General features: G+C 38.3%; 7 protein-coding genes and 3 long non-coding RNA genes across 11 annotated transcripts; 5 read left to right on the top strand and 5 right to left on the bottom strand.

Moving 5' to 3' along the window:
• Positions 1-25,376: 25,376 nt before the first annotated feature.
• Positions 25,377-26,732, bottom strand: LOC136255226 (E3 SUMO-protein ligase ZBED1-like). Its single transcript, XM_066047953.1, has one exon. The coding sequence runs from the start codon at positions 26,730-26,732 to the stop codon at positions 25,377-25,379; it is 1,356 nt and encodes a 451-aa protein (XP_065904025.1).
• A 19,593-nt stretch (positions 26,733-46,325) lies between these two features.
• LOC136256309 (epidermal growth factor receptor substrate 15-like) lies at positions 46,326-63,224 on the bottom strand. Its single transcript, XM_066049239.1, has 13 exons — positions 63,148-63,224; positions 62,916-62,993; positions 62,552-62,615; positions 62,259-62,494; positions 62,142-62,205; positions 62,008-62,093; positions 60,046-60,095; positions 56,551-58,889; positions 54,926-55,286; positions 54,084-54,139; positions 53,082-53,133; positions 48,741-48,831; positions 46,326-46,570 (listed from the first exon to the last, which is right to left on the bottom strand). The coding sequence occupies exons 1-13, from the start codon at positions 63,167-63,169 to the stop codon at positions 46,551-46,553; spliced, it is 3,519 nt and encodes a 1,172-aa protein (XP_065905311.1). The 5' UTR covers positions 63,170-63,224; the 3' UTR covers positions 46,326-46,550.
• On the top strand, positions 63,180-68,991 carry LOC136256311 (metabotropic glutamate receptor 2-like). Its single transcript, XM_066049241.1, has 3 exons — positions 63,180-63,332; positions 64,639-67,333; positions 68,579-68,991. The coding sequence occupies exons 2-3, from the start codon at positions 64,675-64,677 to the stop codon at positions 68,740-68,742; spliced, it is 2,823 nt and encodes a 940-aa protein (XP_065905313.1). The 5' UTR covers positions 63,180-63,332; positions 64,639-64,674; the 3' UTR covers positions 68,743-68,991.
• LOC136256314 (uncharacterized) lies at positions 68,833-70,398 on the bottom strand. Its single transcript, XM_066049245.1, has 2 exons — positions 70,189-70,398; positions 68,833-69,737 (listed from the first exon to the last, which is right to left on the bottom strand). The coding sequence occupies exon 2, from the start codon at positions 69,724-69,726 to the stop codon at positions 69,058-69,060; it is 669 nt and encodes a 222-aa protein (XP_065905317.1). The 5' UTR covers positions 69,727-69,737; positions 70,189-70,398; the 3' UTR covers positions 68,833-69,057.
• On the top strand, positions 70,394-87,399 carry LOC136256310 (dihydropyrimidine dehydrogenase [NADP(+)]-like). The gene is made up of 21 exons (XM_066049240.1): positions 70,394-70,492; positions 70,545-70,655; positions 72,984-73,137; positions 74,260-74,438; positions 74,548-74,631; positions 74,905-75,017; positions 75,072-75,153; positions 75,283-75,478; positions 76,369-76,538; positions 77,058-77,114; positions 77,604-77,757; positions 81,261-81,445; positions 81,569-81,784; positions 82,056-82,289; positions 82,632-82,715; positions 82,763-82,883; positions 83,145-83,348; positions 84,417-84,556; positions 85,989-86,090; positions 86,140-86,283; positions 86,946-87,399. The coding sequence occupies exons 1-21, from the start codon at positions 70,457-70,459 to the stop codon at positions 87,258-87,260; spliced, it is 3,081 nt and encodes a 1,026-aa protein (XP_065905312.1). The 5' UTR covers positions 70,394-70,456; the 3' UTR covers positions 87,261-87,399.
• A 429-nt stretch (positions 87,400-87,828) lies between these two features.
• Positions 87,829-89,922, bottom strand: LOC136256316 (uncharacterized). Its single transcript, XR_010701432.1, has 2 exons — positions 88,798-89,922; positions 87,829-88,598 (listed from the first exon to the last, which is right to left on the bottom strand). It is a non-coding gene; the product is annotated as an uncharacterized lncRNA (long non-coding RNA).
• A 13,136-nt stretch (positions 89,923-103,058) lies between these two features.
• On the top strand, positions 103,059-119,827 carry LOC136256315 (uncharacterized). The gene is made up of 7 exons (XR_010701431.1): positions 103,059-103,436; positions 104,220-104,489; positions 116,077-116,140; positions 116,184-116,324; positions 116,374-116,448; positions 116,499-116,578; positions 119,411-119,827. It is a non-coding gene; the product is annotated as an uncharacterized lncRNA (long non-coding RNA).
• On the top strand, positions 108,329-111,682 carry LOC136256312 (uncharacterized). Its single transcript, XM_066049242.1, has 2 exons — positions 108,329-110,655; positions 111,125-111,682. The coding sequence occupies exons 1-2, from the start codon at positions 108,343-108,345 to the stop codon at positions 111,551-111,553; spliced, it is 2,742 nt and encodes a 913-aa protein (XP_065905314.1). The 5' UTR covers positions 108,329-108,342; the 3' UTR covers positions 111,554-111,682.
• LOC136256313 (ATP-dependent DNA helicase PIF1-like) lies at positions 111,544-116,069 on the top strand. The gene has a single exon (XM_066049243.1). It carries the CDS (start codon positions 111,626-111,628, stop codon positions 113,258-113,260), a length of 1,635 nt encoding a protein of 544 aa, XP_065905315.1. The 5' UTR covers positions 111,544-111,625; the 3' UTR covers positions 113,261-116,069.
• Positions 119,828-121,917: 2,090 nt separating the features above from the next.
• LOC136255922 (uncharacterized) lies at positions 121,918-123,067 on the bottom strand. 2 transcript variants are annotated; one of them, XR_010701209.1, is made up of 4 exons: positions 122,891-123,067; positions 122,351-122,707; positions 122,142-122,304; positions 121,918-122,097 (listed from the first exon to the last, which is right to left on the bottom strand). It is a non-coding gene; the product is annotated as an uncharacterized lncRNA (long non-coding RNA). The 2 variants fall into 2 exon arrangements; XR_010701208.1 differs by having other exon boundaries at positions 122,142-122,707.
• Positions 123,068-144,179: the final 21,112 nt, after the last annotated feature.

Genomic DNA, 144,179 nt, shown 5'->3' with positions numbered 1-144,179 from the left:
TGCTGTGTCATCACTCTATTCTTCGTCACTTCCATAAGTGTTAGTTATAATTGGAATGGGAGTCCCAGGACAGGTTAATACAATCTAGCAGTAGTAGTAGTAGCACTGAGGTGGTTGAGTCTGCTCTCTATTTTGGACACATACTGAGATAAACATGTCATCCTTATTGAAAATAAGCCTAATAAACAAGTACTTGTAACTGGTAGGACTACAAGAGTAACAAGTCATTCCTGTTATGAGTCAACACATAACAGGTTGACTTGTGATAGACCAGTTCACAAGGAATATTAGTATAAACAACATTTACCCTCAGTGTATATTGCAGTTAGTTCAATAATGTAACGAAGTGTGGGCACAGCACAGGAATCTGGGACTTCAAGGCTCATTGGAGCCTGCCAAAAATTCTGTAAAACAACTGAAGCAGAAATACCATTGGAGAGTTAGTTAACTTTTTTCACTCACTACTTATATAGTAGTACATTCACAAAGTGATTGTGGGTTTTAGTTTTTTACAACTACATTACATCACTTGATCACACAACTACCGGTTATTATAGAAAATAACACACAGTGGTAAATACAATTCTAGCTGGGGATTCATGGGTTGTCAGACTTCTAAAACTGAAGGAAATATACTCTAATAGAACAGTCAGAGTAATCTACACTTATCGAAATTATTAATTGTAATGCTACTTCTAAACACCGAGCATCCAATAAATACTATCCCTTGGACTAATCAACTCTTTATAAATTAAACTAACCACTCAGCATGCTATAGCTTTGTTTCTCGCCTTGTTTTACAACAATACATCCAGTACATTAAAATTAAAGTTTTTAAATGCAGAAGCCAGTAATTTTAAAAAGGGAAAAATAGCAAAAAAAATCTAAATTAGCTACAAATTAAGAAATAACTACTAAACTAAGCTACAAACCAACTTACATATGACTACACTAAAATTAGTTTAAATACCAAACTAGACATCAAGAAAAGGGAAGCCAGTATGTCCACACTGTAGCGCCCAGCTCATTCTAGCATTGTTTAACCAAAGTAACACTGAAAGCAGCTGCAACTAATTCCTATGAGCCAGTCTAGCAGAAGTACCACTTCTAGCTGTGGTGTGATCAGCAAAATACACAAAATGGAGACCACACGCAAAATTATTCCACAAAGTGGGGAAAAGTCACACCTTGCTTCCTTTACAGTATCTCAATGTCTTTCATTCTTAACCAACTCCACAATTTCTGCAGCTACTTCAGCACAAGAAGAGGAGGATGAATGTGTGAAGACAGAGAATGTGTTATGAACTGAAATGTCAAAAATATGTAGAACGGCCATGCTGGAAATCTGGATAGTAAATATCAACGGGATGATCATCATCAGAAACCCTCTGCTCCTTACAAACCCCAGGATGACTCTGAGACAAAGACAATGTCAACTAGTGCATCATGTCAGTAGATGTGCATAGGCCCAGGTGCACATTCCAGAAGATGCTCACCACAGCAATCAATAGTAGAAGGCACACACAAAGTTGTGACAGTGGAAATAAGGAAAATTCTAGCCATAAGTACAAACTCAGGACCAAGAATAGTGATACTTGAGTAATAGCCTTAAGAAACCCACTATTGGTTCCAGTTGAGTGAGACAAAGCTGTGAGATGAGCTTGTTCTCAAAAGAAAAATGCTGGTAATATTGATTTTTATCTCAAACAGCCTGTAAGTCATGCTGAGAACTACGTAATAGAAATGGAAAGATTGGAAGAAAGTTCTCGTAAGCATTTGCAGTCAGGAAAGGTTAACTCACGAAATTCTAGTGACAGAAGTTGGGATGCCAGTAGACGAATGCTATTACATGAACCCAAAAAAGCAGCTGCAGCAGAATGGTAGCAAACCTAGACCACCTAGACGAAATAGTAAAGTAGCTTAGCACCATGAATCACATGAAAGGCTACACCATAGACAAGCAGATTTTAAGATTATTTAAGATCAAACTGTTCAAGAAAAAAGAACGATTTTTGACCGGATTTGCAAAAAAAAAGTCTTACACACATCCAATCTACCAATTTTGACAGTCCATAACTTTAGATTCAAAAAGGTAATTTGGCCAGCGGTGAGTACCAATATGACTTTATAAATGGAGAAAATTTCAGGTTTATACGTATGTTACTTGAACACTAAGTTGTAGTCTTCCAAGTTCATAGAATTGGATGAGTGGGTGGAAGCTAGATCTCTTTTCCCAAATTCGGTCACATAGAGTGAAAGAAATGGTTTGAAGAAGATGGACAATTTTACAGCTACCTAAACAACTTTGTAGAAGATGGAACTCAACCTGCGCATCCTCAAAGATGAAAATGCTAACTCAACCATCCACAACTTTTGGTAGAAAGAAATTTATGAATAATATCTGTTGCACACAGGTGCTCATAAAGGGGTGGAGGGTGGGGAGTGGCAGGGTGGGCAAGAGATAGACTTCAAAATGGAGGCACACCACAATTGGAGTTCAGATACAAGATTGCAGGGTTGTGCTGGCTTCTTAGTGGCTGATATGTAGCAAAATCAAAATGCCTGACCAACATCATCTGGCCATCCACCAGTAAACTGCTGATTCTTGCCAAGCCAGGCCCTCCATAAGGCCAGGACCGCCATTTGAGCTCTCCAAACCACCTTGAAAAGACGTCTGTTAAAACCAGCCTCGAGTAGTTTGAGTAGTAGTGAGAATCAAAAGTAGTAGTACAATAGTATAGCTATCATTTGATTTTGCCTGATGTGTGGTTAGGATCGGTATTGTAAAATCTGGTCACATATAGCAATTGTCTACCAAATGTCATGTTGATCTGACATAATGGCAGCACCAGCTAAATTGTATCAAAATATTTTTGTGTGTCTCTGCTTGTTATGTAGCTAGTTTTCCATATCCAATGCTTTGTAGCTTTTGTTATCATCATCACTTTGTATTTTATAAATGACAGTGCTCTATGCTCATGTATATCTGTGCAGATTTTGATTATGTCAGACCAAGGTGAAATATGTCTGACTATTTTTGAATTTGTTCTGACATTTTGTCAGGACATTGTAAAGTTATAAGTTCAGGCACTTTGGACGAGTTTATGTGAAGGCCAATGTTAGGGATATGAGAAGTGAAAAGCTGCAGCATAAAGGTCCCATCATCTAAATACCAAAGATGTAATGTGACTTGACATAATCAATAAACTGCATTAAAACTAAAGAGAACAGCTAAAGACCTAAAGGGTCACCTTGTTGCATACTAGGGCTGAGCGATACTGCCATTTTAGTATCACGATTGATACTAAAGCCACTATTCATGATACTGAATAGTTCACGATACTTACAAATAAGTCAATCATAGCTGGTGCTACATAGCATATTGCTCAGCATTCCTGCAGGAAGTCCTTATAGGTGATAGCAAACTAGCCACTATCATCCTTGTTTACAGTAACAGTTATTTTAACACATGCTTTGAGGTTGTTATGGTGTTCACACCTCTCTGCAGGGGAAACCAGATGAGTGGACTTTATCATTTCCAACTAGTACTGTATAACAAATGGATTTTTAATGACAGTAATGTACAGGCATGGTATCACGATAGTTAATAACAAAATATCGCGATATCGATACTTTCAAAATATCGCGATATATCGCTAAAACGGTAGTATCGCTCAGCCCTATTGCATACGTATTTTGTAATTCACCAATTATTTTGTAATTCATCATATACACTGCTATACATCATTACAGAAGGGTAACTTGGGCAAATAATTTTACACCACTAGTTATGCACAGAAGTGTCTTCTTAACTGTTGTATAGTTCGATATTGTGCTTTCATATGCAAGTTCACTACACAAAGCCTCATGGCTGCTCTTACATTCGTTCATGTACAAACTTTTCAACTCGAAAAGATATCATTCTTGGCCACACACTTTTCAAGTAAGCACGATGAAAACAAAGTTTAACACAGTACGTAAACAGCCTTTATTCACTGAATGAAGATTTATTTTCTGTAGCTCAAAGCCTGTTTACTCTTATAAGTGTTACACAGACACACAGACATGCATATATATTATAGTTAAAGCACCACTGCACGTTTGTATGGAAAATACAGCACGAGGGGGTGTGTTGAGAGGCTAATACAGCATGAGGCGAAGCCAAGTGCTGTATTTGCCTCAAGACACCACCCGGGTGCTGTATTTTTCGTATATACACACAAGCATAGGCACACCATACCATATTAATCCTATAAAAATATATCATTTCACTCGCTATAGAACAAGGAATTCGATTATCGAGTTGCTGTTTACACAAGAGCAACCACAAAGCCATTATATAACTTTATGGTGCAAAAATCGATCTAAGTGAAACCAAACTTGAAATTTCAAAAACTTTACAGGCTAACACTGTTTATAATAATACAATAAAACATCACTAACCTGTTTACAGTTTAAGCGATTATCTCTAAGTCAGTTTTTCCAGCATTTGAGCAAGTGTTCATGCGCATACAGGCATGAGGTCACTGTTTTGAGGCATACAAAAGTAGCAACACACCACTCCAACCTATATAATCCCTCTCCTTACTGTTTCCCTTTATTATTAGTGCCATTATCACTTCAAAGAATCGTCTACAATGCTTGTTATCAACATTCCGAAAGTAAGCAATTGCATCATCTAACTGAGCGATAGTGCGCGAGAGACTGGTTATCCCTGTTACCATTCACTTAAGGGCGTTCCTACTACAGTATAAGCACAGGGTCTACTAAAACGATTGACTGAAGTTACAGAGCATTTAGAATGTGATGCTATGGGCAGTTATATATATCGAAACCACCACAGGGCGGTTGTGGCAGTGAGAGGGTTAAAAGGTCTGTAGAGTTATAATACAAAAAAGCTTTGATTGACACACCAACCAGAACCATTGGTTAGTAACTATTAATGTCACAAAAGTATTAATAGTCTCTCGGTGATGCATGGGATGTCTATTCTAACAGTGTAGCACAGTAGGGATATTCACTTCTTATTGTTTTACAGTATTTTGGACATTACGTACTACTCCAATCCAGCTTGTTTCAGTACTTTTTATTGCAGCACTATACACTGTCCCTATTCTAATTTAAAATTCCTAATGTTTTCTTATACTTGTTTGTGAAGTTTTTTTGCAAGCTCATGACCACAAAATAGCCTGCTTTTCACAAAACCAGTCACAATACTTTAAGAGTTAATCACAGCACTATTATACTAGATTATGACTCATACAATAACATCTGATCAGTGGGTGTGGCTCTACATAAGCCTGCAGACAATAATGGACATGGATTCATGCATACCTACAGACTGATGAATGGGCGTGGCTACCATATGTCTAAAGACAGTAATTTACATAAGTGGGCATGGCTCACGAAAGAAGCAGGGATATGCTATGACGTGTAGTAACACATCCACATTTAATTGAGCACATGTCTACAGACAGTAATTTATGTAAGTGGGCGTGACTCACAAAAGAAGCAGAGCTACACTACGACGTGTAGTAAAACGTCCACATTTAGTTTAGCAAGTGGGGTCAGACCCGAACAATCTGTAAAGCGAGACCTGGATGACCCGACTCGGTTTAACAGTGTTACTAAATAAATTATATTATTGACTTACACATTGCTATATAGTTTGCCGCGAGTTGCTCTCACTGATCGATATCAACAGCAAGTCACGTACGCATGTGTTCAAAATAGTTTGGTGCACTTGGTGACCACGTGTATTCAAATAGTTTGATGCAATATACACTGGTAGATGGAAGCCGTACTGTAGTCTATTAACACTCAGCGGTAGAACCTTGACTGATGGCCATGGTAAAGAAGGATAAAACGCAAGCATTGTATGTTTATCAATATATCAAAGGTTTTTTCTTAAGCGATCTAGAAACATTTCTGCGAAAGAATTAGGGTTGTAGCTGTAGCCAGTTTTCCGCTACGCTTGACTGAAGGCGGCAGGTAGGCAGGCAGGCAGGCAGGCAGGCAGGCAGGCAGGCAGGCAGGCAGTAGAAAATTCTATTGACTAGAATCTTTTTTAAAATTCTGTAGCAACTTGACAGAAAAGTTTCGGGTCAATCTGAAGACATTTTTGGTCTTGGTTGTACCCAACCAATACTGTCATGTCGTTGTGAGGAAAAACCGCGGCAGGTTTTTAGGTTATATTATATCACAGATCGCCCCCACACCCTCGACATCTGTACTATCGTCCTGTATGATAGTACTATAGACTTGGTCAGTCCACCCAGGCTAGACTAATACAATATGGCAGTAGTTGCAACACTGAATAATGTAGCATGCAAACTGTCAACAAACCCTTGAGTCTGCTCTTTATTTAGGACATGGACATATGTAGCCCTTAACTTGAATAACAAGTCATTTCTGTTATGAGTCAACATATAACAGGTTAACTTGTGATGGACCAGTTCACAAAGGAATAATTTGTAGAAACAACATGTACCCTCAGTGTATATTACAGATAGGTAATAGTTGTAACACACCATTGAGGTTGGTATCTGATTTGTAAACATGGTATCTGATTTGTAAACATGGTATCTGATTTGTAAACACGACACCCGAGGGCCGCAGGCCCAAGGGTGGAGTTGTGTATAAATCAGATACAAACCAAATGGGTGTGTTCTAACTGATTTGTGGTATGGGGCGTGTGCAGATCAAAGGCACCCATTCATAACACCGAAGAAGCAAGAAAGCAAGGCTAATATTGGTTACCGCTGAGCACTGTGTATATACAAGAAACGATTTTACTCACTAATTACTGTCATGATGATTAGTTAATTCATTGTTAGCTAGTTTATTCATTGGTAGTGCATTTGTTATGCACAAGCGCGAGGTATCATCATCGATGCCAATCACTCCAGCCATTGTACTGCTTCGCATCATTTAGATGGGTGTAGCTGCAGTGTCTGATATTCATTGTTGGTCGTTGCAGCACTACAACAGCCTTGGTTAACCTAATTTATTGGCGAACGAGCATGTGGTATAGATACCGACTCAGCCCAGGCAGTTTTACTGCTTCCCTTTCTTTCAGACAAGTGCAGTGTTGTGTGTTTATTTGTTTCAGAGCAATTTACCTCCTTGATGTATTAGTGACTTCCTGTGTTGGTCTGGTGTTTGGTTTCGGTTGAAGTCTTTGAACTAATTAGTGGCCAGACTGTGTGGCCAAAAGGATGTAATTAGCCATGTTACAATTATTCGTAAACTGGTTTAAAACTGATTTGAGACACTGACGGCAGCCTTTGATCTGCACTACAATTCAATAATGCAACACAATGTAGGCACATCAAAGGGATCACACAAAACACTCACTAGTGTGGAACTAGTTTGAATTAAACATTGTATTGTGTATTCAAGGCTCATTGGAGCCTGCCAAAAATTCTGCAAAAATAAAAAGCTTCGGGGTGTACTGTTATTCACGTTTCACTCACTACTTATATAGTAGTATATTCACAAAGTGATTGTGGGTTTTAGTTTTATACAGCTACATTACATCAGTGGACCACACAATCATCAGTCATAATAGAAAATAACACACAGTGGTTAGTGTGTGAGAGAATAATACAATTATAGCTGAGAATATCATGGGTTGTCATGTTTTAAAACTGAAGAAAAGATTGGTATACTCTTAATAACATGTATTTTGCAATATTAAAAAGTACCTGTGCCAAAAACAGCCCAGCTGTAAAAAAAGGCGAGGCCAAGAATGCACAAGTACATGTTCATGGAGTAACCAAAAGACATGATATCAAAATCTGGCCAAGAAAGCATTTACAGTATAGGCACTTTTATGCATTCATTTTCTATATGCTTCACATTATCACATCCAGCTAGCTGTACATGTGTGCTTGCAATATAAACAATACTACTGAGACGATAAAAATATTACACTGCATTGTTACCAAAATTAATTTAACTAAAAATTTACAATTGGTTTCTAAAAATGAATGCACAAAAGTGCCTATACTGTAAATGCTTTCTTGGCCAGATTTTAATATCATGTCTTTTGGTTACTCCATGAACATGTACATGTGCATTCTTGGTCTCGTCTTTTTTTACAGCTGGGCTGTTTTTGGCACAGGATATCACTACTTTTTGTTGAATAGAGAACATACAGTTAAGTATTATATTACATAGGAGACACTGCATGTATGCATAATAACAGCTTCAGCAACAGATTAGCTAGCTAAATTAGTAGCAAAAGCTTCCAAGTTCAGTGTTTAGAAGTGCTACTAAAAGTGACCTACTAAGAGAAAATTCATTCAAACTGAAATAATGTTCAAATTCCTGCAAGGACTCGCATGATATCTCGCATGATGTTTCACGTAAGGCCCCTATTTGGTGATTATTAGTTTCTCATCCACCGCCCGCATCCTTCTGCATGGTAAGCCATTATTAACTCTGTGCATGCTCAGAAGAACACGTGATACAAAACCGTTATAATTTTTTTGCTGATGAACGCTACAGTGCACTGTGTATCGCCAGGAGAATTGTTGTTTTCCTTAGCAAATTGCTACAGCCTGAGTGGATCCACCCAGTTGCAATCGTGTTTTCAGTATTGACTTCATCAAAGCAGGGTTTCAGGTGACTGTCAAAAAAACAGTTGGCGATACGAAAAGTAGAATCAGCTGGTGAAGGAAATGTTTGTAGTAAGAAAGAAAGACAATTATTGGACAAGGTCTATACATTAGTGTGTTAATATTATACTGAAAATAATGGCCTAATGGTAATACCCTCCCTCCCGCATCATAACATTTAGAAAGGCTGGATGAGAAACTAATAATCACCAAATATATAGGGCCTAAATAAGAACCGGCATATAGTCAAGGCTACAGTCTTAACTGTTCTTGCTGAAGCAGTAGGTTGGTGATATAACTAGTCTACTCGAAATCTGTGCGTGACAAGTGGAGACGAATCAGCTGCGAGTTGTTGCTGAATGTATTCCTCGGAATGGACATGAAGCCTGACGGCACTGAATGCATCACACTATTCTCCCAGCAAATTGCCGGGTAAGTTCGTGTATAGCTAAGTCAGTGTAAACGGCTATATAACTACCATCATAATTTTAGACAGGAATCTTCTTGCCATAGTAGTTTCCTGGGATTATATACTGTGCTTGTGTAGGCCAGAACCTTGTAGCTGGCTTGTTCCGGCGGTCAGACCACGAACAAGTTGAGCTGAACCCTGAGAAAACAGCTAAAAATGAAAGAGGATATTTTCTCAGCGTTTCAACCAACCAAGATGGTTGGTGATGACAACAATAATGTCAAGAGCAGACAAGTGCTTCCACCAACAGTTCAGGAAAGGTTATTAGGCTATATACTTTTATGGCTTCCTATAATGTATGGTGAAAACTTTGGCTATAAATAATGTGTCAGGCATTTGAATGATTAGTGGGTAAGTCAATACTACAAATGAGTTAATATTTTTGAGGGCTCAGCTCAATGCGTACATACAATAGGGCTGAGCGATACTGCCATTTTAGTATCACGATCGATACTAAAACCACTATTCACGATACTGAATAGTTCACGGTACTTATAAATAAGTCAATCATAGCTGGTACCACATAGTGTATTGTTCAGTATTCCTGCAGGAAGTCCTTTTATGTGATAGCAAACTAGCCACTATCATCCTTGTTTACAGTAACAGTTATTGTAACACATGCTTTGAGGTTGTTATGGTGTTCACATCTCTCTGCAGGGGAAACCAGATGGGTGGACTTTATCACTTACAAGAATTCTTAGCAAGTACTGCATTACAAATGGATTTTTAATGACTGTAATGTACAGGCATGGTATCACGATAGTTAATAACAAAATATCGCGATATCGATATTTTAAAAATATCGCGATATATCGCTAAAACGGTAGTATCGCTCAGCCCTAACATACAGTAGGCCATAATTACTATGCATCGATTGATTGATGTGATAATAATATATAAGCAGATCTAAGACAACCATGGACCCTACTATATAGTAACTGGGCAGATATATAGAGTTATGTATACTCTGATATAATTGTTGATTGTTGTGATTTGCCAATGGTCAAAGCTAAATTAACCATTTTAGATAGCTTTTTGTGATGTTGAACTTGGGTGTCAGGCAAACTCCAGTTAGGGGCAGACAATAAAAGATTATTTTTCAAAACAGGAGAGGAACATGCTTAGGCCCACAAGGTACAGGCTTGATCTACTTACCCCAGTAGATGCACCATATTATATATAATGCACATATCAATGTATTGCCCTACTACTCCCCCCCCTCGGGCATATATAGGGCTATAGTGGGCACAACCAAATGTTAAATGCCCCATGGCAAATCCCCACCATTGGCTCCAGTTGCAACGAGGGGGATTTGACAGCGTAGAAAAAATACTTGGGTGCTTAATGAATGATTGTCAAATGTCCCATAGTGAAGCAGCAGTTTCATGTCAATTCGCCCTGTAAAGTCCCACTTACAGGCTTTACATCCAAGGGGGGTGGTGGGGTAACACATTGGTAGGTGCATAATGAGTTTGCATCATAAAGCTTGTGTTAAAATTTCGCTTTTTTCATGCTTATAGCAGCTAATGTGCTAATTCTCAAACAATCAGGACTGGAAAAACTACAAATTGTCTTCTACTTTTATCTATCAACTATCCAATCACTGCTAGTTTATTAAAATTTCCTTTGCTGTTGTGTAACTTGTTTACCATTATGCTATAACCATTAGTCCCTCCTAGTTTATATGTCTCCTAGCAACAAAAATTGTTATGTCAACAATGTAGGTGAGAACCACAAAACAAGTCAAGTACTATATTCCAAAATTGGTCATCAGCTGCTGCAGTATGCTGAATACATCTTGGGAATGGCTATGTGGGATGCTCACTTTAACAATAGTCATACTAGTGGAATTAAGTGTTTGTTGACATGTTAGTCTGACTATATGATTACATGTTTTTAGTTAGCTGTGCCTTACCATACTGTATCCCTTCCTGTATATGCAGGGTGGATACTGATGTTGTAGCTATGTACGGCCCTGCATGGGCCGGAGTCACGCTGATGAGTCAGTGGAGGTATACCGTGGCAAAATTAAAACAAATCAGTGACTGCTCACGATTAAACCAAGAGTTGACAGCACAGTGTCTATCAAATCAGCCAGCTCGCTATGGCTAAAGACTTTGCCCACTTCCACACTGTTTGGTTTGGGAATTGAGGCAGATGCCTCACACCTCTACGTTATGGCGGCAAGTTTGAATCTTCAAAGAGCACAAAAGCGATCTCATAAACTAACGAACAACTTTTAGCGAAATTAAATGTACAGATACATTGTGTAAAAAGCCCCTGATAGCCGCAGCCTTTTTACAATATGACTTCATGGTTGAAAGAAAATCGCTCCAATGGGATGCAATGATGAAGAAAATGAAAAAAAGAACGATGCACATTTGAATAAATAATTTAATTAATGCATTGTAAATGGGTGGGTGATGGAACAAACTACTCCATCAATTCGCCTGACTTTTCGTGTGGTAGTTACTCATTATACAAAGGTTACATGCCCCTGGTTCGAGACGGAATCTTTTAGTAAGGCTGAGATTTCGCCATGCAGATTTTAAAAGATTGCATAATAGATCCCTCATGTAAATGACTCCCAGTAGTGGTCGCGTGTTTATTATTATTGTGGGCGTGCGCTTTGTGCTTCCTGGCCTCGCAACTCACTACCGTGAGTCTTGAGCCGTGTAAGTGTCTGCTATACAATACATCCACATGTATCAACATTTATACAGTATGCTTTGGGCTAAGGAAGAGGGAACTAGAAAAAAGAGTATTCTTTGTACGCTTGCAAAAAAGCTGAAAATTGTGGATGACCCCATGTTCAAATTACTCTGACTGTTCTATTATGTCTTTTAGGCATCTTATGGCTGTATCATTTTGATGCTTTTAAAGCTGATACCCTGAAGGAAAGTTTCCTACACACACTGAGCGATAGTATTAACCTTCATCCTCTTGGATGCATGTTTGCAAATGTACACACTGTATACATTTGCAAAGAGGATGAAGGTAAAAACACATCACTGGAAACAATTCATTCTTGGTTATCTTAATTATGTTCAAATTAAACTATCCCACCACAGGCAGTGGTAACAGCAGTACTAGTTTGTTGGACATTCACCATAGTCTGAGGTGTATTGGAGTCAGGAGATGTGGGTACCTCTGCAGAGACAGGCGTTCCCTATGGGCAGCACACAATTTGCCACAACTAGGGTAGGTATAAACAATGGACCCGGGGACCAAGGACCCAGCTCTTTTTGGAATTTTATATACTTCACAATATTCTATACTTGTATTAGGTACCTCTGCAAGTAGTCTTGCATGGCCAATCCACTTTTTCCTCGTCACGGTGTCTCACATGATGTTTATACCAGTTAGAGTTTATATGCACTTCTGAAAGAGTGTCTGAAGCTGACTACATTTGTAGACCACTTGCCTGCCGCACAATGAGCATACTAGTCTATTATGTTGCCTAGCTGTGCAACTGCACCATGATGTATGAGGTCCGGTTGTCAAGCTCCTGGTCTGAAACTTGCTAGCTAGCAATTGCTATTTCCCCAGAATAAATGTTTGCACAATGTTTCTAAACTTTAGCTAGGTGATCTAATAGACTAGTATGTTCATCACGCAGCAGGTGAGTGGACTATAAAATTAATGCAGTCAACTTAAGACTAGGGCTGGGAGATAATTTAGATAAAAAGATAATCTAGATACCTAAATCACCTATCATAAATTAGATAATGATTTTCATTATCGAGATAATAGTTTCTCCGTAATCTGGTGTATATCAACCACAGTCAGATGAAAAACCTTTGGAAAGGTATCAAATTAAATGAGGAACAGGTAAAATTTCTGACTTGACAAGGACTTTAATGTCAACAAATATGTAAAACTGTGCTTATAATATTACATTATTATCGAGATAATATCGATTATCGAGTTAAAATGGTTGTCACTTATCGAGATATAGGTTTTACTATTATCGCACAGCCCTACTTTAGACACTTTTTATAAAAGCACATATAATTTCTAATTGGTACTCTGTATAAAAATCATACGAGACGTGACGGAAAAGGTGAATTGGCCATGCAAGACTACTTGCAGAGGTACCTACTGCAAGTATAGAATATTGTGAAGTGTATAAAATTCCTAAAACAGCTGGAACCTCGTGGGTCCCCGGGTCCACTGTTTATACTTACCCCCACAACTATGTAGTGTCAGCAAATTAGTACCCACAAAATCCAGCATCCCATACCCAATAGTAAAGCCAAAGTATTCCTAAACCCACAACAACACCTTCTGCAGGTAGAAAACAAAATCAACAATCACTTTAGTTTTGTAGTATTCAATTATAATCATTTATCAGTGTTGCTATGGTATAGTAGGATGACTAAGAAAGTAAGTGCTGTATAAAAGTATAAAGCCTGTAGTGTTATCATGATGATAACTGTAACACGTACCTGTAGGAGCCATACTGGTTTCTCTTGCCAACTCACGTGATCAGCATTTTTTTTAAAAGCGTACATGCAATTTTACTCTCTCTCCCTAGAGTACGGTTTGTACACTCAAGAAAAGGCTGAAAATTGTGGATGGCTCCAAAGAGATTATTTATCGTGATGACTACGACAGTAATAACTTTATGAACTCTTCTGTTCAGGCTTCAATTTTTTATGCAAACACATGGAATGGTAGGATTCAAAAGTAAACAATGATATGGAGCAATGTTTACTGTCAATGTTCACAAGCTCCACTTTCTGTTTTCATCATGTTTAGGGGTGTGGCCGGTAAATGAAACCAGGTGAACTAGTTTAGTGGGGCTGGCCTACATGCTGTAACAGGTGTATGTCAACTGAAAAAACAACGTACGTAACAAGCCTTGTAACGTACTGTACCAGGAATGTCGTGTCTTCTCCAGTTGAAAGGGAGCATATCCCCCATTGTATGCAACGTAGCAGCTTTGTGTAGAGAATTTGCATATGAAAACATGATAAACAAACTATAAAACAATTAAGAAAAAACGTCTCTGTGTAATTTGTGGTCTAAAGTAGTTGGCTTGAGTTATACTTCTTTAGCGATGCATGGCAATGTAATTGATGTATTATGTCCTTCATGCATTGCTAAGGCGAGAAACAAAGCTATAACATGCTGATTGACCACAAAACACTCACTAGTGTGGGACTAGTTTGAATTAAACATTCTATTGTGTATTCAAGGCTCATTGGAGCCTGCCAAAAATTCTGTAGAGTATTTCAGGTGATTTGGAAGAACAGGTATTTAGTCAAGTTTCATTCACTACTTATATAGTAGTACATTCACAAAGTGATTGTGGGTTTTAGTTTTTACAATTACATTATATCAGTGGATCACACAACCACCAGTCATTCTACAAAACAACACAAAGAGATTAGTGTGTATGAGTATAACGTATTTTTGATGGGCCTTTAAATCAAGCATATACCTGGTTAGTTCCTAGCTGAAGAACATGTTTGGTTACTAATACTATAATTGATATTTGTTTGTCTTCCACAACAACATAAGCAATATAAAAGCAGCCTGTATGTGAGAAATGAAGGCTATATAGAGCCAGTATTAACTTCCTGGTTGACAAGCTTTGCTTTAATAAGGAAGTTTATTTGTTCTGGTTTGAAACATCGGTGAAGAAAGTACCCGAAAAATTGTGAATAACTTTCTCAATGACTATTTCCCATAAAACAACTGAAAAATGACATATGTGGCTTCCTAGGCTACCGAACAACCTCCACAATTAACAGATTGTGTGACGCTTTAAAAAAGGAACCTCATGTAGGAAGTACAGCTCCAGGGAGAAGACACATAAGTAATGATTGACATCGTTAATTGCCAATTGAGCAAGGGAAATGTTAACACCTAAGTAACACAAAATCAACTTGGTTCAGCTTGACTGGTTTAGATCAGCGTTGAAACCGGGTCACTACTGCTGACCCGGATGACCCACTGACCCGGATAGCAATCCGGGTCAGACCCGGATTTGACCCGGATGTGACCCGGATTAAATTAAGCCGAGGCGCGCGATAAGAGCTATGTTTCGGGTATTCTCGAGCGAGCGAGACTACGTTTTGAGCGTTCGATTCGTGTTGAGTAAACGAGTAGTTATGTGATAACTAAGCCGGTAAGTTTATAATTTAAAATCAGTCAGTGGGTTTGGTTCCACGTAACTACTGTGAGTTTACAGACAGCAATTGGGTGTGGCTTCATACATACTTAGTATTGCAATTTCCCAATATATTAAAATGGGTGTGGCTCACAAAAGTACTTAACATCCTGCTGCAAGACTAGACCTAGACTATATACAACTCATACATTAATCGATTAGTGGGCGTGGCTCCACGTAAGCTTGCAGACAGAAACGGACACAGTTTCATGCTACAGACTGCACTTACTAATAAATGGGCGTGGCTGAGCGTATGTTTGTAACGCGATAAGTGGGCGTGGTTCATGAAAGAGCTACGCGACTAGCGTTTATAGGTTCCACGTCGTCAAACGATCAATTTCGTTTCTCACGTGATCCAATCCGGGTCAGACCCGGATAATTTGTAAACCGGGTCAGACCCGGATGACCCGGAGAAAATGTGACCCGGTTGACCCGGATGACCCGACCCGGTTTCAACGCTGGTTTAGATAGCACAAACAACTAGAGGGATTACTACTTGTTGATACAAGTAACATTATTCTCATTCTAATATCAGCACCTAGTCAAAACTCTGGTTAATTCATGGTGAACAATACCAGCTGTCATTGCCTGATTACTTCTTTACAGAGTATGTTCTGGTAGGCACACAGTTCTCTAGATAAGTTTATTTTTGTATACCATAGACCTTTAAGATTTGGTAGACATAACAGGAGGTACCATTAAAACTATGATGTTTTTGCATCTCACAAGTCAAAGTAACACTGGTATACAAGGTTATAAAATACATTTTGCATTTTCATAACTGATCAGCACAGTAGGCTGGTGTTGACAACTCAAAGTCTGAGGTTTAGTTTTGTGGTGCACCACAAATCATAAACACACAAGTAGAAGGAAAAATTAGGAATTTTAAATTGGTTTAGGGATCAAAGAGAAGGAAAATTTGTGAAACAAGGGAATAGCTAAAAGATGTGAAACAAGGAAGGTTGCCTATACCGGCAGATATACATACCGTATAAAAACTTTGGTGGTAAAAAAGGTTTGGCGAAAACCCACTATAAAAAATGTGGCAGTAAACACTTTTGCAAATGGGTACTCCACCTTAATTTATGCATTTTTTAAAGCAATAAAGTTACAACTACAACGTATTTATGCTTTATCTGATCAAACAATAAATTGTTGAGGGCACATAACTGTGCTATGTCGCATATGTAAACATACTACAATCAAGTGTCATTCGATGGTTATCAATGTCAAATACAATGTTTAGTTGTTAATACAGTGAATTCAGGCCCCAGGCTCCAGCAGTGCAGCCTATCACACATACCAAAGTGTTTGGTTGAATCCCTCACAGTGTGATGAACTGTGCCTCCTTTCTTATTTCTTGGTAATGGTTGGAAATATTGCAGGATTCAACAATGCATTACTATACCTCCTCATGTGGTTGCTAAAAAATTAGTGGAAAACTTTGGCAATTCAAATGATATTTGCTGATTTCGCAAAAGCTTTTACCACTAATTTTTTTTTCAATACGGTACTAGTGCACAGTTAATCCCTAATTTAGTTATACACTAAAGTTTAGGAATTTAATGTCTACTAGTGTGTCTGCAGGTATAGGTAACCTTCCTTGTTTCACCACTTTTAAACTATTCCCTTGTATCACTACTTTTTTTCTCTTTGATCCCTACTTCAACTTAAAATTCCTTCAACTTGTATCTATTAACTACTCTAACTGATTAACTAAATCAGTGAGATTGAAATAAACAACAGAAAACATAATTTCCAAAGGTTGGCCACTACCTTAATTCATTGGGAGTTACTCAATGGGCTGATTAACATAGTATGGTACATCAAACAGGAGCTGATCCAGACTTTTAAAAGTGAAATATTAATGTTTTAGACTATATGGTATATCAGGCAAAGCACAAGTTTCTGTGGTATAAGTAATGTGTACTACATGGGTTAATCACCTACATGTGTGGGAAGCTTCTGACATGCTTCACAAGTTATTTATATACAATTTTAGTTTTACACACTAATCTCACTGGTAAACTGTTGTAATCTTCCAATATTGATGGGTCCCTCCTCAGTGACATACAGGTTACAATCACCCACACATAAGTCGCTTGTTGGACACACCATCCCACAGGTCACACCAACACCATTGTCACACAACATGACCTTGGATGAGCCATACTAGTTCTTAGTAGCTATACTACCTGAAAGACACAATATCAATACAATGACATACACTATTAGTGTGGAACTATATGAGCTATATGACCTCAAATTACACTGGACATGTATAGCAGAGGAAATGACACTCTTACAAGTCAAACTTATCATGATAACACTTCAGTACAACACAACTTATCAGGATATCTCTCTACTGACAATACTTAGCTACCACATACTGTACCACTCCCTGTGCTCGAATGCAACATTGCTACATGTGAGTGGGAGTGATATCATCTCGCCAATTAAGGGGCATGGCAGTCGTTTCAATCGCGAGTCTTTATCCCTCGCATTGAGGGATGACGACTCACGATGGAAACGATTGCCACACTCCTTAATTTAAATTGCTTGCACTTACGGTAGTGATGTTGCATTCAAGTGGTAGCTGTCGTACAAGTGTAAGCATCGTTTGCTGCTGCTTGTAATGTTGAGAGAAATGTTTGGATTTTCATGAACTCTTGTGGGACAATGAATCTCGAAGGGAATGCTTGGAGAAATACCCACGATACTTAAATACGTTTAAGGGTGCTCTGTACAGTTCGTACAAAGTTTCCCAAGACACTGTCTGTGTTGCACTGAAAGAAATATTACGGTCACTTAATTAGTCTGTGACATGTTGACACATTTTAGTACCCATAATTTAGGTATCCCATAGCAACAAGCGTACGCATCTTGCTATTCTACACCCTCTCACTTAAATTAGAACTACTCCATCATTTTAAATCCAATGGACATGAAATTTTCACACAAGCTACTTTAGTAATTTTGCCAAAGAAGAACATTTGCCATTTTTAAATAGCAAGTTCAGATGATGAATAACATGGAAGTAAAGAAAGGATTTCTGGGAGTGTCAACCCAAAAGATAAATATGTGATGAATGAGAAGCTAAAAGACAAAAATAAAAACGCACAATGGTTTGTGCTGTTTAGCATAGTGTATCATAAAAGTATCAAGGCTCTAGTGTGTCAACTGTAGGACTAGTTCTAGTATAAAGGGAAAAACTGTAACTAATGTTCTAAAGCAAATTTAGCAGTTGGATTTGGACTAAATTGTGTACTAGTATTAGCTTATATCCAGTAAAAAAGTACAGGACATTTGCTAAAACCATTTGTAAGTTATAGAACAAATTAAATTTCATGGGAAGCCATATAAGCGGACTGTACAGAGCACCCTTAAACTGGGATGCAACAAGGTGACCCTTTAGATCTTTAGCTGTTCAGTTGTAATGTAGTTCATTGATATCCTTACTAAAAACTTGTTGGACGTTTATGTGGAAAAATTCATTAGAGTCCGTCACGGTAAACTACACTATGCAATTAGTGTGCGTATATCCATATTCCTATATATTAGTGCACCAAGGAAGGATGACAGATTGAAACATTTGTTTTATGGCACGGTTCCACACAAATGCATGGAGTAAGTGAAGTAAATGTTCTTACTTAGATTCATTGGAACGGCAATCGAAAACATCGTAAATAGTAAGTGTTGTGAGTAGCTGTCACAATTGCAATTGTTAGTAACTATCACAATTAACCACGTAATCAAACTAATTGCTTTGTAATTCACCAATTATTTTGTAATTCATCATATACATTGCTATGCATCATTAAGGAAGCATAACTTGGGCAAACCACTTTATACTACTAATTATGCACAGAAGTGTCTTCTTAGCTTTTGTATACTTTGTTATTATGTTTCATTGCAAATTCTCTACACAAAGCCTCATGGCTGCTCTTACTTTTGTTCACGTACAAATTTTTCAACTCGAAAAGAAAAACCATTCTTGGCCACACTCCCTTCAAGTAAACATGGCAAAAACAGAAAGTTTAATACAGTACGTAGACAACTTTTATTCACTGAATAAAGATTTATTTTTTGTAGCTCAAAGCCTGTTTTCTCATATAGGTGTTACACAGACACACTGACATGCATACACGAAAACACACGGTTTTTGCCTACCCAATTTCAGGAAACCAGATTAAAAGGTTTGTAGAAATATTGGGGCAAGCCTGAGCGAGCCCCACACTAGCGAGAAGTTTCGTATGGTGAACCATGTACGATCAAAAGCGGAGAAAAACGATTGCTAATTAAAATCCATACAAATTCCAACAACACTTACGGAAGAATCACAGTATAGTTTACTGACACTCCAAATAAGGCTCCTACGGTCAACCATTACACGAACAATAATCGGTGTGGTTTACTGACACTCCAAATAAGGCTCATACGGTCAACCATTACATGAACAATAATCGGTGTGGTTTACTGACACTCCAAATAAGGCTCATACGGTCAACCATTACACGGACAATAATCGGCGTGATTTACTGACACTCCAAATAATGCTTGTACCTCGTGCCATTTATGATATGCCTGTTGTCATATTAGGAACAAGATGAAAGATTGAGGGAGCAATATAGAGCACGAAACTCCTGAACAGAGACAGCAAAGATTAGCCAGGTGCAGAGAATATGACAGACGAAGATATGCCACATTAACCATCGAGGAATGCTGTAATTTGTCTCAAAGAAGAGAAAGAGCAATACAAGTTAGTGACACCACCAGACCAGAATGATCATGTTGTTAGAAATGAACTTCCATCGTTTGATGATCCCTCAGTCATGAGCAAAGTGATGCAATATCACGCTGACTTGATGGGTTTAGCCTTTTTGTATATAGAAACAAGCATTTTAGTAGATCCTAATTTGTAGAAACAACTAGAGGTGTACCAATATACCAATACATATTGTATCGGTAGCCGATACGGAATTTTGACTATATCAGTGGGAGCTGATGTTGCTGCTAAAAACCGATACGATACACCAATATACAACTGAACTATCTTGAGGACACTATCCAATGATCAAGCCACTGACATTATAAACCCTATTATTTAGCTTACAAGGGTGGGAAACAGTAGTTATTTTCTTTGTCTAAAAGCGGTATGCTATGTGAAGCCATCTAAGTGCGTCCATAACTACTATTTTTGTTGTCACAATACTTACCAATCATACAACAAACACTCATAGTGGTGGACCTGGGGAAACAGCAATAAAATGAACCAAGAGCACAGCATAAAACAACCAGCCATCTCTACAAGTCATTAAAAGGTGGAGTAATCTGGACTAATCTTGGCAGGGGGATGTATTAAAATATTTGTGGTTAGAATGAAGTTAAACATGGCATATGTGGTTCCTCAAATATAAATAGCTACACTTAGTTATATTGGTATATTGGATCAGTATCGTATCGGTTTCAAAATGATTAATCTCATATTGGATCTGTATCGGATCAGTATCAGATTGGTTTAGTTTTCTTATATCGGTACACCTCTAGAAACAACATGTACCCTCAGTGTATATTACACAAGTATTAGGAATTTTAAGTTCGATTAGGGATCATAGAAAAAAGTAGGGAAACAAGAGAGGTCGCCTACACCTACAGATATACTAGTAAACAATTAATCCCTAATTCAGTCTATACCCAAGACCAAGGGATTAAATCTTCACTAGTATATTTGTTGGTGTAGGCAACCTCTCTTGTTTCCCTACTTTTTTCTATGATCACTAATTGAAATTAAAATTCCTAATATTTCCTTAAACTTGTTTGTTTACTTTTTTTTGTAACATTATTATGACTGGTGAACCCACGCATACCACATCAATAGAAAGGATGGCACCAGAAAAATTTTTTTTTGCCTGAACGTGTGCCCCAGCTATCAAACACTGCTTCGAAAGTGCAGTGGCTATTAAGCTTCACTTTCAGCTATGTTCAGCCCATTGCACAGTGCTACAGACTAAAAACAGTAGAAGTGCCTCTGCAACAATCCAGTCACCACAAAAACACAATTCATGAGCCCCCAATTATCAATTAGCTACTGCCTCGGAAGTGCAACAGCCACTGCTGTTTTCAGCCCATTATACACAATGTTACAAACGAAGAACAGTGTTAGAATTGTCTCTGCTATCAATCCAGTCACCACGGAAAATACAAACGATTGTTTACAAAATGTAACTACTGTAGGGAAGCCATGCATTGTGCTACCGCGAATCGACACCTTGCGCTGTCAGTAGAAAGAAATGGGGGACAAAGGTAAGTCCATGATGCATGCATTGTACATACTGCGATATACCAAAAGGCACATCTCGGGACGAAGCGACGTCGAACATTGAAAAAATCAAGCCCGCAGCCTTAGCCATTAACGAGTTACGCTTGCCTGAAGGCATCAGGCAGGCAGGCAGGCAGGCAGGCAGGCAGGCAGGCAGGCAGGCAGGCAGGCAGGCAGGCAGGCAGGCAGGCAGGCAGGCAGGCAGGCAGGCAGGCAGGCAGGCAGGCAGGCAGGCAGGCAGGCAGGCAGGCAGGCAGGCAGGCAGGCAGGCAGGCAGGCAGGCAGGCAGGCAGGCAGGCAGGCAGGCAGGCAGGCAGGCATTAGTCAGTAGAAAATTTCATTGAATAATATTTTTTTTAAATTTGTAACAATTTATTGGAAGCCTTTAGGGTCAAACTGAAGGCACTTTTGGGCTTGGTTATACCTAACCAATACTACCAAGCTGGTTTTTGGTGAATTTTTTGGCCAGAAAAATACAAATGTTCATGAACCCTAATGTACAGTACTACCATACTGTATGATATAGTTCATAATTTTAACACAGTGTGGGCACATCAAAGGGGTCACACAAAACACTCACTAGTGTGGGTCTAGTTTGAATTAAACATTGCATTGTGTATTCAAGGCTCATTGGAGCCTGCCAAAAATTCTGTATATTAAAAGTGTATAGTATTACTGTTAGTCAAGTTTCACTCACAACTTTTATAGTAGTACATTCACAAAGTGATTGTGGGTTTTAGTTTTTACAACTACATTACATCAGTGGATCACACAACCACCAGTCGCTATAGAAAATAACACACAGTTGTTAGTGTGTGGGAAATAATACAATTCTAGCTGAGGATATCATGGGTTGTCATGTTCTAAAACTGAAGAAAAGATTGATATACTCTAATAGAACAGTCATAGTAATTTGCACCAAGGGTCATCCACAATTTTCAGCCTTTTTGTGAGCATACAAAGAGTATTTTTTTCTAACGCCCTCTTCCTTAGCCCAAAGCGTACTGTATAAATGTTGATACATGTGGATGTATTGTATAGTAGAACGGACACATGGATACTTTTTAATATTGCAAAATACATGTTATGTATGATGCTTGTTATGTCGGTCTTTAAGTTCCTACAAGAAGAACATAATTATATTATTATGGTCACAGACAACGCAGTACATACACCAATGCGATAACCCATGCACCACCCCAGGTGAGGCTATGCACTACTAAAATAATAACAATTCCAGTGACAGACATCACTGGTATCGTAACTAGAGCCTGGTACTTACTTCATATGTTTCTGGCTCTTTTGATGCTTTTGAAGCTGATACCCAAAAGGAAGGTTCCTACACACACTGGGAAATAGTCATCCTCTTGGATGCATGTGTGCAAATGTATACACACACTGTATACATTTGCAAACATGCTTCCAAGAGGATGAGGTAAAAACACATCATGGAAACAACTTGTCTTAATTGTGCTCACACATAACCATCCCACCACAGGAAGTGGCAACAGCTCCAATCGGGCTGAAATTTGGCACACTTAAAGGGCTCAGATCTCAGTATCAACTTCGGTAAGAATCCAATTCAGGGAGTTATGACCGATTATTTGCATAAAATAAGGTCGAAGGTCTGTCACGCCTACAGGGTAAACCCCTTGGAGGAATGAGTTGAAAATTGATATGTAGATGGAGTAACAATCGTAGGAGTGCCTTTTTGTGGTTTGAAAGGAATTGAGATAAAGACCATGGAGATATGACACAAAACCCAACCTGTGTCAAAATTATGCAATCGGTTTTTATGAATAAAAAAACGTTTAGTTTTCACGTATACCAGGCAAACCACTTAGAGCAATGAGCTGAAAATCAGTATGTAGCTGGAATAGTCAGAATAGAAAGTACTTGCAGTAGTACAGAAGAATCGGATTACAAACCACTGAGTTATGATTCGAAACACAACTACGTGTAGCAAATGCGAGATACATCAAAGGTGGCGGCCAAGAAATGGCTGCAATAATGTTAATGCTAAAAAATTTTAATAATGGCTGTGTGTATTGTTAAAATTTATTAGCATTAACATCATTGCAGCCATTTCTTGGCCGCCACCTTTGATTTTGCAACTTTTTCACCCAGGCTTTTTAAGGCCGCACCATTTTTTCACAGCTTGGCTGTTTTTGAGTGGATATATAATTTGAACATTTACTGATAAAATCAGAAATATTTAAAGCATTTAACATCTGCTTTATCTTTTCTTCTTCTTGTGGTAAAGAAAAAAACATAGGTTAAAAAAGTCCAATGCCGGCCATAGGCCAGCTTTGGGGTATACAAGTACAAAAAGAAGTGAAATCTGTAAAAAAAGAGTGCGGCCTTCAAAAAGGCTATGGTGAAAAAGATGTGAAATCCAAGGTGGCGGCCAAGAAATGGCTGTGATGGTAGGTTAATGGTAAAAATTTTAATAACGACAATTCAGGTGAATTTTGTGCCAAGACCAAGTGACACCAAATTCACCTGAATTGTCGTTATTAAATTTTTTACCATTAACCTACCATCACAGCCATTTCTTGGCCGCTACCTTGGATTTCACATCTTTTTTCACTATAGCCTTTTTGAGGGCCGCATTCTTTTTTTACAGCTTGGCTGTTTTGGATTGGATAACAATTACTAGCCAAGCCTCATAATCAAAAAGTTTCAACCCGGGAAATCGACAACCAAACCTCATAGAACATGTGTATTTGTACAAGGTTATAAACTTTGGTAGCTAGGTAACATGATAGACTAGTATGTTCATTGTGCAGCAGTGTTAATGCAGTAAGCTTCAGAAACATTTTCAGAGGTGCTTTCAATTTTTAATTGGTATAAACATCATGTGACTAGACACTGTGATAGAGAAAAAGTGGATTGGCCATGCAAGACTACTTTCAGAGGTACCTAGTACAAGTATAGAATATTGTGATATGAATAAAATTCCAAAAAGAGCTCAATCCTCGTGGGTGCTTGGGTCCTTTGGTCCCAGTCCCTTGGTCCCCGTGTCCACTATTTATACCTACCCTAATAATTCAGGTTTTGACATATGTTGCATGCCTTTGACTAAAGGTACCACCCTCCAGACTGGAATTCTCTGTCTACTAAATTAATTCCAAAGCTGTATGATGATAATGAGAGGAAGTATGTGAGTCATGCACTAACAAGTGTGGGAAGCTTTGCTTTGACAACAGATATATGGATACATATGTTATTGGCTAATTTAGCTTTGTTTGTCATACGCATGTATAGTTAAACTGCACAATAGTTATTGCTATCACCATCATCGTGATATGTAATGTTTGGGAATCATGATAGGTCAAATTTCTCACAATCACTCAGGCCTACAAGCTTCTTGTTTAAAAATGCTAAGGCTTAAGGTAGTGTAGCTACTCAATAGTAGCATTGGTTGTTGTGTAATTTTGTACAATTAAAGATACATACAGTATAGGCCTGTGCGATAATGGGTAAACCATTATTGCGATAATGAAGCAGATTATCACAATTATCACGATAATGGATAATACAATTATTGTACCATGTACCCAACTCTCCATATGCACAATACACTTGTTTAAATTTCTATACTTTTTTACAGGTGCAGCCAAACTCACCAAAAGTGCTATTTTTGTATTTCGTTTTTTCATATTGAACCATATTGTACACAACACAGTGAACACACATACACAGTGATACACACAACTGTACAATGTACAAAGCTTTAATCATGTATAATGAATTTGAGACTTAACAGTAAGTACTGAGTAATGAAACTTATTTCAGGTTTTGGGCCAAAAACACAAGCATGTTTGCATGCTCTGGAAGTAAACAGGATCGTTTGGAGTTGATCACATGACCAGCAGCACTAAAAGCCCTTTCACTTGAAACTGAAGTTGCTGGGATACAGAGATACTTCCATGCAAGTTTTGACAAGACAGGAAATTGACTAGAATATTGCTTCCACCACAACAGTGGCTTTTGCTCTGGATCACTGTCAATGCACAAGTACTTTTTAACTTCCTTCTTGGCACGCTCTTCAGGATTAGCTCTCACTTCTGGTTCCCACACATCCTCTAACAATGACATAAACTTACTCTTCTTCTTCTTTGGGGCAGGCTCTTCTGATCCACTTTCATTTCTTTCTTCCTTAGTAGCAGCTAGGTTTGCAATAACTATTGCTTCCTCTTCGATCGCTAGCATAACACTCTGTTTGGTTTCTTCTGACAAAAAGCTTAAAGATTTAAACCTTGGATCTAATAAGCAAGCCTGGTACAAAATTTCCCTAACAGATAAATCTGTGTATCTACTTTGAAGATCAGTCAACAATACTCTTTTCATTTGCTTCATCAATCTGCTGTCAGACGGTGTCTCTACAAGATGCTTAACGGTAAGCTTGTACATCAGTGGCCGAACCCCAGAGAGAGTTACCCATTTCTCCCCACAAATCACTTCTGTGATACGAACTATGAGCTTCATGACAGAGATAAAAGCTTCCATTGCTGTGATTTCACTGGGCATCAAATCAGACTTGTGTATTTCAATCAGTGCTGCAAAAAGAGGCTGCTGCTGTTTCAAAATTCTTTCTATCATATAATAGGTAGAGTTCCATCTCGTTGGAACACTCTGAATCAAGTACTGTTCATCATGCTTCAGATCTCGTTGCTTACTATGCAGAACATAGCTTGATTTGCAAGAATGGTTAAAGTGACTCACCAACCTTTTGGCTCTACCTATAGCCTTTGACATCTCTGGCAAGTCCATTGCCTTCTGGACACCCAACTGAATGGTGTGGGCAAAACAACCAATACGCTCAACATCCAAATTCTCAAGTGCAAGACATGTATTTCTGACATTATCAGTGACAGCAGCAGATAGCTTCCCTAACGGTAGCTTCCATCGTTCAAGCGCATCCTTCAAACCTGCTGCTAAGTTGGGAGCTGTGTGGTCAGTCATTATTTTAGCAGTTTCTAGCAAGTGGCAGCACATCTCCCAATCCTTGTTTATATAGTGCACAGTAAGGCTAACATAACTGCAGTTAGACCTTGATGTCCATCCATCAGTGGTTATTGCGAATGACTGCATATCTGACAATAGTGCACTACTAACCTTCTCCTTTTCACGCTCACACATAGCTGGAATATAATTCCTAGCAAAAGTAGTCCTATCAGGTGGAGTGTATCTTGTTGCTTAACATGTATCGGAATCCACTATCATTGACTGTATTGATTGGGAGCATATCCTTCGTAATACAGTAGCAAATCGAATTTGTCAGGGCTTTCCATTTAGCAGAACTTCTTGGAATAGGGCTGGCAAGCTCAAATGAATGTTCGATAGCACGCTGACCAGGTGGTAGTGGCACTGCAGGAGCGCCAGAACTTGTAGTTGCCTTTTCTTTGTCCTGTGCTTCTATCTTCTTTCTAACTTCTTTGAACTCTGCTTTGTGGTGATACTGCAAATGAACTATCAGATTCGTCGCATTCCCTTTGTATGATAGAGGATTTTTACAAAGCGTACAATACACTGTCATCCTTTCCCGTTTGTCCTTCTCCACAAATTGACCGTCTTTCGCTTTGAAGCCAAAGTGTTCCCACACAGGGCTTTTCGATTTCTCTAGCGGCAAATACTCACCATCATCGGCATGCTCTTCAACAATTTCAACATCTTCGTCATCTTCTAACTCGTCCTCTAGGGTTTCACCAATATACACGTCGTCAGCCATGTCAGTGAACACGTGCATCAATACTAGCTCACGTGAGCATTATCATCATTAATGTTTATGAATTATCGTTATCGCAATAACTTTTCTAGTCACGATAATCGAACATTTTCGATTATCGCACAGGCCTAATACAGTATTGACTTGGTTAAACACAATGACCACTATTAACACCCAGTATAAAAGTGACTATAGCCACTACTCTACAGTGATAGAGCAACCTCAATAACCATGTAGCTACTATTTTGTTAATACATGTATATGAGAAGACTCTACACTAGTGTTTGCTAATCTGGTCAACTCCATAGTTAGGATAACATTGCTCATACACTTTCTGACACATTACATCAACTATGTACTTTATACATAGTTGATGTACAATGTGTCAGAGAGTGTAGCAATGTTATCCTAACTATGGAGTTGATATGTTAAATACTTCCGTGTATTTAGTTGAGCAAAAATTGAGTCAACCTGCTATAATTCCAAATAATTACACAAGCTTATATTCAGTGTAAAACATCATTTACAATAGAGATTTTGTATGGATTGTTCACCAATTATATGTGAAGACATTGTGACTCTGAGAGTGGATTGAATATGACAAAATACCAATACCCACGATACATTAGAAAACACTTACAACTAGATTTTCTCAAATCTCAAGATTAGTTTCATTACAGAAGGTCATATATTGTACCTATTAAAAACATAGCTCTGTATTAAACATATTTCTGTGACTCAAGAATGACTCCTGCAAAACCTCTATAGGTAAAATACACACGTAGTGTAATACCATAAGTATTAGAAAAAGTAAATTTGTGACTGAATTTGACAAAACCCGGCTTCGACGCACAAAGCTTCGTTAGGAGATATGGCGATTTTAAGTAATCATTGTGTAATAACTTCCCAGTGCCTACAGCTGTGCAAACAAAATTTGCACCAAGTATGCATCTATTTACTAGCTATCACTGAGTGGGTGTATACATTTCTGATACCCAAAATTATTCCTGTTTTGGGCAGCTTTTCTCGAGCGAGTAATAATATCACAGGTGGTAGTAATAGGGTGGGAGGGTGGCGGGCGGTGGGTGGGCTTAATATAGGGGTATAAAATGAAGCAAGAAGACGATTGGAATCCAGAGGCCAAGTTTGGGCTCTCCATGGCCCTCCATGGCCCTCAAATCACTCCAAATTGACTAAGAACACTATTGGCGAGCTCTCTGTGAAGTCCCAGCTCACTACACACCATTATCACAAAGCCATGGCCATTCAATGACACCAATCTCCCACTCGTGGCTTTGACAGGGTTGGAAGAAAGTTGCCACAGAAACCAGACTTGCCAGTCCTGAAGGAAGTACAACATGGAATATGATAGTGTATTAGGCCAGCAATCCATTTCTGGTAAAAACGTAAGTTTAATTTTGTGTGTGTGGAAGCCTTGTTATGTGAAATCCGGTCACATTTACTCTTTGTAATAGTTAAAGCATTACCGCGAGTGCTATACGAAAAATATATCACAAAAGGGTGGGTGAGATAGCACAAGGCAAAGCCAAGTACTATACTTTGTCTTGAGACAACTCTTTGAGTGCTACACTTTTTGTGTAGCACGAGCAAGGCATAGCTTCAACTGATTTCCAAGTTTAGAGCTGAAGCTTGAGTGAAACTATTCGAGACTCAGCAGGCCAGCCTTCAGTGAAACAATCAACTTTGCTCTGGATATGGATGTACCTTGAAGACCCTCTGGAGTGCTTTTTCCTTCATGCTTTCTTCTCCAGTTATTTGTCCTTGTGATCTCAATTTTAGAGTCGGGTGCCATGTAACTAATCACTTTTATCCTATGCACAGTGGTATAAGTACCTTGATAGAGCACTGAGGTCACCAATATAGTACTGTGGTTGCATATATATAGCACTGTGGTCTCATAAACTGTCCTGCATGGCAAATATAGCACCATTTTTTGCTTTGATCTTCACTCCAAAAAGTTCTTTAAATTATATATCCTTCCCAGACTAGAGTTGGCTACAGTTGGCTGTTTTATCACGGATGTGGCATGGTGGACACTAGTACTTATACACATGCAAAATACCAAATATTAGTGATACTGTGATATGCCAAAAGGCACCTGTCGGGCTGAAGCGACATCGAACAGTGAAAAAATCAAGCCTGTAGCCTTAGCTGTTATCGAGTTACGCTTGTCTGAAGGCATCAGTCAGTTACTCAGTCAGTAGAAAATTCCATTAAATATATTATTTTTAAATTTCCATAGCAACTTGTTGAAAGCGTTTCGAAAGCTTGTTTGGGGTTAGTTTTTCAACACTGCCTCATTGTCGTCAGGGAAAATTGAGGTTGCTTTTTAGGTGATTTTATTTTGTGGGCCACGCCTACTCCTTTGTGGTCCCTACTATACACTACTGTCGTAGTGTATGATACAACACAGAAACTTGTATTAGACGCTGTCAGTTAGCGACCAGAATACTTTAAGAACCTCTTCATGTGTAATAGTTGAATCTTTAAAATGTTTTTGATTCAAGGATAGAGTGTGGTCATAATCCCATTATTACTAGAGTAGGGACCATAGCACATCAATAAAAGCACTGAAACAAGTTGGAGTAGTGCACGATATTAAATCATGTTAAAACAATAAGAAGTGTTATATCCCTACTGTGCTCAAGATACCATTGTGGAAATTCACAATAGGGGTATAACACTTCTTATTGTTTTACTGTAATTTAATATCGTACTTGATTCAGTACTTTTTATTGATGTGCTATGGTCCCTACTCCAGTTGAAATTCCAAATTTTTCTGTGTACTTGTAACTCTACCCAACCATTTATGCCAACAAAATTAAAGACATAAACACAAATTATACCATACCAATACACTCCCCCAGTTTCCTAACCTTGGTGGTAAATTTTTGTAATCCTCCAATATTGATGGGTCCCTCCTCAGTGACATACAGATTACAATCACCCACACACAAGTTACTTGTTCGACACACCATCCCACAGGTCACACCAACACCATTGTCACACAACATGGCCTTGGATGAGCCATACTAGTTCTTAGTAGCTATACTACCTGAAAGACACAATATCAATACAATGACATACACTATCAGTGTGGAACTATATGAGCTATATGACCTCAAATTACACTGGACATGTATAGCAGAAGAAATGACACTCTTACAAGTCAAACTTATTATGATAACACTTCAGTACAACACAACTTATCAGGATATCTCTCTACTGACAATACTCCTCCTCAGTGTATATTACAGATAGTTCGATAATGTAACACAGTGTGGGCACATCAATGAGATCACACAAATCACTCACTTCCGTGGGACTAGTTTGAATTAAACATTGTATTGTGTATTCAAGGCTCATTGAATGGAGCCCGCCAAAATTCTGCAAATAAACTTCTACAACTGGAGTAAGGAATGTTAGTGAAGTTTCACTCACTACTTATATAGTAGTACATTCACAAAGTGATTGTGGGTTTTAGTTTTACAACTACATTACATCAGTGGATCACCAGTCATTATAGAAAACAAGTAAATTTGATGTTAGTGCTGGGCGGTATTGAAAAATTACAAACAGTCTCCAGTATCTAAAATACATCACTGTATGGCAGCATATAGTAGTGAAACCTTGATCCAGCCATAAACAAAGTGGCCTTATTATCAAGGTTTTCAACAAATCAACACCTGGTTATAGTTTCTGCAACAGCTATATATGTACTAGTATATTAAAAATTATAAAATTAAAATTAAAGTAGGAATCCAATTGCAAGCGATAAAAAGTAGTGAAACAAGAGATGAACGATGGTAGCTATTACAGCATAGCTCAGTGGGAAATCCCTACTTTGGCATGATATAGCCATTAGTTTATGTTCAATGCCAAAGTAGGAATTTCCCACCAAGCTATGCTGTAATAGCTACCATCGTTCATCTCTTGTTTCACTACTTTTTATCACTTGTAATTGGATTCCTAATTTAATTTTAAATTTATAATTTTTATTATACTAGTTTGTTTAGTTTTAGTTAAGGCATACAGCTAGCTATAAACATGTGACTGTTCTATTAGGGTGACTGCTGTGTTAGAGTATCTCGAGTCAGCCTGCAAAGATGTGCGCTTTCCCAAAAAGGGTGTGGTTTCAATTGATTATAGAGTATCTCGAGCCAGCCTTCCAAACTGAAGGTGTATGGTCACTGAAATACAGCTAGTGCAAAAGTGGTGTATCATCGTGGTTTCAATCAATAGATCAATAATGCGTAGAATGAAGAATGGGCATGATCCTGTGACCTATCGTGAAAGCTATCTAGTACCGGTACCTCCGTACAGTAGACTCCATCATAGATTATATAAGTAAGGAATATATAATCTATTCCTCCGTACAGTAGCGTAGTCTAAGCGCCTTAAATAATCTTGTGGCATCTATTATGCTGCTTAAAGAAAGTATTGATATGGAAAATTAACACCTCAATATGGTTTCGTTGGATGAAGAAGACAAGCAGCCTGATTAAAGATAAAAGAAAAGACAAGGAGCAGAGGGCACACACTCATCGGAACCCCAAAATGCACATCCCACTGGTGAGCTTGTTATTCTGGTGTAAAATGGTGGCCGTGCACTGCTTGGTTTGGCCTCTAGGCTTGCGACTGTGGTCAGTCAGTCAGGCAGTCAGGCAGTCAGGCAGTCAGGCAGTCAGGCACTCAGTCTAAAATTCCAAGTTTTGGCAAATTTTAAAATTCTGTATCCGGTCACTTGTAAGCATTTTGTTGTATTTAATGCTGTTTTATGTATTATATGGACTAGTACTATTCCATAAAGGTGATTTTTGTCTCGTAAAATAACTCTAGGATGATTTTTAAAGGCGGAATTTTGGGCAGTGCACGAAAATTTCACCTGGATTCCTACTTAAACGGTAAGACCGTACCATTTGATATTATAGGTTTCATCATAATGCACAGATAGGATTATTCATTGCTTGAGGTATAATGGCTGCTAAAAGCATGGAGCACATTGCTAAAACTATTGGCATAGCTTTTGACAGGTACTCAGGAGCAGTAATTTTTTGCAGTGATACATTGACTGTCTGTTCACTGGCCCCTTTATTAAGGGAATATTGTGTTAGTTTGGTCCTGCAGTATGTGGCCACTGGCCTTATTAATCAGATGGCCCTACTAATGAAAATCAAATCAATGAAATAGTATGGAAGATACATCTGGACTTTCTGGACCTGGCCACTATAACAAGGTGACCTTATAATGAGGTGGCCACTAAGTGAGGTTTCACTGTAGTAGTGAACGTAGTAATCATTATAAACTTTTTTAATACGAAATTAGTAAACCTTTAACTTTTAAAAATTAAGTTGGAGATATGCCACAAATAAAATGTCCTCAAGGCTAACAGGTTACAAATACAAATTGTAACATGTAATGCACTACACAACAAGCAGTAAACCTCATACTTTACTTGGGGGATGGCTTGTAGTCACCACTAAACCATCAACACATAATGCTAGAGTCTTCATTCATGTCTAGCATTCCCTAAAGTACTATGCTGTGCAGAGGTGGTTGGAAAAGGCGGGTATGGTCAGACACGGACACAGACGCAGACACGGACATTCTCGAAATACACTTTTATTATTATTACTAGTACCGCGTCACATACAACCAAGTACATACACCAAAGTGACAGCCCCCTGGTGAGGCTATTAGGTGGTGAAGGCACGATCCCCAAATCAACTCAATATGTCACAGTAGAATAGTGGCATCGTAACTAAAGGCCACCAGTAGCTAAGTGCCAGTACATCATTGGTGTGGTAATGGCACAGTGATGTGTACACAGTATATGTAATTATGTATACAAAACATTCAGGAAAGAACTATACATTATTGCAGTATTGTATGCAGCAACACATTATAGGCAACATCACCAGATAAAAAATATTAGCCTATATATAGCACAGTATCAACATCAACTAGAGCTACATAGGGTTCATCAGTGGTGTAGCAATGGCACAGTGACGGGTGACACACTATAATTATGCATACACAACTTGCAGAAGATAGCTACACAATACTGTAGAAGTATGCAAGCCAGGTGAACCAGATAAAGGAAGACAGCCAAGCCAGCCAGAACCTACTAGCTAAGCCAGGTGAAGGCAAAAAAGATTAAGCACATATTGAATTGCCTGACACAAACACAAAGGAAGTTTGCCATGCCAGCTGCACAAGACAAGATTGTTTACTTGTATTCCATATTGTAAAGAGCGTGGCATGTGTTTTAATGTTTTCTTGTATTGTTAATTAATTACATATTTTATGTGACTGGCAGCTGGCATGGAGACTTGAGATGTTACAAACATATAAACTTACTTGTAATCTTCTTGTTTACGTGTAAAGTGGCCTCTGGCTCTCCTGCAGTCACTCTACCGACATTCGCTAATCTCCTTATTCGCGCAATCTGTAATTAAGCAAGGATTTGGTACTGGGCATTACACGTATGGTCAAGTCATCAGCACGAACCGGTGCAACAATTATACATTTGTGCCTTTGTTCACAGGCGAATCGATCCCCGGTTAGTTTATGTCTCTAGGCCTTGTAGTTTTCTCAAACATTAATTATTTATTTATTCATTCATTATTTTATTTATTTATGACATAAGCGTTTCGTATTATTCTTAGTACTTGGTTGTATAATTAGCACTTTACAGTGGCCAGCACAACATTTATTATACAACAGTTATTTTTCATTACTCTATACAGTAGCCTTCGCTTCCATACACAGAGATCAACTTTGAGTCTATTTCTAAGTGCATGTGTGGAAGATAGGCTAGCACACTACAGAGTACCATACACCATTAACTGTTGTACACATGCTATACAAATCTAATGCATACTCACAGCAATTCAGCTGGCAATCTAGCCTCGCAAGCCAGGACCTTAGTAGGTATAAACGTCTGTGCCTTATACTGAAAGTTGAAAGCTTCTGGGTCTGGCCTATGATGGTAAACTAGGGTAGATCTCTACAATTACATAACTGCATTAGATTTCTAGAGCATTTACAACAGTACTAGCGTGCTAGCCAATCCTCTGTACATGCGCCTATAAATGGATAAGCACTACATGAAGACCATGTCTAAAAGCGAAGACTACTATACAGAACAACAAAATTAACTGTTGTATAGATGTAAAAGTGTATTTTGAAAATTTTCGTATCCGCATCCGTGTCTGCCCATATCTGCCTTTTCCAACTACCCACTATGCAGTAGTACATTACTATCCATACAAAACCACAGACACAGGTTTCCTTCAATGCTGCATATAGTTAACTATATTTAATAGCAATACTGTGGTAGCTATGTAAAAATACTGGTATACCGCCCAGCACTACTTAGTGGGTAGGAGAATAGCTTAGTTCTAGTCATGTTATACAATTATGGACACCCAGCTGGATAAGAGAACAAGTACAACAAGCACAAAAATATCTTTGCCATGCATTTTACCTGTTAAAACAAAGACAACAACAGGTGGCCTATTGTGAATTTTAAAATCTAGTAAAGCTGATCCATTAGATCACTCAAGGGACATTTTAACAACCATCATCTTGTAGTATCCAAATTAGACTACAATGTTGATTGGTCATTATACCAAGGACTGACCTCTATACTGTATTGTAAATTGGACTGTTATTATTATTCCAAGGTGGCTCTTACAATCAGACACCACTAACTGGAACACAAAAGCTCAACACTGGTTATATGTTACAAGCTTAGCATTAGCTACATATAGCATGTGTTACATATAGTATGTATGTATACTTTGGAGTGCTACAAATACATTACACGTCCATTAATAAATGGCGAATTCCATGATGACATCATCACTGTATCGTAAACTGATACATGTTATTTAGTAAGCCTATATTTTAAATGTTGCTTCTAGAGCAGTCTGTCTGTTGTCATTAAGTGTAACCAGATCTACAAAAAACCCGACCTAATAAGCAAACACTTTGTTCTTAGTAAAGACAGGCATAACAGCAAACACATAGATATCACTTTTTTTGTCTACTCAAGAGGAATTCAAAAATCTTTGTTTTGTTGTAGCAAATTTGAGCTAAAATCTCAAAATGGCATGCCCATTGATTTTTCTTTCTAGATTTCAATTTTGTTTGGCGTAAAAAGAAGATAAAAGAAGATAAAAGATAAAATGTAGTACTTATTTAGCACCAAATTCAATTGCTCATGGCAATTACGATGCTACAAGTGTGTGTTATTGTATTCATAAGTTATAGCCAGTTTGTAAAGCATTATCCCAATACTATAATTTGCTTTTTTTCATTGTAAAATAATTTTTGCATGCAAAATGCTAGTGCAAAAATCTCTTACACAAAAACTTTTACATAAGATCAAACTACTCTAACAGAGCAGTCATCCACATAAATCATACAAAAATATTTTTACATGAAGATTCTTATTACGAATTTTTTATTTTATTTTTATTTTGCACAAAATAAAACTAATTGCTATAAAAATAATTTTGTTGATTACTCTTTATTGCTATATGAAACTGAAGCTACACCACAGCATTCCAGCCTTTATGTAGATAATAGAGATTTAATAATAAAAAAACTTGCTGCTATGGTGGGTTTCTACAGGTCCAGTCATAAAGCAATCATTATATCAGCTTTCCATTTATCAGTGCATAGATAGTATATCATAGTATTTTAAAAATTAAATGAAATAGGGATCTATGTAATAAAAGGTACTGAACCAAGAGATGAATGATGGCACTACAGGAAAGTCCGTTCTTTGGCAAATTTTGTTCAATGCCAAAGTAGGGACTTTCCCACTGGGCTATGCTGTAATACCATTATTCATCTCTTGTTTCACTACTTTTTATTACATAGATCCTTCTTCATTTTCAAATTAACATATTTTAAAATACTAGTTTGTTTAGTTTTTGTTGTAGCACGGCTAGTTAGTGACTGTTCTATTAGAATATCACACATGACTGTTGTATTAGAGTATCTCGAGTCAACCAAGAGGCGTGCAGCTAGCTAGCTATAGACCTTGTTTACTGTTATGTAAATAACTAGATTATTAAGAGGCGTGGCCTCCACACTCTATCGCTATTAGTTCACCTGGATCTTTATTTGATGGGTGTGGTCGCAAACCTATCGCAAGTTGTAGATATCTAGTTAGTATACCTCTTATAGTAGTGCCAGGACTGAAGCGCTTCTGAAATTGAGCTCTGAAATAATTCTGTGACATCTAAATATGCTGCTGAAAGAAGGTGTTGATACGGAATATTAATGCCTCGATATGGTTTCGATGCTTTAAGAAGACAACCAACCTGACTCGAAGATAGCTGATTGAGCACACTTGTCGGAACTCCAAGACACATCCCACCGGTGAGTTTGTTATTGTAACATAAAATGGTGGCCGTGCTCTGCTTTGTTTGGTCTCTAGGCTTGTGTCCATGGTCAGTGAGTGAGGCAGACCAAATTTCGAGTTTTGGCACTTTTTAAAAAAATTCTATATCCAGCTGCCTGAAAGTTTTTTCTCTGTATTTCATGTTAAATTGATTGGTATTATTCCATAAAGGTGGTTTTCATCACATAAGATGTCTCAAGGATGATTCTTAAAGGCGGCGTTTTTGGCGGCGCGCGTCACTTTTGATGCAATCCCTACTTAAACAGTACTAACATACTGTTTGATACTGAAGAATATACCATGTGTTACTAGGCCACCCTGTTAACACAAGAGTCGATTTGCAGTTGATAGCACCATCCAGTGTTCACACCAACACCTCTATACATACCCATAAAACTACTACACGTGGACATGGTCCACCATAAACCATATTGTCTATGCATAAACCAAAAACTTTTAGCACTACTGTGACATCTTTAACACACATGAACACTTACATGTGAAACATGTGAAACAATTTCTTGAGTTTCCTTCGCGCTTAGGGTCACTTGTCTGATATCATATCAATGGATATACATCACTTATCAGTCCTCCACGACGCTCGGTAAATGTTGTCACCTAGCGGAATCACAACACGTGTACATACAACACGTGTACATACAACACGTGTACATACAACACGTGTACATACAACACGTGTACATACAACACGTGCGCGTTATCTCGCACGTGCACACTTGGCGGCCGCACAACAGGAAGGGTTGTAACCAGTGAAGTTTCTCCTGTGGTGACAGCATATAATTGTATGTTATAGTCACCAAAGGAACTGTATGATGGTTGATATAAAGGAGCTACGGTGGTTGTTCTATTAGAGCATAGATTAGAGTACCAGTGGCGAATCTAGGATTTTTAAAAGGGGGTTTCTGAAAATTGTTATAGCTAAATAAGGCACCTGATGACAATTCTCCGGAAAATTTTACGATTTTAGAAGCTCAGAGATCGGATTTTAGGCTATTTTTAGTTAGCAATTACAATAAATCCAATACTTTACACTGTAAATAATTACTAAATACTATAGCTAACTATAGGGCAAATATGGTGACTACAAGCTGTAGCTTTGACTGCTCTATTAGAGTATCTCGATCGTTTTTAATGCAGTGGGAGATGAAAAGTGAAGTGTTGCTTCAGGGTTTAATAGCTATAAATGGTGTTAGTTAAGTGCAACTGTATGCATTATAGTTGTTTGCTATGACAAATTGTCAATACAACAATGTATATGTAATGAGAATGCCACTAAGCTAAATTCAAAAGGGGGTTTCTGTCGAAACCCCAGAAACCCATCTGGATCCGCCACTGAGTACACTTAGTTCTTTTTATACTTAAGTTTTTGTGTTTTTTCCCTTGCCACACCAACTCGTGGAGCATCAGTTTTACTGCCATATCCGTGGTCATGTGTGTCCGAGGACTCACTCACTTGTTAGCTATTTATTTTATTTGTAACATAACTTTGTTATTCATCATGACATTAATATTGATGGTTTCTCTCTCTTAGCAGCTGATTACCTACAACTTGGCTTGATATAGCTGTTTTGGTTGCAACAACAAGCTAAACAGATCAATTATTTCAGTAATCCTCTCTTGCATCAAAGCAAGTCAAGAAAAGAATATAGCTAGCAGACAAAAGTGTTAGTGTTTGCACGATTACACTGACGTGTACAAATTGGAATATTAATCAAGTTTGTGATGTATATTACCTTGTGTATAGTGTACCTATGCCCAACTATACACAGTCCCACAACACTAATAACTGTAGTAATAAGCAATTGGTAAAATTAGGGAAAAATAGGGAATGACTATGTGGTGATCATCAAAAATCAGTGATATTGATCTTTTATAGCATTAAAACCATGCCTTGTTTCTTGTCTGCAGACCAGTAGAATTAATAGACATGTTTACATTTGGTGTACGTAGTAGCTGCAATTTATACCTTCACAATAAGTGCGTTGGTGCTCTGCTGTATATGCCAAACAAAATAATCACATAAAGATTGAGATATAGCCATCCTAATAGAACAGTCATTATAGTCAATAATCTATATTATGGTAGTCATATAACACCAAATGATCACAAGGTTTTTATATAACAATTAATTTACAAAAATATTGGTAGCCTCAAAGTTTTTCTTGTAGCTAGCTTCATGATTTAGCTATTTTACTTTTATTTTAAACTAGTATTGCATGGTACCTGCCCTACATGCAGTACCATCTCCACATTAAACATTTTAATGCCAGGAAGAGTGACCAAGCATTAAACACCAGCAATGCTCATGTAGCTATGTAGAGTACATGGTGTCACATTTTTAAAGAACATAAGAGTTTCCTTATGCCATCCTTAATGATGCAAAACACCAAAGTTTATTGTTTGTGGTTTTGACAGGAATGTAGTTCAATTATTCAATGCGTCTTCCCTACCAGTGACTTCAACACGCTGTAAAGAGCAAACAAACAAAACCTTCACTGCTTTACATGCAGGACAACTAAAGCCTCAATAAATGAAAATAAATAAATGGCTACAGGCCTACAACTATATGTGTGTGTGTGTGGCTGAACTTTGGAAAATTACTCTTATGGGCGCATTTGACACATCAAATATTTAGGTAGTTCTGAAACACAGCATTATTAGTTAAATTCCTATACCCAGTTAAGGATTGAATAAACCATAGATACCTTGAATTACAAGAAAAAAATTTGAAATAATATTTGAAAAGTGTTTCCGCTGCTGTTAACAACACCACCATGCTAGTTTCAAAAATTCTAATTGTTTCAGGCATGTAAATAAGGATGATTTCCAAAATTCAGTCACAAACATGTATGACATTTAAACAAGTTTCAAAAAGGTGGCAGTAAAAAATTGGCTGAATAGCAGTCAATTTAAATGCAACACTATCACTATTCAGATTGATTGGCAATACTTGATTGTTGTGGTGTGGATTATAATGAGGTAAGTTAAATAATGCAGCACTTCATATTATATTGTACATACACCAGGTAAATAATATAATAGTGTTAATCAGTCTGTGTTCATCAGTCTCAGTTACTCCCTAGAGAAGTACTCTTTACATAATCTTTTCATCTTCTCGGTGCACATAAAGTTGGTCATTATTACACACTGTTGTACGAGGAATATTGCAAAAGTGATCCCCAAAACAGTTGCTGGCAAGCCAAATATGATGAAAAGCCAAAAAGCCAACTGTGATATCCCGATAGTCGCTCCCATAGCAATAGCAATTGTATTCAACTGGCGTTGATGGCTTAGATGTTTAGCTGCCCCTTCAACATCTTGGACTCTAGTCTTCTTACTCAGTTTGTACTTGTAATAGAGGTAAACCACGAACATGACAATCTGAGCTGCCTTGAGGGGGCTGTTGCAAATCATGGAGAGGACAAAGACAATCTTTGTGGTAAGATTGCAATCATCATTTGGTAATATATAGGAGTCACCTCTTGATATCATCATATCATGACATATCATCAAAAGAAGGACCACAAACATCATGGCAACCCAGCAAGAGATATAATGCCTGAAGAACACCCTTGATTTGACCTTAGAAATTGCTGATCTTAGCTTATAGCTGCGATGCATAGTGTATGCAATAAAATGGAGCATGCACCCAGCAAACACTTCAACACTAATTCCCTGGTACAATGAAAGGACTGTAATGTAGTGGCATGTTGTGTGCAACCCCACTGTTGATACTGGCATTAATATGATGGTAGTAATGGATACACACACTACAGCAAGGCTGGAAAACATTAGCAGCTTACCAAACAGATTACGCAACTCTTTAAACATCAAATGTACCACAACTATATAGCCATTCACCAACACTAGTAGCACACTGGTCCCCACCCATATAACTGTAAAGGCTATTAGATCTACACTTAGACTATTAACTGGAACACAAGGTGGCTCCATTTCTAGCCTGCTAATCACTGCTGTGGTATGGCCATCTGTCGGGGTAGTGACAATATGACTATCAGTGGTGTAGACAATGTCCAGTTTCTCTCCAGTATCCATCATGATGATGGTACAGTTATCAACCAGGCAGTATTGTAGGGTAGTGACTTGTTGGAGGTCATCATCACCACTAGCTGGTAGTTGTTGATCAGAACAATGAAGTGATGTTACCTTACTGACTGTAGTAAGGATAACAATGAAGAGCAGAACAACACAAGCCATCAACTTTCTTATTCTCTTAACCAACAAAAAATAATATTACAAATAGCAGTGATTGAGAAGAATGTGGTTACACTAAACAAACATCACAAAGTTAACAAATAAAATGTGTGAATTATTACAATGTACAGTGAAACCTCATTAACAACCTGTGGAGCTTGACACACAAAGTGACAATGTCAGACACATGGACAGACAGACAGACAGACACACACACACACCACACACACACACACACACACACACACACACACACACACACACACACACACACACACACACACACACACACACACACACACACACACACACACACACACAAAGTAAAGCAAAACAAATTACACATTCAGATAGTCATACCTACCAAGTGAACCAGAACTGGGACACCTGTGTGCTACTCAGGTACTGTGAGTCAAATCCAGGACTAGTAACCCACAGGAGGCCATACCATGTCTCACAGGGCACCCAAAGTCCCACCTGGAAGCAAATGTCAATTGTTCATGTGGGTGAAGGTTTTCAGGTGCCTACATCTTCATTTGTGAGACATGACACAGCTTCCTGCAGAATACTAGTCCTGCCCTAGAAGGATTTGCCTGTGCTGACTCACAGTACCTAAGTAGTGCATGGGTGTCCCAGTGTGTTTACAGGTTAATTAACAGTGACCGTGCTAGTATGGTAACCCTGCGTTTGCTTTGTATGTGTTCGTGTTTGTGTTCGTGTGTGTGTGTGTGCGTGCGTGCGTGCGTGCGTGCGTGCGTGCGTGCGTGCGTGCGTGCGTGCGTGCGTGCGTGCGTGCGTGCGTGCGTGCGTGCGTGCGTGCGTGCGTGCGTGCGTGTGTGCGTGCGTGCGTGCGTGCGTGCGTGCGTGCGTGCGTGCGTGCGTGCGTGCGTGCGTGCGTGCGTGCGTGCGTGCGTGCGTGCGTGCGTGCGTGCGTGCGTGCGTGCGTGCGTGCGTGCGTGCGTGCGTGCGTGCGTGCGTGCGTGCGTGCGTGCGTGCGTGCGTGCGTGCGTGCGTGCGTGCGTGCGTGCGTGCGTGCGTGCGTGCGTGCGTGCGTGCGTGCGTGCGTGCGTGCGTGGCATCACTTGCACACACAGCAGGCTGGTGCTCTAGATACTTGGCAGCATAGCAAAGTGGTTAGAGCATGGACCTATACCTGATTATAGTAGTGATTTTTCCTAAAATTATACTCTGTGACTTATATGCACAGTACCAACAAAGGAACAAATGAGTATAGTAACTGTATACTGTAATAAGGTAATACGTAACCATATTAAACTTGCTATGGGCCCAACCAGCTGATTACAGAGTATAAATATAAATTAGGGTCCGTTACTCTAATTGCTCCATATAACAATCTACTTTGTTACTCTAATAAAGTATACATGGGCAAAACCAAGCAATGGTCTAAAAATCTAGGTAGTGGATGAAACTGACGCAGTTCACCGCTAAATCAAAGGATAACAACTCTTTTCTACAGGTGTGTGTTCTCTATTACAATGTTCTATTTACTGCAGCAATTCGTGCCAATACTCCATGCCCATGGTATGAGATTTTACGTAGGTGAATATGCAGCATTCATGTTCCTATTGAATCAGAGAACTATACACAAAGAAATCGAATAGAGATACTCCAACAGAGCAGCCGATTCAAGATTTCCAGCTATGTGACTACTTATGTAGGTAGGTGTTTTACTCACTTACACCATCTACAAATTATATTCATATGAAGATTAAATTCCCCCCTCCCCAGTCTGAGATCTGTGTATGGCTTTAGTTTCTGGTCATGATGAGCTCAATTATAGTGGTATAACGTTAGTCTCGTCAACACAGACTGTATTTATTCTCTGTCATTTGGTCGGGAACAACAAATGACAAAAGAAAAAATTCAGTCTGTGTTGACAAGCCCAGTCAGGTATGTAATGTTAATAACTAGGTGCATTGTATGCCTCACATGCACGTGCATGTTTTATAAGCATATTTTGAAAATATTGTAGACTACATGTGCTTACAAGTGAATTAACTGTATCTAACGAGAATAACAATCAAGATTGTTTAAATTGGTTTGTTGCATCAGTGGGAACTTTAAAAGCTGACCAATGGGCAATGGTACTATCCAATTCCTTGTGATTCAATATCTGATTTCCAAAACTACCACAGGACCTGTTGATATGACTCATAACCATCTTGACTCATTGCAGCTGACACAGAATACTTACGTAATTATGACTCTGCATGTCAATTTTGCAAAACATGTCTTCAGACAACTTATTGCATCAATTTGTATGTAATGTATTTATTTTTTTTTTACCTATACTGTACAACTTCAGTAAAACAATGACATACACACAATCATAGGCGGCGGAAAGGGGGGGGGGGGGGGGGGGGGGGCTAGGGGGCTGAAGCCCCTCCTCGGTCTGCTGTAAGCCCCCCCTCAGAATGATATCACACCGAAATTATCTTTCTTGGAGTGGGGCTGAAAACCGTGATAAAGATCGAGATACTCTAATAGAGCAGTCACTCTAATAAAGTATTCAGTGTGTAGCGAGCTATGTAAGGATTTTAGTTTATCAGCTAGAAATGGTAGCTGGTGAGGTGGAAAGCTCTTGTCAGTTGGTTGTGACCTTTTCTTTTCTTTTTTTTTTTGGTCTCACCTTACCAAACTATAGAAATAAGTCTGGGTCAGCCCAGCCCAGCCCCCCCTCATATCAACTACTTCCTCCGCCGCTGCACACGATGTTCACACTGTGTTGTGTAATCAGATGCTTTAATACGCTTAGCTATCACAATTCATAGTATAATTACTCAGCCCGCATGATCAGAATCTTTTCTAGTTCAACCGTATACGTAGCTATGCATGGAAAAAGTGGGGTAACAGTCATAACGTAGTACTGTACAATTCAGTGGTGGAGAAAGTAGTTGATGTGAAGGAGGGCTGACCAGAGTATAGAATCTCTAGCAGCAGGGGTATGATGGGGCACAGCCCCCAGAAGTTTTAGCCACTTTAGTTTTCAGTAGGGACCCGCCGATTATGCTCATAATTTTACCTATTATGCTATGCTGCACTGCTCAAAAATTCACCTATTATGCTTAAATTATTGCTCAATATTTACCTATTATGCTCGATTATAAATTCATGCCTTACTTCATATGCTTTGCTACTAGTTTAACACTGTATAGAAAGAAAAAAATGAGTGGCTGGAACACAAATAATAAATTCTTGCTGCATGCCTGCATGTAAGAGACAAGATCGATATACTCTAATAGAACAGTCAGTTTGATGATTGTTCTATTAGAGTTACTGACTGCTCTGTTAGAGTATATCGATCTTATTTTGCAATTGTCATTTTCCCAGCAAGAGTTTACACTATCGTACAAATATTTAACCTATTATGCTGGCATTATGCTCAATGCTTTTAGGTACCTATTATGCTCAAAATTATGCTAGCATAATCGGCGGGTCCCTAGTTTTCAGAATGTCTCACAAAGTTCACCAGAATTAATTAAATTTTATAGGTACAATTTGATTCAGAAGCATTTCAGCTAAAATACTAACTTATGTCAAAAGTATTTAAATCAGGCTACGTATTTGCAGTGAATAAAACATCTCAGGGCAAAGTTTTTAGTGGTTGCAAACTTGCAAGAATTGATGAACACACAGCAGCCTGTAGGTACTTGGAAACACTTTGTACAGTGGTATAAGACATCAACTCTCAAAGTGATTTGATTTCCACTGTAGGCAAAATATTTTCATTTTTATTAACTAATTTTAGAAACACATTTTTATAAAGCGCATTGAATGTTCTATTACAGTATTTGAGCTTCCAATATCGATCTTTTTCATGCTTTTCAGCCCCTCTTCATGGATCATTCTGAGGGGAGCTCCAACCCCCTAGCCTCCCTCACTTCTTTCCACCACCTATATATGCTGTACATACTAATTTTTGTCAAGGACAAACAGTTGCAGGTGCTTTAAACTATTAAAATGCATCCCACAAATCAAAGGTAATACTCAAGCAAAAGCATCAATACCACTAATAGCTACAACAAGTATCAATTGATACCAAAATGGTCAATATTGCTACAAGTAGCTCAGCGAGTACATCAATATTAAAATAGAAAGTGGTTGTAATACTGTTTTCAAGTATTTTGAATGCCATTATAAAGTATCATCCGTAGAGCCCTTGATCTTTCAAATTATAAGGTTTCTAATATCACTCAGAAACCTGCTGAAAACAGACATATCTCCAGTTGAGGGAGTCAACACACAACACATCTCACTGATGTGCTCATACTAATGATTACTGGTCTGTACAGTTGCTTTCTTTTATAGAAAGTGATTTTGTTTACATTTTGTGCAAGATATGACGACATCATGGTGTTATATTCAACCAATAATGAGTCCATTACACTAACTACACCCCCACCATTGTCTAGGCCTTAAATGGTCATTATCTGCTGGCAATAGCTGCCCTCTACCAACTAATTATAAACTATAATTATCTCCCAATTACTCTAATAAAGCAGTCACAATGTTCATGAGGCAGTGCAGCTTATTTATGAAGCTATAAATAGGATTTTATTTTACATAACATACGTGATATAATATATTTGGTAAAGGATAACTAGCTATTATTGTTGTGACCTTTTTTTTTTTTTTGCTCTTCAACTTTTTTTTCAGCAAGGTGCCCCCCTTCTTTCCAGACTCTGGATCACCCCTGAGGCTCTCCATCACAGCTACGCCCCCCCATAATTTTTTTTCACAGGGCTGCAGCCCCCCCCCCTGTTCAAACCTCAAAAGCCTGGTTGAGATTTACCTTGTGGTCACCACAAAACCACCAACCAATACCACTGCCTTTGCAAAATCGCCCTCCAGCAGTGATGGGGTGTTCTGAGTTATTTAATCACAAAATCAAGGTCTCCAAAGACCTATCATAATGTAAAAACCATCATCACATTACATCATGTCCTCAATGCACAACACCTTACATCATGCATGCACAGGTGTATATACATACAAATAAATTATACAGTAAGTTTAAAACTGCAAGATTACTAAAAGTGCTTGGCAATATGTGAACTTTACAGCTGGTATGGTAAGATAAGCTGTGCTTGTTTTCTATTCCAATTGAAAAACATGATACAACTCATGCTCTATTGTACATACACGAGTTAAATACTACAGTACTTATTCTAAAAATCGATGTGGCAACTATTCAGATTTGACCACCACTTGATGCTCGAAAACAGTGTTGAAGCCCTTTTTTCAAAATAAATTGATCGTTCCACCACTCAAGTGTGGCTACTATTTAACATGTGGCATTTAACCAAGTAAATACGGTATATCCTCAGAGAAAATGTTATTATGTATGAGATAACAAAATACAAAATCGTGTTGTGCATGTATGCATACATACAACTAAAATCAAACAATAACAAGTTCTGTAGGATCAAATAGAAACCTATGACTTACATACAACTAACCATAAAAGGGTATAAAAATTATTGTACTATCAAAAGTACAAACTGTTCAATAAAACACTGTACAAATATGTTCTTGATTAGTTCTCATCAACAGGACCTACAAGAAGAGATCATAAGCAATAAATGCAGAGTTACATGGAACAAAAGTAATTAGGTAAACGCTACCCCTCTAATAGTAGAATATAAAATTGTGACCATATAATAGTAGTGTACATTAGACATCAATGGAGGTTGGTTATGCCATCTTGTGACTTCAAAGTTACACAACCTTAACATTTTAGAACCATAGAAAGTATTCTAACACGTGAAAAGTACATCATGCTTTCCAGAGTACAATCCTACCTTCAGCTACTAAATACCTACTGTGGCTTGGTTATCTAAGTTTAAGTGCTATATTGTTTTATACTTCTCGCGAAGGTGACAAAAAAATGTCAAAATATCAATTCCAGTCCATGCACGATATTTTGCAATGCAGTCATACATGTCAATATGTACGTAATGATGATATACAACCAACCTTCTCTGATTAGATGTATCTATTACTCTGTGGCTTTTGATAGACCATAGAAAAGATAACTTAATTTAATGGCCTAAAAGTGATTCTAATTTTTTTTAACCAAGCTTGTGCTCACAACTATCCTTTATCCTTGACTGCATGCCTGTCTACACCCCCTCCGTGAGCAAACAAGCTTTAACTATACAAAATTCTATGAATGAAGGCTATTTATGGACCATACTGAAGGTTAGCTTTCTTATAAAATCATTTTTGTTGTCTTTACTTAAAGGGTGTGTGGCCCATCACTGAACTGCTTAATGGGGACTCCCATAACAGGGCATACCAGGAAAGTGCATCCTTTTAAGCTGAAAGGGGATGTTTCTCCTTCATATGCATACAAAAATAATGAGTGGTATTAAGGCTTTGTCTAGAGAATTTGTACTCAGGGGTGTAGCCAGAGCCCGGGCCCAGGCCCGGGAATCAAGCTATGTATGTAGTTATAAATAATTATAAGGAGGTGTGGTTGGTGGAGGGGAGATCAAGGGCATAGCCGGGACCCCTCCCCCCCCCCTTCAGAGGCAGAGTATTTTAAAACTAAAAATCACATCAAATCTTACTGCCCTGGAGCCCTCCAGTAGCTATACTTGCACTCTAGCGCTCCTCTGTACTACTCTTGAGGGCCGCATTGCATTAATGCTGAACTACTGTACTGCAAATCATCGAGATCTATTGCATCACATGATCAGTAGCGCATGTGATGCATGGTGGAAATGGTGAAGGAGTGTTGATTGGTTGAGGCAGACATATTACAGTACAAGGCAGCAGCTGCGATAAACTTGAGTGGTTGTGTTATACATGTGTGAGGTGAACACAAACTGTGAATAGTTAATGTATATTTATCTGATGAATGGTTTGTTTTATTTGTCACATGTTGCGGGCACGTGATGTCTCGAATACATTGGAGTACAAGCAAGTTACTGACCATCAACAGGAGAGCCGACCGAGAATAATGTATACCTATTGCCAACTTAGGGACTCGAGTGTGGAGGGTTCCAGCCGTGTGCTAGAAAACATGAAGTTAGCTGTCTGGAAGTAAAGTATTTATTACAATAGGTTTATAGTTTCTATAAGCTGCATAAACAGCAGTGTGTAGGTTTTAGCTAGCTAGATGCACAAACGGCACCTTTTAATGTTACTGCCTAAGGGCACATTTTGTGTATGCATCATTTTCGTTCAGACGTGGTATAGGCCAGGCCTTCCCCCAGAACATTCCACTTGAAATCCGAGCCCCCTTCAAGAAAATCCTGGCTACGTTCTTGGAGATATATCAGTAGGTTTGGTCTTTAGCTTACAGCTAGGTCCTGGCATCACCAAAAGTCTGGCTACGCCCCTGTTTGTACTGTATTAAAAAGTTGATCTAGAAGGTACCTCTGTGCATGCTAAACATGGTTTGCTAGAGTTATATTTCCTTAGCAATGTATTACAACATAATTGCTGAATTACAAAATAATTGGTGAATTACAAAATCATAACATAGTTGATTAATTCCCCCATTTATCAAGGGTTAATGATAATCCTCTAGTGGGATGAACATTTTTTTCTATACGAATCTGTTAAAATGCTCTCTCATAAACATTCAAAGTAACACAAGTTGCTAAGTAAGTAGGTGTCCAGTTAATATTAAACATTTTCCAACTTGAGGACCAGCCACAAGGTGATTCATGGCATGAACACATACGTAATTCCAACATATATTTAGGATGAAACTCACTCAATTCACTATTGGTTGGTGAAGTACTTTGTTGTCGTAACTCTCGTTCCTTCTGCAGCTCCAACTCTCTACTCACTGCCTTTTCCATCTCCTGCAATGTTAATAAGAACATGAACATTGTTAGTAACTTCAACAGTGTATTAGTTAAGTACAGCATGTAGCAAGTCTTGCCCATGAATTGCTAACCCCTTAACCCTAGCTATACCATATCTGACTGATTAATAGCTGCAGCTACTATAACTTTAGCAAGCTAAGGAGAACCATGCGGCTACTATGCAAAGACGGCAGTTTGTGACATTTATACAGACTCACAATTAACCAACCTTGTGTAATCATCCTTTAATACTATCATTCACTTTAACTTCCTCAAAATTGCTATTTCCTGGCTTTCAACCAAGCTCAAAATAACTCCTTTGCCTGTTCTGCTCAAACATGTCAACCTTTGCAACAGTACAGAATATTCAGATGCTCCTATCTGAGAGCAGCTCTTATGGTAGTGTGTGGAGTGGTTACTAACTGGGGGTAGCTATTACATGAGCTGCGGCTATTAACTGGTCAAATATGTATACTATATTAAGATGCAAAACGTGATACATAACTGATATGTATAATATACTCCCAAGCGCTACTGGATGTGATAGTGCTAAAATATTTGACAGTTATGTAATATTGTTATATTTAGAAAAGATAATCTAATCCAAAACAGCCAAGCTGTAAAAAAAGAGTGCGGTCCTCAAAAAGGCTATGGTGAAAAAAGATGTGAAATCCAAGGTGGAGGCCAAGAAATGGCTGTGATGGTAGGTTAACGGTAAAAATTTTAATAACGACAATTCAGGTGAATTTGTGCCAAGACCAAGTGGCACCAAATTCACCTGAATTGTCGTTATTAAAATTTTTACCATTAACCTACCATCACAGCCATTTCTTGGCCTCCACCTTGGATTTCACATCTTTTTCACCATAGCCTTTTTGAGGGCTGCACTCTTTTTTAACAGCTTGGCTGTTTTGGATTAGATTTCACTTCTTTTTGTGTTTGTATAACCTATATTTGTTTCTTTACCACAGGAAGAAGAAAAGATGAAGCAGGTGTTGAATACTTTAAAAGTTTCTGATTTTATCAGTGAATGTACAAATTATATATATAATACATGCATTTATTACAGAACTCTCTACATGGTGAATTGTTTGTAGCTGAACTATCTACAAGGTAACTTCTTCGAGCTGATCTCTCTACAGGGTGATTTGTTTGTAGCTGAACTATCTACAAGGTAACTTCTTCTAGCTGATCTCTCTACAGGGTGATTTGTTTGCAGCTGAACTCTTTACATGGCGGTTTCTTTGTAGCTGAACTCTCTACAAGGTGACTTCTTCTAGTTGAACTCTCTACAGGATGAACTTTTCATAGTTGAACTCTCTACAGGGTGATTGCTTTGTAGCTGAACTCTCTACATGATGGTTTCTTTGTAGCTGAACTCTCTACAAGGTAACTTCTTCTAGCTGATCCCTCTACAGGGCGATTTGTCTGTAGCTGAATTCTCTACGGGGTGATTTGTTTGAGGCTGAACTCTCTACATGGCGGTTTCTTTGTAGCTGAACTCTCTACAAGGTGAATTCTTCTAGCTGAACTCTCTACAGGGTGATCTTTTTGTAGCTGAACTCTCTACAAGGTGACCTCTTCTAGCTGATCTCTCTTCAGGGTGATTTGTTCCTAGCTGCATGAACTCTCTACAGGTGATTTGTTTGCAGCTGAACTCTCTACATGATGGTTTCTTTGTAACTGAACTCTCTACATGATGGTTTCTTTGTAGCTGAACTCTCTACATGATGGTTTCTTTGTAACTGAACTCTCTACATGATGGTTTCTTTGTAACTGAACTCTCTACATGATGGTTTCTTTGCACCTGAACTCTCTACATGATGGTTTCTTTGTAACTGAACTCTCTACATGATGGTTTCTTTGTAACTGAACTCTCTACATGATGGTTTCTTTGCACCTGAACTCTCTACAAGGTAACTTCTTCTAGCTGATCCCTCTACAGGGCGATTTGTTTGTCGCTGATTACTCTACAGGGTGATTTGTTTGCAACTGAACTCTCTACATGGTGGTTTCTTTGTAGCTGAACTCTCTACAAGGTGACTTCATCTAGCTGAACTCTCTACAGGGTGATCTTTTCATAGCTGAACTCTCTAAAGAGTGATATGTTTGCAGCTGAACTCTCTACATGATGGTTCTTTGTAGCTGAACTCTCTGCAGGGTGATTTGTAGCTGAACTTTCTACAGGGTGATTTGTTTGTAGCTGAACTCTCTACAGGATGGTTTCTTTGTAGCTGAACTCTCTGCAAGGTGACTTGCTTGTAGCTGAACTGTCTACAATATTAACTGGTTGCTGCTGAACTCCCTACAGTACAACTTGCAATGTAATAGAAATCTATAATGGAGTAAGTCATGAACTAGCTGAATGCTCTATTAGGGTGACTGTTCTATTAGAGTATCTCGATCTCGCATTTGCTACACGGAGTTGGCTTTGAAATCATAACTCAGTGATTTGTAAACCGATTGCTCTGTACTACTGCAAGGACTTTCTACGATGACTATTCCAGCTACATACCAATTTTCAGCTCACTGCTCTAAGCGGTTTGCCTGGTAGGTGTGAAAAGTTTTGATATTTTTATTCACGAATCTCGATCGTACAATTGTTACACACCTTCGGTTTCACGTCATATCTCCATGATCTTAATTCGATTGTTTTCAAACCACCAAAAAGCACTCTTACAATGGTTGATCTATCTACAAACCGATTTTCAACTCATTCCATGAAGCGGTTTACCCTGTAGGCGTGACAACAAATCAATCTTGTTTTACGCAAATAATTGATCATAACTCCTGAATCATTCATTGAATTTACACCAAATTTGATACTAGGATTTGTCGTTGGACTTCCTTTTATGTGTGCCAAATTTCAAGGCGATCGGAAAGCGTGTTTGTGTTTTATAGCAATTTTTCTAAGTGTGCAAAAAGACGAAGAAGAAAAAATGAAGAAATAAAAACAAAATTTTGGGCACTCATATCTCGGAAATCACTAAAGCAATTTTCTTCACATATGGTATGTGGGGTGGCCTACCTGGCGGGCACCTCTGCAGCAAAATTGGTTCCAATCGGATGAAGGATCACGGAGCTACAAAGGTGTGAAAATTACGTTTTCTTTCTTCCTGTCAATATACTCAGTGTGACATGCCGGCTTCTTGGGCCACACGACACACTACCGTGTGTCTTGAAATTCTTGGCATCAGGCAGTGTATATTCTACAGAAATACACACTTCGAGAATAGAATATGTGGTCTCAAAGTTGGCTTTATCAGTTTCAACACAGCTTTCAAAAAAAACTAGAATAGCGTATTTGTGAATCAAATACTCGTGAATGTTACAACAAGACTAAGAGAACTGAATTTGTTAAAGATTCTATATGATACAACAATTGCAACAAAAGCAACTATTCAATTTGCTCTCTCCATTTTACTTTCAGCAAGCACATTTAAGTACAAATGGATGCACTTAAGAACTCCAAACTGAATCTGTTAATATATCATAATAATTTGTGACTAGATCTGCGAAAAAGGGACATAATCGCACAAGAATTTACAGTATAAAGTATTGAATACATTGGGTGAAATACTTGCGTATTATTGAAAAAATTCCGTAAATTTTTTTAACTCCTCTTTCTTAGTGAAGGAAGTGACTAACAATAAAACCCTGGATATCATCTTATTCGCCTGCTCAAGAGGAGTTGAAAAATCTTTGTTTTGCTGCAGTAGACCCAAGGATACGTACGTTATGAGTGTTTGTTTACATCATGTCGAAGCGATCGTATGTGATCGATTTTTCTTCACAAATTTCGCCTTTGTATACAGTGAAGAAGGGTGAGTAAAGGAAACACTTACCCAGTAATTGATTCTCCTGTTCATGGCAAACACGATGGTGAAAATTGCATCTCCGTACCTCAATCCGCTGGTAAGTTACAACCATTTTTGTTTGTAAGTGCCTGTAATTTACTTCTCCATACTTGCTGTACAAATTGATTTTTCTGTTGTTGCTAGTTTGTAGGGCTGTAACTCCAAAAGTTGTTGGTATATGAAGCTGAAACTTTGCCAGTGGCTACACATGGCTAGGTAGATTATAAATATTTAATAAACAGGAATTCGAAAAATATGCGTTTATGTCCTGTTTTCGCAGATCCAGTCACATATTATGTGATACGATTTTTTTTTACCATGACCACAATATGGCACATTATGCATACTCATTTATCAAGAGACACAAAAATACACAATATATTATACTACCTTGTCAATACTGACTTTGGTACTACTTGATTGTCTCTTTGTCTGCTGTAACCTACAAAAATACAACCAATATACAGTACGCCTGTGGCCACCTGAACTCTACAAAACATCAAAGAAAACACGTTCCAATGATTTTGTGTTCTTACCACTTTTCTTAGTACACGAAATGTTCACTACAAATTGAAGCATCATAACTCCCTTGTTATAACTTCAAAGTACATTTGTGACCAGATATGCAAGAACCTTATAGCACTACAAGTGGCAACAACTAAAAGATCAATTTGTATAGTGATTGTCAGAAAAATAAACTACGGTACTTGATTAAATGGCCATAACCTATGATTCCAGTCTTATACAGAGATGTAACGTACACCATCACGTTCCCATATCTAATAAGTTATGTCCTTCCTATGGCCAGGGTGAAGGCAAAAACTGCATGAAAAAGATGAGAGTTAACCAAGCATCCAACACGAGGTATGTTAACTAACGGTCATATCTTGCATTTCAAAACAAAGCTTTCTCTTTACTACCTACTAAGGTTTCATCTTTCTTTGTTGTGAAACTGATGTTCAGAAAGTTCGTAATAATTCATAAACATTTTATTCATTATGTTTATTGAATTCTACTGTAAAATCAGGCTTATGTGAACATTTGGAATTCTTGTAGATCTGGTTACACTTGAAGTACTACTAAAGCTTCAAGCAGGTTGTCTACGAGACTAAAGAAAAACTGATGGCTCAGTAAGACTATTGTAATATTTGCCACTTTATCACAGAACATAAATAAACAGAAGAGGTTGATCACACATGTCATAGCCCTTGATTGCACAACCAAACATGGCACTTGAAATTGGCATCGTTTTATGAAGTCCTTTAACACACAATTTAGTGTATGTTTCGTAGCTAGGAAAGTCACACACAGTGCTGGGAGTTAGGGGAGGCATAGTCACACAGGGGCAGAGTCTCACATATACACAAGAGAAGACAGTCATAAACTACTCACCGTTGCGAGACAGCCTCTTCCCACATTTCAGCCAGTGAAGAACGGCGACGAAATGACTACAGTAACACACAATAGACACCATAAAGTGTTGAACAAGTTATAGTTTACATCAACACATACTGTCATTAATAAAAGCGATCACACCAAATAAGAGTAGCTAAGTGACTGTTCTATTAGAGTATCATTCTGTCAACAGGTGTATGTTCTATTAGAGTATTTAGACAGTCAACAACTTCTACTTGGCTGTGACCACATACAGGTATGTACTGAAGATGTACATAGACACATAACCTAATATGGTGTATTTAAATCTGTCTACATAAACTATGTTCACTGAAACCCAGTCTATATTAAAATACATATGTGACCGAATTTGACAAAACAAGGCTTCCATACACATCCAGTTTTATGACTTTGAAGTACCATAACTCAATGTAGGAGTATGCCATTAGTTTCAAATTTTGACCTGGTATTGTACTATGCTATGGAAGGGTGTTGTGAAAAGTTTAGGCCAAACGCTTGCTGAGTAGTCAAGTTACAGCTGGTTAAAGTCAGAAAATTGGATGTGTGTGGAAGCCTTGTTTTGTCAAATTCGGTCACATATGCATTACTAGGTTAGGTAATAACAGGAGTTTACCAGACATGAACATATTTAGAAACACTTTCTCATAGATCAAATTCAAAGTTCGACTAAGTCTTTAAGGTATATCAAAACTGGACCACGGGAGTATTGGGTCAGAGGGGTCTCTCTCAAGCATACAGTCTTTGCAGACTAGCTTTTGTTACACAACAGTTATTTCACTTCAAGATTACTTAACAATTAGTTAGTACATGTACAGTACCTTTAACTCTTTGGTAGTGGTAGTCTTAGCTGGTCGGAGCACCATCACTTCTCCTGTATTGTTATTACTACTCTGATTGTTCATCATTAATGACTGCATTTCTTCCTCGAGTGATTTTAGTGCCAAATCTGATTCCTCGTTGAGCTGTTTCACTTCTGTTGCCTCCTTGTCACGACGACCTTGTTCCTTCTCCATCTTCTTCCAGCGATGTTCTACCAGTGCCTCCTGGTAGGATGCCTCCGTCATGTCATAGTTTATGTCCTGTTTGGTGTCAGCGGCAGGTTGTGGGTTGTCTGAGAAATTCGATATCACATTAGTGATGGATGCTAGTTCATCTTCAATATTGAGGTCAAAATCTAACCTGTAAACATGAGCAGTTGTTCAAATTTAAACACAAATTATGTAAACATGTAAGTGGGTGAATTAATATGCAGAGAGAATTACACAACATTTCCTTATTGCAGGGTGTGCAATTCTGTACATTTGCAATTACGGAAATCGTTACCTGTTAAAACTCTTCTCTTGAAAATAGGGCTATTTTGTTTATGTTTGAGTTAATAGTAATGTTTTGAACAATGATACGTCATTATAGATAGGCTGAGACAACTGGCAAATGGCTGTTGATGGTTTTTCAGACGTGTGGTAGGATTCAATCGTGTGCATGCATGTTTTATACCATCATGCTTTACAGCCATGAAAGGGTTAATTAATTAATTAAAGTTACATTGCATCTATCCAATAAAGCATTTTATTAAGTGACTCTTAATCTCACTCATAATAATTTAATATCCAATGATATGGGTAGCTAGTTGCCTCAATGCACAAACGCATGCTCTGGAGGGAAGGAGGCTGTATAGTGTCTCACAGGAAAAAGTGCAGGCACTAAAAGCCACACCTCACCCTCACCTGTTATAGGAGACATGAACGATTAAAATTTGTTAGAACACTATAATATGTTGAGTTTTTTTGCATGAGCAACTTGCATTGCATTGAAATAGGGCATTACCAGGCTGTAACAAAAATATCTATTACAGTGTTAACTGATGGTGTAGGGTAGCCCATATAGTCTATATTTGTGTATTAATTTCAGTTGATGCTGGGTTGTTTGCAGTAGAGAGTGGATGCATTAGGTTTGCAACAGATTGTGGCATCAAATTGTAACCATGTAAACCCCAGGTGGAACCAAATGGACATTAGTTTACAACACAAGTGCTAAAGGTCTGTAAGACACCTGGTCATACAGCCTGTTTAAAGATGCTATAATAAGGATGTTTGAAAAGGTGGAGAAAGGAAAAAAGTCTATGACTGGACCTGGACAGCCTCGAACCTGGAGCCATCTGATTCACGTTACAAAAAATTATCAATACTACTAAAATGACATTTTGTATCTACCATCGGACATTTTCCTAGTACATGGCACATGCTTACTTGCCCAAGTGCTTACAGAATCAGCTAGTTGAATAAATCTCTATACAAGTAGAAGCATTGCCTAATGTGTACTAAAATATACAACAGTTATAACAGGATTTAGCTGTAGCACTTGGTTTGGCCTCAGTCTCACCCACTCTTTTCTGTACTGTATGCAGAATGTACTAGAATCCTTCAACACATAGGTACACACTTACACTGGGTCTTCAATCACTTCCTCCTTGTCTGCCACTTTGCTGGGCTTCGGCAGTGTGAGAGGTGGAACAGTTGTACTATTATCTTCATCCTCCATTCCCTTCAACTGAGAAAGCAGATCATCCATTGAACTACTAGCAAATTCATCTTTGAGTGTGTCATCTTCCAGTGTGTCATCTTGTTCCTCTTCAAAGTCAACGTCCCCATTCTCCTCTTGTATCTCCCCTACCTCATCAAAATCTCCTTGTAGCTGAGATATAAGGTCTCCCACATTGTCCTTCGAATCTTCAGACTCAATCCCCAAATCTGCCTCAATATCTTCTAGTCCCATACTGTAAGGAGCATTCAGCTCCTTTAATACTTGCTTAACCTCATCAGGTACTTGGTCAGCTGACTTGCCTGGAGGAGCATCATCTGAGAGCTCCTGTTGTAGCTGTGCCTCCAGTTCACTAAATACATCACCAGCTATGTCAAGATCAATTTTTTGAGTGCTTGTCTTATTCTTCTCCATGTTAACTTCATTGAGAAAAGACTCTGGTTTTTCAGGTGACTGCTCATTAGTTCTAATGGGCTTCCTTTCATATTTCTTAGTAGCTACTGGTGGTGGGACCTGAGGTTTCTTGGGTTTCTCAACAGCAGGAGGTGTTGGTGGCTCTTCATTCAAGCTCTCAGAAACAAGCTCCATTTCAGCAATCACATTAGACAGGTCATCTAGAGAGAAGGCATTGTCAAGGTCCTGTAAGTCTGGGACATTGTTAACATCAACAGCCATATTGTCAGATTGTGAGGTAATTGTAATCGGCTCTTTATTGCCAAGCTGTGAATCAACAGGGTCAACAAGCTTTGACTCGTCAAGATTGTCAAAAAGGGAATCAACAGGTCCTTGATGATCAAAGCTACTGTCAGCACTATCTAAAGTGTTTGATGACTCAAACAAATGGTCGGGAGGGTTACTTATTGCTGAATCAAATTGATCAAAGGCAGACAAAAATTCACTAGATGCCTGCAAATCAGTTTTTATACCCTCAGAAAAGAACAGCTCTTCTTCAAAAGGGTCATATACAAAGGAAGAAAAATCAGAATTAAAACCAACGGTATTAGCAAGGTCAAGCTCTGAATGAGGTGTGATTAGTTGAAACTTTGACCGAGGCTCTTCTTCAGGCAGTGAATTTGCTAGTGAAGGATAAGCTGATGCCGTCGTGGATACAAAACTACCACCAAATGGATCTGATTGTAGAAATGGATCTGATAACACCGGCTCTTCAAATACTGTTTCTAAGGTAGCTGGGGTTTCCACCTCTTTTTTGTCAAACTGTTCTTCAGAGTCCTGTTGGGGATTCTTTTCTTGTTTTAAAACAGCTGCTTTAGCAGTATCTTCAAGATTGTCGTTGAAAGGGTCTGAATGTTGTGCAACAGTTGTAGGAAAATTGTTGAACTCTTCCTCTGTAAACCCCACAAAAGAATCTTGACCAAATAAGTTGTCTTCTTTAGTAACTGAAGAGCTGTCTTCTATACCACCTGATTCTGAGTGTTTAGTAGCAGTAGTCTCTTCAGGGGGACTGACGTTCTTGTCCTCTGTAAACTCAACAAAGGAATCTTTATGAAATGGATTGTCCTCTTTACTCGCCGAAGAGCTTTCTTCTGTTTCACCTAAGTTAAAAGGATCAGGTTGTTTTATATCAGCAGTTTCTTGAGGGGGGCTAATGTCCTTGTCTTCCTTTACACCAACAAAGGAATCTAGATGAAATGGATTGTCTTCTTTGTTTGCCGAAGAGTTTTCTTCTGCTTCACTTGAGTCAGGTTGTTTTATATCAGCAGTTTCTTGAGGTACGCTAATATCCTCTTCCTTTATTCCAACAAAGGGATCTTTATGAAATGGGTTGTCTTCTTCAGTGTTGTGATTATCATTAGCTGAAGAACCAAATGCTTCCTCTGCTTTGCCTGAGCTAAAGGGATCTGAAGTCCGTGTGTCTTGCTTTTGAAGAACTGTTTCTTTTTTATGAAGTGCTTTTTCTTTTAGTCCAACAAAAGAGTCTCTACGAAAAGGGTTGTCAGCTTCTGAACTATTTTTGTCCTCTACAGTAGATGTTTGCTGTTCGCCAAATGCACTTTCTACTGCTGCTGTGTCGGAACTAACAGATTGTGTACGGAATACAATATTGTCGTCTTCTTCTTCTTCACTGATTGGAGTAAAGTGTTGAGAGAAATCGTCAAGTTTGTTATCGTCAAAGTTAGCCCACGATGAACTCAGTGGTAGAGGACGATGATCAGTTACAGATTGATGATTTTGTTCACTTGAATTGTTCTCTTCTACTTTCTTTGTTTCTTTATCTCCAAAAAACTACAACAAAAGGTAAACAACACATATATACTGACACATGTATGCTCCCACATAATCTCAGATATATTTTGTCGAGAAAGAAGTTGAGGTGGGGGAGGGAGGGGGGGGACCTATATAACACCACACATTGGCTATAATATATCCATGAACAGCAAACCTCTAATCATGTGCTTTATGTTAGTGGATGTTGTTATACTCCCCCCATCAATACATTATACTCCCCCCCCATCAATACATTATACTCTCCCCCATCAATACATTATACTCCCCCCCCATCAATACATTATACCCCCCATCAATACACCATACTCGTCAATAAATGGGAAAAAAATCACATAAAATGCTGCCAGAGTATGATACATCAACTTGATAATTTTTCTTTACACAAACTACCTACTGTAGCTAGGTGGTTAATTACAAAGTGATGATATATGTCACCACTAGAGCACATTAACACCTAAACTGATACATTACATGCATCACTGACTCCCATCTGATGTGACAATGTGATAAGAATGTGTAAGGAGAGCACCACAAAAATGTCTAACACACACAACATACACTTTGAGCTTATGAGCTGGCCAAAAGTAAAAATTATATTTACTAGACACAATTTACATGATTACAGCCACTAATAACATTAAATTCACCACAATTAAGTAGTCAGTCAGGATGTTAACAGTATACTGTAACCCATGTTTACACTCGCAAGTTGTGACTGGCCTAGCCCAGAAATTACATTGTATAATCCCCTACATTCTTCTAGTAGTAAGGTGATATCCCCCAAAGGTTTCACAATGCTTTGTGACTTCACCCCACAACACAGTTATAGCTGGCTAAACGCTTTTCAACTTGACATTGATACCGCGAGATAAAACTGCCTAGAACTTCTATAGAAGTACATTTACACGGGACATTCATTTACATGATATTACTATCCATAATACTTACGGCTCAGTTGAACCCACTCGCCCCACAAATGGCCGGCAACCCACGAAACAACAGAATACGCTTAAACAGCTGGTAGCCGATAATATATTAGCTGCGAAGCCATACAATGATTGTAAAGTGAGACCACAGGAAACAACTGAAGCCATACATGATTACGTGTTTTAGTCAATGAGGCTTGTGGGCAGCTGAGTAGAGGAGAACTTACAGATGTAGGCAGGAGATCCCTGGCCTTGACGGTGGTGGGCAGTACAACACCTACAACAACAACAGAAGACCATGAGTAATTAATGTTGTGTGTCATAACTACGTAGCTAGCTATGTACAAAGTTAGCACTACAAAAAAGTACATTTACCTAATACCACTATTTAAGCTATGCTTGGTATTAATCTGTGTTAACTTAGAGCACATGTGGTTAGCATTCCTTAGCTCCATGATATGGAACAAGTATCCCGTCTACTCAGTAAGCTAACAGATGTTAATCCCTGGATGGCTATAAGCTGTATGGATTGCCATTTAAATTCAAATGACATTATTGATGGCATCATCCTATGTTGGCAGACAAGATAATTATTAATCAGCTACTTAATGGAAGTTGTGTGATAAGCCATTAGCAACACCAACATAAAATAACTAGCTATTATTATGTGCTTATATGACATTCATAGGCTAATTAACAGAGGAACGGACAGACTGACACACCATGTACATGTACGCATACACATGCCACACGTATGTATGCACGCACACACGCACGCACGCACGCACGCACGCACACACACACACACAAACACACATACATGCACGCACATGCGAGCACACACACGCACGCACACACATGCACACATGCATGCATGCACATACACACACACACATGCACTGTTAGGTACATACGTAGGTTGTGTCATGCTACATAGCATACAGTGATGTGGGTACCCGAAGTTCTACCTGGTCCTACATAACACTCCAGATGGTATTAAAGCCAATACCAAATCTTGAAACTTAAAGTATATAACCCTGATTCCACATTGTGAAACAAGGACAACTGACCATTTATTATTTAGCTAGTACTACATAGTTGTCCCATGCCATCTAAAGTCTGTTTTGAATTTCACCTTGAGTATATTATAGTCAGAGGTTTTAGTCCACTTGGACAAGGAATGCTGTGATGAAGCTTTTAACTTTTCGTTAACCAGAATTGTATGAACATCAAAACCAAGGCCAGATTTATATAGAGGAGAGGTGCGTTAACTACATACTCTCTTCTATTATTAACTCAAAACATTATGCTATTCATACCAGTTAACATACCTAATACAACACTCAGCTACTGTACAAAGTACGTAGGTTAAAAGTACTGGGGCACATACACCCAATATCATTATCAATTGTTCTATAGTACATAATGCATACTGTAGCTAACACTCCAAAATTAAAGTGTTTAATGGGAAAGTTCACTCATGCAGAATTCTACCAGCCAGTAGCTAGCATGACCATACCTTTTACCACATTAGCTAACTACGTATAACTATAAGCCAAGAGTTTATGAACTCTTGATTGCATATACATGTTTATTATCAACTTTATTGGAGGCAGAGCCTATACGAGGTGTTTACCATTGGCCTAGGAGCTAAGTTAAAATCTTTGAGCAAAGTATCCTAAGATGAAATGAAACAAATATAGAAGGACTGAAAAAAGGCCGAGACTTGATCCACAGGCCACCCGGATTTCAGACAGGGTATTAGACATTAAATGTTTAAGGTAGATAGCCGTCACAAAAATGTTAGTGGCTGAGACTCATTGTAGAGAAGTCAGTAAATTAGTACAGGCCCAATATATTTTCAAAGTGACATCAGACAGCATATTAACACCTGGCCAATTAACTAGAGGGAATTTTCTGCTTGGTAAGTACCAAACCATAGGCAATTTATTGCATACACACATGATGCGTATGTCTCAGCATGTGGATTGTGTTAGATATGCTGAATTTATACATACAGTGCACTATTCCATGGTATAACACTTGTACTCTCAGTCTGTTATTAGGAAGAGTATTCAAGCAAATTTGTGATAGAGATACAAGGTGGCTTCTACGTATTTAGCTATTATTTCATGGTATTGTGAAAAGTCTATAATACATATAGTTTCATAGCTAGAATCAAAACTGACCCTGCTTTGCTAGAGATATTAGACGTATTGCTACCCTGAACTCTTCCAAAGTAAGGCCTCCATCCTTATCAGCATCAGATAAATTCCTATAGTTTAAAATTTTATATCATAATGCCAACTAATTGTAACTTTACCATATATGGAATAGTTGAGATGGTATGAGTTTCGATTTCGCCAACAGGAATTTTGAAATTTTACCTGAAAGGAAATCCCAGCACTTATACTAATGCCATCAGTATTGCATCACATACCTTCAAGAACACCTTCATGAACATGATCTTTACATCGCTCAAATATTTCTAAGCACCGATCTTTTTGACTCTCATTCGTTACAACAAACTGAATTTCCTGTTTGGCATATTGCTTTAATGATAGCGGTAAAGTTTTTGGCAACGGGACTCCATTTAGGTGGTGTTTGACCATATGCATAGCAACACAGAATTCAGCAGTATTAAGAAATCCATCTCTATCAACATCAGACAAATTCCTTTTGAGACAAGGCTGTCTAATCATTGTTGGATAAACAAATGTACCCATGTCTTACCATAGCAGGCTAATACTTGGTGAAGGAACATTCAGTTTTGTGAAAAACTTCTTCCCATTCGTTTCTAGGAAACAAGAAATAGGGTCATGTGCACAAATTTGTATCAGATAATTAATGTGATGCTATTGAGGGTATTATAGCATGTAATTGTACAATCAAAAGTTGTGCCTATATCAATGTATTTCAAAGGAAAGGCGAAATCCCAAAAGTGTCAATGTTTTAACACAGACATGTGCACTTATACACTTACATAGCTACACACATACAGACACTTGTGAATGTGATAATTCTGCCACACATATGTGAGCTCACTGGTCATCATACTGATGTCGACATGACATGTACCACATATTAATCAACTTACTTGGCAGTGATCCAGATGGGCAAAGAGTGTGGAAATGAGAGTAGTAGTTGGAAACTTCAACGCTATCTAATGTCCACACTACAAAACATACACAGACACTCTGTAATTCAATAACGCCTTAAAGAAGCCATTCTTGCAGCTGCTGCTGTAATCGGGGGGCGGAGCTAACTCCTGACCATTATCATAATTATAGGCTTTGCAGCGCTGCTACACACGGAGTAGTAATCCTTACCATGTTCTTTTTCAGTAGTCATCTTGAAAAATCCTGCAAATGAGAGGGGCGTTGCTGGTGCGCATGTGATCGCGTAAACAATTTTAGTTTGTGTGGCTTCCGTGCTTAATTATAAGTGCTCATTTTTTAATGCGACCGCAGGAGCAGACAGTTGCAGTCGAGGTTGCAGTACACTAGGAACATTGGTGAGTTAGTTCGCATTTCGTGTGTGCATGTATAAGTTACGTGGTAGTACTGTACTGTATTCACGGTTTAGCGAAGATTTTCCCGGCCAGTATGAAAGGCAACACTGATTGAATTTCACTTTCAACACGGAGCCAGACAATTGACACCTCACAGCGTGGCTGATCGACCTTTTAAAGTTTTTTTTATAGTGCAGGGCGGATCTGTACTTGGTGCTACACGGATGCATCTAACACTAAGAGGGATATTGATATGATTGAGAGAACACAACGACAAGCAGCTAGATTTGTGACCAGCAATTACTCCCGTTACGCTAGTGTCACACAAATGCTTACAGACCTTAATTGGCCTACACTTGCACAATGCAGAGATGAAATGAAAGCCATAATATTGTTTAAAATAATTAACCACCTTGTTGATATCCCAGCAAATCCGTTTCTGACACCCATATCCACTGTACATAGTACCAGAGGTCATAATATGAGATTTATGCAACCAATGACACGGATTGATTCTTATATGTACTCCTTTTTCCCTTCAGGCAATCAAAATCTGGAATGATCTATCCCAAAATGTGATTGACTCTAATGAAATTAATCAGTTCAAACAAAAACTAGTAGTTATTTAATTTGTATACTTGTATATTATGTTGTGATCTGTGTACTATACTCTGTTAGAGGTCTGCACAGTATTACTATACCAATAACAATAATTGGATTTCTGAATCCGGACCTGCACGCAGGCTGGTGCCCGGTATTTTTTAAAAAAGCCAGCATGTAGTAATTGTCCTACTCCCAATTTAAGTAGACTTGTTTTTCAACTGTATTATACATCCCTGTACTTGATCTATGGTCTAGTTTGTATGGCCTATTGAAGCAGTTCCAATAAAACTAACTACATATACCTATTGTGCTTCAATACCTGTGTAATAGCTGTGACAGTTTCATCTTCAGCAATCATATTCAACTGATGCACTGTCGTACACGGCTTTTATAGCTATAGGCAAAGAAACACCATATGTGTGTACTATGTGGGATTATAGAAATGTGCAACTTGTCATGAGATGTAGCTATAGGCATGTTTTGTAACAGGTGGTACTAGCAAAATTAAAGTAATGAAGCCCTGTAGCCTACTGTGTATGTAGAATGTGTGTGTGTGGTCAATTAATACATAATAGTATTATGTGTGTTTAAAAGATTGCAGTGTAAAGCTTTGCTACATACTATTACTAGCTGTATGCAATTGTAGCTATTTAGATGTGTTTTATATAGCTATGTACATGTAACTGTAGTTCAAATTTTTCTGTAGGAAAATTGTGTTGGAGGATTGACATACTGTAGAGAAATGGCAAATATTTTACTGCTACTAAGTTCTTTTACGATTATTTATCCACCGTTATGTGCTGGCCAATACAACTTTGATTTGCTATCACAGCCAATAAACGACACACGTCTCAGAGGATTCAGGGATGCTGTGGACAAGGACTTTGTGTTTGGCGGGCTGTTCCCAGTCCATGAAGGAACTGGGTGTGTGTCGCTAAGAACAGAGAGAGGTCTTGAGAGGCTTGAAGCCATGCTGTTTGCCATTGATAAAATTAATAACGATGCCAATTTATTACCCAACCTAACAATTGGTTATGATGTCAGGGATTCCTGTGGAGATGAGACAGTTGGGTTAGATGAAGCACTAGATATGGTGGTGAGATCTGGTAGTTTGACAGTTGAATCATCACAGTCTTGTATGCAAGCTGGTAATTCTAGTACGAGGTTGTCAGGTATTGTAGGAGCAGCTGCCAGCGCTGTTAGCTTACCAACATCAACCCTGCTGGGATTACGTCTTTTCCAAACCCCGTTGGTTAGTTATGCTTCATCAAGTGCTGCTCTCAGTAACAAGAACCTTTATGAGTATTTCTTGCGTACAATTCCACCAGATAATCTTCAGTCCAGTGCAATGGTTGATCTGGTTTCACACTTCGGTTGGGAATATGTTAGTGTAGTGTTTAACAATAATGCTTATGGGGAGCCAGGAACTGATGCGTTCATTGAAAATGCTATGAATCGTGGAATTTGTGTCGATGTGAGAATGAGCATTCCTTTACAAGTGACTGGCTCCGAGAGTGAGTTTAATACAGCAGTTGATCAGACTGTTCAGGAATTACTAAACTCAACTGCCACTGTGGTGATTGTGTTTACTGATCAAGCAACAGTTTCTGCTCTGTTCAGAAAGTTGGATGAAACAAGGACTCAGAGATCTTTTATATGGATAGCGAGTGATGCATGGGCTGGATCGACTGCAATCCGTGATATGTATCCCACAATTGCAGCTGGTTTGTTTGCTTTTCAGCCATTTACAATGGAAGTGAATGAATTTGCTGACTATTTCTCACGCCTGAGACCTGATACAAACCAAAGAGACCACTTCTTCCCTGAATTTTATGAAGCAATATGTGGTATCAATTCAGTAAATTGTCCAAATGGTGCAATAACTGACCACGTTAACTATGAGCAAGGTAACATAGTGCCCCTTATTATTGATGCTGTGTACGTCTATGCACATGCAATACAAAACTTCTTAGATAACAACTGTGATAGTCCACTTGTTTGGAATCGTGTTGATCACACTTGTGCTGGCATGAAGCATCCGCTAACTGGTGAAACTTTACTAGGGTATCTTTTTAATGTAACTTTTCCTGGTACACAGAATCGTATGGTTAGATTTGATGAAAATGGTGACCCACAGGGAGTATACAGTATAACCAACCTGCAACGAAATGAGAATGGACAGTATGAGTATGTTACTATTGGTTTGTGGGATTCTGAAGATGGTGGAGAGTTGAGTTTACTTAATTCCACACAGCAATTTGGAGTTGATAATGATGATAATGTAATCGACAGTGTTCGCAGATCATCTTGTTCAGTGCCATGTCAAGAAGGCAAAAGACGCAGCATTACCAATCCAAACTGCCCAGCTTGTTTTGAATGTATTCCATGTACAGGTCCCAATTATTCCACAAATGATTCATCTACTAACTGTAGTTTGTGTGGTAACAACCACTGGGGGGATAACCCTCTCTCAGGGAGCACTCATTGTGTGCCAGTCACTGTAAGACATTTGGAGTATAGTAATGGATGGGCCATAGCTGCGATGAGCATTGCATCAATAGGAATCCTAGCACTGGGTGCGATAATTGTGATTTTTGTTATTCACTGGAATACCACTGTCGTAAAATCATCAGGCAGAGAGCAGATGATAATGTTAACGACTGGAATTGGAACGTGTTTTGTATTAACATATATTGTGGTGTCACCACCATCTACAGCAGTGTGCGTGTTCCACAGAATTGGTGTGTGGTTTTGTTTCTCTCTTGCATTCGGTGCTCTACTGATAAAAATTGTTCGTGTGGCTCGAATCTTTTACTGGCGTAATTCTGCAGCTAAAAGACCACCCTTCACTGATCCTATACATCAGGTGATCTTCACAGGATTAATAGTAGCAGGTCAGATGATCTTGGTAGCAATATCACTTGGGATAGATCCTCCATTAGTTGATAGAAGTCCTGATATTGTTAGAACTAATCCAATGCAAACTGGCAATGCTCCTGAAATTGTTGAGATATGCCAAGAGCCTCACGCTGCTTTACTAGTACTTCTGTTGTTATATAACTTTGTTCTCATTCTTGTGTGCACTATTCTGGGATGGGTGACAAGGCGTTTTCCTGGTAACTTTAATGAAGCCCGACATGTTATGTTCACTTCCTTCACAGTTATGGCAGTATGGGTGCTGTTTGTGCCTCTGTTCTTTGTAACCGAAGATGAGTTTAGAATTGGGATTCTTGCCCTTGGCATCGTCCTTAGCGCAGTAGGCTTGATGGTGGGAATATTCTCTCCCAAGTTGTTTATCATTCTGTTTCAAAGACACAAGAACAACAAGGAGTATGCTATACGGAAACAACAGGCTGCCATCCTTAGCCAGTCTCAGTCAACAGATTTCAGTCGGCAAGGAAGTAAGGCTGCTGTGTGTGTATTACATTATGTGTGTATGTAACATGCATACAAGAGTGACAGTTCAGTGTACGTACTAGTACAAAAGCTCACAGTTAGCTATACCCTTAATCAAATTCATGGCAGTTTGCTGGAGCCCAACTTTTGATCTGCCTACCATAACTAGATATGTGGGGGGATCATGAAGGTTTGGACTTTTCTTGCCAAAAGTATCACCCTAAAACCGGCTTCAAAATACCTTCATGGTACAGTATTGGTTAGGTATAACCAAGCCCAAAAGTGCCTTTAGTGCAATCCAAAATGCTTCCAAAGTTGCTACAATTAAAAAATATATATATATTTAGTGGAATTGTCTACTGACTGCCTCACTGACTGATTCCTTCAGACACAAGCATAACTCAATAATGGCTAAGGCTACAGGCTTGATTTTTTCCACTATTCGATGGTGCTTCAGCCTGACAGGTGCCATTAAGCATACCACAGTATGTACAATGCATGTTTCATAGGCTTTCCTATGTACTCTTTTGTGTCCCATTTATCTTTGCTTGCAGTGCAAGGTTGATTCGTGATAGTGCCGTGTGATGGCTTCCCTATGTTTGTTAGGAAGTTTTTCATTGTGACTAGATTGATTACAAAGGTCCTTCTCATTGTGTTTTCATTTATAACGCTGTGTAACTGGCTGAACATAGCTGAAAAAGAAACTTAATGACTACTTTGCTATTTCAGCAATTGAATAGTTGAACATGTGTTCAGACGAAATCAATAAGCCAAGCACCATTCTTTCTTCTAATGCGGTATTCACCAGTCTTATAGTAATGTTACAAAACTGACTTCAAGGGGAATCCTATTTATTTGCTTACTTAAGGGGAGGAGTACTAGTTGTGCTTATTTGGCTGCAAAAAATGATATTGAACTTCAAAAAATCTCATTCCAGTAGTCCATTCCACTGTTTATACACTGCCTTACAAAAAGTAGAGATTGAATGTCCTCTAATAATCTTCAGGAATTAGCAACCTCCCTTGTTTCATTACTTTTTATTTCTTTGATCTGTAATCTTCCTAATTTTCCTAGTTAATAGATTCTGGCTACATTTTGAGCATCAAAATTAATCACAATCAAGGAGTTGTATATTGATGACCTATACAGTAAGGTCACAAAGTTAGGCAGCTCTTTATAGTAGGCATACATTCACCACCAGTTGGCCACATATACATATCTCAACAAGTTGCTATTGTATTCCTTTGTAGCTTATACGAACAGAGTTAAAGTAGACACATCAGCACCAGTAAATGGGAATATGACAACTGACAGTGGAGTTGCAATGCCTTCATCTGATGCCGTCAAGATGAACACACTTGAAGGAAGAAAGTATCATCCTCCTGATGAAAATGACTCAACCACCACAGTGTAGAATAGTTTGATCACATACTTACAGTACTTTATTATCAGTTTAGTGCTGTGCATATTTGTCACCTATGTGTTGTTATGTACGTGTTACCCCTTTGTAATTCTACTATGTATTCATATAGCAATGCCTTTGTACGTGCTTCACATACGTTGTTACAATACACATAATATGATATTCAGTGTTTGTGGAATTACAGTGGAAATATTTAGCAGTGTATGTCATGTATTTTTATATCACTTTGATTTCTGCTTATATGTACGTATATAAGTATAATATTACTATTTCACACAATTTGAGAAGTTAAAAATGATGGATATTCTAGTACATCATAAATGAGTCAAACCCCTTAATAGGAGAGGTGAGGGTTTCTTCATCTTCCTCATCTTCTTCGTCATCATCAATGTGTTTGAGTTGATCCATTGACCTTCGTCGGCGTGGTACACGTGCTGGTGGTAGTTCCCTTTCATATTCTTCTATTTCTTGAGGTGGTGCACCAGAGAACACAAATGGTGGTTGATTACGATTGTCTCTTCTATAATTCTGATTGCTTCCAGGACGAGTGGAGCCTGACTGATGGCTAACTTCAGATCTCATGTCATACTCAGGATGTAAACTGTAAAACTCTGGGTCCATGAAGGTTCTGTCATTAACATCATGGGTCCGTGGGGGTGGGGGTGGCATGTAAGCCATTGGAGGAGGGGGTGGGACCCCATATGCATAAGGAACATGCGGTGGCGGGGGATACCCCATTGACTGAAAAGCATATGGTGGTAGTACAAATCCTTGAGGATGTGTGGTGCTGCGATGAAAACCACGTCTTCTGTCAGACTGTCTGCGTTCTCTTCTTCTCCGACCACTAAATAATTCCACAAAGGTGTGCCAGACTCGTCGCTTTTGTCTGGTGGCAGTTGGTGGAGCATTTTGTGCATGGTCCCTTGGACCAAGGTATCGTGGACTAGTCCGTTCTGATCTCATATTGTGTGCCATAATGTATCACCCTGTAGTGAGAAGGCATATATATATACTATACTGTATAGAACCACAAGTACAGTACATGTTTAAGTCTAATTGATCATGATGGATTTGCAATGGCTAGCAGGCTATATACCAGCCAATACTTAGCACTCTTGCACACCAAAACACATGCTTACCAGGCATGCCTACTAATTGCAATTCCAATATAAGGCATACAGCTGTGACAATAGTATCTTTTGTGTGCATTGTACTGTGTCAGTCAGATAAAGTTCATGACTATGTCTTCTAGCCAGGTACCTCGACTCAAAAGCGTGCATTGCATGAATAATTACTAGCTACAAGCACTTCAAGTGCAAGCCTGCCACCGCATGTATTGAATGTGCTAAGAGTGTTTCAAAAGCTTGGTTAACACAATGTCGTTGTTTTTTTTGGGAGTGCCATGCATACACACAACTGGCCATTCGGTATGCTTACCTCGCAAAATGCAAGCGATCAACCACGCCTCGTTTTATTTTTTCTTGCCGCACACTGCTCAGTTTCGGCGAACAAATCGAGAAGAGGGGTTGTACAACTCTTCAAACTGTTCTTCCTGTTTACGCCGAAATATGGTCGTTACATTCGACACTTCCACCACATGTTTTGAAAGCTTAATATGCCACGCCCCAGCTTTATAATCACGTGATTTTCTTACACACCCCTATCTCACGTGTTCTCTCTTTGAAAACAAAAGAGGTCAACAGCGATGTCCCTGGTATCCGTAGAACCGCCTGATATAGAGGTATGATGTTTAAGATGTGCTGATACGAACTGGTTTACTTCATGTTTTGTAGAACTTGTTGGCGCTTAACCCGAAAGTTCAGAACCACGCGAACTTGGTCTCCACTGTTGCAACGAAGAAGGCACGTGCACACTGGAAGAGAAATCAGGATAAGGAGTGTTCTGTAAGTATTCTTAACTGCGTATTTGTAATAAGGGACTAGTTGATTAAGCACCAAGAACCTTGACTTGTGACTTATTATTGTGGCGTTGCCATGTGACTGTATGGTCAAGGCCATGCTTGATACGAAATAAAGTAATTAGTTTTAGAGCGCCACAATCGATATCAGCTTTTCTACCAGTATACAGTAAATATTTTGTAATTTTTGGTTATGGGTTGCAAATCCTCCTTGATCATTGACTTGGTAAAAATATGATGATTTGAGTTTGACTGTAGTCCCAGATCTACTTACAGTGAGCAGCGCTTGTGTGTTACCCACTTGACCAAATGTTATTAATTATTTAATTCCACAAAAAGATGTACCTCAAATGCTCAACTATTACAAGTATGGGTGAGACCATTATCTGAAGTGTATGTTTAATCCCTACTTTAACTCTGGTTATTATGTGCGCATGTTATATTATTAAGCTAATATAGTTGAAATTACTGCTGCAAGCTTGTGCTACGTAATTTGGAAGCAGAAGATCATTAGAACAAACCAAGTGTCACAGTACACTCAGTACCTTGCTAGGGATGTGTTGAGCAAATACTACTGTCTGCTTGACTGCCTGTAATAATGATAGCTGTTCCCAACTCCTTAGGATTGCAGTTTCCAAATTGTTTGACTGAATGCTGATACCTAAATTGCTTGAAGCATGGATAATGCTCTCTTAACTCCTTGTAATCATTTGCAAGTGCATATGCTTAATCCATTAACTGTCAGGCCTCATGGAGGGCTATACGGTGCTTACCAAAATGTGCTATATTAGACAAAATATAGGTTGAAATATATAAAATCTATGCATGAATTTGTTTGCTATGGACTTAGGAACACTGCTGGTATGTTTTTGTTTGCCACAAAATTGTTATTAAACATTATACGCAATAAATTGGCGAAAACATGCATTGTAAGTGTAACAACTTCAGACTTTATTACTACTCTACAATGTTTCCTTATGGTGAAATTTTCTTCCATGGCTGCTTTCTGTGAGTTTCAGCAAAACTTGTTTTAACGCATTTGCTTATCAGCACGTGGCCACCTTTGTTCTCCAGAACAGTCATCACAAGTAAGTTCTATTGATCTGCTTCACTTTATTGTAATACGAGACACTATTAGTGACTATAGTAACAGTACTACTACCCTATTCCAGCTAGTTAACTTTTCCACATTATGTAACACTCATGGAATAGTCCACAGGAAGCATAGCTTCTATGGGTGTGATCAAATTTCAGTATAAGCGCACTACCTATAGAAATGCACAGCAACATTGATAGCTAATCCAAAATATACTCTACATGTAAGTTATATCACTTAGTACCATGTGGAGCCAATGATGGTTGATGGGTTAACAAGTATAGTAAATAAGACAAAAAAAAAAAATCTCCACACTTGCACCTAATAATCAGAGTCTATGGTACGTATGCTGTTATATTACTAATTGTATCGAATGTATGCCAATTATATAACCTCCTTTTCAGCTATATATGCTGTGTGCAATAATGCATATGAAGAAAGCTATAGGAAATACATTAGCTTGATCCTCATTTTGATTGCATAATGGTTGTGATTGCCATTCAACTGAACACGTCCCCTGACTATCAATTACTGAAGATGGAAAGTGGCCTTTCTGTTTCAGTTTCAACTATTTATGTTCCACCTGTTGTAAAGAAGAGTACAAGAAGTGCCTTTGCAATCAATCCAGTCTCACTACAGAAATTAAAGCACTGAAACTGTGACATGTTACTGCCAATCAACGCTAGCGGTAGTAGAGAGAGAAATGGGACACACAAGAGGCCAAAGGCAAGTCCATAATGTATGCATTGTAATTCTGTAGTTGGCACAAAGCAGTGTCGATCAGTGATAAAATTAGGCCACAATTCAATATTACCATACTGTATTGTACTAAACTATTGGCAGAAGGTCAGCAGTGATAATGATCAAAGAATCAGTTCCTGTATGGTGATATGCTGTCAATGGAATGCTTTAGGCCTATAGATACCAGTTTGATGAAGGCCTTGCAAAAATTATATTTTCAGTGGGAGAAAGTGTCACCATCCTCCTTTTGTTGATTGTCTGTATACTATGCTAGCTCTTTATAAATACCCTACTGTGTAGGGATTGATTGTGGGTTTTGGTTTTCACTTATTCTGGTTGCATAATGTCTTTATGACCCTTGCTATTGAGGACAATTTTTCTTATTGCAAGCATGACCCTATTGATGAGGGCCAACTCTACTCATTTACTATATCCTTGTACCACACTGTGTTATGTACTTGGTTACTATGGTCACAGAGTTGTGGTTGTTTGGAGAAGAACTTTGATGATATCAAGCACACAACGTTGAGTGAGAGAGCTGCCCTCAAAGAAGCTGCAAGATGTCTGAAGTGTGCTGATGCTCCTTGTCAGAAGAGCTGTCCTACACAACTGGACATCAAGTCATTCATAGGTAACAGTTGTTATTATATATGGCTATATGGCCAGCATGCCTGGTTACCGGAAATTGTTCACAGTGGTAGTATACTAATGATAGGGATTAAAATCTTGGATTCAATATTTGGAATGAAGGTGTCCCACCCGGAAGTAATTTCCACTGCTAATAACACTGATTCAATTTGTCCTAAGTATTTGTATGTTTTATTTTGATTCATTTGTGTACACTTTTTGTCTGTCATATGCCCACACTGCTGGATGTTATACAGCCACATATGTAGTCACAATATTTAACTCATAAACCCACATACAGTGTACTGTAACACACACAAAAAACAACATAAAAATGTGCATGCTTTAAATGAAGTGCTATAACTTCAAAGTGTACTTCCTATGGCTACACAGTGTACTTCCTATGGCTACACGGTGTACAGAACATCATCCTACTTGTGATGTTGCCATAACGCTAAATCATGAGACCAAATTTTTGACGTGTCAACAACTTTCTGGTGAAACTCTTTACAAACCTTTAAAAGGATCCATAACTTGGATGATGGTCAACTTGCAGTAATCTCCTTTCAATTCTCCGTTAAATTTCCAATCGAGCCATATGTCTCACATCATAAATTTATTAAACCCATAATGAAAAGTAAATTCATGGCAAGAATTTTACCAAAAATGTGAGTTACTGTGCTTCATAACAAGTAAGCCTCTAGTTACAGGCTGTAAACTGTTAAGCACATACATTCCATTGTTTCTAAACTTTTCTGCGACATAGACGGACGTACACCCTTATAGTTTGTCCCTTCTTGTTGACCAGTTACTGTATACACCCATCAGTGACCGACTGGAAAAGGAAATCCAAAAGGAAACTCCTACACTAAACTTTACACAATTACTAACAATGCTTTTGGTTGTCTACAGAATACTCACATAATGGGGACTGTGTTCATTTGAACTTCTCCAAGTAGCTCACTAAATAGACTTGATCAATGTGTAGTTTTAGGCTAAAGGAGTTAATGTTACCCCACCTGATGTTGCCATATATGCCTGTATTGTGTAAACACCAAAAGTTTTATGTGGTTTAAGGATTAGAGCTTCGTATGTTTGTACAATATTGATACTGTGTCTATTTCAGGTAGTATAGCTACTAAGAACTACTATGGTGCTTCTAAGGCAATTTTCTCTGACAATCCTCTTGGTCTAACCTGTGGGATGGTGTGTCCAACAAGTGACTTGTGTGTGGGTGGTTGTAACCTGTATGCTGCAGAAGAGGGACCTATCAATATTGGAGGACTTCAACAGTTTGCCACTGAGGTTATCAGTGTGTGCGTGTAGTGTGTGCGTGTGTGTAGTATGTTACATACGTAATACAGCACACTGCTCACACACATGTGTACTACAGTATTTACTTCATTCCTTGCAGACATTCAAGGAGATGAGACTTCCACAGATCAGAGACCCCAGTCTGCCACCCCTTGAGTCATTACCAGAAAGCTACCAAGCCAAGGTGACTGTACTGTAGTGGTACTAGTGCTTCCCCTAATGCGCTAAAAGTGTGTTGCAGCTTTAAATATGTGATTGGACCTGTGGCCCTGTAACATTTTATTTGGCCATGCAATTTTATTTCATTTAATTGGCATTTTAATACACGAAGTTTTGTGTTAGTAATGTAGTAGTATGTAGTTTGTTACCTAACTTCTAACGATATTGGATGTTCTTGCTAATAATATTTTGGTAAAGAATTTTACAAGTATGTCGCCATTATGTATGTTGTACGTAGGTGGCATTAATTGGGTGTGGACCAGCTTCAATTAGTTGTGCCACATTCTTGGCTCGGCTTGGTTACCAGAACCTGACAGTATTTGAGAAATGTGATTACATCGGAGGGCTCAGGTGAGCCATGTTAACATAATGGCTGAATCACATGATCTTGTTATTCCACTCTAGTTCTTCAGAGATCCCTCAGTTTAGGCTACCATATGACGTAGTGTCCTTTGAAGTGGAGCTGATGAAAGACTTAGGAGTGAAGGTAAAGACAGAACTACCTACTGATCTCTCATTAGAAGCATAGAAATTTTGAAAACTGAACATTACCAATTTTGATATACTGTATCTTACAACAGTGTAAAAATATAACTTTCTCTCCCTTTCATCTCAGGTTGAACTAGGCAAAGGTCTTGGTAAAGATGGTTTATCAGTGAAGGGGTTGCTAAGTGAAGGATATGAGGCAATCTTCCTTGGGATTGGCTTGCCAGAGCCAAAGATTGTTCCGATATTTGATGGACTGACCATTGAACAAGGCTTCTACACGTCAAAGAACTTCCTACCAGTAGTAGCTCAGAGTAGTAAACCTGGTAAGAATTGGGCACTGCAACTTGGATTTTAAATACGAGTGCTTGTTTTTACCATAATTATCTATTAACTAGATCCACTCAAAGCCATACCGCATACCCAGAAATTTTTGCAGTATGTACGTTTCACAGTTACGTACTTTGTCAGGATTTTCGCATTATAAATGTTGCAGATCACTGTAGTCTCGTGTGCCAGACAGTTTGTGTAGAGCGGCAATAATTTGTCGCCCCCACACAATCTGGCACATGGGACTAAGATTGATTCGAAGATTTTTGATCTCGGCCACACAGCTATGAAGGGTCTGGATTGATATTTACTTCAAGCATCATACCAATTGCTAAAGCACGTAGCACAGTAACAGCAATCCCTATGTCAGGCATAGTCTAGTCTTGCAGTAGATCAGCTTCTTTTGTGAGCCACACCCACTTTATATTGTGATACTGTTTGTAAGCATGATTATGATTGTGGAGTCCACATATGCCTACAAATGGTATCACACACCAAAAGCCACTGCAAAAACTGTGAAAAGTACATGGCACAAAAATTTCCGGCACTGCATACGGTAGGTTTTTAGTGTTGTGCAATATCTGGATTTTAAAAATCACACATTTTCTGTTGAATATTAATTACATAGGAGGACTAATTGTGTGAGTAGAAGATCTTTATAAGCCTGCTTTACCTGCAACACAAGTTGTGTCAAGACCTTCAGTTCTGGTCACTGTAAAGTAATAATAATAAAACACAATAAAATTACATGTATCCCACTTAGGCCGGCCTATGTACATATCTTGGAAGAAGTCCAGTGCTTGCATTGAATAAAGTCACAGATTTGTTTACTGTAAATGTTGCCTATTCCAGGGTTATGTGATACAGTTTTGTGTTTTACTTGCAGGAATGTGTGCGTGTAAGAGCAAGCTACCCAGTATCCATGGCAACGTTATAGTACTAGGTGTTGGGGACACTGCATTTGATTGTGCCACGTCAGCACTACGTTGTGGAGCTCGCAAGGTTTACATTGTCTTCAGGAAGGGATTCACTAACATCAGAGCTGTTCCTGAGGAGGTATGTAATGTGATTGATTGTAATGTGATCTTGATATATTGCATGTTGCATAATCTTGAGGGTGTGTCATGTGATTTGAAGTTCAAAACAAAAAAAAAGAAGCAATTTGATTGGTCGAAATCTTTTATGTTGTTGTGTAAATACAATGAAAATCCTCAAGAAAGGACACCTTAAGTTGTGAACAATGTGATAATCAGAGAATTTCTCTTTTGTACTGCGTTATTCACAAGCCATTTAATTTATTTATTTTTTGCCTTAAAGTATACAATCAGACTAATTACCAATGATGTAAGCACTGGAGTACCATTGTGGTATTTTGGTTCCAATGATGTACTCAATTAGGAATCCCTGAAAAGTGAAATGGTATGGCCCTGAAATCAAAACACCTTACTTATATAGGCCACTTCATCATGGTCCCAGATGGTTCCACTGTATCACAACTTAGCTTGTAAACACACATTTAAGCTACGTCAGACTATATTATTACACTGTAGTTCATGTGTTGTTGTGCGTACACAGATGGAGTTGGCTAAAGAGGAGAAATGTGAATTCCTTCCCTTCCTGTCCCCTCATAAAGTAATGCATCATGTACCTTGTGTATACTTGTATCTGTATTATTTAAATAACTGTATAACCTGCTTTAAAAGTTAATACATGGATGTGTTGTATTGATTGGTACTTCTGTTGGAGGCTCTTATACATGGAATGTGCAATAATTTCACTGCTCAACTCTGAACTTTGTTCTCTTTTTTAAAAGCAGTCATGTCAGTTAGCTGGTATTTTTTGTTTTGTCGTCGGGAAAACAGTTTTTGACTGAATGACAAATATATGTAATATAGGCTGTCTACGAGACTAAAGAAAGCAGTTTCCCTTCCCCACTAAAATTCTCTAATAGAACATACAGTAGATTCTAATAAAAACTCACCATGTGTACCTCTAATTGAACAGTCGGTGCTGCTTGGAACAAAGTTTAGTATGAAGGTGTACTGATGACCAGCTGTATGTAACAGTGTTATTAGAGCTATATATGTGATTTGAGCATGTGTTATATGCTGTGTCCTACAGGTGGTTACCAAGAATGATCACATTGTTGCTATGGAGTTTTGTCGTACAGAACAACTTGACGACGGTAGCTGGACAGTTGATGATGAGCAAACAGTGAGACTAAAGGCTGACTTTGTCATCTCTGCGTTTGGATCTCAACTTGGCCAATCTGATGGTAAACATCTATGTCATAGAAAAGTGTTCAAGTTTGCAGACATTTTCTCCTTACTACAAGTGTTTAAATAACTCCTACGTACTTCAGTATTGTGTATAGGAAATGTGTGTTCACCTTCTAGTGCCCAACTGCTAAAGTAGGTAGCTTTCATAGTTGGGGGAGGGGAGGGAGCTAGTAAATGAAATGAAAATTATAGTACTTGTAATCTACTGGTTACAGTAGTAAACTACATGCATACTGACGTTACAATGCTTCAACACGTAATGTTAGTGAACTTGCGATTGTGGGATGGAGTTTATAATTGTTATCATTTTTGTACTTCACTATTGGGACAGTAAGTAAGTTATTATAGTAAGTTAAGTACTTAGGACTGTAAGTTACTAACCTATTTCAATGTAGTAGTAGTAGCTTTGCTGTTCCGTGGTCTGTTCAAAGGCTGATACACGGTGGGTAGAAATACGCATCCACGATTACCCAAACAATTATTTTGTGCCTTCATTATCCTTTAGTAAAAACCAACTAATCTATCTTAGCAAATATGCTAAGCTTAGCAACCACTACAAAAATGAGTCCCACAATACAAAGCTCTAAGTTGCTCAATATAACAAGTCAAAGCACATTGATTCTTTGAACTGGCTGGGTATCAAAGTCATTGGCAAACCGCTTTCCCATGATATTGCCCTGGCAATATATGCAAGTTAAACACCGAGTGGCGCCTTTGAACTCCCACGCTAAAGTGGTATATAACCAAACAATGATACCGGGAACCGATGGTTTAGCATAATTGTGGTGCTGAAACTGTTTCCACCCTCCTCTGAGGCTCATTGGAGCCTGGCAAAAAATTTCTGAGTTCTAATCACATTGTTTCTAATGTTATCCATGATGTTAGTTAAGTCTCATTCACTCCTTGCATAGTAGAAGGTGTACAAATCAATTTTTTCACAGTAATCATCCCACCACATTACTTGTTCTATATCAAAACAACATTCTACAAACCATAGATACTACACCCACCAGGGATTGGAAACTGGTTGTTTATGATGCCTCTATCTGCACCTCTGTTGAGACCTTTCTACATGAAATAAATCTATGCTATGCCAAGTTATCTTCCTACTGCCGATACTGTAGTCACAATAATGAAACAGTAACAGTAAAAGCAACTTCCAAGGAAGCGTCAAAGTGGTTGTGAACAACGTAATTCCTGCACGTTCAACTGAAACAGTAATATTTTATGCTGTTGACACGTGTAGTGACTTTTAAAATAGAATTTTTTGTTTTCAAATCTTTAGTTGAGTTTCAAACTGTGTTGATTCGATTAACTGATGTCTTATCTATCAGGAAATAGATAAGGAAATGAAACGATAACTTCCACAGGACATTGATTCGTTACGCTAGAGCTAGCAAAAGAAGAAGAGCTGGGTGAAGCGCAATAGTTGAAAAACGCCTTTGTGATGAAGGAAGCTTGTTACAATTACGCTGGTTCGATTCGTCGTACCAAGTTACCTGCACAGTACAAAATTGGCTTTTGTAGAAACCACCATTTGAAACTTAGAGCTAGCAAAAGTTTGAGAGCGGCCACAGGAGTAATCGTCCTTAGCGTCCTGTCACAAGTGCAAAATATTCATGAGTGAAATATTGTTTTTGGTAGTCAAAGCAGTCACGAAATATTCTCATTGTTGAATTCCCGATCTATGGTATTCTTTGATGACAAACATGGAAGTGATTCTGATTACTATGTAGTAGCCAATTTTAGTCACAGACCTTTTCACAACTAAAGGATGATTTCTTTAAAACATGAACAGTGTTTTTACTGTTGCATTGTCAGTCTGAGAAAACGACACTCATCATTCAGAACAAACCATTTCAGTGTGCAAAAATTCAATAACTATCTTGTTATTATTGTTATTGTAACCTACAAAGGTATTAACATAAGGTCTAAACTTGAATCAAAAGCATGTGACTTACTAGTGCAGAATACAATATAACGGTCGGCCATCAGCCATTTTCTGACCAAGTGATGTTGTTGACTGATCAATGTAGCCGTTGGTCAGCCATTTGTGCCGATCAAAATTTTCACAACTGTAATTCTTTATTATTAGTCTTTATAACATGTAATATTATAGTTATTATTATTGTCATATCGTTATCTTTCCTTACCAAAGCTATTTAATTGCTGCTTGAAGTCGTGATCCTGTCGAAGTATCAACTCGATGTGCATGCGTAAGCTAGAACACTGCACCTTGTGCTTACCCCAATTATCGATTATGGGTTACAGTCGATGTTGTAAAGAAGCGATCACTACACTGACTACACAAGTGGCACTTTCCAGGAGAAGAAAAGAAAGTAATGTTTGCGAAGTGGGGGTACGATATTAAGTATAAGATGGCCATTTTGTGGTTAGAATGTGTAGAGAATGCACCGGCTGGAGAGAGTGGAATGAAAGTCAGGTGATAAAAGTGTTCTGCACACGGCAAGTTCGAGAGTAAGTTTTGATCTATTGCAGTTCACAAGAGAAACTTTAGCAATAACTAGTTGGATAGTTATAATTCAATCTGTGCTGACTCAACACCACTTGTACTGAACAAAGGATTTAACCCAGCTAGGTATACAAACTGGGTGTACAATAATATACATTGATTCATAGTTATTTTTTTGTTTTTTGAAATATGTATGCAGCAATACAAATTTTGTACATGTATTACTAATAAACACAATTAATTCTGTGTAAAATGTATGTGCATAAAGTTCAGTGATAAGTGGCTGAAGGTGGTCTCAGATTCAATCTCAGAGTGATCCTTTTTCAAAGATTTATTTGGGGAGGCATGCCCCCAGACCCCCTAGAAGGTTTGTGCTTCACACTGCGGATAGTACACCTCTATCTTATGGCCATGCAATTTCAGAAATGGCCAATCAAATTTACTTTGATTGGCCATTCTGTCTGAGCAATAATTTTCCCTTATATTGTACACTGTACTAGTATGATCTACACAGGTGAATCATACATGTGATTTATAGATATACAATATGACAATGCCTAAACTATGCAGACCAGCAATGGCAAAACGTATCATTGATCACACAAAACACTGACTAGTGTAGGACTAGTTTGAATTAAATGTTGTATCATGTATTCAAGGCTCATCCGAGCCTGCCAAAAATTCTGTAATATGGACAAAGATACAGATTGTTTTTATTACTTTGTTTATAGTCAAGTTTCATTCACTACTTATATAGTAGAAGGTGTACAAATCAATTGTGGGTTTTAGTTTTCATAGTGATTATACCACCACATTACTTGTTCTATATCAAAACAACATTCTACAAACATCAGTCTTGTCTCAACCACAACTGTAAACACCACACAATAACAGAATCACTACAAGTACCTCTTGATATTTTATTACCACACACACTAGCTGTATTTCCATATTTACACATTTTTCATAACACTTCTGCATGAGTGCATTACTGAAAATACTTGTGTCTTCCATTATCCTCTATAGTTGCTGCAGCGATGGCTCCAATAAAGTTCAACTCATGGGGAGCACCGGAGGTGAACTCAGAGACAATGCAGACTAGTGAGGCAGCTGTATTCTGTGGAGGAGACCTAGGAGGATATTGTAACACCACCGTGGAGGCTGTGAATGATGGGAAACAAGCCTCCTGGCATATGCACAAGTATCTCCAGGTATGTCGTTGACTTGCCTTTGGACTTTGTATAGTCTGTGTGTAGCTAGTGTGTGTTTGCGTGTAGCACAACTGCTAAGGCACTCGATCATGTATTCAGTGTATATATCATGTCCACTTGCAGTCCCTTCATGGTTTGTTTGTTCCTGCTGAGCCACGCCTTCCACCATTCTGCACACCAGTTGATCTTGTTGATCTCAGCGTTGACCTGGCTGGGCTTCACTTTGACAGCCCATTTGGATTAGCTTCAGCCACACCCACCACAAGTTCTGCAATGATGAGACGAGGCTTTGATGCCGGCTGGTCATTTGCTTTAACAAAGACCTTCAGCTTGGACAAGGTTAGTGTGAAATTGTTTATGCATAGATTGAAACTTAAAAGTATGGGATTACTGTGTGTAGCTCTTATGGTGGAGCTCCTATCCCAAGAATGTTTTTTTTTAATTTTTTTAATTTTTTTTTTTTATTTAGAAAATAGTTATAATGAATTTAATCTGTTGTAGGCAGTTTACCCAATTTGACAGTACCAACTAGTTGGGATGGTGATACAGGTTTCCTTGTATATATGTACTTGTTGTATGAGGTAATAATACAGCCATGTTGTATCCACAGGATATCATCACTAATGTGTCACCTCGTATTGTGAGGGGTACCACATCAGGTCACACATTTGGACCAGGTCAGGGAGCCTACCTCAACATTGAGCTGATCAGTGAGAAGACAGCAGCCTATTGGTGCCAGTCTGTCAATGAACTGAAGAGAGACTACAAAAACAAGATCGTCATTGCCAGTATCATGTGTGCATTCTCTAAAGAGGATTGGACTGAGCTAGCTCAAATGGCTGAGGTGAGGAGGGTAGCCATTATACTGTGAACTATCAGAGTAGTTTGGTGTTCTATTGAATTCATGCTCTTTCAATAGCTACAGTGAAACCTGTGTAATGTGGACTAGTAAAGTATCCCTTATTATGTAAACTAACCTGGAACACTAGGACACTCAAGATGTCACAAAACCTTTTAGTGATGTCCTCAGGGATCCACTCTAGTCTCAAAACTTTGTGTACAAAGTAGTGGAAACTTTTTGTTGCTGTAATTACAACCATACACTGGAGCGCCATGTAAATTATCACATAGTTTGGTGTTCTATATCCTCCTTGTCTCTATCATGTGATGTTCTTGTTTACTGTAGAAATCTGGGGCTGATGCATTGGAATTAAATTTGTCATGTCCCCATGGAATGGGAGAACGTGGAATGGGATTAGCCTGTGGACAAGTAAGAAGTTCCATTCCAGTTCCCATACTAATACAATATTATTACAGGATCCTGAACTGGTATTGAATATTTGCCGTTGGGTTAGAGAAGCAGTCAAGATCCCATTCTTTGCTAAACTAACACCAAATGTCACCGAAATTGTGGACATTGCCAGAGCAGCTAAAGAAGGTGGGCATTATTTGTAGTTTGCATGTCTTTATGAAAGCTTTTTTAGTACCACTTTTGTTGCCATGTCAGGTGTTGGGGTCTAAATGTGTGCGCGGCGCGCGCGCGCACGTGTGTGTGTGAATGAAATAGGTCCCAGTGGTCACATTTAATGGCAATAATTATTCTACTAGAGCATACATCACCCTTCATCATTGGTCTTAATAATAAATGTAAACAGTACAAATTTGTGTAGTGGATTTACTCATATTCCAATATATTCAGGAGGGGCAGATGGTGTTACAGCCACAAACACAGTGTCAGGATTGATGGGGTTGAAAGGTTCATCTTCAGCATGGCCTGCTGTGGGCAAGGAGCAGAAGACTACTTATGGAGGTGTGTCAGGAAATGCAATCCGTCCAATAGCATTGCGAGCAGTTTCTGCTATTGCTAACTCTTTACCGGGATTCCCCATATTGGCCACTGGAGGTAAGGCTGTGCGCATGTTGTTGTCTGTACATGTGTGTGTATGCGTGCGTGTGCACATGTGTTTACAATTAGAGTATGTCTGTTGTTAAGGTTACGGTCAACCGGAAATAGACAAAATTCTGCATGCTATACTTTTGGTGATAACTTTCCTTTGCTAATAAGCACACATCTTTACTTACTGGCCCATTAAAGTCCAAAGACTAGTATAATAGGTTGGAGATTTGAAGCTACTAGTGTTAGTCGCTCAATAGTTATGGTGTGGTTTGTGAAGGGCTTCGAAGCACTAATACATGTCAAACCGCTGGGAAACTAATACCATTTTCGCCAAGATGATTAGTGAAAAACAGCCAGCAGACACATGGGCAGGGGCAGAAAGCCATTAAGAAAGGATTACAGAGTGCAGCACATGAAAACAGTTATTAAATTTTCACACAAATCCTTCCAGTATCACTTAAAAATGCAATAAAAGCACTTTTTTGGTATCTGTCCCTGCGCCCACTACTACTGAACTGTTCTAAGCCACAACAACTAGCCTATCTAGTAGTATACTGTAGAAAACTGACATGAAGTAATAGTATACTGTAGTGAAATGCCAAAGAAACCACAAATAATTAGTGATGTCATTCAAGTGCCACGCGCTAACATAACTGACAGTGTATCACAGATATAAGCACCCAACAAGCTTTGCTTCACTAAGCTGATGTTTGCTCCAAGCCTTAAAGAACTAATTACAGTGTTAACCTTGATGCCCCTTGTAGACACAGAAGTCATCATGCCATACTACAATTAAACCATTACCAAATATATTAACAAGCTTTTATTAACTCATTTATGCAACATTTACGCTATCCTAGTGGTAAATAGCACCAAAAACCAAACACAAAAATCTAGCCTTGGTGCAATCACCATTTAAATTTTATGGCATATTATGCAATGTGGTATATACACTTAATGAAAGTTTTGTGGTGCACACTTTGTTAAGGTGTATGCATTTATATGTGATTATCTGCCTAATAGGAGATATTATGTTGACTAGTTTGCGTAGTCATACTATTTATTGTCTCTTAGGGGTGGATAGTGCTGAGGCAGCACTCCAGTTCCTTCATGCTGGAGCCACTGTAGTACAAGTGTGTAGTGCCATACACAATCAAGACTTTACTGTAGTGCAGGACTATCTCACTGGCCTGAGAGCCCTACTCTACTTGAAGGTATAAGCAATAATAGTGGAATTGTATATGTATTATGTAATGGTGCACAGTGAGCCAGTGGTACGGGTTGAAGTAACTGAGACAAATTCCTTAATAAAAAGAAGACTGTCTAACATACAACAGTCTCCATGACTTTAATAGAGCAGTCATTTGTGCTGTTCTAGCTTGCTTTACCATTGGATGCTCTGAGACCAGTTTAAGATCAAGAACTTTTAAACATTCGAAGTCTACCACTTTTAAGGTGTTTAGAAGGTCCTTATCATGCACTACGATAGTAGTGTATAGTAGGGACCACAAAGGAGTAGGCGTGGCCCACAAAATAAAATCATCCCAAAAACAACTTCAATTTCCCTGACGATGATGAGACAGTATTGGTTAGGTAAAACGAAGCTCAAACAAGCTTTCAGATCGACCTGAAACGCTTTCAACAAGTTGCTATGGAATTTTAGAAATAATTTAACGGAATTTTCTACTGACTGAGTGACTGACTGACTGACTGATGCCTTCAGACAAGCGTAACTCGATAACAGCTAAGGCTACAGGCTTGATTTTTTCACTGTTCGACGTTGCTTCGACCCAACAGGTGCCTTTTGGCATACTGCAGTACGTGCAATGCCTTCTTCATGGACTTACCAATGTCCTCCTTTGTGTCCCATTCATCTTTGCTGACAGCAAAAACTGTCGATTTGGCGCATAACGGAAATCGTCTGTATTTTTCATAGTGACTATTTTGATAGCAGAGATGCTTTTCGATCAGTTCTTGATTTGTACTGCTGTGTAACAGGTTGAAAATAGCCTACAACAAAGCATAATGGATAGTTCACTTTTAGATGATAATTATTGATATAACCCGGAGGGGCACCATTTCTTTTGATATGCGTGGATTGCAGTGGTGCTTTTTGAACAGTTCGTGATTTGAAATGCTGTGTAACAGGTTGTTGAACATAGCTGACAACAAAGTGTAATGGATACTTCACTTTTCAGACGATAATAGGGCGCGCGGCGTCATTTCAGTTGCGGTATGCGTCAGTTCACCAGTCATAATAATTATTTACAAAAAAGTTAACAAACAAGTATACAGAAAAATTTGGAATTTTCAACTAGAGTAGGGACCATAGTACAACGATAAAAAGCACTGAAACAAGCTGGAGTAGTGCACGACACAGTAAAACAATAAAAAGTGTTATATCCCTGCTGTGCTCAAGATACCATTATGGAAATGCACAGTAGGGATATAACACTTCTTATTGTTTTGTTATGATTTAATATCATGGACTACTCCAGCTTGTTTCAGTACTTTTTATCGATGTGCTATGGTCCCTACTCTAGTTGAAATTCCAAATTTTTCTGTGTACTTGTGATACTCACCACATTAGTATACAGTGTGTAATAATAGGTTTGAGTTGATTGCTACATCTTGTTACTGGTTTAGGCTGTAGACGAGCTAGGAGATTGGGATGGTCAGAGTCCACCTACTCCTAAACATCAAATAGGAAAAGTTATCACTCCTAAGATCAAGGATGTGATTGGAAAGGTACTCTTGCCAATAGTGACAGATAAGGTGTATTGTGATTTCTTTACAGTCGTTACCATCATTTGGTCCTTACCTGAAGAAGAAAGAAGAGCTGATAGCAGACTATAAGAAGACAATAGAAGTATTAGATGAATATCCACTGAATAACAGCCGACCTGTCTACAAGACCAGCAAACCAATTCCTTCAGTCAAGGTGTGGTTAATATTTTGACACTGTGTGTATACCAGCATTGAAACTAGGTTGGGATTTTGTCTGGGTTTCACCCGCTTTATAAATTATCTGGATTGTAGGATTGCATCATGTGCAAAATGAATGAATTAGTTTGGCAATGTAAAAGAGATTAAGTTATGCATTGTAGTGTGAGCCATGCTCACTTATAGGGATTGTGTGATACTGTCTGTAGGTTTGTGTGAAGCCACGCCCGTTTATCAGTAGGTGTATTGTAGACAGTCAGTGTGCATGAATCCATGTCTGTTGCCATCTGTAGGCTTACATGGGGCCATGCCCACTAATTGATTAATGTTTGATGTGCAGACATACACATAACTGCACTCTTCTGGGCCATGAAGTACGGTCACCTCAGCTATGTTTGGGACCTGGTCACTATAATGAAGTGGCCTTATTATTGAAGCTGTGAAGTACATTTGGGATGCTGGGACCTGTGCGGCACAGTCACCATAATGTGGTGATCTCATTGATGAGGTTGTGAAGTACACCTGACCTACTTGACATGGTCACTATTATTAATGATACCTTAGATGTGTTTGGGACCTGCTCACTATGTGCTAAATGAGATTAACTGTATTCATGTTTAGTATAAGAAGTTTTATGCAATTTATCATCTCTCCTTACAGGACATGATAGGGATGGCACTACCTAAGATAGGAGCTTACAATGAACTAGACAATACTCAACAAGTGGTTGCCATTATTGATGAAGACATGTGTATCAATTGTGGTAAATGTTACATGACCTGTAATGACTCCGGATACCAGTCAATCACGTTTGACCCGTTAACTCACCTGCCCCATGTGACGGAGGATTGTACTGGATGTACGCTGTGTCTCAGTGTGTGTCCGATCATTGACTGCATCAAGATGGTACCGAGAATAACCCCATACTTGCCAAGGAGAGGGATACCACTAGGAGTAACACCAGTTATCTCATGAACTAGTGTGTCAATTTGGTTGTGTTTGTATAGAGTTTATATTATTATTATTTTTAAATTATGTGTGTGAATTCTCAACTGCAAACACTAGAACTGTCTGTTTAATACATCATTAAGAAAATGTTGCTTCTTTTATGAAATCTCGTAATATTGTAACACTGTTAAAATAACACTGTGGACATAAAGTACCCAGAATTTGTGATTGCAAATATTTAAACCTTTCAATTAAGGCCACTTGCACTCTGTACCTCATGATTATGTGGAGACCTGGTTCTGTAGTACTATTGTAGGGCTGCTGAAATTTAGAGACACAAATTGAAATGTTGTAACTGTAAACTAGTATATAGGTAATGTTCAACATACTAATATGAAATTAAATTTAAATCTGGTGTTACTGCATACTGGTGACTACTATAGACTAAACCTGTTCATGTTTTTACTGCATTTATTCATCAAGTAACAGGACCCCATTGGTAGCTGTATAACTAAAAAAGAAAAATGATTCAACCATATTTCCCTGGTAGCTATTCTGAGAATTGTATGACTGTTTCATTAGCTGTTTTAATCTATTGAGAGTATACACCTCTAATTATCTTTTATCACACATAGTACCAGACCAGTATAGCTATTAAATCAAAAGTTGTGCATAGAGTTGTAAAATGTGAATACAGTTTTGTAATACAAACAACATAATGAAATAGGGCCTAATAGTGAACAATTCACACAGTCAAACTTCTAATACACATACAATGTGTTTTCTAACTAATGATGTCACTAAAGTTGTGTTCATGGCTTCTGATAGACACGGAAAACATTTTTTGAGCATATCCCATAGCTGAGGTAAGCTGGAGGATTAGTTGCAGGACAGAAGTCAAGACTGGTATCATCGCCATCATTTAGTCCTTGTATAGAAATGTATCTTCCACGGTGGTATACATAGAGCATTACAAGATCACCACTGTAAATATATTGACCATTCTTCTTTCCACGAGCAAAGATCTGAAGTACTTCACCTCCACACCTACCAAAATCTCTAGCTTGCAAGAGTGTACCAGGACAAGTCCTGTGGTCACATCTATTATTCTCTGGACATCCCATCCAGGTATTATGCTTGTGTATATAACGTAACCTAATAAGTTGGCCTGATTTGACGTAGCCATGGATGCTACCTTGTGCTATTATTTGAAACACTTCTCCTCCACAAACACCAAAGTTTTGGTAATTGGTACCACGACTTGGGCACATACGCAAGTCACACACAGTGTGAGGACAACCAAGCCAACCATTTCTTGTACCCAGAAACTGTAGTCTCAGGTGGTCTTGATCTCTCAGTATCACCCTACCCGCAAAGCATACACAATAATCCTGTATGCTGTGAAACAGCTTGGTGATGTATTATAAAATGAAATGCCTACGTGTATGTGTATAAAGTAACACGTACTGACATATATATATATATATATATATATATATATCCAAAGTGTATACAAACAACTGGAACATGCAAGAACATGTAGTAACTAGTAAGTTTTACTTACTGTAACTTATAGACTGATACTGTTTTCCGCCATACTCCAACTGCTCTTCAAGGCTTTCAACTTTATTTTCCAGTTGGTGAAGTAAATCAGTATGAGCAGAAAAGATCACTCCAACCAGAAAGCAGCTAGCAATCAGCAACATGGTCACACAAGGTTACCTACTAACTAAAAGATACTATACACAAGATTTATATACCCAAGTGTTTGACATCACAATGGGAATGTTTACAAAGCAGTTGTATACCCAATAGCAGATTAAATTTTGTGTGCAGTAGCACTCATTCATTTGGAGTCCAATTGACTGCAATTTATTTAAATGTTTGAACAACAACATTCAATATAATTGAAAAATTTTAATATAATCAAGAGTTCATAATATAAAAAGAGAGGCCTCTCTTTATATTATGAACTAGTACTCTTGATATAATTTTACAGATCTGGCAACTTTGGTTAGCTATAATCCTGTTAGCCAAGTGCACTGGCTTTTAGTCAGCTAAGTGCTAAGCACACATGTCATGTATATATCAGGTACAACATATCATTATATAGATTAAGTAATTAAATGTTATAGCCAACAATACATAGCATGGTGACAATCTCTGTGATCACACAGTTACAATAATGTCCCTCCCTAGCATTTGCATAATATAGTATGTAGTTTTAGATTCTCATGGCAAGCATGCATGATCACAAACAATGATGACACTATAATTATAGTGGGCGGTAGCTCCAGGATTTTTAAAAGGGGTCCCATGAACCCTTTGAACCTCCCATGGATCCACCCCTGTCTTTCACCTATTAGGTGAATACAAGACTCTGTGTACACCCTCCAGTGCCTTACAAGAGTAAAAGTCTTCCTTTCATTTTTTTTTATCATGTAAACAAGTATGACATGTTACACAAAATACATTATAGTCACTGTTCTGTGTTACATTTTTAAATGAAGCAAATATTATTACACTGTATGATCCCCAGTTGGGTGCTGATTCTGCTGAATGTGGAAATGTAGTATCAACAAGATTTCTGTCTACTAGCTATAGTAGTAGCATAGTCTAAGTAAGGTTTCAGTTGTATACAAGTTAGCACATGCACAACAATGTAATAGCTATGGCTTCCATTATTGAAAATGTGATTTGTACAATTATAGCTATGAGGCTGTAAAGCTTACAAGGACTCTAGCCTATTCACAAACTTGTTGACTTCGTCATTGTTTGTGAAGTGTTCAGTGTACCTCATACAGTTGTTAACTATATGATTAAAAATTTTCTTCAAGTAGGTTGTAGAAGTTATGGTGAAAAATTTCATCACTGTTCTATTCCAAATTTCTCCTAAACAGCTGGACACTACGCTGGTTTATGTAACTCTATTCACATTCAGTAGACTCATGATCTATGGTGTGCCATTTGTTTCAAAATTATCTCTATTTTGATGGGTCGATTTTCTGTAAAAACCAACCCATTCGCTTGGTGTGCCATTTGTTTCAAAATCATTTCTATTTTTTGATGGGTTGATTTTCTGCAAAAAATTCACTTGGTGCACCGTTTGTTTCAAAATTATGCCTCTTGATGGGTTGATTCGAAAAAATCGACTCAGTTTTTTATAACACGCATAAAAATCAACTCGGTTTTTTATGACTCGGTTTTTTATAGCTAACACGCATAAAAATCAACTCAGTTTTTTGAGACATGCAAAAAATGATTTGGCATCAGAAAAAGCACACAAAAATATCAACTCGGTATTTGTAACTGAGACGCAAGTATTTTGTGTCTGTTGCTGATAGCTTACGTAGTTCAACTGAGGAGCTGATTACTGGAAATTAAGCCATGCTACATTTAGGAGGACTACTGAATTGATGAGAAAAGTTCTGTTACAAAGAAAGGATCATTGTGGTGTAACACCTTTGAAAGTAGATGAAGTTGTCTACAACAACAGTCTTGAGATCCTTAATTATTACACTTCAGTGTTTACACCAATCACAACAGAAACACCCCCACCGATGAGTGAGCCACTGACACCAGGCCTATTCAGATTGACACTAATGGTGTTGTTGAACTATTAAAATCCTTAGAGACTCAACTCATAATTACAGTAAGGTTACTTGGACGTGATGAAATCCCAGTACTATTTTTTGAAGAAATCCAGTGAACTTCTTGCCCCCTCACTTCAGTACTCTTATTTTCCAAGAATTGTTAAACTGATGCTCCTTACCATAAAGGGTGTATATTATACCCATTTCTAAGAAGGGCAACCATGCTATCCCTAACAATTACAGACCCGTTCCCTTGACTTGCATTTGTTCAAAAATTCTGGAACACATGCATAGTTTATTCACATCTATTATTTTGCTCACCATAACATTTATGTGACCAACAACATGGCTTTTGTGTTGCTTAAGTCCCAATATATATATGTACCACTTTCACACCTCAGATCAAAGAAAAGCCAGTGCATATATATCACATATTGCACTGACTCAAAATGTTAACGAGATATACGCACTGCTACCAGTGCATATATCTCGTTAAGGAAATGCGTATAGCTCATTACACACTACCTTAACGAGATATACGCACTGCCACCAGTGCGTATATCTCGTTAACTTGAGACATTGCATACCTAATAGGTGTGCACACTATATCCAGAAATGATCAGATTTCTTTGATGTTTTACTGTTATCCTCTTCTCTTATATAGGGAATCAAGCAAGTTGTGGTTGTGGGATGGAATTCTGCCAAACAACCTGTGATTGTGGGATTCAATTTTAATACATTAACAGTAGTTTGTTTTTTACTTTTGTAAATGTAGCAATTAAAGTAACATAATTAACACTAGTCTCTTAAAATTGCTATATTAGCAATAATAAAATCAAACTACTGTTTGATGTAGTAAACTTGAATCTCACAATCAGTTTGTTTGGCAAAATTCAATCCCCCAATCACAGCTTACTTGGTTCCCTATATAAGAGAAGGGTATAGCAACTGAAGATTGTGCCAATTAGGTGAGTCTACATGCTAAAGTAGAACATAATATTAGTTATACCATGGGCAATCGTGCTTTGCCTGTATATACGCACTCGCCCTTGGGCCTGCGTGTATATATCAGGCAAAGCACTCGTGCCCATGGTATAACTATTACATATATTAACTGTTGACAAATTTGCTGAAAAACTTGAAAAATAGAGAGCAGTTTAACAATTTTTCAAAAGCATTTGACAAAGTGTCCCATAACCATTTATTTCACAAGCTCCATCATCATTATGGCATTCATGGAGATTATATCAAATTGGATAAAGAACTTTATACCTCAAACAGACCTCAATGTGTAATATTTGATGATCAACAAAGTGACTGGACTGGAGTATCATCTGGTATTCCTTAGGGGACAGTCCTTGCTCCTCGTCTGTTCCTTTGCTTCATTAATGACCTACATCCAAGATAAAACTGTATGCAGATGATGTGTTATTATCTGCTCACAAGATGATTGTCACAGATTACACAGCACCTTAAATACTTTGGAGCAAATAGATTGGGCAGCTGAGCGGAAAATGTAGTTCAACTAATAGCAAAAATGTGAATTTCTTCTCACATCACCACCCAATGTATTAGCTCAATATACACTACAAAGTAAAACTATTAAGGAGGTTACATGCTAAGTATTTAGGTGTAACTTATAACTTATCTGGTTAGAGACAGTAAACAAATTACTAAAAGGCCAACAATACCAAATGCTTCTTGCAATGTAATTTGAGCAAGTGTCCTCTCCAAATCAAAAGTAACTGATACAAAGCTCTGATTTTAGAATACTCAGCCATGAACAGTTTGGTAATCCCACACACAGTAACATTATTGATGCCATCAAAAATGTTCACGCACAGTTTGTATCTAACAACTATTCTAGATATGCCAGTATCACTGAAATGCTACCTTAACTAGATGCATGAATGAACAGTGTCATTAAATTATATCTCACCCAATCGATATTAATGCAGATGAGTTCCTTAATCAAAAGTAAATAAATTTTACTCTTGCTATGATGTCATTACATTCATCACACCAGAAGCCATGACAAAAGATTTTAAACTTGATGATTAAAAATTTCCTCTGCAATTATCATTTGGAATTTCGTACCCCAACATGTGATTGATTTTACAAGATTTACCAATTCAAGCACAGCCTATAGCTAGCTGAACTAGTAACTGTTTAATAATTTAACAAAGTGTATAGTCTTGTATAGTAAATATCATATAATTAACATAAGATGTTTTTCTTTGTTTTGTAATTGACAGTAGTAATTCTACCCCTTTTTTGTGCATCATACTGGGCTTTTTACTGGCTCTTTTTGAGGTCTGCGCAGCAACAACAACAATAATTGAATAGTACTGAATGATCTCAACTACGTATCAGAGACTGCATGTGGAAAGGGAGAGACAGACATGCATGTATGGCTTTAATAGCTATACATAATTATTCATCCTGCAAGGGCCGGCTAGTGTGTAGCTGCATGCATGTCATTATTCGTTTCTTTTTTTGATAATAGGTAGATACTTAGGTACTTAGCTACAGCTACCAGCAAGCCAACAAGACACTCGCTTGAAGTCAACTGAAGCCAGAGTACGGCTTTCCTGCAGTCACACAGATACAACAGGTAGCTAGTCTATTGTATTTTTGCGTCTCAGTTACAAATACCGAGTTGATATTTTTGCATGCTTTTTCTGATGCCGAATCATTTTTTTGGGTGTCTCAAAAAACCGAGTCAATTTTTATGCGTTTTATAAAAAACCTAATCAACCCATCAAGAGGCATAATTTTGAAACAAACGGCACACCATACCCATACCCATGCTGCCAATTCTAGTGGGAAGAGCCAAAAAGTCTCTATCTAAATCACTGGGTGGTAGATGGCCAGCTGTTACTGCAGGAATGAAACTGTGTCTAATACAATCCTCAAGTGGGTGAAAAAGATCATCAACATTAGGTACGAGCAACGAATAACCATTTACTGACTAGTCCATGTGCAAAGACAGAGTAAGCTGCATGGGGCTGGGTGATGGCAAAAGATGATAACAACTTTAATTCACTAATCCAAGTGGTGATTTTATTAGAAACATACTGTGCAACAAAAGCAGTAGATCCAATAGCAGCCCCAAGATGAGGCCATCCGTCTGTGGCTTCTCCTACACCAATAGGGTGGACACCAGGATTTTTATCCAAAGCAATAAGTCTACATGACACAAGTGGGAAAACAATTTCAGGATCGACAAATGATGTACACAGACAATGAGCTAAAATAGCAATGGAACAGCAGAGTTCAACAGAGGCAGATTTGAAGGATGAACACAAACATCTCCAGCCATAAGCATCAAGACCAGAAGGTCCCGTAGATCCTGAGGTACGAAGAGCAGCTGCACGAATTACAGAACCATCCAAGGCTTAAAAAATAACTGGGTGATATACCAAAGAGGAACCAGTATTAGTATCCAAACATTCAGGGTAAAGTGGAGCAGCAGAAGGATGTTTATTTTCAAGCGCATCTCGTACTGTTGTGTTTTCTTTAGCATCAGTAACTTCAGACAAGTGGAGAAGCCTACCCTTTCCCTGTCCTGAAAGTATGTCCAAGACATGGCAGCAGGCCCATCGGGTGTTGATGCTTATGCCTGGAGACACATGTGTATCTCATTCAAGGAAGCCTCTGCTAGACTATGTAAGGCTCTAGCTTCCATCGCCTGTCGCCTCTGTACATCTTTGATAAAGGAACCCACTGTTCTAATGCCTTTTGTGGCCTGTAGACTGATACCCCTGGACAAGTTCCCTGGTGTGCATCCCATCGGTATTGGTGATGTATCTTGATGGATTGTAGCTAAGGCTATACTGTTTGTAATTGGTGACGATATTGTTTCTGCTGCTGGACCACTTCAGACTTGTGCAGGCCATGCTGCTGGATCAGAGGCTGCAGTTTATGCCATGAAGGAGATGTTTGGTGATAATGATTGTGAAGCAGCTCTCCTTGTTGATGCTTCAAATGCTTTTAACTGTATTAATCGTCAAGCTGCACTACATAACATTTCAATGCTTTGTCCACCTTTTTCATTGATCCTGCAAAATACTTATGGTGCCCCAGTCTGTTTGTTTGTTGTTGGAGAGGGGGAAATCCCTTCTACTGAGGGAACAACACAGGTGACCCCCTTGAAATGGCTATGTACGCGTTGGCAGTGGTTCTCTTGATTAGACGTCTCCAAATGGCTGTCCCTGGTGCTTCTCAAGCTTGGTTTGCAGATGATGCTACTGCAGTTGGATCACTGTCGACACTTTCAACCTGGTGGCAAGACTGGCAACATCTTTCATCAGTTGGACCAGACTATGGCTACTTTACGAATGCTACCAAGACAGTTCTGATTGTGAAGCCAGAACATCTCTCTTCTGCACAGACCATGTTCGCCATTACAAATACAAGGATTACTGCACGTGGTCAGCAACATCTTGGTGCTGCCCTGGGTTCAAGGGAGTTTACTGAAGAGTACGTCACAACCAAGATTGAGTCTTGGACTGCAGAAGTTTCTGCTTTAGCAAAGATTGCTAGTAGTAGGCCACATGCTGCTTATTGTGCATTCACCCATGGGTTGATTGGTCGCTGGGTCTACCTGATGAGAACTATTCCTGGTATTAGCTCCTTTTTTCAGCCATTGGAAGATGCTATCCACTTGCAGCTTCTTCCCTCACTCAGTGGATGTCCTGCAGGTTCCACTACTGAACGTACCTTGTTTTCTCTTCCCTGTCGTTTTGGTGGCTTGGGTGTGGTTAATCCCACTACCATTTGTGGTGATTCACAGTTTGCTGCTTCTCAACAGACTACTGCTCCATTGAAATAACTAATCATTAAACAGTCTATTTGTGCTCATCCTCCTGATACTCGATCCATCAAGGCTCAGGTCCATCAGAGCAGGCGTATGGCAATTAAGGAACACGCCCTGGAGATTAAGAACAGTCTCTCTACACAACTTCAAAGAATTGTTGATTTAAATAGTGAACCTGGAGCCTCTTCATGGTTGTTAGCCCTGCCACTACAAGATCAAGGTTTCCATCTTACTAAAACAGGAGTTCTGGGATGCACTCCACCTGCGTTATGGTTGGAATTTACTGAATACTCCTAGTCACTGTGTTTGTGGTGCCAATTTTTCTACTAATCATGCCATGATATGTCAACATGGTGGCTTAACATTCGTATCACATAACGATTTACGTGATATCACAGCTGAGTTACTGTCTAAGGTTTGTAATGACGTTGCCATCGAGCCACCTCTTCAATCTCTCAGTGGAGAAGTGATTACTCCTCAGTCTGCCAACCAACAAGATGATGCCAGAGCTGATATTCATGCTTGTGGATTTTGGGGGCGGCGGCAAAGTGCCTTTTTTGATATAAGGGTGTTTCATTCAAATGCACAGAGCTACCACAATGCTTCTATTCCATCTGTATATAGACGTTATGAGCAACAGAAGAAGAGGGAATATGGTGACGGTGGAGTTGGCAACTTTCACTCCTTTAGTTTTTCAACAACTGGGGGTATGGGCAAGGAAGCAGTCACTTTTTATCGCCGTTTAGCTGATTTACTATCCAAACGCAACACCATGACCTACAGCAACATTCTTGCGTGGCTTTGTTGCTTGTTATCATTTTCTCTTTTAAGATCTGCAACTATGTGCATCCGGGGAAGCCATTCCATCTCTTACAGATCATCTGATGCTTCCCCAGAACTGGGCCTTGTTAGTGGCCCCAGGAACTTTTAAAATGTCCCCATTATTGTTTGTATCAGTTGTGTCCAGTACACATGCCTTTTGTGCTGGGGGTGGAGGCGGGAATAAAAAAAGTGTCCAAAACGTGCTTGGTTTTTCCATTAAGCATAATCTCAGCAGTCTGAGACTCTCCCTATGATGCCATCACAGCATAAAACACACCCACACTGGCCCAGACCACGCCTGAATGAACAATTAACACAAATCTTTACAAAAGGAGCACACCGCATGGTTCATATTCAGTGATTCCATGGGTGCTTCCGCGATTTGAATGTCGATCACGTGAGTGCCTATTTCATGCATTGGATTGCTCTATGCGTTTACTAGGCGAGATAGCCGTATTGTTAGGTGTTTATAAGCTTTGTATCCTTGCCGTTGGAGACTGTCTCACTGATGTATCAACGATTCTGGCATTTGCAGGCCTGCCAACCTGGAAAGTAAAAAAATCTTGAGATTTCTGTACCTTTATTGTAGTATTGCAGTGTGTAGTTAAAAAAAACTGGTAGATGCTATGCTGAGACCAACCAAAAAAAAAAAAAAAAAAAAAAAGGTCTCGACTTTTTAAACTTGAAATCCGTGACATTCGCGCTACAAACCGTGAGATTCTATCCAACGAAGGTTAGTGAAACCGTGAGAGTTAGCAGGCCTCAAAAACCGTGAGATTCGATCTGCTGCCCTTGAGCAGGGTAGTGAAACCGTGAGACTCACGGTAAACCCGTGAGAGTTGGCAGGCCTGTATTTGTTTGCAAAAATCGCATCATTTTGGCCGAATTTCAGCATATAGATGGCTCAGCCAGATGGCTAACAAGCTTCAATTATAACCATACTCCGCATACAGGTACTTTACCTAGTACTGTTCATTGCTGACCCACAGCGCAGTTGCTGCTCTGCTTGTCCTGTGCTCCAGAGCAAGAAACATTTTGTCTGTCGCCAAAAAGCTGCACAGATCGTGCTGCCACCGGAAACCGACCAATAAAATCAAACCACCAATACTTTGAGCGGTTGATGATAGACTACTTGAACGATGTTGAGAGTGAATATCGTGGCATACGAAGAACCCTACGAACTGCTGGAACGAAAAATCACGTGATTTTAAGACATTTGTATCGTTTTCTACCAGAAGAAAGTGACTGAAACTTGGTTGCCACGCTGGTGTTATTTTACACTTAGCCTAACACATGAAAATAGTTAGGTAGTTGATTGGAGGATATCGATTTGCGGACCCTAGTAAAAAGTTGATAATCTAGTAACCGCATTGTTTGGGGTGTGAATGTACTGTTGTTGGTATGTAAAGGGATTTCCCGGGACTTTTGCTAGACATTAGTTTTTGTGTATGTCTACAAGCCAAGCTACGAGCTTTAAAATATCATGGAGGAGACAATGGTGAAGTCATACGACCCTCTAGCCTACTATGTCAACAATGTAGAGGATCTAGACCCAGAGATACGCCAAGCACACAACGAAAAAGATGTTTCAAAAATTGCTGAGCTGACTTCAAGAAAGGAAGGCAACTTTGATGTCTACATCTGTGTCAACAGGCATGCCCACGCCTTTGTGCTCTGTGCTCCCATAGGGGACCTTGATGGCCCATTTGCTGACGTGCTTTCAACGGATGTTAACCTGATCCCAGGCCTAACCTTGTGCTGGAAGTTTGAAGTTTGCTACGAGAATATCGAGCTGAAATTGTACAAAATCAAGAAAGATTTTGAGCTTTTCAAGGAGATTGAAAGGCAGATAAAGTATTCCTACCATATTGGTCGCTACAAGAACACCTCCCCCAATGCCCTCCAGTTTGCAGCCCTCAGGGCCGCCCCCCATCGATACAACGTGCTTTTAAACGACTGCGTTGAGTTTGCCAAAGAATTCTGCATTTGTTTGCTCAGCTACTGCAGCAACTACAAAACATTGGAGCCTGATGTGACTAGTAGAATCCGTGAAGCCTCTGCGACTGGACTGAGTATTGAGCGTTTATCTAGAAATGTCTACTCATCTGGTCTCCTTGGTAACTCGTTTCTCGTGGGCATGGACATAAGTGCTTTGACGAAACGACTTGGACCGAGAGGCATGATTGCTTTGGGATTGGTGATCTTGCTGATGCTGTTCGTATACCCGATATTCGTCGCACTTACCATCGTCTACCTCTTCAAATGATCACACTATACTGTTTCATTAGACACTGCTGCATTGTAGTTCATTTAGCTACTAGTTGTTTGTTTGTTTGTTTTTGTCTGCTTTACCAGTGATGACCGTAACCGTGATTCCTTCATCCCATTTTATATTCTAATTATGTTTGATTGCTGATGAAATGCCACTTATAATTGCAAAATTGTCATTATATTATCCAGCTCCATGAATACCTTATGATGATGTAATTTTCTCCCACCCTCTGCAGGCTGGTACTACACAGGTTAGGTGACAATCTGCAGTCCATTGTTTAGGAGCATTTTCTGTACACTGAGTAACTATTGTCTATAGTGAGTGTATATTAATTTGTGTCATTACTATATTTTGCGGAATTAGCTATAATACAATAAGGCCCGGAAAAGTTGATTGTTGGTTTCCCGTTTCCGCCCACATGCCTTAATAGAAGTGCCACAAAGTTTTCATTATATGGCTATTCACCACATGGATTTTCAAACATTCACAATAATTTCATATATTATTGTAATAGTGAGTTTATTATAGTGTATTCTTCAAGGTTTTAGCCATAGTGAATAATGACCTTCTGCCTGCATAATATTTTGAAACTCTTGAAATGGGAAACTACCAATCAACTTTGCCATCTTGGCTTCTCCTTATTGCACTCTTCCATCATGCACATAAGGGGTTCTCGCTCCTCCTCTGGTCATCCCTTTAAGGTTCATGTTCCAGCATCAGTTGACCTAGCACTAGGGGAGGGGCATCTTGGGCTGTTTAAGCCCATTTCCTTTTTTTCTATTCTGTGTTCTGTAAGTTCTGTTTCAGTAGCTCTGTAGGTGTACGGATAGCCTAAACAACTTATTTTATAGAACATCTTAGTGTAGAGTAGAGTGTGGTGGTGGATGGGAATGCCAACTAGGACCAGTTCTTCTTCCTTCAAAAAAAAAATCTATTTTGCCTGGCTTAATCTATATCACCCAACAGGGTTTTAATGCTAATGTACATGTTACATACACATATAAGTGCCTAGTTTAAGTTATAATAATGATAAGTGCTAAGTTACAATAAGTGCTAGGTTACAGTAAGTACCGCGAGCCTAAGTTACAATAAGGCCACTCCAAATAAATTCTCTGTTTCCCATCCACCGCTGGCATCTGGTTACTGTCAGCTCTAAATTATTCCATTATTCTGTATCCTTCCATTATTATCCAGTTATTCTTGCATACTGACAGACCTACCTTGGCTCACGTGTCAGCAGTTCGGTACAGACTTCACATTTGGCTATTTTCGCAACTTAAAAAAGAAAGAACAAGCTTAAGCATGCTTTTATGCAGCTTTTTATGGTTTTCCAATTGCCATGCAGGCAAATAATGGCTTGAAAAGCTGCCAATACTATAATGAAATGGAAATGGACCGCCCACCCACATGCAAATATGCCTGAGTCCAGGACAGGAAAGGCATGCAGAGAATTTATTTGGAGTGGCCTAAGTGCCAGCTAAGTTACAATTTTAAACTAGGAGTTGTTAATCATTTAAATGTTTCAAGATCAATGTTAGATAGATTAGGGATACATATTGGGGAATAGTTCTGGGTAGGAATGAATAGAGATAAGTGTTTACTGAAGACTGTACATCAGTGATTAAATTTCTGATCATGCATGATGCGTTTGAGTAGCAATTTAATTTAATCCCTATTTAAAAATTGTTTGCATGATTCTTGCATGATTTAGTTGTAAGATTAATGCATTTTACTTGCATCAGTGAAAACGATAATTGCACTGTAGCCTAAGGCAAAGATCTTGGAATTTTCTTGTTAGTCGACGGTTCATAAGCAGACATTATCAGGTGTGATCATGGCAGTCTTCTTGGAATCTTAATCTAAACCAATTAATGCACACACGCATAGCTCTACATATTATTCAGAAGACAATATTAATTAGTGTTATTCTACAAGACACAATAATATTTGTAATATTCAGTTATTAGCATCATACCCAACCCGAAGTAGGGCTGAAACGATTATTTTGCCAAATATTCGACTATTTGGTTGGCACGACATTATTCAATTCATTAACATGCTATTTGAATACTCTTTAGCATAATAGTAAGTAGGATGGACTGTGATATTGTGAACAAAGTGCCATAATATTCATGCTGAAAAATTCCATTTTAGTGATAGTAGCTAATAATATAGCTTTCAGGCTTACCAAAAACTGATTACTAACAATTTATTCAAACAATGCAACATGCATTATGATCAGGGCCGCCCAGAGAAATTAAGGGGCCCAGGGCAAAGAGTTAAAGTGGGGCCCTTGACCCAAGTTGTAAGGTGAAGACCAAAAAAAAAAAGGGGTCACAACCTGCTGGAAATGACAATAACTACCCATCACCAACCATATCTCCTTATCTATAAGCTTGCTATACTGCTCCTCTGAAGAATACTGTGACTGCTCTATTAGAGTATTTAGATCTGACTGCTCTATTAGAGTATATCGTTTTTTTAAACAGGTATTCAGGGGGCCCTTCATGGGGCCTCCTGGGGCCCCTTTCAGGCTGGGGCCCGGGGCAAAATGCCCCAGTTGCCCCCCCTGTGGGCGGCCCTGATTATGATATCTTTGAATACTGGTCAGGGAGAAATTGCTGTAAAAATGATTGGCTTATGACTTGTCACATGGTTGATGTACCATGCAATAGAGAAACTGCTTAAAGTAACAGTTTTGAGTTACGTATTTGGTTTCTGGAAAGCTTCAGGTTAGTGCTAAAGCAATTAACAATGTTTACCATTCAAATAGTTGTGAACACGACAACTGATTATTCAAGTTGATTATTCTTTAAGCATGAATAAATACTGATATCTTTGTTGGGAAGTAAGGTAAAGGAGTTTGGTGTTACAAGGATCTCCATTAATTTTAGTTCAGTAATAGCATTATAGTAGTATACTGTATAGGATTATAACAACAGAAAAGCATAACAGCAGATACTGCACAACATAGTAATACAGAGCTACCAAGATAAAACGGTTCGAACATGATCAAATTATTTGTTTATGATGAGTCAGTCGGGAATCAGTATCATGTTGAACATGAGTAAGAATCTTCTTCTGTATACATAGATGAACACTTGGATACTGCAGATTCAAGCTGGCATGAATTGCATTGAGCACAAAGATGGCTGGAGAGGTAAAACTTCTGAACTCTTAACAAGCTAAGGTGTACACACAAAATTATCTGACTTCAGGTGTAGAATCATCAGCTGCAAAAATTATACTAATCAATAGCTACTCAAACACTGTAATGCATACAGGTAAATTTAGGGAGAGTTGGAGATGAAATACTGTTGGAAGGCAGCCAGACTTATAGAGTGTATTCACGTGACATCACAAATGCGGCATTTATTTGAGACGTGTGGATAAAGCCCCAATGGTGCAATAGAAAATAATTGTGTCTTCGTTCTTTCTAACAGACCTTGTACAGGAGCAGCTAATTCGTGATTATGTGGTAACCACCTATGGATGGGTAACAACATACTAGAAACATGAACTCGTAGCTGGTCTACTTTCTGATGTAGCAGTGGGACGCTTCATCTTTTGTAGCGACTTGGCAGGCTTCAAGGTCATTTTTTCAGAAACTATACTGATTACACTCATATCCTTGTAGTACTTTATTCTCCATTGATAGGCGACTACCAAACTGGCATTGAGTGACTGTTCAGTGCATTTGTGATGGTGAAGATGCACGGAAAATTGTTTCGTTTTGGCCCATAGTTTGTTTACACCAGGGGTAGAGAGAAAACCAATTCGTGGCAGTATGGCAACGGTCTATTAATGGATAATGACATGCTAGAAGCACAATGGAGTAGCTGGTCTGCTTTTTGAAATATTTACCACAATACTCACCATATCGTGACGTGCGTGGGCGAGCAGATGGGGCGTTCTATTGCAATATCAGAAAGTAGACCAGCTACGAGGTTGTACTTCTAGTATGCTATTACCCATCTATTGGTGATTACCACATAGCCACGAATTGGCTGCTGCTGTTCCAGGTCTGGTGGAAAGAACAAAAACATGATATTTTTGTATTGTAGCATTGGGCTTCTTACCACATGTATTTTAAGCGCCTCGTCTGTAATTTCTTCGTGAATACGCTCTACAGCACGTCGAGTCAGGTTTGATTTAAAATACTGAAATCTAATTGAAGTTTGGGGTTGTTTTTGGCTTTGTGACTTACATTATCCTTGCCTAACTTAGCTAGCACAACAGAATTACAAAGATCCTTATAGATAGTATACAATTACAAGGATTCCTAAATAATGCGCACTACAATGAATTATATCGGTACCTCCAGTTTTTCTGCTCTTTGATAAGTCTCCATTTTGTCGTCTTAGAACTGTGATAATACGTCGATTGATGCTCGGTTGCCATGATCGGTTTATAACACACACAGAAACAGCTCTAATTAGAATCGATCACGTGATAATACTACAACTTCAGGAGGCAAGTCGTGACTCGAGTCGTGAAGATGTTTTAGGTGTGTGATGAATCCTGATGAACAAAAACGAAGGTGAAGTGGAAGGCACAACAGGATCCGAGACCTACTAGTGACAGTTCTGGCGATCATCGAACTGAATATCGCTGTAAAAAGAAGTACAGGAGAAGAACCTCGAGAAGAACACTTTATAAGGCAAGAAGACGATTGAAACGCTACTTCCAGAAAAATCGTAAGTGCATATGTTCTGATACTGATGACGGTTTCTCGGTTTTTCATCTCTTTGACAACTGTATTGTTCGCCATGTTTATGTATTAACCGCAGTGATATAGTGGCTTGTTCACCTGTAGTTTTAGGCTATATAGTAAGCTTGTAAGTGTTTAGTTACAAGCAGGATCACTTCCTTTTTTCGTATACAAGTTGAGCCTGACAAGCAGACCAAACAAAGCAAAGTTTGTGGATAGCACACAATTATTGCTAACTGATCGTGCAGTTTGTACTATGAGCATGATGATCTATGACCTCAGGAACTTCCCTGGATGCAGAAAAAGCTAATGGACAATCTATGAGTTGAATTCCAAGTTAGAGGGCAGCCTGGCCTGTCCTGCTAAACGTTAGCTTGCAGCAAGCATTTACCAGTGGAGACATCATTATGCGTAGCTTCTTAGAGTCATATCTATTCTTTACTGTATATAGGTTCATTCTGTTATAATGGAGTATCACTGCTGGTAGCAGTAGGTCATTTGTGGTACTTGAACTAGAAGTATTTTGGGCACTGGTTGCATGGTTTATCCTAACTATTTCATTGAAATCTAGAAATTTTTTTTGGTGCAAGTTTCTTGGTTTTAGTAAAACCTTTTAAGAAAGTATCCAAGCTTGCTGCAATGTCACATCTGACTGAGGATCTACTCCTGGTTTTATTCTTTTTCATACACAAAAGAGCATGCATTAGTTGTGTGTGTGATGGAACTTCATCATTGTGTCATTTATTAACTGAAGTTATTATTGGTATAGGTCTCATAATACTCTTGACTAGAAGAATGGAAACATTGGGAAAAGGCAATGAAGGTAATTGTATAGAAGGAAGAAATTGAACACTGCTGCTGCTGGAAGGAATAGAATCAAAGCAAAAGATGTGTGTATATTGCCTTTGACTATTAATTTTGATCTCTTACTTACAAAAGAATTGTGTCTTGCTACCATCAAAGAAGAGAGAAGCCTCCTCTTAATAAACATTGTGTTAGTCAACAAGAGATATTTTGATTAGGAGTGGGACTTTGTGAGGTGATGAAATAGTGTAACCAGAAGTGTTGTGATGTCAAAAATTATTAGTAGTCATCAGAAGATAGCACGAATGTAAAATTCTATTTGAATCAGCAGAAGTTATCTTTCGCCATTTATTGCTGCTGTTGTTGCAAATAGATTGCTATTTATTGTTGCCATAGTTGTATTGTTGCTATGTATACATGGCCATCGCTTCTGTACATAGTCTGATATTGTATAGTGTCCTGTACTCTTATTGCAAGTCATGCATGATTTTGTGAAGATCATTTAATAGATGATTTTGAGATTATCATGCATGTTTTAGGTATGATCCTGCAATGATTATCATGTGAAGATCTTGGTTCCATTTCCTGACATGAATCTTTACAGGGATATTGGGAAAATCTTGACATTTTTTTCGCAAGATCTTGATATAAATTTTTAATACGGTAATGATGGCAAATAGCGATTTGGGTAATAAGTGATTAATTATTATGTCCGATTAGGATGCGTACTTGCTTTCTACGTTCGTGAAGAGATGGCCAGTTAGTCGTTTCTGTGATACTGTCATGGTAGCTAGTGTCTGTTTTAAGGCTTATTTTAATAAGACAAAAATTGATGATAGTCAGTCACACTCTGTTGACACCATTATACATGATTATAACAATGTAGCTATGGTAGATAGCCTGTACTTTGATATGAAATAGCTAGTTAATTACATAAGCACACAAAACAAGGAAAAAAGGTGGGGTCTAATCGGCAGAACGGAATCAGGGGCTAAACGACGGATGTCTTAAATCAAGGTGTGTATATTGCCCTACGACTTTATTAGCAGTACCTCCAGGTGATCAAACTTATCACACAGCAGATACGGATTGATTGTGGGTTTAGTTTCCATTAGTAACGAAATATCAATTGTGGGATTTGTTGTCTTGGTTCCGGGAATGGATCTGTAAGAGATTTTGTTGTTTCTGCTGATCAATTTGACATGATGTTTACTACCAGTCAGTCTTAATCGAATCATTAATGATGTTTCCACAAAGAAAGTAGAAAGAAACTAGTGACAGAAGGCCAATTCACTTGGAGATTTATAGTGCTGTGTGTAGGAGCCGTTTTAAAAAGAATATTTAGAAAGACACAAGAGGCTATACAACATACCTTTTCTGTGATAGTCATGATATCAAATTTTTATTGTAGTGAAATTCAGTATTGAGTTGAAAGAACCTTTCTGTTACTGACACCATAGTATTTCAAACTAAAGATTTGTTTTGGAAGTCTTGGACTGCATATAGTCCAGTAGCTAGAGACCCACCTATTATGCTCATATTTTTACCCATTGTGCTGCGCTGTACTGTTCAAAATTTTTATCTATTATGCTCAAGCTTTATGCCTCATTTCCCATGTTTAGCTAATAAATTTGCAGTTTTGGGCACGTAATAAGTGGCTGAAGCACATCTTTGCTCTTCAAAAGTGTATGTGACAGAAAAGGTCGATATACTCTAATAGAACAGTCAGCTGCCTACTTGTTTTATTAGAGTTATTGACTGTTCTATTAGAGTATATCGATCTTTTTCTGTAATGTGTAGTTTGACATCAAGGATTTGTAGTATGGCTGAAATATTCTTCCTATTATGCTCAATGCTTTCAGGCACCTATTATGCTCATAATTATGCCAGCATAATCGGTGGGTCCCTACCAGTAGCTACTTTTATCAAGACTAACAAAATTTTTCATAACCCTGAGGTTAATGTTGGTTGCTTCTCCCAGTCTCCTCATGCAACGTACAGGAGAATGCTGTGTAATATGTATAGCTATGTAATTCAGTTATTCCTGCTTTTACCAGGACGAAAATTTCACTGACTAAATATTCACAATGATCCGAATGATCTGTTGTTTAAATTTAGGCATAGTTGTCTTTAACCATGCGGTATTGTTCGTATATTTCTGATAGTAGGAGTTAATAGTGTGCAATAATTAGGTTTATTGGTGCATTTTGTAGACTAAAGGGCAATATCATGTAGCTTGTGAGTTCTAACTACAATAGAGAAACAAGAAAGGTACTTATTGCTGTCTACCTGCCTTGTGGTTGTCATATTTCATTCTGGCGATCGATCGTGCTTTAGCAGGTCATGTTGTTTGAGACTGTTTGTTGTTATTGTTGTCGTCATTGTTGTTGTGTCATCTCATTTTGGCGATCGTGCTTTAGCTGGTCATGTTGTTTGAAGTTGACTGTTCAATGACGATGACAACAATAACAGTCTCAAACAACATGACCTGCTAAAGCACAATCGCCAGAATGAGATGACAATAACAACAATTTCAACAGCAAAACAGTCTCAAATGACATGACCAGCTAAAGCACGATTGCCAGAATGAGATGATAGCATGTTGTCGTCATTGTTGTTGTGTCATCTCATTCTGGCAATTGTGCTTTAGCTGATCATGTCGTTTGAGACTGTTGTCACTGTGTCATGTCTCATTCTGGTGATCATGTTGTAACAGGTCATGTCGTTTCAGATGATATGGTATTTTGTCATACTTTCTTCACTTATTGGCACCATAAAGTGTGTAGTGATTTGTATTTAATTGGGGCGAGCCTGAGCGAGCCCCACACTAGCGAGTCGCCCACGTAACTTTCGTCTCAGCGACCATGCCCAAAAAACTACAGAAGAAATCGGAAAGAGACCCTGAAATAAACGGACTTACCGTGAAATAAACGGCGTAAATCACAGCACTTCCATATATGTTCGTCTCATCGACCATGCCACGGAGAAATATACGATGTAGATTACAGCACTTCCATATATGTTCGTCTCATCGACCATGTCACGGAGAAATATACGACGTAGATTACAGCACTTCCATATATGTTCGTCTCATCGACCATGCCACGGAGAAATATACTACGTAGATTACAGCACTTCCATATATGTTCGTCTCATCGGCCATGTCACGGAGAAATATACGACGTAGATTACAGCACTTCCATATATGTTCGTCTCGTCGACCATGTCACGGAGAAATATACGAAGTAGATTACAGCACTTCCATATATGTTCGTCTCATCGACCATGTCACGGAGAAATATACGAAGTAGATTACAGCACTTCCATATATGTTCGTCTCATCGACCATGTCACGGAGAAATATACGACGTAGATTACAGCGTATGAAACACGTGTGTCAGCGCGTGAATATGAAAATCAACTAAGGTTGGCTAAATAAATGAATGCAGAAGAACGGCTTAGAAGAAGGAGACAACTGTACAGATTGAGAAGGGACCGAGAAACACCAGAAGAAGCTGAAGAAAGACGAAGGAGAAACAGAGAATACTCCAGAACAAGATATGCTCGGCAAAGGGACACAATCTTGCAACAGAGAAGGCAGAATTAGTATGTAAAATAATGAATCAGTCACACAACAATAACATTGATTTATCTACATAATAATTTTGTTTGCTTGCTTATGGTTTACGTTGTGTTATCAGATTTGTATATGTACCATGCTAACATTGATTTTATTTGTTTTGATAGTGCTTCGAATCTCGGTACAGACACAAATCCTGATGTAAACATCAACGGATCACAAGATGCCGAATTGCCAGCATACAATGACCCTGCTGTTATTTCTAAGATTGCGGAATTTCATGCTGAATTAGCTTCATTGGATCCAGTCAGATGTTCAACCTGTTATGAGAAGTTCCCAACCATTTCAGTAAATGACGCACGCACATGTACGCGTTGTCACAATGATAACCATATACCAAAGCTGTTTTCTACCGCTAATAATTTGGACCCTGGATCAGTTCCACCGGAACTTACTGTAAGTAATAACGTACCTTGTTAATCAATGGCCTTTTAACCTTTATCTGTTTATGCAGGGATTGTCAGAAGTTGAACAAATGCTAATTTCCCCAGTGATACCACTAATGTCCATTTATCGTTTGCCGCATGGACAGTATGGGTATAGTGGCCATGTCATAAATTTGCCCCAGGATGTTCCCTCGTTTGTTATGCAATTACCACGTCTACCATCAAATTTGGATATTGTTATTGTTAGGAAAGAAGGCTCTCATAGCCATCATGACTTCTGTGTACGTAGATCGAAGGTACTGACTGCCTTACAATGGTTGATAACAAATAATATATACTTCAGTGATATTACAATCAATTACGAAAATCTGTTAACTTTACCTGAAAATGATCATCTAACAAATATACCTACTATATCTGTGTCTTCTGATCCTACTGATGCTGATTTGCCAACAGGCCCAATACAAGACCAGTGTGACCCAGATGTATGTAGGACTTTTGTTCCAATTATTCCTGAGACCAATACTGAGCAACAGAATATCAGTAATTCATTGCAGTCAACTACAGTAACATGGCCAGCCAGAGGACAAAATCCCTTAAATGAATTTCAATGTGAAGGTTACATCACCCGTGCTTTTCCTGTTCTTTTTCCTACTGGTAAAGCTGAGTTTTTAGCACCACGTTTAAACTCTGTTACTATAGGAGCATATTTTAAGCATCTAATGTTATATCATGATGGCAGATTTGCGAAACATTGCAGATTTAGGTATTTTGCTTTAAACACTGAGATGAGGTGGCGTGCTCTTCAATCTGGACAAGTCTATGTTAGACACAATCCTGAAGATGGGCAGTTAACACTAGAAGATCTGCAAAGTATGATGGCTAATGAAGGAGAAAATTTTTCAAACCGAGTATTACGTTATGCTGCTAGCCTTAGAGGAACTAGGCAGTACTGGATGCAACAGAGAACTCGCCTCATAGCCATGGTTGATACACTTGGTTTACCAACAATTTTTTTTACTCACAGTGCAGCTGATTTACACTGGCCTGAATTGTCGCATCTCTATGGTGAACAAAATGTTAGACAGAGTGGTGCTTTGATAGAAAACCCCGCCTTGGCAGATTGGTTTTTTTATCATCGATTTCAAAAGTTTATTGAAGTTTATTATAGTGGTATTCTTGGTGCTTACGATTTTTGGTATCGCTTTGAATGGCAACACCGAGGTAGCCCACATGTGCATGGTGTCGCATGGCTTCGTAATGCTCCGAATGTTGAACAAAGTTTGGAAGATGGTAATACATCTAGACGTCAACTAATCAACTTTATTGATTCTTTGGTTTGTACACACAACCCAGCTGTGCTACCAGATGGTAGCAACTTGGATAATGCACCTAATGCATCAATTAATCCACATGTATGCAGTCGTCCTTACTCTGATATAGGGGACTATAATGCTGACCTAATTGAGCTTGTATCTACTTGTCAACGGCACACCAGATGTTCTACCAGTTACTGCTTGCGAACCAAACAAGGCCAACAACAGTGTAGATTTGGATACCCAAAGCCATTACAAGGAGATACTACAATTGTACATGTTGATGGAGTATGTGAGCTACTAACTAAGCGAAATGATCCGTTAGTCAATAGCTATAACCCAATACAACTTTCAGCGTGGAGAGCCAATGTTGATATGCAATACCTTATTTCCAAAGAAAAGGTGGTTGAGTATTGTGCAAAGTATGCAACCAAATGTGAACCACGTTCTGAACCGATGCGACAAACGTTTCACACTATAGTCAATAGCCTTAAAGAAGGTAACAGTTCTGTTACTGCTGTACAAAAGTTGCTTATTAATACCATTGGTGAACGTGATTACTCTGCACAAGAAACTTGCCATCTCCTATTACAGCTTCCTATGTTTAAAGCATCCAGAGACTTTGTTGTATTAAGCCTTGATGGCTCTCATTTAGTCCAAAACGTACAGGATGGACAGATATCAACAGCTCCTTCAATTCTGGACCACTATATCCACCGACCCATTACATTTGATGAACTAAATCTGCTAACTTTTGCCAAAACATATATCATGCCAAAAGACCCATCTACTGAACCTCGTTGCAGAAGAAAAGATGTCATTGTGATTATAAGGCCTTATTGTTCTCCAGATTCAAATGGACCAAATTTTGAGCAATATTGTCAACAAAAACTGATGCTTTATGTCAAATTTAGGCAATTGTCTGACCTTTTAAAGGATAGCAGTACATTTACAGAGGCATATCAACAGTTTTTATTGTCAGCTGATGTGCCACCTTCCCTTGAAGAAGATATCCGTAGAATTGAAGCAGAGTGCCATACTGAAGAGGAAGAACAAGAGGTATTGTTTATACGTATCAAGTGCTGCACTATTGCATTCCTGTAATGTTTGTGTTAGTGTGCATGTAGAGGGTTTTCAGGGTAAGCACTTTGAAAGGATGTGCATATTAAACCAAGGCAATGACACTTACCTTTGGGATTATTGACACAACATCGTGTTAAATCGCCACTAGCAACAGTGTGTTTATGCTGGTATACACCATTCAACACTCCCCCTTTGTACTAATATTATGCACTCTTGCTTTATGTTTCCATGTCAAAATAACATTATATGAAGCTTGTATAATAACAGACTGTTAGAGAATACTCCTATAAACTCCTAAAAGCCAATAAGTCAACTAGTGATGCAATAAGGTACATTCACTCTATGTCCTTAATTCTTTGATGTACACCATTTAAGACTTTTAAAAGTTCAACACACTCTCATAGTTTATGTACTGTTGCAATTATTCATATTGCATGTTATATAGATCCAGTTGAACCAAACCGAAAATCAGCCTGTTAGAGAAGTTCAGGAATGGATGTATATTTGTCAACATGGTCAAGACTTACAGCCCTCAACCGATCCAACTGATGATATTGACTGGACATGTTCATCACGTCTTTACACAAATTTGCACGAAGTTCCATCCTTTATTTCCACCCATAGACAGTCACCTCTTCATGTAAGCAATACTTTCAATGTAGATCCAAATTTGCTTCAAGGTAAGCAGTTGTTAGTCTATAACACAGTAAAACGGCACTTTGAATCAAATGATACCTCTCCCCTTCACATGATTGTATCTGGTACTGCAGGAACTGGTAAATCATATATTATAAATTGTTTAAAACTCCTTTTACAATCTAAGCTGCGAGTCGCAGCACCTACTGGTGTGGCAGCATACAATATTGAGGGATAAACTTTACATTCTCTTTTTAACTTACCTACCAAGGGAGAGTTTAAAGATTTACACAGTCAACAACTGCATCTTATGCAGCAGTCATTCTCAGAAGTGAGGTACATTGTAATTGATGAAATGTCCATGGTGGGCAGGAAATTATTTGGTCAAGTCGACAAGCGTCTACGACAGACTTTCCCTCAACAATCACAATACATGCTTGGTGGCTGTTCATGTATCTTATTTGGAGATTTTGGTCAGTTATCTCCAGTTATGGATTTGCCATTATACACCACCATACCTCGGAATGACTTATCAGATTTAGGCAGTACAACTTACCACTGCTTTAGCAAAGCTGTTGTTCTAGACCAAATTATGCGACAGCATGGTGATAACCCTGAACAAGTTTTATTCAAAAATATTCTTCTTCGGCTACGAAATGCTAAAACATCTTTGCATGACTGGGAAGAATTGATGAAACGCATTCCCTCAAAAGTGCACGATTTGTCATCATTTCACTGTGCCCTGCATCTTTTTCCAACTGTTCAGGCTGTAGCAGAATATAACTTGATGAAGTTGAGAGATATTAATCGACCTGTTGCTGCTATTAAAGCAATACACAGTGGCCCTAATGCTCACAGAGCATCAACAGATGATGCAGGTGGTTTGGATCCCATCATTCATATAGCCACCACTGCTCGTGTTATGCTCATTGCCAATTTATGGATTGAGGCAGGTTTAGTCAATGGAGCACTTGGCACTATAGTTTCAATTTGTTATCAAACTGGTGCCCCTCCAGATTTACCTTTAGCAGTGATGGTAAAATTTGACAACTATTCTGGCCCTACTCTTCATGATAACACTGTTCCAATTGTTCCTTTACGACGTACTTGGTCGTCTGGTGGTACCCAATGTTCACGGTTGCAACTGCCATTAAAGCTGGCATGGGCTATCACAGTCCATAAAGCTCAAGGCCTCACTTTAGACAAGGTTGTAATAGATATAGGAAAACGAGAATTTTCTGCAGGATTATCATTTGTTGCTTGCTCTAGAGTAAGGCATTTGAGCAATCTATTATTTATTTCACCAGTTTCTTTTAATCGATTTGCTAACATTGCTAACAGTGCACGATTACAAGAAAGGCTTGATGAAGATAGCCGCCTGCAATCTCTGCAACAATTTAGTGATAATGAAGACCTTTCAATGTATCCTACATCACAAGATGACATTGCAATTTCTTCAACAACTGTTCCATCAACACCTGAACGTGAGATGTACACCTTATCACATCAGCAACTACCAATATGTTCTATGGTTGCTACTAGATCACCATCACCTCATGACATGACACCATCACCACCAACACCATACAGTATGACACCATCACCTCATAATATGACACCATCACCACCACTGTACAGTATGACACCATCGCCTAATGATATGACACCATCGCCTAATAATATGACACCATCGCCTAATGATATGACACCATCACCACCGTACAGTATGACACCATCACCACCAATGTACTGTATGACTCCATCACCTCACAATGTGACACTATCACCAGAGAGTAAAACACGGCTGTCATTTCATGATGTACCATTATTGCATCAAAATATGACGCCATCACCAAATGAGGTGACACCATCACCAGCTTCATTGCAAACACCATCACCACCACCAGAAGATAATACACTACTGTTATTTCACAATGTGACTTGATCGCCACACAGTATGACACCCATCGCCACCTCTATCACTCTATACCCTTGATATGCCACTGTCACCACCTTGATTTAGTGTTGTTCACAATGACACACCTACATAATTTTTTTGTGCTTCCATGTTCTTAGTTTTAATTGTTCACACCATTCTATTTTTAGTAATGAATATATCAGAATCAGGTGACAACCCTGTGTATACTAGCTATAGCTATATTGTATCATTGTTACCATCACACTGATCTGTATATAACTAGGGACTAAAGAAGGCAGTAGAACCAATCAACTTAGTATACACTTCTATAAGTACTAAAATTATACGGCACAATCAAAGTTGAATTTAATGCAACTAGCTACACTGTAGCTATAGCTATGCAAATTAATACAATATTATGACAACTATAAACAGGTCACGTAAACCATATACAATGACGCATATAGCTGTTATTGTTTGGGGTAGTGTAAAGTCTATAGCTATCTCTCTAGGATTGACTAAGTTATCATCCTCTCCATCAGTTGAAAAAGTTTCATAGTTTTCATCTTCTACATCACTTAGAAAATCATATTCTTCGCCGCTATCATCATAGTCTTCGTCATCACGTGCCACTGCCGCGTGACCTCGACCTCGATCTGCACCATAGGTAGGTTCTATGTCTAAGTTATACTCGTCTTCCCATAAAACGCTGCTATTATCTGCAGGATATACCATTCCAAAAGCATGTTGGGAGCCGGCTCTTTGCTGGTATTCAACACGAACAATGAAATTAGCGGTATCCATTCAGTTCACCGGCCGGGCCTAGATAGCTATCAACACTGGACTGATGAACATGTCAGAAAGAAAGCACGAATAAATATATAGACCAAGATTTCACAATTGTGTATAGCTATCAACACCTATAACAAGACGGTAAGGTCACCTAAGCTCCAATCAACGCCTGCATCACAAAAGCTAACCAAGCCTCAGATCATAATAATAAATGCCATGCATGCACCCATAGCTACATCAATTAGTAAAGTATCAATTCAAAATATTATTGAAAACATGTATACAATCATGATTTTGTAGTGCTAAGAAGTTAATATGATCACACCGAGAAAAACAAATTATTCAATAGTACATACAGACGTGATCACTTCCTTTGTAGAAATTGTATAACATAGCTTTGGAGCTGACAATATCTGATCTTCTATTTTGTCACAATGGCTGGCTTCTTTCCCACATTGTGCAACTTCATCAAGCACATCACTAAACATGGTCAACTGGCGCTCATTTCCTTTCTCATCCTCCAATAATACACGAGCAATACTCGCTTTAGCACACCTTGCCAATTTCATTTTTGAATTGCATTTGGCACACTCCACTACAGCTTTACCAACATCACCAATTTTTGAATTACAGTTTCTGCAACTTGAATATGATTCAATATTCATCACTACCGCTATGTCTCCTTTCACCACTGTTGAACAAGGTTCTTCAGCAACATCGTCATCTACCACCTCACCAATATCTTCAACCTTGGTTATATTACACATTTCCCCAAGCGACAAATACTTATGTGCATTAAATGACCGCACTGTGACATTTACAAATTTGTAGCTTAGTCCTTCCTCCAAACTACTCACATGTTGCTCCCATGCCACACCTCTACAGACAGCTGTCGAATCTGCTATATTGACCTCTTGTTTTACATATTTACTGCCAGTCTTCCCCTTCAACTCTTGTGGTAAAGAACAAGACACTACTTTCCCAACTACATTGATCCGTTGGTGTTCACGCAAAGTCTGTAAATCATCAATTACCACGTAGTTAACTGCATCACCGCCAGATCCCCCAGTTGCATCGTCACTGAGCTTAAACTTTTTAGGTGAACTGACTATTGCAGATTTACTCCCAGCAACTATTTCCAAATCATCACCTCCAAACTTCGGCCGCTTCACAGTACAACGAGTAATAGCTACACCACGCCTGACCTTCCCTGCTTCTTCGATCTCATTTCGAAGCTTTGGCTCGAAAGAGACCACTCGCGCACTCTTTACACCATCACTAAGTTTCGCTTCAAAGTATGATCTTTGAGTATTTCGACTCACTTTTACAGGCGAAACGGCACCAACGAACACTCCATGAACAGTTGCAGAGTTGGATTCTTCCATACTTGAAACGTCCATTTCTTCTGCGATTTGAACTGCCATAACTATTTAGTACTGATGGTACATCAACGTTCAAAATGTGCGAAAGATTTTTGATTATTGCAAACTAGCGCATGCGCATTCCCATGCACACTAATAATTATTATTCCAAGTATCTATTATAGCTATAGTTACTAGCTATTTGTGTGTTTTGATAGCCTATGGCTAACTAGGTACTTCATACTACACCTGACTATACTAATACCTAATATCCAAGGTACTATTATACCTTTGTGTAGATGGTGTAGATGATCATTTCTTATAAATTGACCACTGTACAATCATGTCTATAACATTAAAGGGATTTATAGTCCCTCTTATTTATAGCCAAAAAAAATCTGCTGAGTTCACCATCCAGTTGAACACTGCATGACAATCAGTAGCTGGCTACCTAGAGAATTGCAATAGCTATAATGCAGTTAATATTGCATGCATATATTATACCACTTACAAACAGTAGCAAGATCTCATTTGAGCTATCTCTGTTTCATCACATCGTGCTACCACGTTCACTTGAATATACACTCATCATCAACTACCTATTGCTGCTATGCATACTCCCATTAAATATGTTCAGGCTCGCCCCACGATGCTGTTTGCATCTGTCTAGTTTATTTGTGGTTGTTACAGGATTGTGATTGTTGGATTTGGCCACATAGGACTGTCCTTGTCTTGAGTCTACTGTCATCATAATGTAAGTGCAAAATGTATATATTGTATTCTAATTTTTGTCACAGGGGTGTGATAACTGGATTGTTGAAAAGGAGACTTTTCACTGTTGTACAACTTTGATTATCTTGGTAGCATGGAGTGGTTTTGATTGTTGAAATAAGAGAGTTTTCACTATTGTACATCTTCCATCATCTTGGCAGCATGGAGTGAGTATGAACTGTATTTTGTATTCTATTTTAATAGTCATTGTTACAGGCGGGTGATAACTTTTGGTCATTGAATTAAGAATCTTTCACTGTCATACATCTTCAGTCATCTCGGCAGCATGGAGTGAGTATGATCTATATTTTCACATTCTGTTTTAATAGTGGTTGTTACAGGAGGGAAACAACTTTTGATCATTAAAATAAGAGGCTTTTCACTGTCATGTATACATCTTCCATCATCTTGGCAGCATGGAGTGAGTATGAATTATATTTTTGTTTTCTAGTGGTTTTTACTATTCGAATATTCTTTGTTCACAACTACCAAATATTCAAGTATTCTTTCTCATCATTGGTATAGATGAGATATCAATAATCCTGTTGTCCAAAATGTCTCTTTAATACAATTATGTAGGATCATGAATTTCTATGTACTCTATGCTCTGATATTATATATTTCCTTTGGAACAAATATTCGAATACCCAAAATATTCAAATAATAGAATATTCATTTGAGCCCTTCGTTTGAGTGGTTGTGAGCCATTCCCTTTATCAGGAATATAGTGTACTGTTGAAGTTTGTAGATATGCACAAGCCGCACCCATTTATAGTAAATGAGTTTTGCTGTTTATGTACCAAGTCGAAGCTCACTGATAGTTACCTATATACACTGTACTGTAGTTATTGGGGCGAGCCTGAGCGAGCCCCACACTAGCGAGTCGCCTACGTAACTTTCATCTCAGCGACCATGCCCAAAAAACTACAGAAGAAATCGGAAAGAGACCCTGAAATAAACGGACTTAGCGTGAAATAAACGACGTAAATCACAGCACTTCCATATATGTTCGTCTCATCGACCATGCCATGGAGAAATATACGACGTAGATTACAGCACTTCCATATATGTTCGTCTCATCGACCATGCCACGGAGAAATATACGACGTAGATTACAGCACTTCCATATATGTTTGTCTCATCGACCATGTCACGGAGAAATATACGACGTAGATTACAGCACTTCCATATATGTTCGTCTCATCGGCCATGTCACCGAGAAATATACGACGTAGATTACAGCACTTCCATATATGTTCGTCTCATCGACCATGTCACGGAGAAATATACGATGTAGATTACAGCACTTCCATATATGTTCGTCTCATCGACCATGTCACGGAGAAATATGCGAAGTAGATTACAGCACTTCCATATATGTTCGTCTCATCTACCATGTCACGGAGAAATATACGACGTAGATTACAGCGTATGAAACACGTGTATCAGGGCGTGAATATGAAAATCACCTAAGGTTGGCTAAATGAATGCAGAAGAACGGCTTAGAAGAAGGAGACAGCTGTACAGATTGAGAAGGGACCGAGAAACACCAGAAGAAGCTGAAGAAATACGAAGGAGAAACACAGAATACTCCAGAACAAGATATGCTCGGCAAAGGGACACAATCTTGCAGCAGAGAAGGCAGAATTAGTATGTAAAATAATGAATCAGTCACACAACAATAACATTGATTTATCTACATAATAATTTTGTTTGCTTGCTTATGCTTTACGTTGTGTTATCAGATTTGTATATGACCACTATTGCTGCTATGCATACTCCCATTAAATATGTTCAGGCTCGCCCCACGATGCTGTTTGCATCTGTCTAGTTGTATAGCTACCTGCTTAAATACACTAGTGAAGTGCCTGAAATGTAGCTCTTGGTACATTCCTCAGCTTTTATTAGTCCACTCAGCAGTAGTTACTTGGTTCCAAATACTGGTATATACTATCATACAGTACAATAGTACTGTATAGTAGGGACCACAAAAGAGTAGGCGTGGCCCACGAAATAACATTACCCAAAAAACAGCCTTGATTTTCCCTGACGACAATGAGGCAGTATTGGTTAGGTAAAACTAAGTCCAAAACAAGCTTTCAGATCGACCTGGAACGTTTTCAAAAAGTTGCTTCGGAATTAAAAAAACAAAACTGACTGATTCCTTCAGACAAGCATAACTTAATAACGGCTACGGACTTGATTTTTTCACTGTTCGACGTTGCTTCCACCCAACAGGTGCCTTTTGGCATACCGCAGTATGTATAGTGCATTCTTCATGGACTTACAATGTCCTCCTTTGTGTCCCATTCATCTTTACTGACACTGAAAAGTGTCGATTTGGTGATAGCACATGATGGCTTCCCTTCGTAGCAGATATTGTCTGTATTTTTCATAGTGGCTATTTTGATTGCAGAGGTGCTTTTTGAACAGTTCTTGATTCATACTGCTGTCTAACAGGGTGAACATAGCCAACAAAAAAGTGTAATGGATACTTCACTTTTCAAACGATAATTGGTAGCTGGGGTGCGTGGCACCATTTCTTTCTTTTGGTATGCGTGGATTACAGAGGTGCTTTTTGAACAGTTTTTGATTTGAAATGCTGTGTAACAGGTTGAACATAGCTGACAACGAATCGTGATGGATACTTGATAACTGGGGCGTGTGGTGCCATTTCAGATGTGATATGCGTGGGTTCACCAGTCATAATAATTATTTACAAAAAAAGTTAACAAAAAAGCACACAGAAAAATTTGGAATTTTCAACTAGAGTAAGGACCGTAGCTCATCGATAAAAAGTACTGAAACAAGCTGGAGTAGTGCATGATATTAAATCACAGTAAAACAATAAGAATATCTTGAGCACAGTAGGGATATAACACTTCTTATTGTTTTACTGTGTTTTAATATCATGCACTACTCCAGCTTGTTTCAGTACTTTTTATCGATGAGCTATGGTCCCTACTCTAGTTGAAAATTCCAAATTTTTCTGTGTACTTGTAGCAGTAGACACCCAGCTTAATTGAAACTTGTAGATATATGGTATGGTCATCCACTGATACACCTGAACTATATTTGGGATCTACTTTACATGGTCACTATAATGAGGTAGTCTTATTAATGAGGTCATGTAGTGTACCTTAGCTATGTTTGGGACCTGCTAAATAATTAATGTGGTGGGTGCTAAATGAGATTAACTAAATTCATATTTAGTGTAAGAACTTGTATGCAATTTATCAATCTCTCCTTGCAGGATATGATAGGGATGGCACTACCTAAGATAGGAGTTTACAATGAACTAGACAATACTCAACAAGTGGTTGCCATTATTGATGAAGACATGTGCATCAACTGTGTTAAATGTTACATGACCTGTAATGACTCCAGATACCAGTCAATCATGTTTGACCCGTTAACTCACCTGCCCCATGTGACGGAGGATTGTACCGGATGTACGCTGTGCCTCAGTGTGTGTCCAATCATTGACTGCATCAAGATGGTACCGAGAACAACCCCATACTTGCCAAGGAGAGGGATACCACTAGGAGTAACACCAGTTATCTCATGAACTAGTGTGTCAATTTGGTTGTGTTTGTATAGAGTTTATATTATTATTATTTATTTCATTTTAAGTTATATGCATGAAACTTTATGAATTTTAGTCTGGCAATTGTGAGTCTATTCAACTTCTCTTTGTTTCATCATAAAGGAAATGTTACTCCTTTATATGAAATTTCAACACCATTGAAATGACACCGTGGACTTACAATACCCAGAATTCCTGTTTGCAAATATTTAATCTTTCAATTAAGGCCACTTGATATTCTACTGTGTACCTCGTGATTATGTGGGGATCTGTTGTATGTGGTTCTGTAGTACCATTACAGGGTTGCCGAATTTTAGAGACTTCAATTGAAGTGCAAGCTGTAGTGCATTCTGTGGACATTCAGCTGTTACTATAGCTAAGAAGCTCACATCTTGTAACTATCTGTAGGTAAACCTTCCAATCCTCTGTAGGTAAACCTTCCAATCCTCCTCAAAACATTAAATTTCTTGGTGCTATTCTTCACTTGGTTTAGCAAAAGAAGTATGTGGTTTTAAAATGCTACTGGTACTGCTTAATAGTAGTAGTAAGAGTTAATAATTGAGAGGAGAATGTCCAACACAATACAGAGCCTCTACAAATAATTCAGTGTGATTCAAAGAGATTTCTCTGTAAAATTCTGTGATTTGTAGTATATTCTATATGTGAAGATTGTTTTAATCATCGCATTTCTTTGTTCTTCCCATGTGCAATCATCACATTTCCTTTTTCTGGCAGTGTGCACTTGTTAACACGTCTGAGAGAATCCCTTTGAATCACATTGAATCATAATTAAATTTTGTAGAGGTTCTGTTAGACACTCTCCACTATTATCAACTCTTGGTAGTAGTTTATAGCAAATAAAGATAAATTGTGGCATGTGTATTGACTGTAAAAATGTTTAAATGACTGCTAGCAAGAGTTAACTCTTGCTGCTAGATTTAGAGTTTAAATTCTAAATTACTAGATGGTGAGCATGCACGCATGCTAATAGTATATGCCTTGTAATATTGCTTTTCATTTTTGAAAATAATGTATATTACTGGTTCAAAATTGACTAACGCCCCCAGTGCCCCCTCACCTTTTCCAATACCCAGTTGCTAAAGTAAAGCAACTGTTGTAGTCATTAGCCAACTTACTTTGTCTATTCTGCTAAAGGTTATGCAAGAATGGAATACTGCATGAATCAGAGCTGGAAGTGCCCGAGATCGCGATACTCTAATAGAGCAGTCACCTAACTACTCTAATAGAACATTCAGTGGATTCATAATGAGTCGGTTCTGCTATAATTATATGCAATTAGTTCAATCTCTCTCCACTAACATTATATCTATACATAGTAATGAGTCTGTCTGAAATTCCTTTATTTACTGCTGTATCTACAGTATCTTAATGATAGTCGTTAATATTATACGTAGGAGTATCCACATGTACCGCTGAAAATACTCTCAGATTCAATTTCAAACCATTCAAATCTCAAACATTTCCTGAGGGCATGCCCCCAGAGCTCCTAGTATTGGCATGGTAGTGTGCTTTGCACACAGTAAAAACAAACTAGTGAAGGTCACTACTAATGTCTGCCACAATACTCACTATTTTTTTGTAGTGACGTTCACTACTAATTTTGTTCACTACTATGTAGTGAGGGTCACTACAAAAGAGTAGTGAGAGTCACTACATTTCACTACAACATTAGTAGTGACCTTCACTAGTTTGTTTTTACTGTGTACACCAAGGCACAATTAATGATTTTAAACACTTTGTAACTTACAGCCACCCCACATGAGCCCCCCACTTACTATGTCGCCTATGCCCCCCCCCCCCCCCCCCCCCCATTACCCACACATCATCACCATATCCCATTATGCAGGCAACAAGATTATTAGTTGACAGGTGCAAGTAGCCAGACTGCTGGGTACTGCTCTCCAGCAGTCATGTGTTTGCTGAGTTATTCAGACACAGTATTCAGGGATCAAGACATGTCCTTTTACCTTTGCCACATTGCATCATCAACACCTTACATCATGTACTTCCATTGCAGACTATAAAAATTATTATATATACCAGTAAATAACTATAAACATATAGCTATCCAAAAATGCAACTAACATTACTTGCAGGTCTAAGTGGCAATTAATTCACCCATAATTATTTCCTAGTAGAGAATTCTAAGACTGTTTCATTATAGAGTGGGTAACTGTTTTTAGTTATGTACATATATACCTCTCCAATATTATTTTTATCACACATGCTATCACTCCAGTATAATTGTTGTGTGGTATTAAATCAAAGTTGTACATATCATGTCGCAAAATGTGAATACAGTTTTATGTAACTCTGACATCATGAAATGGGACCTATAACTGAACAATTAACTCAATCAAACTTCTAATACACATACAATGTCTTTGATGTCACTTTAGCTGTGCTCATGGCTTTCGATAAACATGGAAACCATTTTTAGAGTATATCCCATAGCTGAGGTAAGTTGGAGGATTAGTCACAGGATAGAAGTCAAGACTGGTATCATCTTGTCATTTTGTCCTCTTACAGTAATGTATGTTCTGTGGTAGTAGAGCATTACAAGATCACCACCGTAAATACACTGACCATTCTTTGGCGTAGATCTGAAATATTTCACCTCCACACCTACCAAAATCTCTAGTTTGCAAGAGTGTACCAGGACAAGTCCTGTTGTCACATTTAGTATTCAGTGGACATCCCATCCAGGTATATTATGCTTGTGTACAAAACGCAACCTAATATGTTGGCCTTACTTGATGTAGTCATGGATACTACCTTCTACTATTATTTGAAACATTTCTCCACAACACTGAAGTCTTGGCAATTGGTATCATGACTTGGGCACATACACAAGTCACACACAGTCTGAGGCCAACCAAGCCAGCCATTTCTTGCACCCAGAAACTGTAGTCTCAGGTAGTCATGATCTCAGTGCCACCCTACCTGCAAAGCATACACAATAATCATGTATGCTTGCTATATGCACATATATAAGATGATATGCCTACATGTATGTGTATAAAGTAACAAATGTGCTGTCATAAAGTCCACTTATACATACATCGAAAGTGTATACAAACAACTGGAACATGCAAGAACATGTAGTAACTAGTAAGTTTTACTTACTGTAACTTATAGACTGATATAGTTTTCCACCATATTCCAACTGCTCTTCAAGGCTTTCAACTTCCTTTTTCCAGTTGGTCAACTATATCAGCATGAGCAGAAAAAATCACTCCAACCAGAAAGCAGCTAGCAATCAGCAACATGGTCACACAAGGTTACCTACTAACTAAAAGATACTATACACAAGATTTATATACCCAGATGTTTGACATCACTATGGGAATGTTTACAAAGCAGTTGTATACCCAATAACAGATATATTAAATTTTGTGTACAGTGACACTTATTCAATTGGAGCCCAACTGACTGCAGTTTGAACTTTGAACAACAACATTAATAAATTGAAAGTTGTTGATGTACTTTTAATATGATCTGGCAATTTTGGTTAGCTGCAATCCTGTTAGCCAGATGCACTGGCTTTTAGTCAGCTAAACACTAAGCACACATGTCATGTATGTATCAGGCACAGATTAAATACTTAAATGTTATAGCCAACAATACATGTGCACGGTGACAATTTGTGATCACACAGTTACAATCATGTCCCTCCCTCAGTAGCATTTGCATATATTCTATGTAGTTTTAGACACATTTACATTCTCATGGCAAGTAGGCATGGTCACAATCCATTATGTGTTCTTTTAGGGGTAGCTCCAGACATTTTTAAAAGGGGGTCTAATGAAACCTGAACCCCATGGATCCACTCCTTTCTTTCACCTATTAGGTGAAAACAAGACTCTGTGTACATCCTCCAGTGCCTTACAAAAGTAAAAGCCTTCCACTTTATTCATTTGTTACGTATTAGTACATAGCTATCATTTCACATAAACAAGTATGACTGTCTCACACAAAATACCTAGATAGAGTCACTGTTCTGTGTTGCACTTTTAAATGAATTTTAAGTAAATACTGTTACACCTCATGATCCCCAGTTAGTGCTGATTCTGCTGAATGTGGAAATTTAGTATCAACAACAAGATTTCTTTATAGTATAGTATATTAGTTTAAGTAAGGTTTCAGCTGTATACAAGTTAATGCACTGAGGTGGTTTAGACACAACAATGCCATAGCTATTTGGCTTCCATTATTGAAAATGTGTTATTATTATCTACTTTACCAGTTAGGCACTGGAGGGTGTACACAGAAGGCAGAGCCTGTTCAAGGTGTTTACCCATAGCCTAGGAACCTAATCAAAAATCTTTGAGCTAAATATCCTAAAGTGAAACGAGACAAATACCTAGAAGGGCTGAAAAAAAGCCAACCCCATTGTGACTTGATCCGCAGGCCACCCAGTTTGTGTTTGTATAATTTTAATATGAGGCTGTAAAGCTTACAAGGAGTCTATTCACAAGCTTGTTGACTTTGTCATTGTTTGTGAAGTATTCAGTGTACCTACATACAAATGCTATAGTTGTTTACATGATGAAAAATTTCTTCAAGTAGGCTTGTAAAAGTTATGGTGAAAATTTTCATCACTGTTCTATTCCAAATTTCTCCTAAAAAATTGACATACTTTTTTTCTATATTATAATTCTTATTCACATTTGGACTCAATTATGTAGCAGTAGAAAAAAAACTAGTGGTACTATCTAACTAGGTAGGAACACTGATGATAGTGTAATGTGATTGAGTAGGTAACCATCACTGCTGAGTGACTGCTCTATTAGAGTATATATTCCACCCTCCAGTGTGCTTTTATGTCAATTGTAATTTTAAAATGCTTGATTTTTTAAACCAATGCACTATTATCTCCAAAATTATTTGGGCATTCCTAACTTCAAGGGAATTTTAACTGGTAATACGTAATAGAGAGAAATTGAAAGCAGCGTTTATGATTTCTCCTTTGGAGGGAATCAGAAATTTGTGGGGTGACCACCTGTGACCACCTAGCTATGTGATGGCTACTGTCATGGATTATGCTAATACACAAAAAGTGATCAACACACAGAGCCTTAAATATCCTAGTTACATCCTTTTAGGGGAAACTTTGCCCCCCTAAAATTTTAAACTCCCTCTAAATTTGTAAATGGTACTGTACTATGTAAAGCTTGCTTTTCAAAAATGCCCTCAGAAATGAATGGTTCAGATTCAGTCTCAGACAGTAAGATGAATGAAATTTTCTCAGGTTAAAATAACTATGCATACTGTTACACAACCTTTAAAAAGCTATCAGGTAATCTAATTTGAAATATTCCTACATTGTGACTTTATCCACCATTGTAGCGGGTACTAACTCTATAGCTACTCGTTCTATTTGATCACATGATTCCAAAAGGTTTTCTTAGAAGCTTCTGGAACCACTCTATCAATTGATCCTAGCTTTAATGAAGAAAATATGCAGTGATATTAATGACCTTTCAATTTGGACATTGTTTATTTGTGTTTGTACTGTATAGTTAAAATAGAACGTAGGGGTGGGCAACATTTCAATAATATCAAGAAATTCACTGATATCGATATGCAAAAAATACACTGTAACAAGCACAATGTGTTATAGTTGCTGTTACAATGCAACATCTTGTACAAATAAGATTCATGGGTACAGCTCATTCATACAATATTGACATCCAGCCAGCTATATACTACAGCATTCTTGGAATTCATTGAAAACAAATTGGACAGGCAGGTCAGTTGATATGAGTTATTCAATAGACATGTTACAATATTAGTAGTTATTGAGATAATTTGCCAAAAACGATATTTGTTTTTGAAGGTATCGCCCACCCTAACAGAACCCTTAGGCCATTGGCACACATAGGTTGTGCCTTCTATTCATGCACAGCTGCATATATCAGAATGAAGAAATGTACATAAAATTCCTATCATTCACTGACACAATACTGATCTAAACATAAGCGGATTTAGGAGACAGGGATGCAAGAAGTTACAGTGTTAACTCCACTAAGAGAAGAATGGAACTCTAACACAAGTAATATTCATTTGCATAACTTTGCAGGTATATAGATGGATTAATGAAGAAAATTACATTCTAAGACTCTAGTAGGATAATTCTATTATTATCTTCTGAGAAAAGTTTATATCTACTTGGTCTGAATATAAGAGCATTTTTGATAGCTATTAAACAAAGTGCATGCTTTACAAAGCATGTAGTTATCAACCTAGAAAATTAGCGAGATAAACCTGTCTGATGGTAAGGTGACACGTATCAAATCAAAATAAGGCAGTATTAATTCACAAAATTTATCAATTGATGACACTAGAATTGTGACTGTTCTATTAGAGTAGTGACTGCTCTATTAAAGTATCTCAATCTTGGCACAAAAAATTCAAACTTATTTGCATCAACAGTGTACAGTTTATAACTATAAAGTGCATTGTCTGCTATTTGCCCATTGGCTTTTTGTACTTCAATACGGTGAATGATTCCCAGCTTGTTTTTGATATCAATATAGTCCTGTAAGTCCAAGGGGGCAAGAGAGGGGCCAGGGGAAAAGGGGAGCAAAGATGCCCTTGGCTCAGATCCACCTATGTTCTCAAATAGATACCGACTCATATTAACTGTCTGTATACTGTATTGGTATGGGGCATGAATTTGTGTGTATATGTGTATCTTGCATGCATGTAGTAACTCACACTAAACATTGTAATGTTCATGAAACAATCTATGTGTCATTTATGTCCATCTTCAACAATTAGCATTGGAAGTGAAATGTTTACTACCAAATTCCTGTAACAGTTGCAAACCATCTCACTATATACTCCAGTTTGTTTCAATAATTTTTTATTGGTCCCTACTCTAGTTGAAAATTCCAATCTTTTGTATACTTGTACAGCTAGCATGCATGCTAAAAGCCTGACACCCAGAGGATTTATAAACATACAGTATACATTATCATGAAGTTACATAGCGTAAGTGTTTCCTGTAACTTTCATGCATATTATACTGTGTGTTCTACATAGGCTCTTTGTAAGTTTTGAAAATGGGGATGCTACCTGCAGCACAGAAAAAGATCTCACAAGTGTCAACAACTGCTACTGTAGGTAAATCATAAACTACACAAAGTGAAATTAAGAATTAACAGTTATGGCCATGCAGTTGGTAAGGAGCTAAATAAACTTTAATGAATACTATTTTCAACTATGCTTTATGTGGTTGGTAGACATACGTACATGCATGGGGTCTGCTTAAGACAGGTGTGCCATTTCTCTTAGCATTTACAGACTTCATGACATGCTTAAACATGTGTACTAGGTGGTTGTCTACATTTTAATAGATGTGCTATATTTTTTTATTTGTGCAAATCTCAGGCTGTCTGCACCACTCTTCCTTTTAATATAAATTAACTAAGGATATTGTGTGGGAAATAAAATAATTTTAATAGTTAACAACAAGGGAAAGTTATCTATAAGCACACAAGCAAGGTAATGATCTGCTTATGAATGCATAGTAGCAGAACTATAGTCACAGACAATTGCACATTAAATGTATGACTGATGTGGATTACACATATGTGCACTGTTACAGACTTGTCCATCATTCCTCTACTTTTATTACAGTAAAACACTCTACTAGCATGTAATTTTTCTATGCTAACCCTTAATATAATAATCATTCAAGTATATGTTCTCTCTTCTGCATAAAGGGTGCATGCTGTATATACAGTAGGTCTTTAGAATTGTCATGTTTAATGTATATTTAACTAATTCTATGACAATATGTCTCACATTATAGTTTTGTAATTGGGCACTCTGTTTGGTCTACTTACCAGAGGAAATTGTTTTTTCACCTATTCACATCCTCCCTTGTGAATCGAACACAGTGCAAGACAATAATAATTATAATGATGTGATGAAGTTGATCACATGGCTATTGTACATCACCTTCATTGTTGTATGTTATCAATTAATGTGTGTCAACGAGAACCAGATGCAACTATACACATTTTGTATAAGCATAAGGTACCTAAACTTTGTAAAACATGTTTAATATACACAAGGTCGTAAAGAGATTGCTGAATATATTGTATAAATTGCTGAAGGATGGGTCTGCGCTTCCTTCCACATTGGATTGGCTTTTTTAATATATTATTATTTATATTGGTGGTGAGAATACTGGCAAAAAGTCACATTAGTGTACCTTTCTTTGATTCATGGCCCTATGACTCACTGTTATAACACCAACATAATTTACTATTGGTGTTGCCAAAAAGTAGATGCAGTTTTCATATATATATAGGTGTATTGCTGGGGGCTTGGCCATATGGAGTCACTGTGATACCAGGAAAGCTGTTTGGTGTTGAATAATAAGCTCAAGTGTATGCTCTCTTCCATGCATTTTTGCAGCAGAACAGTGGCAGATTGTATAGTAACCAACTGATTGTGATTCTTTATTGTATCATCAAGAGTTAAACTCCCTACTATTATTAACTCTTGGTATCATGCATATAGGTATTTTCTACATTTATAGCTGCAGACTTTGTTTTGCAACATATGGCATACTTCGGATATTTCTAAACAATACAGGTTTTTGCAATTGAATTCGTCGCCTTTGCAATTGAATTCGTCCCGTTTGCAATTGAATTCGTCGGTATTGCAATTGAATTCGTCGGTATTGCAATTGAATTCGTCCCGTTTGCAATTGAATTCGTCGCTTTTGCAATTGAATTCGTCGCTTTTGCAGTTGAATTAGTCGGTTTTGCAATAGAATTCGTCGCGTTTGCATTACAATTCGTCATAAACAAAACGGCTCCAAGAAACCAACCCGTTCATTAAGAGATGAACTATTTATGCCTTGGAGAGTTACACTTGAGACACTAGAAGGTAATTGAAGCTGGTAGTACGCGAAGTTGATAGCTGTCTGACAAGTTAATTAGCTTGCTCGCGAGTGACCACACCCATCGCGAATGGCGTAGTAGAGTTTGGAATGTTGTTGGAGAGGCTGTAGAGGAAGAATTATTGCCTTATAAAGAGTTGTTTACTACTGTTGTACTTGAACAAGTTCTTGTAGCAGCTGCTACATCATGTTTTCATGTTTGCTCCAGCTGCTATTCTTGTTATGGACGAATTTAACTGCAAAAGCGACGAATTCAATTGCAAACGGGACGAATTCAATTGCAAAACCGACGAATTCAATTGCTAATACCATACCTGTTTCACTGCCCATACAAAAGTCTCAATAGTAGCAGTGAAATTTATCCCGTATTTCACTGACAGCAGTGAAAAAGTTGTAATTGTAATTTCATTGGCTAGAATTTTATGTTAACAATGTAGCGCCAATTAGTGTCGACGCATGTTTAGTACATAGTGACAAATTGCGTACATAGCAATGCTAATGCACAGCATGCGTATATGCAGCGAGTATGGTATTAACTGGGAATAGCATGGGTAGCAGTGAAATTTGGGATAAATACCACTCTTGTTGTATTGGAAATTGTAAATTTCACTCGGCTTCGCCTCGTGAAATTTATCCCCATTTCCAATACAACACTCGTGATATTTATCCCAAATTTCACTGCTACCCATGCTATTACTAGTACAAACGGGACGAATTCAATTGCAAACGGGACGAATCCAATTGCAAAAGCGACGAACTCAATTGCAAACGGGACGAATTCAATTGCAAAGTCGCCGAATTCAATTGCAAAAACCTGTAAATAGTACCATTGTATAATTATTATTATTAGATTCCACCCTTGAACAGTCAAAATGCCTGAAAGTTCTAGCCATGAAGTTTAACTTAGGAAATACAGTTTGAGCATTAAATGGTGCAACACTTACAGATGAAATTTCTGATGGATGTAATTTAAAATGAATACGAAGCAGGCCAACCAAGCTAATACAGTGACACATGATAAGAGTACCCATAGGCTTGCGGATAGTTTGACAGAAGGCTCTGCCCTTGACTGCATACTTGGAGCATCCATAAGTATATCCATGGATTCTCCAGATACTTTGACAGTGTGCGCTACCCTTTTCTGTACTTAACACATCTTGAATGGTCAGAGTATCTATGGACTCTGTATATACTTTGTCTTCCTTTGTACATCCTTGTATTCATAGATTCTGTGGATACCATGGTTGTACTTGATACATCCTTGGATGATCAGAGTATGGATTCTGTGTGATGCTTTGATAGAGGCTCTACTATTGACATACTTAGTATGTCCATGGAAACAAATGTGTTATTTATGTGATCCATGCATGATAAATATTAGAAAGTCTATGGCAGCACTGGACATGTCTGGAAAATTTTTACTTCCAACATGACCACCTGTCTGCAACCATATCACCAAAATTGAGATGCCAGAGAAACCACTCAGCTACTGTACCAGCTAGAAAATTACAGTAATTGTCTCTCAAGCAGGAGAGTACAAAATGTAACACATCTTGTTGATTCGTGACCATTTTTAATACACTCACCCATACATGTCACAATATTTATATAACAACTCATTAGTAGCTACACTTATACCCATACAAATCACAATATTTAACTTATTGCAACATTTACCCATACAAATCACAATATTTACTTATTGCAACTTTTACCCATATAAATCACAGTATTTAACTTATTGCACCATTTACCTATACAAATCATACCTATTAGTAATACTTACTCAGATGAATCATGATATTTATATAACAACTTAAACTTGATTGGCTCTAGCAGTGAAGGACAACAACACCAAATGGAACCCAATAGAGTAGACTGTTATCACTCCAGTAAACATTAATACAGTGATCAATATGTGTGCCCTGACCACCAGCTGGTATATACTAGCTGTATATAGCGAGTATATGTAGCACAATATATGTATTCCAGTAGATAATACAGTGATCACCTGTAACAACAAGTCTATAGTATTTATATGCCACACATAGTGATCACATTTTAATAGCAGGTCTAGGGGGCATACATTGAGCTGCATGGCATTATTGCTTCAAATATAGTTTGAACTGTTTTGGTAACCATAACACTTTTCCTAGGTTTATTTTGTTTACTAGGGGTTTAATATAGACCAGTAACATCATATCATTAATATAGAACTGCATTGGTAGGCCATCACTTGCAAATCCATACCTGCCCCACTATCCTTCTGTGGATATACAGAGAAGCAGATTCTACTTAACCTGCCATGATGTAATGGCCACCATCACGGAGTTTAATTGAACACTTCATATTGAAGCTTCATGCCTTCAACATATAATTTTATCATAGGTAGGTCAGTACTGGTTGTTCTGAGTCACTAGTCAATTGCTGACATGATACAGGGAGTACTTAGATTGTATCTGCTTATCTTTATTGCTATTGGGGGTAATTAACAACACACATACACACCTGAGATCATTTCCCATAGTGTCAAAAGTTTGAGAACAATTTTTGTGATATTTTGAGCAGTTATAGATCTAGTTATGGCAGATTATACATAGGTACGTACAATGTATAGAACAACACTATAAGCCTAGCTTGAAACTAAAGTACAATAAACAAGTCTTAATGCTAGTATGATGTGGTAGATTAACACTTTGGTACATGCCTAGACTACATGTTACTGGGTCTGGGATTTTCTGCTGTATTACATAGAGTTTTAGTAACATGCTTCTCACGCCCTGTATTAACAGGCTCTATATCCTTCCAACAGGTCCCCAGTGGGATAACATTAACAGACAGACAGATATTGCATAGTGAGCACAACCATGTGTCATTAGCTAAATATATACACTATTAGTTGGTCTTGATGTTGCAGTAGATGATCATTTGTAAGGCCTCTGAACACTAACTAGTTCCAGTCCTGATTACTAGACTCCATTTATTATATTATGCCGATTGCAACTTATAAGCTAACACCTGACTAAAAGGATGTGAAAAATTAGTAGTTGTAATTAGTATAATAGTTTCATTGTCAATATAGTTAATTCATGGCTTCTCTCACTTGCTATATAAGGCTGTAACACTTTCCGTGAAGGTTAGTACACTATGGCAATATATCACTGGGTCTTGTTATTGGCTATTACACTACCAACTGTGATTAGCCAGTGTAACCTTACAGCTTGCCTTAACATCACTGCAGTGAATGATGATGGGACATTTTTACCAATAAATGATTGTATGGTGAGGAGAGATGAAGACAATATCACCTTCACTTTAATAGGATACAACAGTATTGGACAACTGATAATCTGCTTCAGCAATGAGCAGTATGTTGACTTCGATGAGTCATATATGTTTCCAGAGAGTATTGGAATAGTCGTTAGTAGCAGTCTGATCCCATTTGCTCTAGCCACATTACTAACATATCTGATCTATTCCAGTCTCCAAACACTACCTGGTATTATACTGATCAACCTAGAAGTGGCTCATATCCTATTCTATACAACATCCATCGTATACCAGTCAATGAAGTTATCAGATGATGATCCAGGAACTACTTGCATAATGAGCAATATGGCTGGGCTCTACACACCAGTCGCTATTGGTACTTGGAAGAACATATTCCTACAGCATACCTGCTGGGTGTTCTGTAAAAGTAGCAAGCTACAATCTGCCATACCTGACAAGAAAGGAAAGACCATGTTGATCTTTAGTATAATAGGATGGGGACTACCATTGATTATTACTATGACCATATTCTCCATTGATTTTATTGACAGGAGAGAGTTCCTCTATGATACTGAAAAATGTGTACACATATTGGATGAGCCAGCCTTTGGAGTGGGCAAATTACTAGCCTTCATTTATATTGGATTACAGAACATTTATAATGTGGTGTTATTTGTAATAATCCTTGTTTTCTTCCAGCGAGCATTGCGTGATAGTGATCAAGAGGTTACAAAAAAATCTGGTTTAAAGACACGACTACTTAAGGTGTCATTTGCCCTACTGGTTGTCACAGGATCATCATGGATATTCAATCTGATAACAGCATACAGAGATGCCAGGTGGATAGTAGGACTAGCTATAACTACTAAAGTAACTGAACAAGTGTTACTATTTGCGCTCTTCACTCTAACAAAAACTGTTATAAAGTTGTACTTGACCAGTATTAAAAATATACTGCAGAGAATAAGAAAACATTTTAACTGTTAATGTCATTTCATTGTTTGTAAGCTTTTATTATAACTATCAGTATTTTTATATATAATTAGTATCTCAGAGTGCAAATAATTGCATGTATTTCTTTTATAATAATATACAAGTTGTTTTAAACATCAGCACAATTAATTATAACTACCTGGACAATGTCACAGGTTATCACAAACTAGTGGGTGGATCCATTTGATGTACACTGTGCAAAAAGTGGGATATAAGATGGTATTTCCTGTGGCTTATTGAATACAAATAAGCCTTAATATAAATCCTGTATTATACCAATTTTATACTTTAGTATAATCCATACTATACTATTGCATATATGGTTTCAGTTTATTTACCACATTACCTTAAATAGCTTATATCTAATATAATGTCCACACTATACCATCACATATATGGTTTCAGTATATTTAACACATTAACTGAAGTCTTACAAGAGATTGTTAGTATACAACAGGTTATACCAAGCTTTTTTGTATTCAATAAGCCACTGGAAATACCATCTTATATCCCTCTTTTTTCACAGTGGTAGCTAGCAGCCAACTTCATCCATAGATAATATATACCTTGCTTCATCATAGTAGTTGCTCACTTCACAAACTCAACTAGTCTATTAACTTCATTTATTTATTAAAGCTTTACAGCACAAATACTAAAGATCTGTAGGACACCTGGTCCTACAGTCTGTTTAAAGATGTATGTTTGAAAAGGTGCAGAAAGGAGAAAAATCTACAGGTAGCCTCAAATCTGCAGCCATCCTACTAAAACTCTTTCAGCTGTATGCCTGCTGTCAACCCTCACTTCCTTAAAAATAACTATATCTGAACCCACCAATTGAAGTGTATAAACAGAAGGCTTACTGCATGGTACATTATCCATCCCTACCTTTTGTAGTGTATAAACAACATGCAACCATATACTGCTTGCAAAAAATTCAACAACTCAAGTCAAGACACTTCACAAGCTGACGAAGCCAAATGAATGACTTGATGACCAAACAGAAAACCACAAGATTTAGGAGGCCTCACAATATACCATTTTCATCATCATCATCACAAGGGACTAAATTCAGACTAATAATTGTTGATAAACTTGTTCAAGTCTTCCTTGGTGAGATAGCATTAATGTTATGTATGTATAACATCTGGTAGAGAATCTAATGCCGCAATATACACTTTTTTGATAAATTTTCGTATGCAAATATTATAGCTATATATGAAAATCCCATACAAGAAATTTTTTCATAAGATCAAGATAGCTACTGTAATCTAACGAAGCAGTCAGTCATGTAAATCATTTTTACACATGCAAATTTTTGCACAAAAATATAAAGTGAATTATATAGTAAGTGAAACTGAAAGGTAGCAAATGGCTAGCTGATGAACAACAGGAATTCTTGTGTGTTATAGCATCTAAACTGTTACATTGTTTGATGGTCTTATGCTTTTGTGCAGATCAAGACATACTTGTCAAGATAATGTTTGTTTTTTGCATCACGAGCTTGAGTGCTAGCCCCCACACTAACATGAGTACAATGAATATTCCATATTCTGTCTGTACAGTTGACAGTGTCTGGAACGAATGCAAATAAAAACCAATATGAAGGTCCTATCAAACATCATGCAACTAGCTACATGATGACCTCTACACTCAGGCTTCTAATAACTGGAGATATCACAGTTACAATCATATCCCTTCCTTAAGATTAATGCTATGATAGAAAATAGCAGTCATACTGTCACACACATTTACATCCATGGTGGTGCTGTATGATCACAACTGCTTGGGGGGGCAAGAAGCTATAGAATAAAATCCACTAATAGGAACTCTACATTGCACAAGTTATATTCATTTACATAACTTTGTCTGGTGTATATATATATGATTATGATTGTGATTAAGGTACAGGGTAGTGCAGCCTGTGTACCCGATCAGTTACATAAATGAATGAAGGGCATGCACTTTCTAAGACACTTAGTAGATTTCTTCTGAGAAAAGTTTCAAAATTAGGCCTCCTAGGTTCATTTGAGCATTTTCATATCTATTTAGCTACCAAAATGCATGCTTTGCAAAGCATATGAAGTAGGTTAGATAAACATGTTTGATGGTAAAGTAAACATAAGGTAATATTGCAATAAATGTACAATTATCAGTTAATGACATTAGAATTGTGACTCTTCTATTAGAGTATTGACTGCTCTATTAGAGTATCTCGGTCTTTATAGAAGACAACAGTCATAAATGCACTTTACAATTATAAACCATGAAAATGAGACATATAAGGTTGAGTTTTTGTGCTAATTGTCTGTTGGCTTTCTGTACTTCTGAATACAGTGTGACTGTGAATGCATGATTCCTCTTTCTGGTACCAATATAGTCCTGTAAGTCCAAGGGGGGCAGTGCCCCCTTCAGATCTGCCTATGCATATATAGTTACATGTGCCTGGGGGATTTGTAATTGTGTATTTTGAATATCGTAATGATGGTTTTTCTCTCTCTCTTTTCTTGTGTTGTTGCATGGACGTTTGAACTCTTAGCATAGCAACGCCTTGTCATTATTTTTACATCGTTTTCACAAAACTCAATATACACTCGTGAAGCATGCCAGCAGTTTCCCACACATGTAGGTGATTAACCCATGTAGCACATATCAGTTATACCTTGGGCACTCGTGCTTTGCCTGGTATATACACACTTGCCCTCGGGCTGATATACCAGGCAAAGCACGAGTGCCTGTGGTACAATGCATGCATGCAAGTTACATAATCGTTAATCATTTCCAGTGCTACCATACATACCAGTAAATGATTAGCTTTACACTACTACATAAGTAATTAGTTCCAAAGTGACACAAGATCTGTACTTATTTCACACAACACATGATCACACAGCACATGATCTGATGCACTATATCTGTTGTCCATTATACCTCAGTAACCAGTTGTAAATAATTTTCTATTAGAAAACATTTTATTTAGGGTGGCATCAAGATGCTTAAAACCTACTAATACACAAATATAATGTTATTAGCTTGGGAGAGTTTCTCACAAGGAACGTTATCCTTTGCCTGTTGTCAAAGACCCTACATCCATAAGTACATGTACCAGTCCACCATGAGCGGAGGTCATAAAATCATCAGAAACATCACTGTTGATCACTGATTGGATGCATAATTGTTGTAGGCTGTAGTTCTGGACTAAGTCCAGTGACAAATTCTGTGTGACATCTACACTTGAGTTCCTTACAGTTATTTACCATATCAATCTGTAGTTGAAGACTGGAAGTGAAGGAGAAAAGTTTAAGAGTACTTTATATGCATTAAACACTCTAAAGTTAGCAGTGTATCCAGTGGTAAGTTGAGCAGCATAATCATCATCAGCAACTACATTACAACTTGGTGGTCTAAACCTTTTTTCTTTCCAATGCATAAACAGGTCTCCAAGAGGTGGTCGACAATCAGAAATTATTGTAATTTCTTTAAGGTGACTAGTGTTAGAAAATAATTGTTCAATGTCACTCTCATCATCCACCTTAAGCTCTAGTGTTTGTAGTGACATCCCATATGATTTGGTATCTTCTGTAATGTTCATGATTTAACTTGGTTGATGATAGACTGAGATGTTGTACATTACTACAATGCTGCAACATCTCTGCTAGTCTTGTTGATACTCTACAGTAAGGAAAGGACAGTGAATTTGACATGTTGTCCACACATCTTCAACACCTCCTTCACACTACATTCCTCATGACTGTCATAATAAGGCCACACAAACCCCTTCCAGTGATGGTGTATCTTCAATCACACATTGCATCCATCTTGAAACATATCTCAGTTTTATCCTGTCTTGTAGTGAAGATAAAAATGAGGTGATATAAACTAACAACTCCATAGGAAGTGTTGACTGGTTGACATGAAACTCTTCATGCGAATTGTCTTGATCTTGATCCATTGATTACAATACTCAATAGTTAGTCCAATTTGATAACAAGAAAGGTACTGATGTCAGACCAGCCAAATAACACACATTTACCACATGTATCCAGTTCTCAACACAACACAATACAACTACAACTGATCACACTTGTAGCTTATTTATACCTACCCATAATGCTGAATATATACAAGTTTGTACAGGAATGTGCTACTATTGAAAACAAGATCATATGAAAGGACTTTTTTATGGTAATAAAGGGCAATTGGAAACAGTGGAAATAGAACCTGGAAATGGAAAATGGAAATGGTCAAATTGTCACTTAGTGGTCACCTGATGACCACTTTTTTACAAAGACCACCTCTGTACAAAGACCGTAGGTTCTAAAGATAGCTAAGACAGTATGGCATACTTGATTATCTAATTGATTAGACCACTTCATTAGGGGCCACCTTTTATAAAGACCACCTCTTCACATAGTGATATTGATAAGCTCCAAACATGTATTTCATGACTCGTAGAAAGAGGTCAGCCAATAATTTTGGTCCACACTACTTCACTCATATCATCTACCATCATTGCTTATAGTTTGTACCAGAATGTGGCATACAAAAATAGTCCATGCAATGAAACAAAAAATGAGGCTTCATAAAGGAGAATGATGCCTGGAAGAGCCTAGCCTTGTTTAGCTGACCTAGCTGTTTTGATAAAGTCATGAAATAGATGCTCGGTCCACTATTATATCAGTATGAAGAGGTGGTCTTTGTAAAGAGGGTGATCTTTATAAAGGTGACCATGAAAAGGTCAGCATGCCTTAGAGATCTAATTACAATGTGGTCTTTGTATGGAGGTGGTCTTTGTAAGAAGGTGGTCTTTAAGAGGTGACCACTAAACAAGGGTTTTACTCTAGAGTACATTTATATGACAATTAAATTGACCATTTCTGTTTTCCATTTCCACTTTCCATTTCCGGTTTCCATTTCCACTGTTTGATTGCCTACTTTATGTGGGTAGGATCAAAGAGCAAGAATGCATATACTTTTACTTTAGCTTCAAATGTAGTGTGTTTTAGTTTAGTATGTCCTGTAATTACATATATCACTACTGGATCATTGCATGGTGAAGCCAGAAATGCTGGCTTACGCCTGTACAACACCTGTACACTGCTCACGAGACTAAACTGATTGCAGTGCCGCACACGTGCACGTGATAATTTACTGCAAGATTTACAAGAACCATGCAAATAATTGAACTTATGAAGATTCCATTTTACCAGAGGTTTTAGATTATTGAACAAAGATTCCAGATTCCATTTTGGGATTCCTGTGGTAGATATACTCTAGTTGGTCTTATTATTACTATGTATTATTTGTATTTCTCTTGTATTTAAGAGATATTTCTCTTATAATTGATACGTGCAACACCAAGACAGCACCTAAAGATTGCACTTAGGTGGGTTATTGGTTGTAATGTTTGGTCAAAATGATAATAGCCTATATATAAGAGATACACTACTAACTTATCAGTAGTGGCAGATCTAGAAATTTTCAGAAGGGGTTTCAGGTTCAGAAGTTTGTGATCTCAGACTGAGAAATGTAGCTATAGCTATAATCCAGCTGGAGTGAATGTTCACTTAGACCAGTGCCGGCCATAGATCTAGCTAAACTTAAACTAGCTAGCAATGAATCGATCAGTAAAAACCACTCTGTAACATTGTTTCACACTTAAATCTTACCAATCCAGGCCTTTGTAGAAAGTTTTGAAGCAAAACAGCACTTGTACTCATTAAAACGATGATTATTTTTATAGGCGCTTAACACACACTGAAAACGCTGTAATGGCATTTTCCAGTGATTTAAAAACAAATTCAAAGGAAAAGTATGAAGTTTGGCCTGTAGAAAAGTCTTAATATAATACACTATGTATGAGTCCTGGTGATTTTATCATCCACACGAATTGCAAATAAATTCAGGGTACGTGTAATATTTTCAGAGGGGCTCCCTGTATCCGCCACTGCTTATCTTGCCATGAATTTTCCATGAGTGTACGTTGAGTTCATGGCCATCATTTTCCATGAATAATTTAATTTGTAGGCTCCATGTAAAGTTTTCATTCTGGAGTAAATGTGACCAGTGATGGACGCCCTTAGCTACCTTGGTGCTGCAATAGGCACTTCATCCTACATTCAAATATCTGTCTTTGAGAAGGTTCAAATTTGGACTGAGGGAGTAAAACTGCTGTCTAGGATCACTGAAACTCAACCACATGTTGCCTATTGGGCCTTCACACATGGATTTTCTAGTCGGTGGCTATTTCTTTGTCATACTGTCCCTGGCATTTCCTCCTGTCTTCAACCACTTGACATCGTCATTTGCCAGGCTTTCATTCCTACAATCACTGGTCGCTCACCTCCATCTGGCTCAATACACAAACTTTTCTGCCTTCCTGCGGTCTTGGCTTACCCGAACCATCCTCTATCTGTGACAGTGAGTTTGCATCCCATAACATCTGAGCTCCTCTGCAACTTTATTTCTACTCCATCTCTTTCCTTTGCTGAGGTCTCTTCCTCCCAATTGAACAGGAAATCTTTGATTCGTAAGTCAAAGGCTGAGGGATTTTATGCTCTGTCTTTGTTTTTAGATGAGAATTTTGCTTCAGTTAAGAAGGCCTCTAGTTGGTTAACTGCCCTTCCTCTGCAGGTGTACGGATTTGCCTTGCACAAATCTACCTTTCAAGATGCCCTTGCATTGCGTTACAGTTGGTCTCCTCTTAGGTCTCCTTCCCTTTGTGCTTGTGGTTCTTCTTTCTCTGTAGAGTACGTGCTGTCATGTCCAAAGGGTGGACTCCCTTCTTTGAGACACAATGATATCAGGGACCTTAATGCTTCTCTATTGACTGAAATTTGTTTTCAGGTCATTGTTGAACCTGAGCTGCAACCTGTCTCAAATCCAGATGAGTACTTCCTCTCTACTTCGAATACTCAAGATGGGGCTCGTCTGGATATTGTGATGGATGGTTTTTGGGTTGGTCAATCAGAGAAATTCTTTGTCGATGACTCGATGTCAATGTTTTCAATCCTTGTGCTGCGTCAAATAAGTGCTCATTACTGTCTGCTGCCTATAAAAAGTATGAGAACATCAAATGACGTGTTTATGGCCAATGTATTCTCATGAAGTTGCATGTGACATGCCTCATTCTCTCCCTTGGTTTTTTCTGCTACTGGAGGTCTGGCTCATGAAGCCACTATCTTTTACAAACTTCTAGCTTCTCTTTTGTCCAATAAATGGGGGGATAGTTACTTGGTTACTTTAGGCTGGCTCCATTGCTGTCTTTCCTTTTCTTTGCTCAGTGTGCTATGCTAAAATGCCTGTATCCATGGTGCTCAGTCATCATCTGTCACTTTGACAGAACTCCATCAACAATGGATCTGGTTAGGGTGGAGTCACTTTTAATGAACTGATTTACTGCTTGAGCTTTAAGTTTTGTTTACTGTACTTGTGTGTTGTATATACAATTTTATACTTTGTATCATCCTAAAAATAAAAAAAAAATTAAAAATCACGGAAGAGAGAACCATCAATGATGATAAAAATAATGCATACATAATTATACAATTACTGAAAGTGTGGTGCGTCCTCGGGCACACGCGACCACAACATGGAAGACCATAAGATGGGTGTGGCAAGGAGTGAAATTACAACAAACACACAACTGAAACAATAACAAACAAAACAAGTTGATGTTGTGCTACTTCTAAAAACCAGGCGCTATGCAGCTAGCTAACTCATCTGGAATAACTATAGACAGTATATACTACTATGAATTAACCAACTATGTATTACTACTTTACAATAGGGTAGTTTGGGTTGTGCAATAATATAATTAGCTATTTCTCGTATTTCGTAATTCATGAAATATTCGTAATTCGTTCAATTACGTTGCTATGCACTGCTAAGGAAGCGTTTGGTAAATAAACCGCTTTTACCAACATATTACGCACAAAACTATCTTCTAAACTGTTTCATAGTGTGACTAACGTGTTTTTTCCCACAAATTCTCTTGACAAAGCCTCAAAGCTGCTCTTCATTTTCGTTCGCGTACGTAAGGGCTACGCCCCCTTTCAACTCGAAGCGATAGGCATTCCTGGCAGTGTACGAGGCCTGCACCGTTGTTTTTCAGTTGCTAAATGCCTGAAAACCTCAAGGGGAAGGTAGTCTGAGGAAAGTCACCACACCCGTATTTCAGTCCGCCGAAAAGAAACCACCTCAGAGCAAAGTTCACCTGTGCAGAAGCTTAATACAGACTTCATTTCACTTTTACTTCTTACGTAAAAGTTGTTTTTAACGTTATTAAACGATTTTGCTCACGTGGGTGCGTACGGGTACAGTAGATAGGTAGCACCATAGATAATAGACACCCCACTGTATATTATCTATGGTAGCACACACACACTTTTACGAAAACAATTTCAGTAAACCAGGCGCACGCCCACAACCGCTATGGGTGTGCGCCTGGTTTAAAAAAGGAAAATAAATAGTCCTATGTTTCTACCGACCACTCAGCAGGGCCGCCCACAGGGGGGGGGGCAACTGTGGCATTTTGCCCCGGGCCCCAGCCTGAAAGATGAAGGGCCCCCTGAATACCTGTTTAAAAGATCGATATACTCTAATAGAGCAGTCAGATCTAAATACTCTAATAGAGCAGTCACAGTATTCTTCAGAGCAGTGTAGCAAGCTTATAGATAAGGAGATATGGTTGGTGATGGGTAGTTATTGTCATTGCCAGCAGGTTGTGACCTTTTTTTTTGCCCCCACTTTAACTCTTTGCCCTGGGCCCCTTAATTTCTCTGGGCGCCCTGCCACTCAGCACAGAACAAATCACGGCTTTCGAACCGAGGTTTCTCGCGAATTAAGGCTATTTTACAGAGATGCCAACCTCTGAACAATTTTAGGAGTGAGACAATGCTACCAGCAATGTGGACCAGACTCCAGTGCAGCTCCAGGATTTTTGGTAGTGAAGACCAAAAAAAAAAAAAAAAGGTCGCTGCATGCTCAAAGTACAAAAATAAGCACAGGGCTAATGATGGAGCAGATAAGGAGTGACAAATGCGTGAGAATTAAGCTGATAGAGTGAGAAACAGAGGGTTAGGCGTGAGATTACTAGCCAAAGATAGGGTCCGTAACGTGAAATTTCGACCTCCGAGAATCAACTACCAAACCACCCACAAATGCTAGGTTAGGTACCACTTAGAAAATGCCAGATTGGTTTTATTTTTCATTAACGTCTTGTCGTGCAAATCGGCGAATATGCTTACAAATTACGAGATTTTTTGCTATATCTTCAAGGAAATATCTTTTAAAGCTACAGTACGCACTCTCAACCTTTCTTACTAACTGTACTCTAAACTGAAACCATCAGTTGCTGCATTGTCAGGAGCAATTTCCAGCCGCAGCATCGCGAAAATGAAATTTCGGACTTGAAAAAAGTTTTGATGCAACTGAAGCACACAGTAGCGATGCCAAAGTAACCTTCCCAGGTCAAACTGGTCTGGCATGGGTCCAACTACTACCACACCAAAATATCATCGAATTCCAATATTGTTTGCCATCTGGCTGAGCTCGACGGCTGTCAAAAATTTGTCAAAAATGCCGATTTTATTCACTGACGGAAACCTTTGCTAGCCAGATGTGCTAGTTTACTTCTCAAAAGCTTGTTAGACCCATAGCCAGTAGCTTTCATTCATAAGGTTGGTCTGGCAGCTCTTCTAGCGACCTCAAAAACCGCCAAATGCCGATATCCACGAATTTTGCCGATATCGACCAATTTACAACCCGTTAAAGAAATCTTACACATCAAACGTGATGCTTTGCCTCTCAAAAGTCATGCTGCATCCTTGTTTAGTTATATTCGTCCATAGGGTGGCACTGGCGGCTCTCTTATCGAGGCCAAAATCCATTCAAATGCTCATCTCACCATTTGTCATCAGTTTTAGGACGTTTTACAAGTCAAACATGCTGGTTTGCCTCTCTAAATCTTTACTGGACATTTCAATCACCTTCGTCTGTGTAGGCATCTTTCTTCAGTCTCTTGAAAATGTCAGAGCATGCCAATTGGGCGCAACCATCAATACCACTTACTGCTTATTTTGTTTCATTGATTCCACGAAAATCCAGCAGAAATATTGCATAACCCAACTGGAGTTAGCCTAGTTTTAAATATCCACCCTTCGGAACTCTACACAAAAGGAAATTTCGATTGTGGTTTTTGATAATCGGAATTTGCATTTCGGTAATCATTTGTATAAACATGTAGAGTACAATATTTAGAGCTAGACTAACTCTATTTGCGCTCTATTACATTTCTGCTGGTTTTCCTGTCATTTTTTTGCGTGGAACCAATGAAACAAAATAAGCATTAACTGGTATTGATGGTTGCGCCCAATTGGCGTGCTATGACGTTTTCAAGAGACTGAAGAAAGCTGCCTACACAGACGAAGGTGATTGAATGGTCCAGCAAGGATGTAGAAAGGTAAACCAGCATGTTTTACTTGTAAAACTTCCTAAAACTGATGACAAATAGTGAGATGGGCATTTTGATGGATTTTGGCCACGATAAGAGAGCCGCCAGTACCACCCTATGGACGAATATAACTAAACAAAGATGCAGCATGACTTTTGAGAGGCAAAGCATCACGTTTGATGTGTAAGATTTCTTTAACGGGTTGTAAATTGGTCGATATCGGCAAAATTCGTGGATATCGGCATTTGGCGGTTTTTGAGGTCACTAGAAGTGCTGCCAGACCAACCCTATGAATGAAAGCTACTGACTATGGGTCAAGCAAGCTTTTGAGAAGTAAACTAGCACATCTGGCTAGCAAAGGTTTCCGTCAGTGAATAAAATCGGCATTTTTGACAAATTTTTGACAGCCGTCGAGCTCAGCCAGATGGCAAACAATTTTGGAATTCGATGATATTTGGTGTGGTAGTAGTTGGACCCATGCCAGATCAGTTTGACCTGGGAGGGTTACTTTGGCATCGCTACTGTGTGCTTCAGTGGCATCGAATTTTTTTTCGAGTCCGAAATTTCATTTTCGCGATGCTGCGGCTGGAAATTGCTCCAGAAAATGCAGCCACTGATGGTTTTAGTTTAAAGTACAGTTAGTAAGAAAGGTTGAGAGTGCGTATTATAGCTTTAAAAGACATTTCCTTGAAGATATAGCAAAAAATCTCGTAATTTGTAAGCATATTCGCCGATTTGCTCGACAAGACGTTATTGAAAAATAACGCCAATCTGGCATTTTC

The sequence above is a fragment of the Dysidea avara genome, chromosome 5, assembly GCF_963678975.1.
Source record: "Dysidea avara chromosome 5, odDysAvar1.4, whole genome shotgun sequence".
Classification (NCBI taxonomy): domain Eukaryota; kingdom Metazoa; phylum Porifera; class Demospongiae; order Dictyoceratida; family Dysideidae; genus Dysidea; species Dysidea avara.
This window is presented reverse-complemented; position numbering and strand designations above follow the sequence as displayed.

Coding starts and splice junctions, on each gene's coding strand:
- LOC136255226 (XM_066047953.1), bottom strand. CDS start 26,732: ATGTGTGAGCGTGAAAAGGAGAAGGTTAGTAGTGCACTATTGTCAGAT.
- LOC136256309 (XM_066049239.1), bottom strand. CDS start 63,169: ATGACTACTGAAAAAGAACATG. Junction 55,287..56,550: donor GAAGTGATTGAAGACCCAGT/GTAAGTGTGTAC, acceptor TCATGTTTACAG/GTTAGATTTTGACCTCAATA. Junction 53,134..54,083: donor GAAGAGGCTGTCTCGCAACG/GTGAGTAGTTTA, acceptor GTATTTTTGTAG/GTTACAGCAGACAAAGAGAC.
- LOC136256311 (XM_066049241.1), top strand. CDS start 64,675: ATGGCAAATATTTTACTGCTACTAAGTTCTTTTACGATTATTTATCCA. Junction 67,334..68,578: donor AGATTTCAGTCGGCAAGGAA/GTAAGGCTGCTG, acceptor ATTCCTTTGTAG/CTTATACGAACAGAGTTAAA.
- LOC136256314 (XM_066049245.1), bottom strand. CDS start 69,726: ATGGCACACAATATGAGATCAGAACGGACTAGTCCACGATACCTTGGT.
- LOC136256310 (XM_066049240.1), top strand. CDS start 70,457: ATGTCCCTGGTATCCGTAGAACCGCCTGATATAGAG. Junction 74,632..74,904: donor CAGAAAGCTACCAAGCCAAG/GTGACTGTACTG, acceptor TGTTGTACGTAG/GTGGCATTAATTGGGTGTGG. Junction 77,115..77,603: donor CCTTCCTGTCCCCTCATAAA/GTAATGCATCAT, acceptor TGTGTCCTACAG/GTGGTTACCAAGAATGATCA.
- LOC136256312 (XM_066049242.1), top strand. CDS start 108,343: ATGCAGGGATTGTCAGAAGTTGAACAAATGCTAATTTCCCCAGTGATA. Junction 110,656..111,124: donor CTGAAGAGGAAGAACAAGAG/GTATTGTTTATA, acceptor CATGTTATATAG/ATCCAGTTGAACCAAACCGA.
- LOC136256313 (XM_066049243.1), top strand. CDS start 111,626: ATGCAGCAGTCATTCTCAGAAGTGAGGTACATTGTAATTGATGAAATG.